Raw genomic sequence first — 138,475 nt, forward strand, 5'->3', positions numbered from 1 at the left:
GAAGTGAATCATTATGTAATCGGTCTCGTCCATCCGACCACTTGTTTCGATTAAAATGTAAAAACGATGCTAACGTGCGGTCTGACGTTTTGCACGGATTGCAACTGGATGATGGATAGGAGATTGAAGTAGCAAAAGCAAGGCAAAAAACACAAGTTCAAAAAAACACTCTACTCCCATCGCACTGCTGAGCTCAACAAAAAAAAACGCCACAGTAAACAACCCACTGGACGCTCCAAATCGATCGAAGATAAGATGAAGCATCAGCACACACACACACATTTTTTGTTTTCTCCTTTTCCATATTATGCTGCCCGGTACGGGACGATGGCGCCTACAAACGGCGACATTGCGCTCGCGTCCCGCAAAACAAGTGGAAAAGTGGCGAATACGAATGGGACGGTTTGTACTATAAAATGCACTGCACGCACCGTATCACGTGGCATAGAGCGAGGAGGAGGAACGTTCCGTAGCGCCCTAGCATGTGACGCGGAAACCCCCGTTTGGGTGCTGCATGGGGTGCAGCAAAACACCCCGGTGCCGGGACAGCTGAAGATCGCCAACGCCTGCCTGGAACGCACTATGTTCAATTGCGAACTGTTATTTATGGTGTTGGGTAAGAGAGATTTCTTCAGTTCAGATGGGCTGTTTTTTGTGTCTTCTAAATGATTACTTCTATCTTATCATCGTCGATCGAAAGGAAACGGTCGTGTTACGGCGAACTGTTTCACTCCGAACTGAAACACTGTGTTGAAGAGCAAAAAAAGCGAACGATTGATTTGAATTCGCATCAATGTAAGAGCTGCATTTAAACATTGTAATTTAGTTTCCTTCACCGCATCACAGTACCATATCTCTTCCTATCTAGCAAAATGAATCAACTTGCAATGGGTGTTTTTTCTGCATCGTTCAGTTGCTTATAGAAGAAAACCGAATAGGTTTTTTGTCAATGGCTAGAAACAGACATAATTTGACTTTAGTTCTTGTTGATGAACCCTATTTTATTTGCTATGTTAAATACTAGAATTATTTACAACAAAAAAGTTCAAACCATTTGTTGCCCTTGAACCCTGCCTAATTCAAACCGATTGTATCGTACATTGCATACCATCAGGCGCAAAAGGTTTGTGTCGTGGAAAATCCAACAGATGGCGCTGTTTCGGTTAAATTTTCACTTGAATTCGAAACAACGGTCATATAAGCAAAAAAAAGGCAATCCAAGGAAAACGGTTCAACCACTTTGAAATTATAGAACTATTAGCTTCTACAAATAAAGGCATTTTTAATTAATTGATTAAGATCATCATGATTGCTGGAATAAATTGGAATGAGAGGTTTGCAAGCGAGTTAAAGAATATTCTTGAAGCACTGAAACCATTTCAAATACTTCATAACCAACGCTATCAAACATTTTTTCTAAAGTTTGGTTCAATTCTATTACTATTGTATCTTTTTACTACTACTGCCATCAAATCGGTGTGGTCTCTCTTGTCAAGCCTACACCATTACCGTTTGTATTTCTGATTTCTATATCGAGACAGTAACACCCATCATTACTATGAAATATATGTAAAAAATAATTCTTTAAAGCCTCTCCGTACTCTATTGATGTGTATTTTGATCTGCTCACATACAAAACTATTTTACTCGGTGTACCCTCTCAGTTGTTCCAACTATTCACCACACCGAAAGCAAGAAATGTGTTTCGCCCTTACGATTCTTGGCCAAGAGGGACTCATGGTTGGTTTTTTTGTTGCTTTCATCCCGTACGAACTATTTCCTTATCGCACGACGTTGGTTTTTCTTGGAGTATTTTTGCCTGTAGATTTTCACTCTAAGTTCGGTTGCTTTTTGCTCGAGCTACTTCGTATGTTTTTATGACCATCTTAAACTCTCGCACCAACATACTACCGATGTGTGTGCTATGACTGTGTGTGTGTGTGTGTGAGTGCTTGTGCATTTTTCTTATCCTACTGCTATCCTTGTTCCCTTCTCTTGTGCAATCCTGAAGCAATCTATTTTTAGTTCGATAGTGTTCACATCTTCGTTTCCTTCACGAGCGAAACATGTACCACATACATTCTGCACAGACAGACAAGCTAAAGAAACACACGTATATGAATGCATTTCTTTCTTTCCCTTTTTTTGGGTCCCTTTTTTGTTCGCTGTTGTTGCGAAGTGCACACTGCAGACCCCTGCACATAAGGATTCACTGAACCAATTTGATATTTTATTTTACTTCCATTCGAGCTGATTCCTTTCACTCAAACCCCCCGTTTTTCCTCCGGAAAAAAGCAGCAAAAAGGGTGGATGCATTTCTTGAAAGTATGTTGCTAGAAAGGCAACAAGATTTTCATCATTTATTCGTACCAGATTGGCTATGTTGATAGTGCAATTTTTAATATGGAAGATAATATTGATTGAATATCGATACAGTGTTCCAGGAAAACGAATGAGAAATATTACAAAATTTTATGTAACATAAACGGACAGACAGACAGTAAAATGATTGAAAATTTTATCCTTTTTAGTAAAACGCTCCCGCTTTCCAGTAGCGATCATTTACAACAGCAATAAAAAATGGTTCAATATTCCACATTTACAAGGTAATGCTTTGAGTTACATTCACAAATGGTCAAACAAACAGACATTTTAAAAGTAAAGCACCATAAAGCTGATCTTCATAAATACTGAAAAACAAGTACAGCATGGTAAAAATTCCTCTCATCACACACAAAAAAAATAAATGGCGCGCAAATGTAAACGTGCCTCGCATACACCAAACATGATCGTGCGGACGAGAGTAAAAATTATTCAGCAACTCGTGGTACCATCGGAATAAAATATCACCCCAGCCAAGGAAATCTTCGCCGGGAGGGTGGGACAAAAAAAGACAGCAAAACACAAATTTCCCTCCTCATCACATATCCTCTCAACCCGTCCAGCGGCAATCACACGAGCGCGCGGTTCAAATCAACAGCTTCTTGGCACAGGAAGCGAGGTTCAAGCTCGAAATCGATGGATAGCCGACCGGGTCGGCCACACGGAAACATAAAACAGCGCGCCAAAGCGAAGAAGGCTGTGTGAGAAAATGCGCGCTTAACGGATGTACGGCCAGGAATCCGGAAGGACAGTCGCGTAAGGAGCTGCTCCGTGACTCAAACGTAAATAAAGCAGTAGAACCGTGTGACGAGTGAGTGTTATAAACACTACAACAGCAACAACCAAAAAAACACACACACAGACCAACAACAAACGAAAAAAAAAACAGAAAAGAAACAAAAAATAGAGAAAAAGCAAAGAAAACACTTTCGAGTTGGGGTGTGGGTAGAAGCAGAACAAGTAAGATGGGAAGAAAAAGGAAAAAGAACATCCCCCGAGACACATGCACACACACAAATACAGCTCCGGCATGAGCATGAACGCGCGAAGGAACCGCGAAGGGCACACCGTGGGTGGGCCAAAGCCAACAACACACTAGTCGAAAGAAAGCTGCCGGAGCCAGCAGGAGTACAACACACGAAAGAAAAGAACCGTAAAAAGCTACACATCCCGCACCAGTTCGGAATGGTTGCGACCGTCCAAGGATGTCGGGCGGCGTGGAAGGAGCTCCTGTCCAAGCTCTCAAGCTAACGCGCGGTGGTAATACGCGGTGTTAGCTCGTACACAGTGGCGGATAGACCAGAAGAAGTAAGCGCAAAGCGAAAAGGAAAAAAAAGGAAGCGACAACCAGGGTGCAAACGAAGTGCAACGAAAGCAACAAGGGGAGCAAATAAAAAGAGCACCGAAAAAAGAAGTAAAAAAAACACAGCAAAAAGAACACATCCACACACCGAACGGAGAATCCTCATGCTACCCAATATCCTCCCAGAAAGGAGGGGGCCGTTTCTTTCTCGCGGTCCGGTCCCGATAGTGTGCATACGAGGAATCAACAATATAGCACAAAAAAACACACACCTCTGAAGCCAAGTAGAACGAAGAGGCGAGTCCGGGGCGAGTATGGGTGTGTGAATGGTTGTTTCACCACCTCCCCTCTCCCCCAAAAACATCTCCCCCCCGGCGAAGTCGTCCTTCCCGGTGGTGAGACGATGGGAGCAAGAAGAAAATATATGTGTGTATATATAAAACTTATATTTTTCTCGCAGCACTTTTTCTCGGTTTTGTTTGAGCAGAGAAAAACCCCCAGAAGTAGTATTATGAGCGTCAAGACGTTTGCTTCGTCCTGGCCGTGGTGGTCGTGGTTGTCGTCGTCATCCTCGTCGTCGTCGTTGTCGTCGTCGTCGTCGTCCTCATCGTACAGACTATCGTCGATGGTGGTGTTGCTGTTTCTGCTACTATTGCTGCCAGTTCCGCCGATATGGATGGCATCGTGGTGACGTTACGCTCTCGGTGGCCAGTTCGATATTTAGCCAGGCATCGCCCAAGGCAGTGTGCGATCGCACGGAACCGGTGATCGAACGAAACCGCTAAAACCATTCGGTGCCTTCAATGCTTTGTGATTAACGGCAGAGACCTCTCGACAAACCTGACGTGTGAAACTAATGTTCCTAAAGAGCCGTGAGGTTGAAGCGAAGTGCATCACACTGCTCCAAGCGAAAGCGAATGTAACCAAAAGTTCCTAAATGTTATCTAAAGCCTTACAATCGAAACCTCCACTCCAACGCATAGTGTCATTGTGATCGATGAAGAGATATCTTAGTGAAGCACCTTGAAAAGTGGAACAAATCCACACAAAACGCGCGTAGATTCAACGCAGCGCCAACTAATCTGGAGTACGGAACATCTGAAATAGAAATTGTGTCACATCCTCCTGTGTTGTTTTTCTCCCATCTCTGTCTCTCCCGCACAAACTCCCGCTCCAACTTGAAGCAAGTAAGTCAATTTTCAAGTTCCCCGCACATCCTCGCCTCTCACCATCTTCCAACGGATAGGAAGAACTTCCAGTTCCCTTCAATATCCCGCACGGCACTCTAAACTTCCCGCACGGAGATTGTGTGTGCAAAAGTTTTGCGGAAAAGTTTCATCGCACCAAAAAAAAAGAAGAGAATCTCCCGGAAAAGTTTCGCCTCGAGTGCGAACCCGGGGGAGGATTACCCGGGACCGGCATTATTCTAATAGTTTCTCGTTCGCACGAGTAAATCGTAAAAGTGACCGGAAAAGCGAAAGTCTTACCGTCGCTTAAGTATTGCTTCATGGTCCACCGTTGGTCAGTTTGAAGTGTGTGGGTGAAAGTGGTGTGTTTATTGGTGTTTGGCAGTGCGGTGACAGTTTGCAAGTGGAAATAGTAGTAGGCTGGTTGGTGAGTAACTTGCACTGAGCAAGATGAGAGTGGTGAGTTTGTGAGTGGGTGAGCTAGTGAGCAAAGAAAAATAAAGGTGGTGAATTTTCAACCTTCTCACCGACGAGTGGATGAGTGGGTTGGGAGTTAGTGGGAGTGCGATCTTAACCGTAGGGTTTTTGTGATTAAAAGTTCCTATTAGTGAAACAAATGTCTACAATTTATTCCTCACCAATGACGCCCTCGAAGCTGCGCATTAAGGACGATCTCTACAATCGTCTCGCTCCATCTCACACCGATGAGATGTTGTACAAAGCTGTCAAAACAAGAAGTTCCAACTATTTTCACACCGGTGAAGGTGCTATAAGCCACGATCAACAAGCGTCCAATGAAGATACGAACCGTAACAGAAGCGGTTGTCCTTCGCAAGTGATAAAAGAAAGAATTATTACGAAGCATTCACCAACCCATGGAGATGAGTGCGAGAATACGGACACAGGGGTTGCACACAAGTCTGCGTTTATCTTTCCGGCCCAGTTCTACAAGAACTTGTTTGCCGCTTCGGCGTCTCTGCTTAAGAAACAGCAGTCTGGGTCGGATACCTGCCGCCATTATCCAGAGGACCATTCGGAGGATGAAACTGGACACGATGAGCAGGCGGAAGATCTTTCTAACCCTACGGCGAGTTCACCTCTGGAGTTCCCGCGAAGTCTGTTCCCCAACCCATCGTCCTCACAGGCTCAAGCACAGCAACAAAGTGCGTCAGGCGGTGCACATCCGGAAATTGACCGTGATGTTGACACGAGTGAAAGTAATGAGATCCTGGAGGTTAGTTGACGCATAACTGTGTAGCATTCATCTTCGCTTATTGTTGCTTTATTTCGTACACACTCATTGATGACATCTGGATATAATTATTCCAACAACTTCTTTGCCATATCGGAATGAAAATATGATGTTCGTTTTTTGCACTTTCCGTGGATTTACGTTAATGCAAATGAAGCTGCCATGGAAGCAGTATGATTATAATGAGCTTAACGATTTCACGCGAAATTCCACCCAATTGATTCCACCTCAATTAACCGCAAATTAAACATTCTTTTATATTCGATCCGCTCCTCTCTCTCTCTCTCTCCCAATCAGAAACCGTCAAACGCATTCCCGTGGCTGTCAGAGGCGACCAACAACAACGACTATACCAAGGGCAATAACAATCATCACGGTACGCCGCCCCATCTACATCCGCACCCTCACCATCCGCATCACCATCATCACCACCATCATCCGCACCATTCCCATCATCCTCACCTGCCGCACTCGGCTGCAACCTCGGCCGGAAGTCAGTCCAATCTTGGGCCAGCTTCAAGCAGCTCACTAGCTGCCGCCAACTGTCGGCACGGACATCCGGAAGACACCAAGTGTCGCTCGGTGAACTGCGGGCCACCGCAATCGCCCTCGGCCTCCTCCAGCCTAGCAGCGAACGAGGGAGCTACTCCCGATTCCAGCAGCACCACGGCGACCGCCACGGCTATCCCCAACTTTAACCAGATGCCCGTCCCGGGCGGTGTGCAGGGCCAGAACCCGACCCAGGGCCTCGTGCACTGGATGAGCGCGGTAATGGCCGAGCATATGACCTCCAACCCGCACCATGATCCGGCTGCCGTCGGGATGCACTACATGTGGAACGGACCGGTCGAGGTGAGTGTCGAACATGTGTGAAGAATTTCATGGTTTTATACATGACGATGTACAGACGAAATGATGAGATATTTAGCATGAACTATTCGCTAAAGTTCGCAACTAAACTGAAAATATTTCCTAACCAACAAACGTCAAAACATTGTCATTCTCTGAAGCTGAAGCATATCTTTTTTCCACATTTCGGAATAAAATCATTCCCCCATCGTTTTGATACGCCGTAAAAGAAATCATCTGAATAAAACGCTGAAGTTATATGACAATTGATTTCCACTTTCCCGTTCGTACGGCTAGATGTCATCAACCGCTAGAGCATCCAAGAAAGATATTTCCTTCAGTTTGCCAAAAGAATATCCTCCACAGCTATCTCAAGAAAAACCCAGTCGCATCGCTCCCACCGACCATCAAATCCAATTGTTCGTACCCATATGCGCATGTGTTTGGTTTGGTTTGGCTAGCTTCTCCCAAGTGTGCCCAGTTGGAAAAGAAAGAACGTACGCCATGCTTCGTCATCCTGCTAGAGAAAGCCACCGCACACAACGAACGAACATCCAAAGTACCCCACGAAGAAGAACGAACTAGGTGAAAGCAATCCTCTTCCCGCAACACATACGAATGTCCTTGTGATTTTTTTCGTTGTTTTCGGTTGATCTCTTCAGTTCTCTACTCACTGTGTCGTCTGCTCCCTCTCCCGTTCGACTGGGGCGAAGAAAAACGAATCTCCAGCAGTATGGAGGATGTGTAAGAAAAACAAGCACCAGCGTAACAAAGAATGCTTCACGAGGCAGCAAACAACAGCAAATGAAAAAAAGGAAAACAAACACATCAACGCCAACTCCCTCCGCCCCCCTCCTGTCACGTGCGTTTTTCTTTCCACAGTTTGGTCGGTGGCGGGTGAGATTCAAACATTTGGAGCCTTTCCAACAGGCGGCTTCTTGAGGCTGGTCAGGCATGTTGTGCTTTTGATTATGCGTTGCCACTGGTTCTGTGAGTGATTTGTCGGAACAGGTTCCACGTAGTGGGTTTACTTCTTGTTTGAGGATGTTGTTTAAACTAGATTTTCGCTTTGAAGGTCAAATATCGAAGCCTAATATGACTTCCCAATAGTGTTTGAAAAATATATCACTGCATGTATGCATTATACTTCATCATATTTTTTTGTAACCTTCGCATCAGTAAATTCCCTTTCTTTTCGTTCCGTTAGCCATTTGGCTGGATGTCGATGATGTTTGACGACAACAAAGTCAGCTTGAATGGACATTTTTGTAAACATTTCCCTAACCCATGAAACAAAGCGATAAACCACCGTGCGTCTCCACCACGTCGCCCACGTGCTCCGTTGCTTTCAAACCTTCGCTAGAACAGAACTGCTTCACACGAACACCAGCAACCGAAAACGTTCTAGCGTTCACGAATACAAACAGTGATGGAGCAGTAACAGAACAGTAGCAGCCTGGTATAGAGGAGATCGAGTGAAAAGGACATCCGGAAATAGACGATTTTTTTTTTCAATTCTATGTTCCTTTTTTTGTTCTCTAATGCTTGTATGTGTGAATTTCCCCACTTTGGCATTTAACCCCGACCACCGAATTGAAATTGTTCGATTCAAATGAAAATAGAAAAAAACGTGAACATTTTTTGCCACAGTTCGAATAAAAGCGAATAAAACTGGCGGGGAAATCCGTCCCAGAAGAGCACACGGCTACCGTGCCTGGGAGGGAAAATTGCTATCCCCACACAGTACGGGAAAAGCAAAAAAAACACGGAACCGCTGTTAGAACAAACAGAAGTAAAAAAAAACTACTCACTGTTAACCTGCACACCTTCACACACTCTTCACCAACACGTTCATGGGTGTGAAAAACAGTAGAAATCACTAACACCATGCTTGAAACGGTAACGGTATGTGTGTGTGTGTTTCTCGCAGTTTGGAGCTGGAATTACAGCAAAATCCACGCTCGTTGCTGACGGATGATGGCAAGCAGTGCCAGATGCCGTAAGTGCGTTGTATTCCACACTGTTGTTCACGCACTGTGAATGTGTGTAGAAAGCAGCGAAACTTATTTCACATACTTTAAAAAAATGTAGTTGAACCTAGCGTTTGCATGAAAGTCCGGTCGAATAATTAAAACATTAATATTTTTTTCTGGTGATTAAACGAATAGTGAACCGTTTGATTCACATCCCTTAATGCTCATCTAAAGAATACTGAATGATAATCTATAACTGGGTTAATTGAGAGAAGTTTTAACATTCAAACGGTTTTCTTTGTTAAGGGAGTAGTACACTCTGGTGGATAGAAAAGAAAGTGAATTTTGAGGTTGTTTTCAAGATAACTACACATGAATGTCTGAATTGGAATCTAAAACCCCCGTCCCCAGCCAGTCTTTTGCACCTTGAACGGTCTATGAAGATGGCTATAATGAAGTATGGCGTATAAGCCGCCCTTCTGTAATGTAATAGAAAGCTTTTTTACATCAAAATAATAAGATTGTCAGTTGAGTTCGATATACTCAAAGCGTATATCTCGACACCTCACCTTATAGCTGAGCGTGTATCAAACTGCCTTGCTGTGCTCCATGCTTTCTTGCTCTTCCAACATTTTAAGCCTCTCAGCGTGAGGAGCGTTCGGTATCGGCCGCTGCAGTTTGTTCGAATAAAGTCAGGGTGTTGTAATTTGATTAGCGAGGCACCTCTGACAGCAATCATATGTTTTATGACACGTTACAGCTAAAGTAAGTTATTTTATAAAGTAACATAATAAAATAAATAATATGTTTTTCTTACTTTAATAAAAAGCTAGGAAGTAGTTCGTACGATAAAAAAATACAGCGACAAAAATAAGTATGTGAAATTACAAAGTTTAAAATGCGTTCTATTTGGACTTTGAGCTTTGAAACAAAAAGGTTCGCAATAAGAGTGTCTCATGAACTTCAGGTCATGACATAATGGACGCTCAACAGATTTTAGAAACCAAATTATTATTATTATTTTTTACATTTGCATAGTGTACTACCCCCTTGAATTACTTTACACTTTTTTCTTTGGTGGAGTAGAACGACTAACTCCTACGCTAAAATCTTTCATATATTTAAAGTGTTGAAGTCTGCAGCGAATAATAAAATACCATGTAGCAGCCAATATGAATACCATTATTGACTTTTAACCAATATGAGACTTTGCGGTTATCCTGCTTTATATTGAATAAACTTAAGGTATTTAAGTGCGTCATTTAGGTGTTTATCAGGCCTCGTCCCTTCGTAATATCTGCTTTTGCTGATATCAAATTAGCATAAAATATGTAACGCGATCATCAGATTGTGTCTTTGGTTTTTGATTTACAGTGCATGGCACACTTTATGGATAATTATTGCTTGTCCATCTGTCAATTTTAATTAGCAGTTCTCCTTAACAACAAGAATCGACTAAAAGACTGCTATATTTCATCAAAATTCTTTATTTAAATCAAAGTTTCTTGACGGTGTTTCCCGGTTAGACAAAATAATTTCCATCAGACAGCTAGGGCGAAAATCTCATAAATCGTGCTCATAAAGGATACATCAGAACCCTCCCAAAACCCGACCATGTACGACCGGCTTATAAATGATGTTGTCTGTCACCTTACCGACAACTTACGGAAGCAGTGCCGTTGCGGAAGCTTCAAGCTTCCGTTCTGCCAATATCCACAACCTCGAACATGCATTTCGAACCTAATCCGCCCACCGCTCACCTAATGATCCAGCGTCCTCATCCCTTGCCCGCACTACTTCTTCTTCCCCTTTTACAGCGATTTGGATTGAGTCCGGCCAGTTATTCCCGCGAGACATGGGGAATGTGAGTGTCGTGGTCGTATTCTTATTTTCGACCTTCGTCTCGATTTAAAACCCCATCCGCAAGCAGTGCTCGCGTGTATGTGTACGATGACTGTCCCATCGACGGACAACAGGGTACAGGCGGATATGTATCGAACCTAAAGACCCCATCTGCCCACATGCGTACCGTATCTACCCTAGCTAGAGATTTGGCCATCGGTGCGGGAACAAATTTCCCCCACGAGCCAGCGATTTTGGCTTTGATTCCAGAAATTTGCTCACCTAATGATTTATGGGCATCGCGCACGGGCATTCATTACATTTCCTGCTCTATTTTTCAATTTTCTGCCCTTTCGTACGTACGCGATAGGGACCGATTTCGCGTACGCGCAACGCTGGAATGCCGATGGTACCCGCGGCCACGACCACGTCAATACTTCAAGGCCGGATGCTGGCCGGTTGCCGCCCGCGGTGCCGAGTTCGCACGTAACAAAGGAGAAAAATAGACTGCCATTTTTCATGATTAAATTCAAATATTTGTAGTTAGCGAGGAAGCGCTGACGATGTTTACCAACCGGACCGCGGGATAATATAATTTGCAACCCGGAAGCAAGCATCGGTATTCTTCGAGAATTGAGGGTATTATTTTATGAAATGAGATGTTGAACAACGTTTCTATTAACTCCTCTCACTGTAGTACAACAATATTAAAAATAAAGAAAATATCAAAACATCATTGAAAATGTCAAACCAAACTGTTCCAATCTCAGTTTCGCCTTCCGAAGGGGAGCACATTTTTGTATTATCATTATCAAAACTTTTACTCCACTCACACACAACCTGCCGCGTTATGCACGTCGGTTGGAGAAAAAAAATCTAATTAAAACTACGAATTTCAAACGAGTCTGAACAAATATCGTCCCACCGCTCGGCGCCCGATAGCGCCCAGCCGGTTCGTCGCTTAAATTCCTCCTCAAAACACACGCTGATTGCGTTTTCCCACCGGGGGCTTCTTTTTGCTCGCGCCAAAAATGTCGCTCCTCCTCGTAACCCTCGCGCTGTGTAGGAAATGCGCGCACACGCATCATCATCATCATCGTCATCCGACCGGTACTACCGGAAGCGTAGCTGCGAAGTAAATCATTTAATGTACATTTTCGTCCGCCCAATGCCATTTCTGAGTCGTCGTTACTACCGTCCTGTGCATCGGCAAACATACGCCAGAGCGCGTAGCATGTGTGGTCCATACCGGTCAACACCGATGGGCATGAAGATCTCGTCTCGCACATGACGCCAAATTCATGTTGCCAAATTTTTCCTTTTTGGTTTCGTTTTCCAATTTTCTCCGCTAGAGTGGAAAAGCGAATGCTCTCCCCCATTTTCCCGATTTGTCGATTTGGCGAACGATCGTGTCCCGTGCATTAGGAGCACGAACATTTTTGTCCCAACGACGCACTTTAAGCCCGGGTACCAAAGCACCAGGGAAAAACAGAAATTCAACACTCTAGCAACGGGAAGCGAGAAAAGGGAAGAGAAAATGCTTGCACCGAAACGGACACGAAACGCGGCCTTTGCGGCAGATCCTTTCCTATCGTTACCATAGATTCATCAACACGTTTCAAACTTTCCCCTTCAAGCCTGCACCCCTGTCCCATTGCTGCCTTTTTTACGCCCGCTCGCCCTCTCCTTCGCCCTTCCCACCGAACTCGATCGGACCCGGTCGGAACCGAGCTCCATCAAAGTGAAGCAATCAAAGAAGAGAGCCAGTCGTTTGTCGGCTTCAGCTACGCTCGCTATGTGTCCGTAGCCCTCGAGCCGTTCCCAGCCCAGCTCGTGGCGTGAGGGGGGGGGGCACGTAGACGGAACATTGAAACCCGTGAACTAAACCCGATGTGCTGATGTGCGATGCTTTTCCCCCTTTTTTGCGTAACATAGACGGAATGGTGGCGGGAAAGGCGGGAAAAGATCCTTTTGGCCACCTTCCAGTTCCGGCTGCTTTGGCCGGGTTTAATTTTCACCACCATCACAGGGAGGGATGTTGAGGTGGTATAAAACAAAAAAAGAAGCAACCCAAACGTCAGAGCAAACTGGTGAACGCGGCCCCCAGCGGACGGGGCCGATCCGCACCGGGCGAGCGAGAAAAAATTCAATTAAAAAATAACTTTGATATAAAAATTTTCCACCCTTGAGCTAATTTTTTCCAGTATTTTAAATATTTTTTCCACCCTCTTACGTCCGCCACCCACCCCGTCCGGGGTGGTTAGGGGGGAGGCTGGCAATCCTGCCGCACAACGCGGTGCTGATTTTGAAACGAGACGAGACAGAACGCTTCGCTTTGCCTTCATTTGCACCCGGTTGCTGTACACACAGTTTCGCCGTTTCGAAAGGGCCCCGTCCCAGGACGGGAACGTTGTCTTGGTCGTGCTTTCGCGGAAACCTTTTCTTTCAGCTTTTTTCATCTTCTTTTTTCTGTAGTTTATTTTAGTAAACGAACGCTTGAAAGCGATCATTTTACAAGCATAAACCGCGGTCCACTTTCATCGGTTAACTGGTCGGGTTCTCAACGCCTTTTCTTCCAAGTGGCCACCCATTCCGCTCTGGTGCGTTGGGGTGATTTTAACACGAACACTTGTTTAGCATGTGGAAGACCATGGGAAAGTCGGGCTGGATGAATAATTATAAATCGACTTGCAGTTTGTAGAGAGATAAACTAATTTCAACTGGAAGATTGTCCTGCTATTGTGACTGGAGGGGCGAACTTTCATTATAGTTTATAGTTATGCCCTTTTTGGCAGCCCAGTGCAAGCATTTTAGAAATTTTTAATTTATTTGTTGATGATGAGCCAAACAATGCCACAACACATTTTAGAGCCACAAAGAGAGAGAGAGAGAGAGAGAGAGAGAGAGAGAGTCCAATAAGGATTAGGTGTACATGTAAGTTTAGAGCGTTTTAGAAAAGCTAATGCCACCTGATGCCATTTATTTGTCAGAATTGAGGGTCTCCCAAAACGAATCTTAATTAATCAAACTCAAATCAAATCAACTTAATCATACGCCAATCTTAATGAACAGACACAATCGACACCAAAGCAATGGTATACATATAGAGAGGTCAGAAGGATGTCAAATAAACCTTCACTGGGGAATGGTCTCGAACTTAGCTAATTTGTTTTAGGCGAGTATCGAAGGAAAACAGCAATAACTAAAGAATCGTCAAGAGGTAGTACATTTCTATCTGGTTAATAACCCCAGATTGTTGCTTCGGTTAATATCTACTATCTAATTATTATTATCTAACTATTAACTAATAACATCAATTTTTTAGAGAAACGAGGATGGCAAATGATTCTTTTTGGTTGAGTTAATCACAAGTTGCACGGTTTTGTTTTGAAATTCATTATTTGCCAGAAAGTTGGACATTTTGATGGACAATCCACTTTGTGTAACAACCTTGTAACACATTTTCACAACAATGCCCAATGTTTTTGAGGCAAAAACCGCTGCAAACTTTCTTGTACACTCAATATAGTTCGTTTGAAATCATTTATAGTTTTATCAGCTTTATTCAATAACACACCAACAGTACAAGCTAACTCAAAGTATAATTCTCTTGTTTCCTTTTAACGCACACCTTCCGCCACCAATTTCATCAACCTGTTTCCGTGGATCGTGTTGTTGACGAACTTGCCCCAAAATTACATTGTTGTTGACGGCTGAAAATGGAACGAAAATTAAAAACAATCTCTATATGCAAATATGCAACCAACATCCACGACGCATTACGATGCATCGCCGCCTCCATCTTCATTTGGGTTGGGGCAGCAATGTGGACAGCACACGAAGGATATGGACGCATACGGTGGTTGGCCGACACCCCGGAACCCGATGGCGATGAAGCAAGGATACGAGGTAGTGTTTCCGCATGGTCGTTGATGCGATGACGGTACAATCACCGTCACAGCACATGTTTTTTTTGTTCCTTTGGTTATTCTGTTTGAGGAGCAGATTATTGTTTTTGGGTGTTGTTTTGCAAGTGTAATATTAGTTTTCGTTGATTACAGTTTATTACTTTAGTTGTTTTTATTAGAGTAACATTTTTTTTACATTTTTATGTGTTTTATTATTAATGTTACGTTACTTACTATTACATTTAATCTTATCCTTTCATTTATTATTCTTATGTAAGATTTATCTACTCTGAAACAACTTTAATCCCCACTCTTCTCTCTTTCCACTAGGCAAAAATGAATCCAGTCGATCATCACCATCACCACCATCATCACCATCACAACAACCTGCAGAAGGGGCACATGATCGATGATGGGCGCTTGCTGGATCATCACACCATGCAAACGGGCGCTGCCCAGATGAGCCAACTGTACGGTGCCCGCGGATCATCCAGCAGTAGCTCACCGGGCGGCGGACTCACCGGACACGGTGGTCCCCCGAATCCGGCCACCGCACTGCTCGTCGTACCTCAGCCCATCAATGCGACCAAGATCGGTGGTACCGGACTGCCGAACGGAACTGGCCGAAAGTATCAGTGCAAAATGTGTCCCCAGGTAGGTTCCGGTCATGGCTTAAGATATATTACTGTTCCTGCATAATGAGCTACCTCGAAGATCTTCAAAAAACGGTACACGAATTTGCAACGACATTGCTATCGTCCGGGACAACACATCCGGGGCTCGGACGGGTCTATCTGTTTGCAGTGATGATTGAATAATTAAAACCTTTCACCATCACCTTTGTGCTAATTGTAAAGTGTTTCTAGGTGGATTGTAGCCTGCTTTTTGGACATACGCGGATTAAATTCATCCCAAATGAGGCTTCTGAACAAAAAAGGCCATTGCACATGTACGTCTTTTCCGGTGTGCGGAAGTTCCCAACTGGCCGCTCTACTTTAAATGAATTTAAATAATGATGAAGCTTCGAGAGTGGATCTGAAACACATTATCCGAAGCAATTTACTCATGCTACACAGACCTTCTCATACTCTCATTTAGATTTAGATTCAGACTCGTCAAAAGCTTTCTTTAAACAATATTAACAGACTCTACCAGCCGTCTTCATGTCCGTTGTCGCCTGTTAAGCATTGATAGCATCGTGTTGGCGTATTTTTAGACCATCAACCCCCTGTTTGGTTGGTTGAAACGGCTTAAAATGTAGACTTTTCTTTTCTGCCCTTGCTGCCCGAACGCAGCCGCTAGCCCGGGATAGCCAACGAATCGAAAAAAGAAACTCATTATCAACTAATTACAAACACTCAATCAAGCTAATGAAAGGAAACGAAATATGGAGTCCACTCTTCAACATCTTACTTCTAAACCTCCAGCGTTTATCGTGTCTTCCAGTGCGTTTTTTTTGCGCGGAGAGGCCGATTCCAAACCGTCGCTTTCCTCGCATCCGTGGGTGAGCCTGGTTGCAATTTTACCACCCCACAAGGGGCTCCACGTTTCCCCGCGTTCGTTTTCGTATCTGGAATCTGGGTCCCGGGTGAGTTTTCGGTTCTGCTTCTACCTTCAGTTTTATCCCACCAGGAATTGTTTTTCAAGATCTTTCTCCGCGGAGTTTCTTACATTCTTTGTTCGGGAGTTTTTGGGATCTTTTCACTTTGCGTTGGGGTTTCTGGACGCACTGCAACGCAAACCAACACGCAGAACCCTTCCGTTTCTGATGCAAGCTGATGGAAGGCGCACCCGAAGAACAAAGCTTGTCAGTGCCCTCTCCCCCTCCACCCACACGAGTAGGAGACAGTGTCCGGTTGGATTCTTGCCGTGTTCTTGTTTCTTTTGGCTCCCTTAACTTTTTGCTGGTAATAAGAAAAATCAACTTTCAAAGTTCGTCAATCGAACAAAACCAACATTTTTGCCCTTTTCCGGTGGGGTTTTTCGACCGGTAGTCTTTTGTTCCTTCTGTTAGTATGAGTAAAATAATTACTTGTCTAAAATCGCTCCTCGTAAAGTTGCAATTTTTACATCCAGGACGTGAAGCAGAGTGTAATCCCGCGGAAAGGAAGATTTTTCATTTATCGTCCATTCGAAGGCGCATACGAAACGGGTGCAATTATTTTGCTCAAATTATTCACCAACATCATTTCCACATCTACACCGTTCGGACATGTTGCACGAGCCACCGACGGAGGGAAAACTTTCCCATTCACGACAGCACCAATGAATTCTGGTGGTGGCCTGAACCATATTTGAACCGGTGCAAAGGGGCAAGCAACAAAGTGTGACAACTTCCCTAACGACACCCGGAACTTCGTGCCCGGTTGACGGTGATATTCGGTGCAGAAAAAAAAAATCTGTACACTGAGAACCAAATCAATTGTTTTGTTCTCGGAAAGCAAGACAAGCAAAGCTGGCGAAACTTTCCCATTCATTAAGTGACAGAGCGTTTTTCCTTTTTTTGGGTGAAGTTTTTCTGTTACAGCGGCACACTTTTATTTCAAGTCGCCTAGACTGGAATGGGACACACAAAGAAAAAAAGAAACAAAGCTCTGAACCAATTTCCAAGCGTTTCATAGCTTGCGTTAATTGGCAAACCTCCGGCAAAAGGCGCTCGCGAGGATTTTGAATAAACAACGTAAAAGTTTGATCGACCACTCCGGTTCCGGCGGACGGCGCTAAACAATTTATCTAACAACCTTGACTATTGGGATAAAAATGTATAATTCATTCGATGCATTTTTGCCCAAACTGCATGCCAACTTTTCCGCGAAAAATCCATTCGCGGAAAGTTATGTAAATTCGCGTGACGGTGAAGCACACACAGAGAAAGGAGCGCGCGCGCGTGTTAGCCCGATGCAGCCAAAACAATTGTCAGAATTTCATTTTATCAGCACCCGGAAAGGGGTCCCGGTCCGGTCGGTGTGTCGTATGTGTGTGGGAGCTAAATTGGAGTGGGAGACAAAAAACCACAAAACCCGAGGAAAAACCTGCACATTTTTCCACATTTTCCATGGTCACTCCATATGGGAGCTTCATTCCATCCCCCTGTTTCCACTGAGCCGCTGCTCCATGTATGCTGTAGAGATGCAATCTCTCGCTGGCGATCTCCTGTCCCTTACCGAGCTCTTTTTTCTCGTTCTGCTTAGACCAAGCGATGGCGTGGATCGAGCAATACAGAAAGGTAAAAAAAAATGTCTGCACCCTGTATCGAACTCTTTTCTTTTTCTGGGTAGGTATTCGGTTTCCACGAGTTTTTTTTTCGGCGCTGCTCGACTAGAAAGAGCTGAAATTTCCAACCCAAAATTGATCGGTACCGAGCGTTGTCGAGCGACCGGGTTGGGGGATGGGACTTATGAAACTCCGTGAGGGGTGGGTGGGATGAGTACACAAATTTGGAAACTTCCACCAATTTTTCGTTGTTTCGTTTGTTGTGTGTCTTTTTCTACCGGCTTGGTCCCACACTAAACTCGTTGGGTTTCCATCCGAACGATACCGCATTCGCCGATGGCTCTATCATTTAATCAACTCTTCCCTCCCCTAAGCTGGCTCTCCCTCACACACCGTAGTAGGCACCGGTTGCTGACCACACACCAGGGCAACCGATTCGCATCACCACACCGTATGGAAATTCGTCTGATGACCGTTGATGGTCTAGCGTGTCCAGTGTTTGCCATCGCCCCGGCAGGTTCGTGATGTTCGGCTGATGGTGTGATGCCGCCCGATGACGGTCACGGCCGTATCTACGTACGGGAAGGAAACGATGCGTGCCCGTGTATGCGTTCCTTTCAAACGAAACACGGCATTTCGCTTGAGATCTTATTGCATGCGTTTTGTTCTGTTAGTCCTTTTTCCCCTCCCCCTCCCGCTCCGTCCTTTATCCTTTCCGAGCCCTTCGATACCTGCCAAACGCGAAACGAAGTGGGCATTGGGTACCAAATTTGAATTTGTGCTTTTACCATCTTTTTGTGTTGCTTTTATTTCTGCCTCTTGCCTTGTGTGCATAATTTGCCCGACACTGTTCACTGGTTCACGTTTCGGTTTTACTCGCTCTGTTTCGACTAAGGCTTCGATTATTGGAAAGCTGCAAGGCATGCAGAACCCGAATATCGAATTTTCCTTTCTGCCGAAACGCATGATTGCATCTGCATCCTGCGTGCATGTGTTTGATGTGCATTGTACGGTATTCATCGTATCTAATTTTTATCTTAGCAAGTTTGCATTTCGTGAAACTGGACCCAACATGATTAAGCGAGACACCGAGCCTTGTGAAGACTAAGAACTGTGTTAATTGCTTTTAGACAGTATAATATTTTGTGAATTGTGCAATTTATAGATTGGGTAGAAAGAGTGACTTAACGCTTGACATAACTTTTAGGCGATTTACCAACAGTCTACGTTCTGTTCTGCCTTAGGAAAAGTTATGTAAAGCATTGAATTAAAATTTTCTTATTAAAGTTTTTAGCTCAATGGATGGTCGAAACAACCAGAAAAGTATTTAACCACTTATTTACACAATTATAATAATCCGATACGTTTAATTTAAACTTCCATCATTCATTTATAATGAAATTGTACAAGTTATACGAACAATCGATTCGATTCCTTTCAATGCTGTTTTACTTCTTTATCGATTTAATTGGTTTAGTGTGAATTAAAAAGTTTCCAAACTATCAAATTCCTTCCACGCTACCACCGAATACGCATACATAACCAACTCCGCTAGCAAAAAACCAAATTTTCACCTCACCACATTGACGCCCCTTTTCCCACCCGCCTACCCGGATTGCACCCGGATCGATTCGGGGATCGAAAACCCGTCCCCGAACATTGGTAGATTGTTGTTTTGTCTAGCTGGTGAAACTAGTGTAAGTAAATGGCGAAATAAACGTCCTCCGTCTCCGTCACCCAAACGCACACATGTGCGCTCAATCGATACGCGCGCGTTTCATATGCCACGCGGAACACGCGACGCATCCATCGGAACGCATCATGCGTCGTTCATGCGTCATCCGAAGGCCATATAGAAGTGGTTTGGCAAAATGCAAAGCATCAGCACCACAATCGCCCTGAACCCAACCCATCCTCGCCCAGACGGAAGTCTTGGCAACGCAGCAAACAGAAGCGGGAAAAGAAAACACCACAGCGAAAGGCGAACTTCGCGCCACTATCTGTGTTGGTGCAGGTTCGGTCCGGTTCGGTGTTCGGGGGGACAACAAACCCAGCTTCCTTTTGCTTTGGCGAAATAAAAATTCGCTTTCCCGCCCGTGCTCTAGCTGGTGTGCGTGAGTGACGCGGTTTGTTTTCCTCTATTTTCCTTCCCACCGAGTGAGCCAGACTTAGGCGCTTCGGGTACGCGAGATCCTTCTCTCGCACGCGATGCGTCCCGGGGTCCAGCCGCGGAAAAAAAGCACGCACACACGGCGAAAAAATCGGGAAAAATCGCATCCCTTTCCCTTGGTTCGTGCCAAGCGCCAAGGGAAGCAAGGCGGTCAGCAAAGCAGCCTATGTATACGCTAATGTTCTTTTTATTCTATTGTGCTCCACAATCGGCCACGGTACCCCATGTGAAACATCACGTACCAAGCAAAGCGGATCTTGTTCGTTTCGTCCCTTCGCTGTGATTCGCTGTCCCGCTTGTTCGGCTTGGCCGCGGGAAAGGGACAGCGAAACGGCAAACCCGGCACCCAATATGTCGAAGCGATAAGGAAAAGCGAAAAAAAACGGAAACCTTATCCCTGCCCCAGCATCCGGCGCAGGGGGTAGGTGGGAGGTGGTATGAGGAAAACTTCGGGGGGAGGAAAGGGGGATAATTCAAATTTGACTGCGTAACACACTCACAGCGAACAGAAGCTGGACACCGCGGTGGACGAACAGAGCAAGCGAGCGAGTGAGAAAGAGTGAGAAGTAAATGAGAAAAAATGCACGCAAAAGTTGGGGAAAAAATGCGCATCCATCACGCTCACTCGCACGCGCTAACCTTGCGCTACCCCCGGTGAACCCGAAGAAAGGCAATTTTTTCGTCCTACGGTTCTCATCCTTTTTTTCGTCCTTTCTCGCATTTGAACACCAAACACACAGCTGTGCTGGTATTGGTGGGTCCCATCGTTCGGGTGTCCATGTCCGATGGAGGCGCCCAGCACCGGATCCTTACCTTGTACTGTGTTGGTTCTCGTGCACCCATACACACCACCACCGGCCATTGGACAGACAGGCGCGCTGGGGAGGAGGGTGGATGGATGGGCTGTAGAGGAGGAGCAGAAAGGCCACCCCACAAGTGGATGCAACACATGCAAAAATCTCGGATTTTTTCTCCATCTCTGGCTACGCGGCGTGCGCGGCGTTGTACAGGATTTTTATTTTTGCCGAACCACCAACGGAGATGGCATCCTCGGGTTTTTTTCTTGTCCTTGCGCTCCTTTTTTAATTCTCCACTCTCTGCACTCATTTCGGTTGCGCTTCGTCTTGTCTTGTTTTTTTTTTTCGTTTTTAATCTGCACTCATTACGGTTCGGTGAAAAATCAGCCAGACCTGTTCGCTGGTGAACAGTATTGCAATCCTTTTGGGCACAAGTGTTTTGTTGCTCCATTAGCTGGTTATTTTTTTGTTTAGCTGGCTATTTTTGTTTTAATTATTGTTTGTTGTTTGATATTATATAGAGGGAGTTCTTAGTGTTATATTTTTATGTTTATGTTGTTAAACACATTTTCTATGTTTTCATGTTTGCTCTTTTAATTTTTAAATTTGTTTTGTGCTATCCGTTCTTAAATCTTTTAGTTTTTTATGTTTATTTATATGTTTTATTGTTTCGTAGTTTGCTTTTTCTTTTCAATTTATGTACAGTTCACATATTCTTCTTCTAGAATAATCTTGTCTTGTTTTTTCCTTGCGAAATTTGTTCTTTTAATAATGTTTTAATTTTTTTTTCAATTTTCAATTGGCTTTTTCTGCCCTCATTTTCGTTATTAAAACACCTTTTTAATACCGCTTGACATTATCGGACATTTACATCGCACCGCTAGGACATTTGGCCGAACGGTGCCCACCTTCCAGTACCCATTTTCTTCTTTCGTTTTATTTTTTCGTCTTCCTTTCATCACTCCCCCCACCAAAACAACCCTTGCAAAAGACCTACCCCGTTTCCTCCCACCCAACCAGCCCCCTGGAGCGTAAATGCGTTTTTATCCACCAAACACGATCGTGTCATCGTCTCGTCGGGTGGGTGGTCAGCACACTCCCAGTCAGGAGGGTTGAAAAATTTGCACACGATTTTTTCTCTCCCCTTTCGGCCCCTATTTTTCGCATCCTTTTCTACCCATCCCCCCTTCGGTTCCGCATCACCAAGCTGCCACACGCACAACTCTTCGTCCTTTCGCCGTCAGCCCGGTTGGCCACCGAATGCGCCCAATCGTATCTTCATCAGGTCCACCTTTCGTTACCACCTGACCCCGTTGCCGTCGTAAGAGGAGCATCCGGCCCACCACTACCGTCCCCATGTTGCCCGGATTCCCCATCGAAAATGATACTACTCGGTGCAAAGCCACCACAGCATCAACCAGTCGTCGGTTCGGCCAGTTTCGGTCTCGGCCTTCTCGGTCGCTCCTCGGCAGGCTTGCACACGGTTCCAACGCATTGAGAAATGGAAAGGAGGAAAGGTGCTCAATTGGTGGTGATGGTGACGGGTACGCGCCGAACCGCGGTTCAAATGAGACGAAAACGAAGACGATCCTGGACACGCGGGGAAACGGAAGGAGGAGGAGGAAGGGGCAGGGCGAGTTTTTTTTCGGGTGGCTAGGGGAAAAGGGAAAGGTTCCGGGGACATTCAGCCCAACCAGCGCGCGCTCAGACGCCACGCCACACACAGAGCGTTTTTGGTGCAAAAAAATCAGTCGAGTTTTTACATTCTAATGAGTAACAGCACATAAAAATTGCGCTGCCCGCAACACGGTAGCACGCGTCCGAAACACGCGTCCGGGGCTTTGCGCTCGGAACAAAAGCGACGGAATTTGGTACGCGGTACCAAATAGCGCGCGCGCTACTCGGCAATTGTTTTGTGCGACGGCAAAAATTGGCCACGGAGGCCGATTACTCCTGTGCGCGGTACGCGGGTTTTGTCTGTTGGCTTATCTTGAAGAAATTCACACACACACACACAAACGCGGGCGCGAGTACGGACACGGACAAGTTCAAGTGTCACCTTAATTACCTGCACACACACATGCACACGGTGCAATGTTTGACTTATCGAACGATCCCGGTGTGTGCTGCCCGCGACCACGAGTGTAAGACGAATGCAATCGAAATGGAAATATAGATCCTCCGTAGTGCCATCCGTGTCTGCCCGATCGGATCGAACGCCGATTGCGCGCCATTCCGCGCGTGTAATTGCTGCTACAGCAGCAGTAGCAGCAGCGGTGCCACCAACAACAAAAAAACTCCCCCAACCGTCTGTTAGCTATAGCCGAGTGATTTGATATACAACAAACAAAGCAAAAAACCGAACCAGCCAGTTATAGAAAGAAATGGAAATGAATGTGTAAAAAAACAACAACAACAACACACGGAAGAAACGCGACCAGACCGCGTTCCAGTCCGGCAGTTTCCAGCGCAGCAGCAGAAACGGTTCGGGTGTGAAAAGTCGCGCGGAGCAAAAAGTCGCATCTCGTCGTCGGGCCAGCAAAGCATCCACAAACACAACCGTCCAAGCCAGCAGGGGCTTTGTCCCCTTCGCGCCACACGGGGAGCGGTGCTGCTGGGAGCGGCGCGGTAAATGGAACATTTAAAAAGGGGCCAACCGATTGAACCCCGTAAGAAAAACCGCCATCAAACCGACAGCGGCAGAATGTGGCGGGTGGTGAATATATAGAAAAAAATCAACCGAAAATCCAAACAAACATTGGACACATCGTGGATGCGAAATGTCATGGCGCGATAGAAACAGGGGCAACAAAAAAAAAACAACACAGCTGCACTGCTGAATAGAATAGCGGGCTAGAAAAATGGATTCCATTTGCTGGGATCTAGTCGATCGCGGCTCGGTTCAGCTTTCGCATTCAACCGTTCCCTTCGGCCGTGTCGGAGGGAATGGTTGAGTCGCTTACCGAGGGCCATCAGCATCGATACGGCTTTGATAAACGTAACCAGCGGTGGACTTGTTTCTTATCAAGCGAAAGTTTGATATGCCGGGCTGCTGCCGTGTACCTTAAGTGCCTTTCTAGTGTGAGTTCATCGTATGTGCATTTGTGTGATACTACGAGTGATGTGCAATGGCCATGCAAAGTGCAAATGTGCAATCGTACAAACTTCGATTGAAAGATATCTTGATAAGAAATCATTCTTAAAGCCATTCTTACTACACAAAAAGGACCATTTAAGTGATGTGAAATGGTGTAAACTAAGTGCAATATGAAGAAATCAATTAAATGTGCATGCAAAATTCAACTATAACATTGAGCAGTTTATAGTATAGATGTCCAATTTCTAATTATTGCAGCAATTTTCAGTGAACTTCTAATTTTTGATGTGAAAATGTTTAAAGTTGCTGTTTTTGTAATACATAATATGACTATTGCAATAATATTTTCGCATTCAAACAGCGGCATTCAAAATTTTAGAAATACTGTTTTGCAGATTTATTTAAAATTGTTATGAATCAATATTCAAATTATTGTTTATTTTGGTTCCTTCTAGTAAAATTGAGTCTCTCATGGAGACGCCTGGTCAATTTCCAGAAGGAGAACAGTGTCACACACAAAGTGTTAATAGCTATTCGTCAATGATTTCTTGTTAGTTTTGACAACGAAGAATGAAGCAGTAAGACATACGACGAGATCTAACAGTGGTTAAAAACTTGTGCTGTGCGTGCTCAAAGTGTGTTAGTACTGCTTCCATTGCAACCTTTGCCCACTACTGTCTCAAGCTGGAGGGACGCGTCGTTGAGTATTCCCGCCCGGGAGGTGGACTAGACTACCACAACTCGCCACTGATCGGTGAAATCGCTGCCGGTGGCGATTACAGTCAGTTTCATCGCTCTATAGACCAGCTACGATCGCTGAACGAAAGGGGCATTCTTGCGTCGGCATCGAACACGCAGCTCACCGTCACCTTCACACCGATCCAGAACAATGGCAATAATCCCACGGTGTTGGGCTATAATCAGCAGCCACCGCAGCAACAGCAACAGCTCCCAGTGCAGCAAGTGCAGCAGTTGCAGCATCAACAACATCCACAGCTACCACAACATCATCTACAGCAGCAGCAACAGCAGCAACAAAATCAAAAACCATTCCTACCGAACGGTCTCGTAGCACATCACGAATTTCCGCTCAAGTCCACCAACACTCTTAACGCAATCGGTGGAGTGCCCGGTAACATATCACTCGCAGTGAACGGGCTGCTTGTCGGCAGCAATGGTGTCCCGCTCGTTGATGATCGTCTGAACAACAACCATCTTGGGGTTGATGGCACCAATCTCCGTCCGAATGCGACCGTTAATCCCTCCGGTCCGGTTATCGGCGGTGCTACCACTGCACCGGTACAACGTGCTAATGGCGGTGGTCCGAACCATTTACCGGTTAGTAGCGCTATTGCTAGCAATGTTCCAAGCTCCACCAACGGAGGACCAACAACCGTCGGTGGTGGTGTAAATTCCGGTCCAACGAATTCCGCCAGCGATCAGATCGATCTGGAGCTTAAGCAGTTTATTGTGGAGAAGAAGGAACTGGACAGTTCCTGTCCCCCATCACCAACGAATAGTGTACTGCTAATGCAACAGCAACAACAATTGCTTGAAGATTCGGATGATTTGCTCGATTCCAAGGACTCAAAGGTAAGCAGCGGGGGTTTTACCCCGTTGGGAAAATCATCTTGGACAAAGTGGTCAAAAAAAATGGCTGTTCTTATTTTTGTATCAACATGAATAAATACATTATTTTTTTCAATTACGTATGGTTGGGGAAATCAGTGATAAATCTCTTATAAAGTATCTATTAAAAATGTATGTAATTGCTGCTAAAGTGACATTTTGCACTAAGAAAAACAGTATAGAAGAAAAGAAAAATTTTCTTTCCCAAAAAAAAGGATGCCGAGGAAGCTTCGTAAAAACCCCACTTTCATACATCAAGAAGAAGATCAAATTTAGCATCTGAATTGAACCAGCTGAATAGACGGATCTTTTGTGTATTTGGTGGGACTGGAGAGAAATCGTTTACTATGAGCTTGTAAAGAGCTTCTATAGAGCTTCTATATGGCTAAAACAATTAATTGTACTGTCAACAACCAGACCATTTGAAGCTATCCATTGTTCAGTAACGGCTAGAAATGACCAACAGATGCATGTTTGTATTGGCAATGGCACAATGGCAGTGTGACAATGGCACATATTTTAAACCAATTTTACACCTTTTGCTTAGATTTTGTGCTATGCTAACTAACTCAGCTGTCAAATTTCCAAAAACCGCATATCTCCGAATCCACGCATAAGAGGAACCGCGTATCTCGGGGACTGCCTGTACTTTACAGTAGAAAATTCAAAATAACAAAACGTAAAAAAATTAATGAATATGACGTAAATCTGAACGGAATAACTAACAAAACAAATTCAAACAAACATTTGTTCCTTCTTTCTCGTTATCTGAAGAACTTCTTTTATTTTGCCCAACATTACAATGATACAATGAATATAATTTTTCGCCCCATCTCTTATGAGACAGCGGATTATTATCAATTAACTACACCAAAAGAACAACGTGAAAAGCACACCCACCAAAAGTGTGACGAAAAACTTACAATTCCTGTCCCACTTCAACAACTCCCCAACTTAAACTTCCATCCGTACAATTTGCGCCGCTTAACCGCTGCCAACCGTCACCGTGTGTCGGTAGTCCGTCGGTGTCCGTCGTGGTGGCGGGCAGGCATTTTGTTTTTAATTACACCCTGCTGGGGGAATACCGCACACGTTGACAGCGACATGGAAGAGCGCTTCTCGCGTTTGGGTGCGCTTTTTTACTACTTGCCGGGTGGGAAATTATGTGCAAATTTCACCACCAAACGCAATCATCACGCCCGCAAGCCGACGCTTCCGGTGGCCTCCGGTAAGCCTTCCTGCTGCTTGACACCTGGCGAGTGCCATGGTGGATCCTTTAAGCTGACACCTTTTAGACCGCTGGCAACAAATGGCCGAGTAGAGTAGTATCTGTTGTCTGGAGCAGAGCATTCCATGTTCTTACATCGTTCGTATCCGGTTACCGGTACCAGTTTTTGAGAATCCGGATTTGTACTCTCTATCGCTCGGATATCTACTGCATTGCGTAATGCAAGTAACATGACGCAAACGCCCAGAGAGAACACTGCAGTTTAGTTACTCTTTTAAGCTAATTCAACTGGTCAAGATAGTGATATTAATTATTGGACGGCTATACTAAATTATTTTCAGAAGAACATGGTGAACTACAATGAAGAACAATTGAAATCGCCATTTTCCGCTCCTCAAGAAATCGAAGCATTTATTTTCGAGAAATTTTAACCTATTTTAATAATACGATTAATGTACCAAGTACGTTCTTCATCTTCGAGGTAGCTCCAAACTGCGGACTATATGCTAGAGATGTCTTTCTGTGTAACATTACTTTTAAAACTGACCTTTTTACACTGTTTTGCAGATCTTCACCTCCAAAGCGGACCTGCAGCTGCACACGCAAATTCACATGCGTGAAGCCAAGCCGTACAAATGCTCCCAGTGCAATAAGGCGTTTGCCAACTCGAGCTACCTGTCGCAGCACACCCGCATCCATCTCGGCATCAAGCCGTACCGGTGCGAGATCTGTCAGCGCAAGTTCACGCAGCTGTCGCACCTGCAGCAGCACATCCGGACGCACACCGGGGACAAACCGTACAAGTGTCGGCATTCGGGCTGTCTCAAGGCATTCTCGCAGCTGTCCAACCTGCAGTCCCACTCGCGCTGTCACCAGACGGACAAACCGTTCAAGTGCAACTCCTGCTACAAATGTTTCTCCGACGAACCGTCGCTGCTGGAGCACATCCCGAAGCACAAGGAGTCGAAGCACCTGAAGACGCACATCTGTCAGTACTGCGGAAAGTCCTACACCCAGGAGACCTACCTGTCGAAGCACATGCAGAAACACGCCGAACGGACAGATAAACGGCCTCCGATTGGGACGCGAAGTAGCAATAGTACGGTCAACCTGAGTGCGTCCACTCCCGGCAGTAGCAGCTCGGGCAGTGGCAGTGCATCGAACGGACCAACGACCACCGTCGGTCCGGCCACTATGACCGGCGAGAGCACGTTCTGGCCGAAGGTAAGCCCGGACTCGGCCGCGGCCACCATCAACGATGTCATCAACCAACAGAACAATCACCACGACTTCAGCCTAACTCCGAATGGCAGCGCAACGAATGGCAGCAACGGTAGCACCGGCAATGGTTCTGCAACTAATGGGCCACAATCGGGCGGTGGAAATGCGGTACATGGGTCCGGGTCGGACCTTCCCGGATCCCACCATCAGCGGGATGATGCTGTCGACGAGCTGGTTGGAGCAGGCCGAGGACCACCCGACAATGCGAACACACCCAACGGAAACACCAACACCGGCACCGGAGGTAATCAAGGGTCCGCACAGCAGCAGCAGCAGCAGCAACAGCAACAACAACAGCAGCAGCAACAACAACCTCCACCGCAGCAGCACAACGGAACTGCACCCATGAACGGCAACCTGGCAATCCCACCCGTCTCAACACCCATGTCCGCTAGCTACGACTCGAGCAGCATAGCGAAGGCCACCAGCAACTCGGCCTTCACGCCGATCAACGCGATGCCACCGCATCTGAACAGCCTGCAGCACCACCATCAGCTAGCGACACAGAGGCCCTCCTATCTGTACGATGCCATCAGCTTCCAGAACCAGAAGGCCGCCATGGCACAAAGTCCTTCGAATGCATTTCCCAACCAGCTGATCTCGCTGCACCAGATACGCAACTACGCGCATCAACCTGCCGGTGGGTTAATGGCCGGTGAGCATCTGCTCGGTGTCACCGTCGGTCCCGGAGGCAAGGACAAGGGTTAAGATCAGGAGCACTTCCATCGCTCCCCGTGTAATCTCAGTTACACAGCTACGCCTACTCCCTCTGTACATACACGCTTGACGATCGATTTCGATCGACGGTAAGCCACCTGGAACGAGCAAGAGCAAGAGGCTAACCAAAATCCGACGTGCGAGTAAGGATTTCTGATCTTAGGATGCAACCTCTCGGAGGTCGTCCGATTCTGGGACTCACTTAACACGCTTGGAAGAGGATGATGAACTTTCAAGCGATCCATACCTGGTATAGTTTCGTTGCAACATCGCTTCCATATCCTGCCTCTTTTTCCTCCCAAATGCTCCCTTAACTCACAAAGGACATATCTCGTCTGTCGTGTTCCGAAAATAGATTTCTTCTCTGGCGCCACATGACAACGGTTGAAACGATACAGATTTATTTTGATGCATTTTTGTTACTACACCTAGTGTCACATCGTTCTCTGCTTCCGCGGCCCAAAGGGGGACTGTTGATGATGGGTAGTGAAACATTTAGATGTTCAAAAATACCCCCCAAAGCAACCGTGATTACTCGTGAGACACAACTAAATGAACAGGACCGTCCAAATGACTCCATCGTCTAGCTGATCTACTGTCTGTTCTTTCGCGTTTACAGTTCCCTTGGTGCGTTTCGTTGGCTGGCGTCAAAAATGGCGATGTCCGATAGAAGGGTTTTAGTTTCCTACATACAACTGTGATAAACCAGTAAGATGATGGAGACATCTTGCCAAAAGAATGCTCCAGTCTCGCTTGCGTTTCCTTCTTTTCCGCTCGTGTCTGTCGCTACTTGTTCGTTGCTTCCACGCAATGCGTCGTCCTCCATCTTTCCAACAACCCTCAGATTATTTACCGTCTTGAAATGCGTCCGACAAACGTGCGATGTTCAACTGTAGATGTAAAAAACTATAGCTTATTCCGTTTACGAAATGACGGTGTTCCGCCAGTTCGTAGCATTCTAAGCTTGCAGCAAAACAACGTTCCTCATATGGCACTGAATATGAGAATAAATGTGTAAAATTTAATGTGAGCACTGCGTGCGCATAGGTTACAATCATGGAAGGAGCATTGACTTTTTCCAAGCATCTTACTTCGCTCATTACTTATTGCAAAATTAAACGAACTCGTTCAAACGATCAATCGATGAACTACTGAATGCGGACAGTGAGCACCGGCAGTGCACCGATATCTTAGCGAAGGCTACAGATATGCCACCGAGCGAAAGCAACGAAATAATGAGAAGATACTACTAAATATAAGTAATGGAAAAATATGAAACTAACTAAAAACCTACCGTCGTTGACTGTCGATGGTGCAAAGCATAGGCAAAACCTTACGCTAAGTAACATTAAAACCTGTAACTTAAGTAACTGAAATTCTGAACATACAAGCGATCCACCACGGCAAAGTCCTGCAAGGCGCTGTTGCGTGCGTTCGCTGCACCTGTGTATGTGTGCGTGTGTGTGTGCCACGGAAATGATTGAACAAACTGATCGATGTTTCTTGTTCTCGCGTTCTTTTATGGCGATCGTCTGAACAAACGTACATTAAAATGAGAGTCCTGCTTCGAAGGACCTATTTGAGAAACGGAAAGATTAAACTATTTTTTATTTGTATCATTGTATCTGTACATCCTTCACAACACAACAAACACACACGCATCCAGACACATAAAACACAAAACTATGAAACTACTTCAAAAATCGAATAAAAATAAAACTCTTATAAATGTATGTAAATTACCTAACCAGTCGTTTTCTTGTTGAACGTTCTTTAGTATAACAACATTTTTACGTTGGTGATGTTGTGTAGCCGAAGCGTAAACGACACAACGTAATTAAAACCTTTACATCAACAAATAGCTAATTTATTAACATAATGTGCAGTGCCACATCCACACCTACCGTTATCTATCCACTGCTTGAACCCTACTTCCGCATCCTGATCGGAGACAAGATATCGATCACGATCGTTCTGCTCTCTCATCCCTGGACACTTATCACCCGACGAGAGATTACTCGTGGAGAGCGCACGTGAGTGTCCGGCTGGGTACGCACCTAACAAAAATAATCAATAAAATTAGAAATATAATCGAAAGAACGAGAGGTCAATGCAATTGGTTCAATCTTTGAGAACACCAGCATCATACACATTCATAGACAAGTTTTGAATGCTGTAAGTGAGTTGATTACCAGTAAAAATTATTTGTTATTGAATGACCCCTGTACATTTTATTGCTTGCATCAACTATTTTCAACTTTTATTCGTTAGAAAGAAAGAAAGATAAGAGCAAAGTATGCAATTCTCACAACATAGTTGCCTTTTTAATACCTCGATTCCCAGCTGTTGTCCATCACAATTTTGTTGTCAGCGGGGGACCAGAAATTTTCCGTGGACGAACCACTGTGCTAGGAAATCCTGCGCACAAGTGTTGAACCTGCAGCTATAACCGAATTTTGGCAATCAGCTGTTTTGCCAAAGCTCTATCTCACAACAATATCGCTCAGGTTTGATAAAATTTGTGTATAGAATAGATTGGCTGAACGGTTGGAAAGTGTTTAAACAAAAAATATCAATAATTACTACTTCCGTGTTTTTCCACCACTGTTAGAAGGAAGAATTCCTCACGCAGAAAAACGAAAAAGCTCATACATTCCTCGAGAGAGCATCCCGATTTACCAGTCAGGTCAATTTTAAGGTACTAAATATGTATACACATCTTTCGGGAGGTCGAGTCAACATACAGCTGCTGCAGGAAGCTGCTGTACGTGAGTTTGTTAACATTCTTGATCGGTGCGAGGGTACAAAGGTAAATCCGATACAAACCGACATCGTACAAGGTGGAACCCCCGCGTTTTCAATACTTTACTGTTTGCTTGCAGGCTATCATATGGGATGAGTCATTGGGCGGACCGGTCGGGCTTGTCGCAAGGTACACGTTTCTTAAGGAGCACCATGTTACAAAAATGTACCCATTGCGACCGGAAGCATGGACGGACATCGACGTGAAAAACATTATCTTCATAACACGCCCACATCAAATACTGATGGATTACATCGCTAACAATATTCACGAAGAAGAACGCAAACGAAAAGGTATCGTATCAAGCACGTACTTGCGGTTTTCTGTTTCGTTTGTATTAATGAAGACCATTATTTTCAGTGTCTCGTAAGGAGTATTTTTTGTATTTTCTTCCCAAAAAATCCTTTCTCTGTGAAAAGCGACTCCAAATCAAGGGAGTGCACGGCAGCCTGTCCTACATCGGTGAGTTTCACTGTGAGTTTTTCCCGTTTGACAATGATCTGCTTTCCATGGAGCTGAAAGATGGTTACAGAGAGATCTACATCGAGGGTGACACGAGTTCGCTGCATCAGTCGGCGTGTGCGCTTGTCGCACTGCAGAAATTATACGGACGCATTCCGAAGGTGTACGGCATTGGAAGTTACGCGCAGCGCGTTTGGGAGATTACAAAAGCACTGACCGAAGAGGATGGGCATATCATGAACAACGAGAAGGGAGTCATCGATCAGATGCTCATTATCGATCGATCGACCGACTTGATGAGTGTGTTGGCAACACAACTCACCTACGAAGGGTTGATAGACGAGATTTTCGGCATCAACAATACGACGGTGAATCTTCCGGCGGAAAAATTCAACACGGGTGAGGGTCTATCGACCGATCGAAACACCGAGAAAAGCCAGTTCATACTGAACTCGAAGGAACAGCTGTACACGGAGCTGAGAGACAAAAATTTTAACGCAGTGGGAGCGGTTCTGTCGCGCATGGCCAAATCAATTCGATCGCGAGCCAACGAAAATCACGGCGAAAAATCAATTCAGGAATTGAAAAAGTTCGTCGAAAGTCTACCACACATCAAATCCAACGAGCAATCTCTTGCGACTCATACCACGATCGCCGAACTGGTACAGGATGTGATCTCATCGAATGCATTTCTGGACGTGTTGGGGTGTGAACAGGAATTTCTCCTCTGCTCCGATGTGGACAAACCGAACAGCTTCGTCGAGGATATGATTGCGAAGGAGGCGCCACTGCGGAATGTGCTTCGATTGATATGCATGCAGTCGATTGCCGGATCTGGGCTGAAACCAAAAGTGCTAGATTACTACAAGCGTGAGCTGGTACAAGTTTACGGATTGAAAACGCTGCTTACACTGGGTAATCTGGAGAAAGCGGGCCTCCTACGGCAGCAGAGCGGTTCCCGCACGTACCACGTTCTCCGCAAAACACTCAACCTTACCGCAGAAACCCCCGAAGAAGTGTCTCCAAAGGATATTACGTACGTGCACAGCATCTACGCGCCGCTGTCCGTTCGCATCGTAGAGCAACATCTGAAACCCAACGGATGGCAACTGTTAACGGAGAAGCTTTCCTCCCTACCGAGTCCAACGTTTGAAGATTTTCAAGCTTCCCCCAGCTTAAGTAGTCGTCGCGGTTCATTTACCAGCGAAATGTCCCAATCGGACATCCCGCGCGTGATCGTAGTGTTCTTCATTGGAGGCTGCACGTTTGCGGAAATATCTGCGCTACGATTCCTTGCGCAACAGGATGAGAATAACGTCGAGTTTGTCATCTGCACGACAAAACTAATCAATAAGAACACATTCCTAGATGCGTTTGTTGAAAGCTAAAATAACGCATATGTGTGAAGTATCCTTTAACAAGCACGTAGGGATGTCTTCCTCATGTATCAAACATTGTTTGTTTTAAAATATCGTTTATAAAGTTAGTAATTAAAGGAAGTTAACCGTTTATATTTAGTCTTATACGCAATAAACTTTATTTGCAAATATTATTACAAAGCAAAGTTTGTTTGTCATAAAAGAATAATTTATTTTAATTTAGCATACACAATAATGCATTAAAAGAGACATATTAATGAACAAATCGCATTTATTTACTGCATGTCGTTGCAATTGGCCAAACTATACTTTTTTGAACTCAAGCACGCATTTTCGTGTATCAACGAATATGATAAACGGGACAATCGATAGCGAAATACGAACAACTTTACTGAATTGATAAAACTTGATAAGGTATCGCGTTCAGAGTTTAGTGAATGTTGAATCAGCCCGGCAGTTTGTATATCGACCGGTACAAGAATTAAGATATAAAATCATTTGTTAAAGCTAACTAATACAAAATAGGATGGATGTAGGTTGTTTGGAAACGAACAATTGGAACTTCGCAGCGGTCCAATCTTGTAGGACTGGCGCCGCCACGAAATAGACCACCGAACCGAAAGTGCCGGTACCAAATACAACGTCGGGCCGTTCTAAATACTTTTATTCTGTTTTAATCAAATTAATCATTGAACATTTTCTTTTAAAACGTAACTATTGCAACCGCCGGTATGTAGGCCGCCAGGTCGATTTGACATTCACATTTGATCAAAGCGTGCAGAAGTTTGACGGTACGTTGAAGCCAACCGATGTTTGACGGCTCTTCCGAAGGTTGACAGCAGCCGTCTTCTTGTTCTTTGCACGGATTTTGACGTTTCAGGACGGGATGAGTGTGTGTGAATGAGTGCGTGTGTGTATGCATGTTTTTTTGTGTGAAATCGCCATTTTGTGTTTCAGGGCGATGTGAAGTCGGACGATCGGAAAAAAGGTTAAGATTGAACGATTTGGTTGCTACATTTTACGAATCCATGAGCTTAGGGCAAGGGAGACCGTTTGTAGCCATGGGACAGTCTTAAGTACCACGGCAACGTTGCAGTACGGGTCAGATTGCTTGAAGGTGGCGCAGTGTTACGAAAATCTCTGCACTCGTTCTCATAGAAACTCGTTCGTCTTGCACCAAAATCCCAACCCGGGGTCCTATCGTCATCCGTGGTCAGCTGCAAATTATGCAAATTTGGCAATCGAAAAGGGTGTGCAAATAGCCCATTAAAGGTTTGCCGTTCGTGTATCTGTGCGTGTGATGCGAACGTATATCCCCGCGCCGCACACACCCACCGAATTGCTCTAGGCGTGGTCTGAGTGCGAAAAGACACGGACACCCTACTGTGGGTGTGGGTGACGATTGGTGGTGGACTGGCAGCAGCAGCGGATAGTTTTTTCTGCGTGGTGGAGTGAAATGTGCGAAAAAAGTGGAAGGTGAAGAAAACTAATGAAACCAAATAAAACCTGACACACATGCGGCCGGCCGACCTTGAAATTCTTCGCCCAAAAGTTGCCAACTAAAGGTTGAAGCTCGCGACAGTTAAAAAAAAGCCTTACGGCAAGTTAAGCAGTGAAGAAATAGGTGACAATAAAAGTACCGGAAAGACTTTGGACGGCTTTGCGAAGCAGCTGAAAATATACCCGTACATGCATATGTGTTTGAAGAAACTTATCAAAACACAGAAAAATTGAGCAAAACCCATTTCTGCAGTAAAGTCGTTAAATGAAACGCAGCATAACGTACGTCGCGGTTGTGTGTTGAGCTATTTAATTAGCGGTTGTCAAATGGACCGTTCTGTAGTGCAAGAAAAGGAGAAATCAAATCGGATATAATTCTAGTTCATGGGGAAGTCAGTGTGAACAAGATATAGATACAAGCTTTTGAAATAATTGATCGCATTATTGAACTAAGAAAGAATTTCTTCTTGGTACTGTTTGCTTCCTGGGGCGATCCATTGATGAATGAATCATAGGAAGTATTGTATTGACTGAAATAGTAGACCATGCAATGTTCCCTCAACAACCGCTGTTATGCGTTTCCTCCAAACGGACAAACAGACAATAATCGATCCACCCTTAATTTCTCCACAGGTTCGGCGAAACAAGAGCGTACGCTTAATTCCGCCCTGTTCTACCGGAAGTGGCAAACGTGCGTATCGTGATCGTCATCGGCTGCTGTTTGGGGTTCGGTTTAACGCAACGGGACTAGTGTGCTCGACAATAGTATTGCCACAGCGACCTGAGATCAGTTGAGATTAGCCCAATGGTGATAATCGTCAAGAACCAATTCAACAGTGTATCTACGTGTTTTTACCTCGCACATTTTATAAGGGCGGTGTAATGTGTCGAAGGAGAAGGTGTCACGATAAAGCAAAGAACCTCTCCATCGTGGCCACCCTCCCTGGCGGTGGTGTGTTTTAATGTGTTAAATGTGTAAAGAGAAACGATTTCGGAAGTGTAAGTGTACAGCAAAAGTAAATTGTTCTCGGGGTTATTTCGGCGACGCCTGAAGGTGCATTCCCGTGGTAAAGGCACCTCGTAGACGAAGGTCTTTGAGCTCCTCGGGTAATAGTGCGTGTGTGTGTGTGTGCAAAAACGGGGCGCATTCGCGTAAAGCGAGTGGCGAGACAGTGGTGCGAGGATGAGGCCGGGAAGCCTAAAAGACCCCGAGATAGCAGAACTCTTCAACAAACATGATCCGGAAAAGATATTCGAAGATTTGCGCGAAATCGGGCACGGTTCGTTCGGTGCGGTGTATTACGCAAAATGCAACCTTACGCCCGAGATCGTCGCTATCAAGAAGATGTCCTACATGGGCAAGCAGAGCATGGAGAAGTGGCAGGATATCCTGAAGGAGATACGCTTCCTGCGGCAGCTAAACCATCCGAACACGATCGAGTACAAGGGATGCTATTTGCACGAAAACACGGCATGGCTCGTGATGGAGTACTGTGTTGGGTCTGCTTCGGACATCATCGAGGTGCACAAGCGCCCGCTAAAGGAGGACGAAATCTCCGCCATCTGCGATGGTGTGCTGCGAGGGTTAAGCTACTTGCACGGTCTCGGCCGAATCCATCGGTAAGTTGCGCATCAAAAGGAGTAGCAAAGGAAAAAGGATGCTAATGTCTTATTTCTTTCCTTTCTCAGTGACATTAAGGCTGGTAACATTTTGCTCACCGAGCAGGGTATAGTGAAGCTGGCCGATTTCGGCAGTGCCGCCATCAAGTGCCCGGCGAATAGTTTTGTCGGAACGCCCTACTGGATGGCACCGGAAGTTATTCTGGCGATGGACGAGGGCCAGTACGATGGTAAGGTGGATGTGTGGTCACTTGGCATCACCTGCATCGAGCTGGCAGAACGGAAACCTCCGTACTTCAACATGAACGCTATGTCGGCATTGTATCATATCGCGCAGAATGATGCACCATCGCTTCAGGCACAGGAGTGGTCGGATATGTTCCGTAACTTTGTTGATTTCTGTCTGAAAAAATCACCGATTGATCGGCCCACGTCAACGCAGCTTCTAAAACACACGTTCGTAACAAGAGTTCGGTCGCCGAACGTGTTGATTGATTTAATTGCCAGGTAATTTACGTCGCATGATGAAACTGCGCCCACCAAAACTCACGATCGGTTTATTTTTTTTATTCAAAAACCCTAGAACGAAAGCAGCTGTGAGGGAACTAGACAATCTGAACTATCGCAAGATGAAGAAAATCTTGATGGTGGATTGCGAGACGGAAAGCAACATTGGCGACGCGGAAGATACGCCGGACGAGCAGATCGGTGGCGATAGCAGCAAGAGCAATAGTATCACTTCCGAACACTCACTGCCATCGGTCGATCAACAGCAGCACGGTGGGGTAGGTAGCGGGCTGATGAGGAATTCGTCTCGATCCCGACCGACTAATCCGATGTCATCGATGCATAACAATTCGGCGGGTGGCAATGTGAGGGATAGCATGCTTTCGAACGTCATGATGGCCGGTATCGGTGGCAGTGGATCGGGCAGCGGCATGATGATGGCTGGCGGCGGCGGAATGGGTGGCAGCGTTGGCATGGGCACGAGTGGAATTCAGGGCGGTAGCGCGGGTGCGGCCGGTGGGCAAACGAATATCGGTGCTAACATGGTCTATCACCATCATAACTCTTCTAGTCCCGTTGCACCTTCGCACCATCACCCGCAGCACAACCACAACCACGTGTCGCAGGTGGCGGCCAGTGTCGTCGCCGATCACGGTGCCAACAACTTTGCTACCATCCGTACGACCAGTATTGTGACGAAGCAACAGAAGGAACACATGCAGGTAAGCGTATGATGAACCCCGCCTAGCGAGTGATGCGAAATGATAGAGGAATTAATGGTGAATTTTGCCTTTGGTCAAGGAGGAAATGCACGAGCAAATGTCGGGCTACAAACGTATGCGACGGGAGCATCAGGCCGCGCTGGTGAAGCTGGAGGAAAAGTGTAAGGTGGAGATGGAGCAGCACAAGTCCGCCCTGGACAAGGAGTATGACCTTTTGCTGCATAATTTTACCCGAGAGCTAGACAAACAATCTGTAAGCATTGTTGGGAGAATGGCGAATTGCTTGGAGCTTTTTCATTGATCGTAATCATCAATGTATAATTCGTGCGACCACTTTTTTGCCAGGCAAAACATCAGCAGGAGATTGTGCGAAGGATTAAGCAGAATGACGCGGCAGAGAAGAAGCTGCACAAGGAAATATCTACCAGACAGGAGGGCGACCGGAAGGCGTTCGAAATCCATCGAAAGAAGGAGTACAAGGCAAACAAGGAACGCTGGAAACGGGAACTATCGATGGACGATACGACGCCCAAACGGCAGCGAGATGCAACCTTGCAGTGAGTGTTATCCCCAGCTTTTGCCTTACGTCGAATAGATGGGTCCTTTACACGGTTACATTGCTATTCCTATTTCACAGAACGCAGAAGGATAACCTCAAGCAGGCGGAACAACAGGAGGAACAGCGGTTGTTGCGGGTACAGAAAAACTACATCGAGCTGGAGATGCGAAAATTCCGCAGGAAAAAAATGGGATTATTGCATGATCTGGAGGATCAACTGTTGCGTGACGTAAGTGTGTTGCAAATGTACCTTCTCTGGCTTTTTTCTTACGCAAGGACAAACCCCGTTTAATCGCAAACAGGAGCTCAGCAAGAAGCAGCAGCAACTAGAGCAAGCACATGCCATGCTAATCAAACACCACGAAAAAACACAAGATCTCGAGTATCGCCAGCAGAAGAGCGTACATGCACTTAGAGAAGAGCAGGTACGTGCAAGCAAATCTTTGATTTTAGTGTTGGAATGCTAAAATGTTTACTGTTGGGATTTTTTTAGATATCAAAACAACATGAAAGTGAACTGCGAAACCAAAAGGAGTACATGGACAGGGCCGAGCGAGAGTTGTTACGAAGACACGCACTCGAATTGAAACAGCAGCCAAAGAGCCTGAAGGTAGGTCATCGAAAAACGACATCGAGTGGTCTACGGGTCCGGCGAAACTCATGCTTATCTGCTTCTAATTTCGTTCAACTAGCAAAAAGAACTCCAGATAAGGAAACAGTTTCGTGAAACGTGTAAAACACAAACAATCCAGTATAAGGCACTGAAGCGGCAGATACTGCAGACAACACCTAAGGAAGATCAAAAGGCTGTGATAAAGCAACTAAAGGAAGAGCAACATCGTAAGTTAACACTGCTCGGTGATCAGGTATGTGAAAAGCAACCAACGTCTAGATGAGATCAGCTAATTTCTACGTTTTTTTTTTTTGCTGTGCAGTATGAACAAAGTATTGCTGATATGCTGCAGAAGCAAAGCCTTCGTTTGGACGAAAGCCAGGAAGTTGAGTGCCACCAGCTGAAGGATCGGTTACAGTACGAGCTGGACATTCTGACCGCTTACCAGAGCAAAAATCGCATGCAGGCGCAAGCGCAGCGCGACCGCGAGCGTAAGGAATTGGAGGATCGCGTCAGTGTAAGACGGGCACTGTTGGAGAGTAAGGTATGGACATTCCCACGCATTAGCAGCGGAAGAAATCGTTTGAGTGCTTATATTGTTCCCCTCCTCCCCGTTCAGATGGAAACTGAGTTGCAGCAGTTTAATCAAGAGCGTGCCGAAAGGATCCGCCAGCTGAAGGAGAAACACGACAAGCAGCTTGAGGCATTCGACGAAGAGTCTGCCCGGATGGGCTTCAGGTAAGGTAAAACCGAACCCTCATTGACGTGGTTTTAGTAAACACACTTTTCATCGCTCACAGTGCACTGGCCTTAGCGGAAGCATCGAAAGAAACGTACCCGGATGAGGAAGGCAGCCTGTCCGGTTCAATGCTGAGCCTGGCGCACAGTAACAGTTCCACCAGCTTCCCGGCTGGATCTCTATAGCATAAGTCCTCCAAATGGATGACCCTGTCGAGTCAGCATTCGATGTAAAGCGAAAGGCCTCTCTTTACCGCGGTTGGATCGTTTGGAATTGTCAGTGGTGAGATTGGTACCAGTGCCGAGTGTTCTAGCAAAACACTACATTTTTTGGATATGGAGAGGGCGATCCTGAGATTATGAGATGACGCGAATGACGCAGGCCCTACGGATAGACTGATAGATCGATCAATTTGGAATTGTGGTTCGTTTCGAGGCACAGAGATAGAAACAGACACACACACACACGAGTTCGATACAGCAATGGAGTGTTTGGGTTGAATCTGTTGTGTTCCAGGTGCGGCGCTACACACGCTGCTGCCTGGTGTGTGTTTTATGTCGTTTTGGATAAATGTACTCGTATGTTTTATGTATGTTTTTTCCTTCCCCCCTTGTTCTGTGTTACCATGCGCGTTAAAGGCACACACATATTCGGTTTCAGCTTTAATAATTGTACGTTAAGACGACAGACTACCGCTATCGAACTGTTTCGTTTGCTTTTAGTTGTTTTTATTTTATTTCCGTCTGCTCTACCCTTCCCAAGACGATGGGGTCCCGGAAGATCGGCTTGGTTTGGCCTTAGAAATTATTAAAGAATCGGAAAAGATGGTGTCATGATCGTGGACACACTCATTGAGGTGTGAAAAGTCCATCAGTGCTTATTGACACGTGACAACCACACACACACACATGTTGTTTTTGTTAATTCTTTCGCACTTGTGTTATGTCTAACTACCGCCGAAAGAATGTTCTAGTCAACATGCTATTCAAAACCCTTCTTGAACGCTAATCTTCTTACTAACTCTCAAACATTTACAACAAAATTAATGAAATAATACTAAACCACAAAAAAATACTCAACTATCGAACGCCACCAAAAGAGAGACCGACCGACCCAACTTATGTGTGTTGAGTCATGAAACATAGATTGCAACTGTTGCAACATCGTTTCGTTATCATACTCTTAATGGCAAACCGGGTTGTCCCATCCGTTTTTTGTTTGGAGAAAGTTTGGAAACAGTTCTGAATGTAATATATAGGAAAAAAACACATTTATTCTTAACCTTTTTGACTGTTGCGACTGACGAATGTGATCATGAAGGTAGGGAGCTGCTACATCTGATAGGTTAAATAGAATTGTTTGTAAAAACGGAATTCTGGGTACATTTTTTTTTGAATAGCGTTAGAAACGAATCATCGATCTATATTCCTGTCGTCGCAAAAGAAAAAAAGACGTCCATTTATGCTGAGAATTTAAAACGGTGTTTGCGTTTGCCGCCCCATTTTAAATCACGCTCTGTGTATGCAAATAGATTGGAGTTTCATAGAAAGACGCAGAAAATAGTCAAATTTACTACACGAACCATAAGCTTTTTTAGACTTTCGTGTAATTCGATGATTGGATATGTTCGGATATGTTTTAACAAAAAGTCTTTCATTTTTTTGTTCTTTCTTTCTTCTTCAATTCGGCGGTAAACACATTCGTTACGTATGCGTTAAGTTTATACTATTTTAGTGTAGATAAAATTTCTGTTCCGATATTATGAATGGTTTAATTAATTATCTAAACACACACACACACACCCAATACGGTGCGCGGGCGGGAGCTGTTGTCTTACAGCTAAAGATCGACAAAAGAACTTCCGCTTCCTTTGTTCCCCTCTTCCGCATCAGAACAATTGCCAAGCTTTCGTTGCGTAAAGTTGAATTAGATAAAGAAAAGCATAACTAGGTATATAATTGTGCAAAGTAAAGTGGTTCCCGTGGTTGATGGCATTGCGGCATAATAGGGGATTCTTAGAAAGAGGAGAGAAAATGTGAAACAAGAAAGCAAGTGTCTATCGGTCGGTGCATTTTTAAGGTAATACTGAAACGAAAATTATAGTAACATTTAATCAATATCCTATAAACACGCGAGAGTAATGGCAACATTTTTGCAGCCTTGGCAGATCTGACAAGCGGCGGAAGAAACCTATAATACACAGCGAACAGACAAAGCAAATAATTGAATAAGCGCGTACGCGAATCCTTTAGACAATATACAATAGACCACAGAGGTAATGGAGCTGATCAGTAAGTTGGCCGTTAAAAATGGGAGGCTAGTAGAAAGCGAGGGCAGATAAGTCATTAATCATTGAATTGCTTACGGTTCGCTTGGTCGAAAGAAAGAAGGTGGCAATTTTGATCAACTTCTTGTAATTTCCATCTCTTAGAACAACAGGACGTGGGATCTTCTTCTAAAACCCGTTCCGGATTTGTTAAATGTTTTTTTTTCATGAAATAGTAAACGTGCAGCAGCACTTCAGTAATGAAAATTACATTATCCGTGCAACATGAGTTGATCAAGCGGGTGGTGGCTTATTCTGCTTTCTTATCGCTGAACCAGGCAAGCTCGATATTGAGCAATTTGTTGACTTAACTGTTGCGAAATTAAAATTTATTGAAGAAAAGGCATACCAATCCAATGTCATCTTTTACAGTTCTCGAGAGCAAACGGAAGCCAAACAATCAGATAATCCAGCCAGGGTACATACTGGTAACAGATATGCGCCAGTCCGCACGCTTGGCTGGATTCAATCATTGCATCAGGCGTAGCTTGGTATGTACCGATCGAACGATCGGGCGAGATCGAGTGAATAATAGTAAAACCCTATTAACAATTACATAAGTAAGAATAATCACTATTATTAACGATAGTGATGAAATATGGGAATTTGAATAAACAGGAGTGTAGTTTATTCATTTTACTGATAAAAAAAAACAATTCATTGCTTTAGCGAACAAATATGAAATAAATAAAAAGAAAAAAGAAAACGAAAGAGCATAGGGGAGGAAAACACAAAATGAACAAAAGTAAGAAGTAGCTAAAGACAAAATGCAATAGGCAACGCGCTAGGGCTACCACGGGGGGATAGGAGGGAGCAAATGTGTGATGGATATTAAAAGAATATTAGAAATGCCTCATATGCACATTTTTACCGCAAAGTGATGAAAGTGAAACCATAATAAAGTAGCAGCAAATAAAAACAATCTAAACCACGAGAAAGCAAGCAAGCAAGCAAGCAACCAATAGTAGCCACAACACCACACGCGTTTCATATAATAAAAGAAAAAAAGGGAGAGGAAAAAAAAGATAACAAATAAAATACCACATATGCTTGTGAAGTCTTTTAACAAAGCAACATAATAACAAGCTATAATAGCGAAGAAATAACCAAACTGTGCGTGCGTGTGCCAGCCCAGCCCAGCCCACAGAGACGGTGATGAAAGCGATATAAACATTGCGTAAAAAGTGTATGAATGTGCTACCCACAGAGTAATTCCTTTTTCGCAACTCTCTCTCTCTCTCTCTCAGCTAAAGTGTTTCGTACAGGAAACATTTACACGCCGCTACTACTATTACTCTACTCAGAAACTTTTTCTGATAACAAATATACACACAAACATTAAGTAACACTGCATACATTTTCCTTATTGCAATTATGAAACACGTATAGGACAAGGAAGCACAGAACGAACAAACACACCTGGTGACTCGGAGACAAGTAGTTCACCGTCACGAAGGAATCTTGCACGAAATTCGCGGACGCTTGGTCGTGTCCTGTGTATGAAGTAAGCAAAAAGGGAGGGAACGCACGTAAACTGTAAAGGATTTTATCTAGACACACAGTGGGGAGGAACGGCCGAGTGTGACGATGAAACGGGATAGCAAACAAATGAAAAACGGGGAAGGGATAGTATAAGCGTATGAACAATACCAAGTACTGCAACTGCTCGAATAGTGAAAGGAAATAATAAGTATAAAATTACTATCAAAAGTAAAAGGTAAAGAAAACATCCTTTATATAACCGAATGTGTAACTCACTGACCGTTTCGATTTTGGGCGCTGGCTAACCTGCCTGTTGTGGCACGTTGTTAGGAGGTTTGGTACAATGGGTGTTCGTAATGGACAATACAATACTTTCTTTAACAAACACCCATTTTTTGTGTCCTTCAGTGAGGCACGAATACCAACGAATGCCTCCGTAGCGACCAAGGCTCATAGATCGTAAATAAAACACGTCACCCCGGCCTTTCCTAGTAGCACCGTACAGCACACGAACTGCTCCCAAAATACACTAGAGTTCCTGTACCATATGAGATCCTTACGGCAGAAAAATTGAGCAAAAGCAGTGGGGGTGTAACCAAATGCCCCGAAAGTGCGTCAGTAGCAGCAGTATCAGACAACAACAACAGTTAGACGATTCTTCTTGTACATACAATTAACTAATGTGAATAGGAAAGCAAAGCCAACGAGAATAGTAAGAGACGCTAAGGATATGAAAGATAACACAATGTGAAACAGAACACGAACCGCGTAGAGAGGGTAGAGAGCGATGATGCGTGAAATGGTGAAGTAAAGAAGAGAAAACACAACATTCAAACAATACATACTCACAATGCGAAACTTACTCTTTTTTTTAATTACTTGTTGTTATTTACTACCTTATCCGGCACTACAGCCGGTATTTTGGAGAAGTCCTCTAAACGGCGCACCAGTCGAGCGCTGTCGTCTGACCATCTAATACTCCGATCTTTCTGGTGGACTCTACAACGAAATTACACCTTCTCATAACACGTTTGGGCATACCACGCCTCCTCTGTCTATATACACGAGCTAAAGGATTGTTCGGTGTCATTCTCCTGACATGACCAGCCCACCAGAGCCTGGCAGGGCCAATGTTCTTCTCCTCTGAGTTTCATCTAGTCCCAACTATGCTTACCGCGATAGATGTTTTGAGTAGACCAGTAGTCCTCAGACTATAGAAAGACCGATTGAGAGTTCAAGCGTATCTCTAAATCAATTCTGTTATCGGTGCTGACCTTTGACCAAATGTAGATGAAATGTTGGACGACTTTAAAGGTGCGTAGAACAAGGTGCTGGTGGTCCCACCGTCCATTTCGTTTTCGGCATTGTTAGTCTTTGTCGATCCTCTGATAAGCAACCACTTCGTAGGAGAACCACAAACTAACGTGTGTCTATATGACCAGAACCAGAAGGGATGATTTATAGAACAAACTCCTTCAAGTTTTCACCTCCGTGTCGCAGATGGCCGTATCTAAACGCTAGATTGAAAAGTGGACAAGCTTGTCCATCGGTTAGAACACGTAAAATCCGAAATAATAGTCCCACATAACCCCGCTCGGGAGGGATTCACAATGTGTATCCGCGTATCGTTTATTATCGAACATCACATGCTTCTTTTTAGGAGAAACAATACATTTGTATACATCAAAACAAAACCTGCATGAATGAATGTAATTTTACGTAACTAAGAAACAATCATGTAGGCACCCTTACTCGCCTTCGGTGCACATTACGAACCCCTTCGCGACGCAGTTAAGCTCAAATATAAAGCGCTTTCCTATTGCAAAACTATTGCCCAAAAACGATTAAAAGCAAAACAAATGCGCATGTGACTAAGATAGAACAGTCTATCAAGAATGAAAAAAAAAATGCCATTTGGAACTAATTAATTGACCCAACACACACACACGCCCCTACGTGGCGGAGATTTTCGTTAGGAAACAAGGCAACACAGCATCCAACATGCGCCACGCCGACTGCTACTACTACTGGGTCGGCGAGAACTCCGTCGGGGCCAAAATGCGGCAGTGCATTTCGCGGATCAGTGGCACAGTGTAGGCAACACATTCGTCCCAGCCGGGCGATCGCCAAGCCGATTCTCGCGTTTCCTTTCTTCCCTGCAAATCCTTATAACCTGCAAGAGAGTAGTAATCGGTTCAGTTAGGTTTTAAACAGACCGCCGCCCCGAGCTCGAGCTTACACCAAATGTGATGAACGTTGTACAAGCGTCCGATTTGCGAGAAGTACCCGGCAAACGCTTCGTTGTTGTTTTGACGATGGTTGATGGCCCGGGCCCAATTGTTGCCCCACTCGATCATGGTGCCCGGCTTCAACCGGTAGGAACGAATTTCGTAGATATTTTTGCCTTCGCGCAGCTGCAACTGGGGCCAGTAGCTGAATGCGAGCAGATACTGCAAATGCCGGGATCGCAGAAATGTGCCTCGTTCCTGCATCAATTGCACGTAGCTCTGCAAAGCGGAAACAGATACGCATTGGTATGGTAATGGCTCGACCATTCCCTGACCCGTATTCCCCATTACCTTATCACTGCTCAGCTCACGCTTTGCTTGATCAACCATCTCGAAACCACCGGTATAGCGCCACAGGTGGAGACATTGGTCTAGATCGCCCACCTCCACATTCCACGAGCCGATCAGTTCCATCGATAGGTTTCCCTTTGATTGTACGATTTGGACCGAGTTTTTGCTGTGTGCATGAAAAAAAAAACACGAAACAGCCACCACCGGGTAGCGGATAAGAAACGTTTAGCCGTATTGATAACGCGTAATCAGGAGGGCAGCAGCAAGATTTAGTCTAAGAATAAGCGACAATTGCAGCCATTGGTTGGCCCAGTGGTTACGATCATTCAATCGTCCTGCACCAAACGATCATGTCCATTGTGAAGGTTACTCCGGGTACTTACTAATTTTCCAGATACTTTCCGACCGAATCCGGGCGAACATTGTGCGTGTGCAGCTCGTAGATTTCGAACTTCTCGCTTAGCATCCGGCTGTGGGAGTTTTTCGTCGGTTCGATCTTGCGAACCATCAGCTTGCTCAGCCATGACGATTCGTCCTTGTGCAGGGCGCTGCCCGTCGTCAGTGTCCTTCACGTGTATCGCAGGGGTCACCCAGAGGTAGCACATCATCAAAAAAGGTGTCCATCATCGGCACCAGCATCACCGTTCGAAAATGCATACCAAAATTGGAATATATTACTACTCTGATACCTTCGGTTATTACGCATTTGAGCTCGGATGGAAACGGATGTTGTTGTTTATTTTTGGAGTTTTTGTAGCAACACATCTACGTTTTGTGAGTACATTTGCGTGAAGAAAGCAATATTTATCACCCGTTTGTTACCTAACCGGCTGCGGTAGAAGTGCCCGTGCGTGACGTAGCGATGCTAAGGACATGGTGATTTTCCTTGCACTTTCCGATTGCTGAGCACTTTCCGATATCCTCCGGCCAAAGTTCACCGACCCGAGTTTTCAGTCGATCGTAATCCGGCCACGGAGCGTGAGACCAAGGCCAATGCAAGTTACAGGATGGATCCTCCAAACGCGACTACTGATTGTGGGGGCCGTGTACACAAATAAACACAACACACACGCAACAGCTTCGCTTCCAGACCGGACAATGGAAAGGTTTTTATTTTTAGTGACGGATTACGACGAAGAGTGCGAATGAAGAACGCACTTGGCCACCGTTGGAGAAGAACAGAAGGCAAACAAGGGGAAAACAACAAATAATCCTTCCTCTGTTGTTATCACTTGCTAAAATAGCTTATTTCATGATTTTTTCAACTTGCTGCCAGGATGTCATGCAACCCTGAGCGCACGCTGGGTTTTGACCACACTGTACTCACACGGAGGTTATTAAATTTTAATTGGATTTTCCTCTGTTTTGCATATTAATGTGTGTTATAATGTCTCCCAATCGCTTTCTTCGCTAGTTTCTATCATTTAGAATCGAAAAATATACCATTCTGCCTTCAAAAAGCGCGGATTCCGCTCTGAGCTACAACATCAACCCGGTGTGATGACAGTAGCTCAAAGCGAGCACCGTTTCTTTTTTGACAGTTCGTCTCGATCGGAGGTGTTTTGATTGGGAAACGAAATTGTTGTACACAAAACAACAAAACCCCCAACAATCCCACGCTGTCTTCACCGGCATTTGCGCGAAAGCCGTTGCGGTTGGTTTCCAGGGCAATGACTAAGCTAACTCGCGTGTGTCTTTCGTTGCGAGCCTGCTTTTCAACCCAGGTGCGACCATTAGCATCGATCCAAAGCCAAGCAGCGGTGCCAGTGGTAAGCTGCAAACGGCAACAGTTCAATGTTTACCAGCATGATCTACCGGGATCTCCGGATCGGATCAAGTTTGGCGAACTGCCCCTCGCTTCGGACGGGTGGCGGCATCGTCGGTCCAATGGAGATTACTTCATCATTCACCCGGTGCAGCGGTCTTACGAAGCGTACGGTCTGAGCGAACGGACCTTCACCGAACTCGGAATACGTGAATCGTTGGTGGAAAATCTTAAAAAGCAACATGTACTCTCGCCGACACACTACCAGGTGGAAGGAATTCAGGCAATGCTCGACGGTAGCCATTTGTTGTTGGCCGCTGAGACGGGTTGTGGCAAGACGTACACGTATCTGGTGCCGGTAGTGGAACATATTCTGCGTCGAAAACTTCATGAAAAGCAGCGTGATTTTAACACTCCTCTGATGCTGATCGTTACTCCAGGTCGCGAACTGGCCCAACAGATCGGTACGGTAGCGACGAAGCTTACGGAAGGGCTTGGTATTAACACGCGCGTGGTGCTCGGTGGACGAACGAAACAACAAATGCTGAATCCATCCTTCGAAGATATCGACATCCTGGTGGCAAGCTTTGGAGCTATCAGCAAGCTGATAACAAGCGGCATTTACCGAATGGAGGAAGTCCGGTACGTTGTGCTGGATGAAGCGGACACACTGTTAGATGACAGCTTCAACAGCAAGCTACTACACCTGATGAAGCGCTTCCCGTTCCACAAGAACCATCTGCAGGATCTTGGTGAGGATATCCACGGTACACAGATGATTCTAGCTGCCGCCACCATGCCGACCAACATGGAAGAGCTGCTGTCGAAGTTGGTGAATGTAGCGACGATTGAGCAAGTGGTTAGTCCCAATCTGCACCGCCTTATGAGCCACGTTACGCAACGATTCATGCGCGTACGCAAATCAGACCGGCCACAGATCCTGATCGATCTTGTGCGCAAAGATGCGAAGCGCAACGTACCGACGATCATTTTCAGCAACAAAACACCGGCCTGTGACTTTGTGTCGATGCATTTGAACACGCACGGTTTTCCATGCGTTAATCTAAACGGGGACATGATGCTGAAACTGCGCCTGGGACAGTTTGAAAAGTTTCAGCAGGCAGAAGTGAACATTCTCTCGACGACGGATGTCGCTAGCCGGGGATTGAACACGATACGCGCGGCACACGTGATAAATTTCGACTTCCCGCTGTACACTGCGGATTATATTCACCGGGTAGGACGTATCGGGCGTATCGGGAGTAGGAACGACTGTTTGGCGACGAATTTGATATCGAGTCAGGCGGAAATTGGTGCGGTACAACGGTTGGAACACGCGGCCAGAACAACCAACTTGCTGAGGAACGTCGATGCGAACGTGAAGGGCATAATTAGACGAAGAATGATGAAGAGCATGGGAGTACCTAAGGAAGAAATGATAACAAGCTAAATGCAGGAAAAGCAATTAGGTGTATAATAGTCGTACTATGCGCTACTCGGTGGTTGAATGTATGTAGTATTTAATAAAATCTCGAAAGAGTTCGTTCAAATCAATTTTACCATCATTTTCGCCGGAATTTTTGATGAGCTCCTGGAGCAAAGATTCGAATCAGGATCGAAGTATCCCACTCGATAGTGTATACTCCTGCTGACAGCACAATCATGAACACAACATCGCCAAACTGATGTAAACAAGTTGTTTTGTAACTCAGCTGGTACACCGCCGGACGAATCTGTCGAAGTTTTTCAGGCGGAAAATACATTTGCGGTACGGCTTTTGGGAGACGCAAAACCATGGCCACCCTGCTGCCCAAACCTGTCGACCCAGAAGAGGCAGCCAAGCGGGAGAAGGCGGCCAAAACGGAGGGTGTCTTTTTCCCCGGATCCGACCTAGATGAGGTGGCTAAACATTTCATAGGAAACATTCACCGGTAGGAGGAGAGTGTAACAAGCACGTGGTAGTAATATAAATGTAGGATATTGTACTAATAACGCACTTCAATCCTGTTGCAGCTATCGAGAAAACATTATCATACCGAAAATGTACGGAGTGGTGCAGATAAAAACCAACGAAGAAAAGCTCGTGGAAGCCGCTTTCGAAAGCTGTGCGTTCAAATCGTTCATGAGCTGTGTGTTGGGGTACGGTTTGGGTGCGGCCATTGGACTGTTCAGCTCATCGGTCAATCCCAGTATTGCCGACCCGATGGCCGGCGAAAAGCAACAAACGGCGAGAGAAATTTTTCGCGAAATGCGTCAAGCTACGCATTCGTACGGCAAGAACTTTGCCGTCATCGGGGCAGTGTTTGCGGCCGTCGAGTGTGCAATTGAATCGGTGCGTTCTTGCGCGGGGAATTGCATTCATTTTGTGCTAATTAATGTTTAAATCATTTACAGAAACGTGGCGTCTCGGACTGGAAGAATGGAACCTATGCCGGAGCCGTAACGGGAGGATTGATTGGCTTGCGAGGTACGTACAGGAAAATTCTTTCGCGCCAACATACGGTACACACTTAAACAATATTTTTGTTTTAGCTGGAGTGAAAGCTGGAATAATCGGTGCAGCTGGTTTTGCCGCATTCTCCACAGTTATAGATTACTACATGAGGCACAGATAAGTGCTCGATGGAAGAGTGTGATTAAGAGAACATAATTATAGAATCACAGACACGCCATACGGTCTGATTACATTAAAGTAAAATAAAAACGTTGTTTAGGTGTAACAATTGCAGATGATTTCAACTTTATAAGAACATTTGGAAAACAGTTATCATACAAAACGGACAAATTTAAATTCCCTCAGCAAAATTTAGCACGCAATGTCCATCCGTGTAAAAATTCTGTCAAAAGGCACCACCATCAACCAGTTTCGCTTAACTGAAGGCTTTCGCCTTTTTCCCATTCACCAGGAACATGCGCAGTAATAGGTAAACCCGCTTGGACAAGTTTGTTCGTCCGTACGTTTTCCATCGGTGAAGCTGCTCAGTTCCAGCTCTCGCCGCCCATTACGCATGTGAAAAGCTATCACGGTTTACATTTTTTCCAGTGCTGTGCAGCTTCAGTTGTAGTAACAGAAAGCACAGCTGTCCGACCACGCAGTTGGACGCTATTGAATTATTGGAATTTAACAATTACAACTAGCGAAAAGTGCTACGCAAACAGCAGAGCAAGTTGTTTCCAGCAAGGAAAGTGCGAATATTTTTGTTCCCAAAAGTGTCTCGATGCGCGCGCGAAAAAGGGAGGGTTTTGGAATTTTTCACAAGTGTCCTTGATTTCTGGAGTGTGTGGAATCAACCACGGACAACTTCATCTTTTGGGCGTATGAAAAGCTGACTAGCTAGCGCGGAATAGATACTTTCCACCGCCAAAGGAAGGAAACCAAAAGTTATGTGTCTTGGGAGTATTTTCCGCAAAGTTATAGTCATCTAACTCGCAACATATTGAACTGATGTAGCCGTTTTGCGAAAAGGGCTTTTGGAGGTTCAGCTGTGAGCGGTGTGTGATGTGTGCAGTGACAGGCAGAGCAAAAAGTAACGTCCGGTGGGAGTTCTGATTTTTGGGAATAAAAAAACTCCGAAGCACTCGCACACACAAACATCTGGGCGAAGGTGAAGTTCAAAAGAGGCAGCAGCTTTGCGAAGGCTATTAGTAAATATCCCTTTGGTGCGTTGCTATGTGCATGCGTGAGTGCGTGCACTAGCGTTTCAGCGTGTGAAAAGTGTCTGCTTCACATCATATGGTGGATTGTTTGGGGCATTTCAATACTGAAAGTCGTGTCGTGCGGTACGGTGGAGCGCCATTCGACAGTGAGGATGAATAAGGCAGCGGATTTTCGCAAGTAACAATCTGACATCTGTTGTTCGTTTCGGACCATTCCATACGGTGTGCAACGTTGGCCAATTAGTTTGTTTCATTCCTCGTTCACGGACACGGGGATCGTGACCCCCTTGCTGTGCACCTGAGTAAAGAAGAGAGAGAAAGAGAGAGTGCAGCACACAACCCTGTCGGAAAATGTTTCCCGAAATAAATCCCCCAAGAAAAATGTCGTTCCAAGCAGGTATGGTATAGATTAAATTACCGTGTGTGTGTGTGTGTGTGTATTGTATGCATCCCCGTTTCACTCGATTGTTGTTTCGTTTATCGCCATCTGTGTATGCGCTTTCACGTTCTCTGGTCGAAAAGGTCCTTTTTTTTTGTCCTGTAAGCTATTTTCTTTTTGTTTATGACTTGATATATTTTCTTCGTGTATTCCTTGTTTTCCTTTTTATGTTCTGCAAAGAAAGAGCATGTAAAAAAAGAAATTAGCATCACAAAACAAAAACTAATCAAAAGGAAAAGCTTTATCTCACACACACACACAATGCATCACAAACACTCATGTGTATTGAAACACATGTGGCGGAGTAGTAGGCGCGGAAGAGATCCTTTTCCCAGCAGCCCACATGTTGAATGTGAATCCCTGTATGTGTGTGTGAGTCTGCAATTTAGCAAAGCGGTTGATTTTGTTGCAAACGTGAATAAGAAAAACAATAACAAACGACAGGACAGGACAAAACAGGCAAGGACAACGAGTATAGGGAGCAGCGATTATCTCATTTGCCTTTTTTTTTTGCCAGTTTTGTTGTTTATTCTGATGTTAACTGGAGGTCGCCAATCGAGTGAGCAGCTGTTTGCAGCTGTTCCGGACCATCTCCAACCGCCAAGCGTGTAGCCATTTTACGAGGGTGGCGATAAAATCAACAGCACCATGCCCATGCGTGTGTGTGTGTGTGGGCCCGTTGTTTGCCATCATCATTACGCGAGCTTTGGGCGCTATTACAATGCCCTGGTTTTTTGCGTTTCCACATTTTTGCACCCCCAAGGACCCACCCCCAACGATGAGGGTGAGGGTGCGTTCCACCACTGGTGTTGTTGTAGCGGGCACGTGCGTGTGTGGCGAATTGAGCTGGCGGCGAGAGGGAGTGTTTTTACTGCATTAATTAAAAGGAAACTTATTTACCATTCGAGTACGTAAGTAAACATCATGACATATACCACAGAAAATGATAAGCAGCGAAAGAGAGAGAGAGAGAGAGAGAGAGAGAGAGAGAGAGAGAGAGAGAGAGAGAGAGAGTGTGGATGGCACAAAACACCTTAGCAGGGAACGGCCCCTAAACGGCAGCAAAAAGGTAATACAAGGGGCCACACATTTATACGACCAGGACAATACGGTTTCGAAGGTAAACAATCGGCTAACAATATGCGCTGAGTGGCTGAATGACGATAGCTTGGCGACAGAAAGGCAGATAGATAAATAATGAAATCAATGTAGGTTGATAAAGAAAAAAAGACGGAGAAAAACAAAAGGAGGATGATGAAACACGACGAGAAGGAAAGTTCCGCTTGCAAGCGCGATAGTAATAGTAAAACCGCCTGCTGTGTTTTTTTCCGGTTCCAAGTAAGCACGAATAAGTGAGAGCAAGAGAGGGAACATGAAGAAAAAGAAGCTTTCACGGGTGAGATGAGTTCACTTCTCGGTGAGATGTGAGCCGTGAGAGAGGTGAGTGAACGGTGAATTCCGTAACATCCGTTGATGTTGTAGGACGATGATGTGTGGTTTTCAGGCTGTGGATAATCAAATCAACCACTAGCGGGGGGGGCTAGTGCTCCGGTCCCAAAAAGGGTCACTGAATTGACAGCGCAGATATCGAGGTCGATGGTTTGGAATTTCGAACAGTGGGTATCACTGACACATCAGTACGGGACTGTTTAGAACATTAGGGCAGGATGAGCAGCAAATGAACATGCTGTAGAAAGTTGAAGGCTCATGTTATCAAACCTACTCCCAAGCATGATGTAGACAGTTTTGCTCCTTCGGTGTTGCATATTCTTTTGTGTAAATTGATCTCCTTGCCGGCTGCCACCGGGACTAAATCATCAGCCACCAGGCACCTCCATCGATGGTGCAGCGTGGTTGCGCCTTCACGATGGCATTATTAGCTCACCGGGTGGGAAGAAATTCTTCAAACCGCACAGCGCTTCAGGCTTACGCACATCAAACGAAAGATGTGAGAAGTGATTTGTCTGGTTTTTTTTTCTGTTCGTTTTGGGTAAAATTCTTTTTAAAAGTTATGGCCATATCTTGCGGTTCTTGCGGTTATGCTGACGTCAACGGTGAACAGACGTACCACCGGTGGATTTTATGTTTGTAGTCAAGCAAAGAGGAAGTAAACCGAATGGAAATGAACTTGCGGTTTGGGTGGTTTTAAAGTTCTTTAAGTCGATGAACCTTAAAAGCTTGATTCAAACTTTCTTGACTATGGAATGCTTGAGATAGACGAAAAGATCTTTTGGCGTCTGCTTTAATAATTGTAATAATTGCTATCGAAATAAATTCAACGAGGATATGCTTTCTACCACATGACTATTCTTATTCACGCTTTCTCCGTACTGCACCAGTTGCCGGTAATGCACAACAAGAATTTTATCATCCACCCTATGGAGTCACCCTCAATTCTAAACAATTGCTTTTAGTTTGCATGGATTATGAAAGTCTCTATTCAATTTTCCTTATTTGGGAGTACAAAATCTGAGTCTTTATTTAATCAATTTGTAAATAATTTTGATCGCATTATCCCTGCTAGCAACGATCGTTATGCGCTAAAGTTTCTCCAATCTGCCGAATTGCTTTGCGGAGCACTGTGTCGCAAAATGTTCGCTCAACGCTTTCGCTTTCCGTTCGAACTGTTACCTCAGTGTGTTTAGTAAATGTTTGTTCTTGTTCTTTCGTTCCTTCGTCGTGTCGATCGCAATATGGAATCCTCTCTTCTTGGTACCTCGACTGTGGATACTATCCAACACTAATATCTATCCATATGTACGATTCATCCTTCAATTGGTGGTCTAATTACGCGATGTTACGCGCGCAAAAAAAAAAACAAAAAACTGATCTTGAAATGTACATTCCAAAAAAAATTCCCCCTCTCCCCGCCCATTGGTTCACCTTCCACAACGGCCCAATTCCTATTCCTCCCACCCGAACAACCGTCCAGATCCGGTCGATTTCAAAGAAAAGCTCATAGCGGCCGTGAAGAAAGAGGTGAAACAGGTGATGGAGGAAGCCGTCACCAAGAAGTACATACACGAAGAGTCTTGCTCGGTAACGGCCCTATGTGCAGCGGTCGAGGCGTGCCTGAGCCAGGGTCTGCGAAGGCGGGCTCTCGGCCTGTTCAAGACATCATCCACCACCGCCCTACTGCACAAGGTGGCCAAGGTGAGTATTCTTCAACCTTTCCTTCCTCCCCCGATACAAATGCTTGAACATTCCTGGGTTTGATCCAAACCGCTGGATCCGGTCCCGCTTCCCATCCCAAGCGTAGGTCCCTTCAATGCATTTAGCGCGTGTAGAGGGCTTTCGATCGTTTGTCTTATACGTTCCGTTCTGTACATGGTTATATATTTACCTTTTGTTGATCGTGTAGAGACCGTTCAACCGTTCATCTTGCAGTTCACATTTACCACCAAAAAAATACACAACCCACCTTAAGTGTAGTGTGTGTGTGTGTGTCCATGTTGAGCTATATCCGATGCGTTCGATCCCCCCTCTCAGTGTATTCCCAGAAAGGACGATCAACAATCATGTAAGCAAAATTGCCCAACATTACTATTCGACTATTTGGTACCTGCGTTATGTTATGTTACGTTCTAGCCGTTTAATTTGACCTTTGGTTGTACAGCAGATAAGCTGGCTTTCTACGGTAGATGATCCTAGTTTCATGACGCTTCACTTTTATTTTCGATCCATCCTCTTGTATGTAGCAGATTTTGGGGATGACCTTTTTTCTACGCTTTCACACACACTACCGCGTGCCATAGGTAATTCGTTGGTTTGGTTAGAACATTGGTGCTGTTTGTTTTGTTTCAGTGTTTGTTAGTAGATCGTTAGAAAAAATAAAACAGTTGATTAGATACACGTCGCTTCGTATCGAAATTGTTGATTGCGTGCGAGCCACGAGCCGCCATATTGTTTCCAAGCTGCTCGTACCCATCAAATGCGTTGTTCTACATGATACCATCGAAGATGTGCCCAGTTCGCGACCTTTCATTTGATCGAAACTTTGACCACAGATTGGTCACATGTAAAGCCCCCAATCCTCCTCTGTGTATCTGTATGACTGTACAGCCTTGGATCTATTCCGACAGTCCGAAACTCTCACTGTATGAATGTACCCGAACCAATAACTTCCAACAAAACGTAGAATCCATCACAACCCAAAGCTTTTACTTGCCGACAGCTACCGTTACCTCCATTCTACCATTACTTACAAACCGCACACACATCGTCTACGTCTCGTTGGAAACGTTTATCGTTCTTTCCTTCGCAGCATTGTCCCGAAGCTGCCTGCATCAGTAAGAAGGTGCAGGATATCGAAAACAGCGATCCAAACAAACGGTCCTCATCGAGCAGCGACAGTACCAACAAACCACCGATCCTGAAGAAAAGCAGCAGTAACTCTGTTTCGACAACGACACCACCACAGTCACCGCCGGTTGTAAAGTAAGCTAGCTGGATGCGGGATCGCTGGATCGCCCCTCCTAAGCACGAAAACGCCCTTTGACGATTGTTTGTCTGTTTGCGTAGATATCTCTGGATACGGTTGGCACTGTACGAGAAGAAACTGTCCCGCATCATTGACCATCTTGTGACTAACGCGACGCGGTATTACGAGCGCGACTCACTAGTGGCTGATCCAGACTACGGTTCCATACTGAGCTCGCTGCTCGTGGGTCCGTGCGCACTGGACTACTCCCGTGCCAAAACTGCCGATCACTTTTGGACCGATCCTCCAGCGGACGAATTGGTAAGGGAGCGAGAGAGAGAGAGAGCGCGGATCGCGTGTGCCGATCGTGACTAAAAGAGTACACTTTGATTTTTGACAGGTTCAGCGCCATAGAATCAGCTCGAGTAATCCCACACCGCCAGCGTACCGAAGACCGATGTTGAACTTCAAGCGAAGTCTCCACACCAGCTCGGAGGAGGGCAGTATGGCGTCGTTCAAGTCGAACAGCTTGGCATCCGCATCGAAAGACTACGTGGAATCGCTACATCAAAACTCGCGAGCCACACTCCTCTACGGGAAGAACAACGTTCTCGTCCTCCCGGTACGATCGGCCTTCGTCGATTCCGTGGCATCCAACTCCATTCACTCACAGCTCACATTTTGTTGTCTTTACTCCAACTGCAGAAAGACGTCAGTGAGCCGATGCCAGGGTATCTCAGTCTGCATCAGACAGTGCAATCGCTCACGATCAAGTGGACACCGAACCAGCTTATGAACGGATACACCGAGTCGGAGAATATCGACAAGAGCTCGTACTGGGCATACGCGTTGAACGTGAATGTAGACGAGATCGTGTACGTGCACTGCCATCAGGCGCGTGGTGGCGATACCGGCGGTACCATCATACTCGTCGGACAGGATGGCGTCCAGCGTCCTCCGATACACTTCCCCGAGGGTGGACATATGGCGGCCTTTCTGAGCTGTCTGGAAACTGGTAATGATGACCTCGCTGGAGTACTGCTGCCAGTTACCTCAATCTGCTATCCAATTTTTGTCTAAGGTCTTCTGCCACATGGTCAACTGGATCCTCCGCTCTGGTCCCAACGGGGCATTGGACGTATCTTTCCTTGGCCTCAGAAGTCACGTCGCAGACCACTGCCATCGTTGCTGGAGACGAACGATGAGATGCCTATCGATTATGTGTTTCGAGTGGTCAACAAGGGTAACACCGACGAGTTCTGTAAGTATCCGACGCGCTAGCGATCCCGTGGAAGATGCTGTAACATTTTTTCGGGTGGGGGGGGGGGGGGGTTTTCCGTTCAGTGGCAACTCATTCGATACTGGAACTTGGACGTACCAGCCCACGCTATCGCGCCCAGCTGAGCAGTTGCTCCACCAACGAAAGTAGTGACTGCTCCAGTAAAAGTCTCTCGATCGATGCCATGTCCATCGACAGTCCTAATGTAAGTCCCGATGTCGCCTAATGTAAGTCCAATTGTGATGTCGCATTTCGAACCCTCCTCTCTAGCCACAATCGAACCAATCGACCAGCATTGCCCTCGTCTGCTCGACGATGAAACGGCAGATCATCTCTCGCGCATTCTACGGCTGGCTAGCGTACTGCCGTCATCTCTCCACCGTGCGGACGCATCTGTCGGGCCTGGTGAATGGTCGCATCACACCGGAAGCCGGTGCCGAAGAGGGTCTTACGCGATCGCGCTGGGAAAGCTTGCACGATGGCAACGGTGTCGTGGCGGACGATCAGGAAGTCTACCGGTTAGTGTACTACGGTGGCGTCGAGCATGACATTCGGAAGGAAGTGTGGCCGTATCTGCTCGGCCATTACACCTTCGGCAGCACACCGGTCGAGCGGGCGGAATTGGACGAAACGGCGAAGCACTACTACGAAACGACCATGAGCGAGTGGTTGGCAGTGGAGGCGATCGTACGCCAACGGGACAAGGAAAAGACGGCCGTCGCGGTGGCAAAGCTAAGCTCGGGCAGCGGTAGCATGGAGAACAAAAGCAAAACCATCGACCAGGACGCCGACGGGGAGGAGGAGGAAGAAGAGATGGAGAACGAGGTGTTCGAGGAAAATGGGTTCTCCGACATGTCGGAACCGGAAGTCGAGGGGGAAGAGAAATCGGACGCAAAGCCAAAGCTCACCAAGGACAACATTACGCTGCCGGTGGTTGCGCAGGACGCAACCATGGACACCGGGGAGAATGGGGAAGAGGACGCCAATCAGGACCATTCGGAGCAGAATCCAGAACAAGACTTTGACAGCAACAAAAGCTCACCTTCCGACTCATCCTACGCGACGGTCGGCAATGATTTCATCGATGTAGCGGACATCGGAATCTCCCCGATGGGCGAAAGCGCAAAGTCTCTGGCAGGGGAAGTGGAGCGCATGCAGGAGGACGAAGACGAGGAAGTGGTCACTTCCGACGGGGCGATCGAGGCGGAGGAAGACGAGGAGGAACCCGACTCGCCCAAGTCCCTCGAGCAGCCGCGTGCGGTCATCGTGACCGATGCGTCCATCGACGTCACTATGCTGCCGACCGAGGTTAGAGAGCTGAACAACAACAACACACTAACGACACTGCCGGAAGAGGGAAGCAACCATCAGCCGGCGCTGGATTCGCTGCAAGAACCCAAATCCGCCTGCGTGTCTCCGGCCAGCTCAAACGGCGGCATCTACAGTGTATGTGTTCTTCGACCCATTGGTTATTATTCCGATGTACAGGACAGTATTCTTGACCGTTTTGATTACAGAGCGAACTGCTGGAGTCGTTCGGTTTGAATCTCCACCGCATCGAGAAGGATGTTCAACGGTGTGATCGTAACTATTGGTACTTTGCGAATGAAAATCTGGACAAGCTGCGCAACGTCATCTGCACGTGAGTAATTCTGACGGCGGCCATCTTTGTTTGGGGCATTTTAAGGTATGGTCCCGCTTCCCGCTTTCAGGTACGTTTGGGAGCACCTGGATGTGGGATACATGCAGGGCATGTGTGATCTCGTTGCGCCCCTGCTCGTCATCTTCGACGACGAATCCCTCAGCTATGGTTGCTTCTGCCGGTTTATGGAGCGCATGATTGAAAACTTCCCGAACGGTGGTGCCATGGACATGCACTTTGCCAACATGAGGTGAGCAGCAAGACCTAGCGAACTTCGTCCGTCCCGGACACTACTCAAACCGTGCTCTTCGTTGCAGATCATTGATACAAATCTTGGACTCGGAGATGTACGACCTGATGCATGCGCACGGTGACTACACCCACTTCTACTTTTGCTATCGCTGGTTCCTGCTCGACTTTAAGCGAGAGCTCATCTACGCCGACATCTTCTCCGTGTGGGAGGTGATCTGGGCGGCGAAGCACGTGGCGTCCGCGCACTTTGTACTGTTTCTAGCGCTGGCCCTGTTAGAAACCTATCGCGACATCATTCTGTCCAACAGCATGGATTTTACGGATATTATTAAATTTTTCAACGGTATGTGCCACGATGTCTGGGTGCGCCTTCCATCGCAACTACTGATTGCGCTGTTGCTCTCATTGCAGAAATGGCTGAACGACACAACACACCATCCGTTCTGAAGCTGGCCCGCAGTTTAGTGCTTCAACTGCAAACGATTATTGAAAATAAGTAAGCATCGGCATTGCGGCACGTGAACACTAGACAATTGGAACCAGACATGCCGGGGGTGGTGTAAACTAGTGATGGGAAAAACGGATCCGGATCCGGCTGCAGAGCCGGTTCCGAACCTACGGCTCCGAACCCACGGCTCCGACCCTACGGCTCCGAACCTACGACTCCGAACCTACGGCTCCGATCCCGCGAAAGTAATGGTGAAGGGGAGGATGAGGAAGGAGGGGTTTACGAGGGATGAGGAGGAGGAGGAGGGAGGTGTTGGTTATAATTTTCTAAAAAGCTGACCGGGAGATTTTGGGGGTCCTTTTTGTTTGTCACAGGCTTTTGAGCAGTTGGTTCGGAGCCATAGGTTCGGCGCCGGCTCCGGGGCCGTGGGTTTGGAGCCGTAGGTTCGGAGCCGGCTCCGGAGCCGTGGGTTCTGAGCCAGCTCCGGAACCGTTGGTGCGCTCCGTAGCACACATCACTAGTGTAAACGGATTCGCACATGCAAAGTATACAAGGCAAAACCCACGTACATTGTACCACCATGATTTTGGGAAGAGAGTTAGAAAAAAGACGAAATATTTAACGAGCGAAACAGAGGCAGTCGTACCAAGGTAAACGACTACTTTACCAACATTACAGTCCCCATCCTCAACTACCTAACCGTGGATGGCAAAGGGCTGTCAAGATGTTTGGGTGATCTATCTGTCTGTCTTGTCACTGTTACCTTTTTAGACGCAGTTGGTTTGTACATTCGAGGTGTAGCTGTTTAAAGTACGAACCTGCATCATCCGACGGTTTTCCAACCTGGTGGAACGACTCCTGGTGCGCCCATGCATGTGTCCTTCCGTTGGGTTTTTGCTTTACGTTATCGTTGTTGTCGCTGTTGTTGTGATTCCACTAGAGGGTTTTTGTTCGTTACCTAACTGTGCTGCACCGTGCGCTAGAGTGACAGCGTGAGACTATTGCCTCGTTTGTCAGTACAAACGTATATACAAATATATTAGGCACAGCTGGTAGGTGCTTGTATCGCATCCCGGCAATGCGATGTAGAGTTGTAAACCGTAGTAATATCCCACCATCTAACATTTCTCCACTATACAAGAAACCAAGAAAACCCTTTTTTTTTGGTTCAATCGTCTGCAAGCACACGGACACGACTTTCTGATGCACCACAAAACGCGAAACCTAACCAAAGTTTTGCTTTTTTGTTGTTAATTAACCACCAAAAAAAAAGAAAGTATTCCTTCCTCCCCACACAGCGTAGTGTTTTTCATTTCCGATTAGTGTCGATGTCTAACTAGTCAAAAGAAAGCAAAACTATTTGAACAAAAAAATACAAAATAAACACACTGCAAAATGAAACTGGTAAATGAAACATACTAACAAAACAAAACAAAACAAAACTACAATATCCAATGCAATTGAATCTTATGATGAATCGTACTAAAAAGGCAGACAAAAACGAAAAGAAAAAAAAACAAAAGACGAAACAAATTACACAGAGTTTTAGAGTTGTAAGTGGATCAATCAATTATATTTACCAGTATGGTTAGCGTTTGGTTTGCGATTCGCGCGAAACTCAATGTCAAAAGGGTGCAGTTGATCCATCACGTACAAAACCCTGGAAATGCTGTGAGTTCTGTTGGACTGTTTATTATTCTTGTTGTTCTATTTCTTTACATCACACACACACACACACACACACACACACACACACATACAAATACGTCAAATAATCGATTGAACAGGTAGCTTCCATTGCAGAAATAAGTGAACAATGATGTAACCTCCTCAAAACCACTGGCAAATTAGTTGGCGTTTGGTCGACAGTCTTAGCAACAAAACTAAAAAAACACACACACAAAACGTACTCCTAAACGAGGTACAACCATACAATAGATGCAAACATTCTAACAAACATATTCTTAGTGAGGCTGAAACGAATCAAGGCCATATATAATCGCATACCAACTAAATCTCTGAATGAAGCTATCCTCGATAGTGTCCCGAAGGGAACGAAATGATTATCAACAGTCTGCGGCGTGAGCTCTGTTCCAGCAACCAGGCCAAACGGGAAAAAGGAATCTAAATTGCACCAACGTTTGGACGCTTATTGCGCTGCAGAGCTGACGGTCACTGTGCTGGAGAGATGGATGCCAACCACTGCAGAGCAGCGCGTTGTGCGAATATTTTTGTGTAGTCAATGTTGATACAGAAGCTGTTTTCATATAAGTGCATTCTGCTGCAGAATGAAATACAAAACAACACAAAAGAGCAACTATTACGGCAGGATTGAAGAGCGCATTATGTCCGCGGCGTCCGACCAGTGCGGATGGTGGCATTCTTTTATTTTATGTAAAGAAACGACTACCAAATGCGGCTGTCAGAGGAACCGCGTTTACAGGAACACACTATTGAATAAAGGTATTATATCGTAATATTACAACATGTAACAATTCGTGCTCTTCGTGTCTGTACAATTTGAGTGATAAAACCCTCCCCCCGTAACCACTGGTCAGTGTTCGTGAACTTTGGTTGGTTTGCTGTGGTACGCTCGTCGGTAGAAATCGCTGAACATCAGCAGCATGAAGACGTTCTGCATGCCCACGAACCACATCACGGCGCGCGGATAACCGCAGTCGATGCCGAGTATGATGGGGCGGAAGAAGTGAAACACCAGGTAAGCGAACTGACCCATCTGGAGCAGTGTGACGTACCGCTTCCACGTGGCACCGCGCGTCACCGCGGGCCGGTAGATGGTGAGGAAGAAGTAGGAGTACATCACAGCGTGGACGAATGTGTTGAGCAGCCCGAGCACGAAGCAGTGCCCACCGGCGAGATAACGCATTACCAGCGACGTCGACAGCACCATGATCGTGTGGTGATACACGTGCAGGAACGACACGTGGGATTGCTTCTTCCGCAGCACAAAGAACACGGTGTCGGCTAGATCGAGGATCTTCAGCAGAAAGTAGAGGTAACCGAGTCGTAACTCCACCATCGACTGATCATTCCTGTCCAGCTGCAACGGCTGACAGACGAAGGAGTACGAATAGTTTCGCAAATAGTCAATTCCCTGCAAAGATTCAAACGTGTCACCGATCCGCGAACCAATGCCGCAGATGTAAACTCACCATCGCGAATGCGTACACATTTGCCGCGACTTGCGCCAGATTGTAGACGATCAGAAAGCTGCGCAGCTCGATCGGTTTCCGATTGGCCATCAGTTTTGGACCGAGGTTGAGAACGAAGTAGAGATAGGCTCCCGTTATCAACGGTACCGTCCAAACGGATTGAAGCAGCGGTAGATCGACCATCCTGTCATCTGCAGAGAGAAGAAAGACCTCAGAAATTCAAGATTGTTCCAGGTTCCAGGATGGGGAAGTTGGTCCTGATACCTGATTTGTCAACTAAATAGTTGTACCCCTTGAAGATCGATCCTGCGATCAACGCCATCTTAGTGTAAGCGTATGTCCTTCAACTAGAACTTCAAGCCAGTTACACCACACTCCAGCAGCTCTCGGGTAAGACTGATGTCCAACCGCCGGCGCTTGTTTGAAGTAGGAATGGTTCTTCGCAACAGGAGGTCCTACGCGTACGGACCATTAATTAAGCATACGGCTAGCAAATAGTACCGTCACTATATGACGTTACCAACGAGCTCTATGCGAGGATCGTGCACTCACCTCGTGCCGGTTTGGATTAATTTGTGTTCGCACTCGCCACCACGGTTGGGAATAAGCGTTCGTCTTCCGCACACGAGAACTTTACTCCACGTCAGGTGGAACAGTTTCTTTAATTGATTGCAGTGCTATCGCAGTGCTGCCCAACCTTGGCCCACAAATTTCCTATACCTCCGGAACGCTGCTGTGACGGTGCTCGATATACAAAAACCGCAAGCATCTCAAGCCGCTCGGGAACGCGAAAAGAAGGAACGGGATGCCCGGTTGTGCAAAACAGGAAGGTATTGTAATGAAGTGGAAGTTTTAGGCAACATTTAATGCTGACAGCAATTACTTTTACGATGTTGATGTGTTCTATCGTAAAGTGAATTAAGCGTAAAGCGTTTAACGAAAACATGTTGGACGTGTTGCGATATTTCTGGTGTGCCTTTTTTAGTGCGGTTCAATTAGAGGACACATCTCGCAAGTGTCTGTGTGGATGTATTATTGCGTAACAACCACGAGGCAGTACACCTCATATATTATTCACTGATAACTTGGGAAACCCACGGCTCGCGCTTAGCCTTAATCTCGGCTTCAAGTTGGCTTGACCATCGTACGTACAGAGCGCTGGCATAACACGAAAGAGGTGAAGGTTACCACCGTACCATGCATATTCGCTGGCTCACACTCAACGCTAGGAAGTGTCCACCCCGGAACAACATTTGTCGTCACAGAGTGACATCGGCATTTTCGGGTGTGTGGGAAAGTGCCCGAGTGTGCAACAAAACGGCTCGAACCGCTCTTGGGCAATGGTGTAATGGAATATAATCAGTGCAATTAATTGTCGCCCAATACACCCAGTTGATTCGGGGGGGGTTCGCTCGTTCGTCGTTCGGATGGGTTCGGTGGCACGATTGGAAATTGTAATTAGCAGCTTTGCCGCTGTTGCCGCCATTTCGATGGGTTCCATTTTGTTCGTGTGTTTGTTTGTTTTTTTTTTCCTTACTTCAGACGTTTTATTTTGTCAGTTTTTGTTTTTCGGTTACGCTTGGCGTTACACACAACACTCACCGCTTTATAAATTTGTACCTTGTGATTTGCGTTCTACTTCACCGCTGCTAACTTCTGATCGGAACGAAGCTTCGGCCCCGCTTACCGATCGTTGGCCCTTTTCTGCCCACCCTTCCTCTTTCCCACACCACCCGCCGGCGGGAGGGCGATGGTGTCAATGGACTGTTACTGCTTTTTCCTCTTCATGATGTACGACTTAATGTAAAAGTCCATAAAGAGGGCGAGGATGAAGAGCGCCTGCAGGAACCCGACCCCCATCCAGAAGCGCGGAAACTTGCATTCGCGATTAAAGAACAGCGGTATGCCGAAGTGGAACGCGAGGTGAATGAACTGGAGCAGCTGCATGCGGGTTAGGTTCTGCTTCCACCGGGCGCTATACTTTGAGCCGTACGATGACAGGAAGTAGTACAGGTACATGACGGCGTGCACGAGCGTGTTCCAGATGCCGAGCATGATCGCGTGCCCGCCGGGTACGTACAGCATGCCACAGTACGACCCCACCACCATGGCCGTGTGGTGGTACACGTGCAGAAAGGACACGTGCGATTGCTTCTTGCGCAGCACGAAGAACACGGTGTCGGCTAGGTCGAGCACCTTCAGCAGGAAGTAGCTGTAGCTGAGATACATCTCCTCGAGCCCGCGGAAGTCACTGGTGTAGTTGCATACCTGGCAGGAGAAGTTGTAGTCCCGGTACACGACAAATATCTTAATGACCTGCGAACGAACCGAACGAAGAAAGGACATTGGCATCGTACACGGACAACCTCCCGCCACCGCCACCGCCGCCCGATCGTGCTTACAATCCACAGAAAGATGACACTGTTAATCACCACTTGCACCACGTTGTACGCGCGGATAATCTTCCGCAGATCGAACGCCTTTCTCTGGGCCATAAACCGTGGCCCAGCGTGCAGCACCACGTACAGGTACGCCCCGAGCAGCAGCATCAGCGGCCACGGACTGCCGGCCAGTGGCAGATTCACGCTGCGCATATCCCGGCGTTCCACCATGTACTCCCGGTACATATCGTACATCCGCTCCAGCACAAGCGTCATCGCTGCGAAGGATGATTTCTGCCACTGTCAGCAGCTAAAAACCGCGCACAGAACACTTCACAAAACGGCCCGCTGATCGTGGCGTCGGTCACTTCGAAACGCGGAGGATCTCCGTATGCACTGCGCCACGTGGCACGTCCACTCGATACCGCGCGACTGAGTAGCCGACGGGTAGGTAAAGCGACTTTTAAATGCTTTAAATTTGCAATGCATATCCATGTACACGCACCCGGGAACCTTGGCCGGGGTGGGTCCTCTTAAGAATGGGTAGCTTAGAAATTGCTCGCTTTCTGGAGCGCACACAGGCGATTTCCGAGCGAGAGAGGGTTTTCCCTCAGGGATGACCAACCCCCCCCTCCCCCTCGGTGACGCTACGCACACGGCCAACTTGCTTTGGGGCGTGAAGAAGCTAATGTGTGTAACGATGTCACTGTTTGGGGCACTCCAACTCCAATCTAGACGAAGTGCGTCCCGAACTTTGTGGGTAACGATTGCGGCGTTTAGGCAATGGCGCCATTTCGAATTGGATGACGCGACTGTTTCTAGTTCATCACATCCCCACACGTTGCGACTAGAGGCACACTATGTAGAACATTTCGTGCCTGGATTTGGAACGAATTTCTTCATCCAGAGGTTCTAGCCCGTTCAAGTAATTCCTAGCACCTTACGCAAGGGCTGAGTTGCTTAAGAGAAAGGTATCGAAACTGTGTTAGAATCGGTTAGAAATTCAAGCCGTTATTAATTCCTCGAAAGCAGCAACTAAATACAGTTTGTCTATGCAAAGCTCTTCTAAATCGTGATTCCTCAAGGTATTGGGCACATCGAAGAAGCGTTACATCAGCTGACGGTTGCGGTATTCTTCTTCACACTTCTTCACAGCGTTGTCGATCTAAATTAGTGTTGAGTAACTCTAATTCGGATTCATTAATATGAATGAATCTTTAAACTAAATGAAAGAATCGGAACCTCTATTCCAAAGATTCATGAGCTCCAAGGGACTTGTCCCCCTTCCTGGGGCAAACTACCATTACGCCCCATTTACTACAGGGGCCTCCAAAGGGCAACCGCTTTGAGGAATCATAAATCTTTTGGGAGTCGATTCCCGATTCTTCCTGAAACTCTTCCCAAAAGATTCATTAAGCATAACACTAATCTTAAACAATCCTGCTAGATGAAGCTCGGAGATCTTGCAGGGTAGTGCATAAAGGACTTGGAGAGAGAGATCGCCATCGCCAATAAGGCCATTCAGAATCCATGGAAAAGATGGTTTCTAGTGGATAGGTTATGTGTGCTAAATATCACAAATATGCATCCCATTACAAGACTTTACATCTCCAAATATCTCTTATATTCGTTTATTACTGACAAGATAATCTTCATCGCGCTGTCCTCATAGCGAACCGTCGCCTCTTTCGTCGTTTGTGGAGTATAAGCGATCCCCTTTGTCTTTTAACAGTGGCCGTTCCGCTCACTTACTTCTCGCAATGACTGTCGATCATCTGTTAACAATCAGAATTCTGTTATACAGTACACTAATGGCAAATGCCGCATGAGGAAAGTATTCTCCATTCCACGCCAAACGGTGGCTCTCGCAGGCAAAGTGTCCCGAGTGCATTAAGATAAAAAAACCACTAAACTATCTTGTGAGAGTTTAATCTACCAGACCCAATAATTACGGGCACTGACAAGCCTCCCCCAATTAACCGTACCTGGCACCTCGTTGCACACCGATGCACTTGCATGTCCAGCATGTGTACGATATGTGTGCGCCTGCAATGAAGTAGGTCATGACCTTGTGCGGTACGTGCGCGGAAGAGCATCCCAACCCAGATACCATTCCACTCCAGGAATCTGCTGTCAATGTGCTGCTCTCCAAAACGCATGTACATCGATCGATACAAAAAAAAACACACAAACCGTCCACAACCGCCATGTTCAACGATCGCACGAATGAACGCATGCACAAAAATGACTTGACACCAAGGTAAAACCGGTACGGTTGTGTGCGTACGATGGATCGGCCAAAAAGTCACCAAAATAACATTAGATAATAGAAGGCTAATGCCGGCAATGCGTATACGGCGAAGAATGCTACGCTGAGACCAGCGTGAAACCGGAATCAAAATACCGGTTTTTGTATTTATTCATCCGTGCCTTTACGTTGATGTGTGGTGCCTGCTGCTGCTGCTGCTGCTACTGCTGGCTGGCCCGCGAGTCTCTGTTATTCTGCTGCAGACACATCATGGGACGGTTTGTGCTCGAATGTCTGGTGTGTTGTTTGCTGATAACATTAGCGACAAGTCAAAATGAAACCTTTTCGTTTGCCACGTTGGGACCGGATACGGGAGTGGACCGCTTGCAGCGAAGTTCACAAAAGTTTGGCTTACAGTTTTACCAGGTAAGGAAAACCCCGCGACGAGTTTGCAAACTTGCATCTGCGTGGTATCCCCCCCCTGAAAGCATCTCACTGCAAGTGACCTTGTGCGCGGCTTATGTGTTTTATGTGAGTTCTGTGCGTTTTTTTCTTCCCTTCTTTCTCTGGTGTAATTCGTTCCGTCTGCGATCGATCGCGTCAGTACGTCACCGAGCTGGTCGATCATGATCCCAACGTGACGACGATCAACATCATCGTGTCGCCGTTTTCGGTCTGGAATCTATTGACCTTGATAACGGAAGGCGCCTCTGGGCGGACACTGGATGAGCTGCTTGCCGCACTAGATCTTCAGCAGCAGGAACAGATACGCAACTTTTACAAACCATTCGTGCAAAGCTTAAGGTGAGTTTTGCGAGGAAAGTCATAAAGATAAAGGTGCCAAAACAACTATTTTTCTATACTTCCGGATATCCAAAGTCTTCTGGATCGAGATGTACAGCTGGCAGCGGCACAGTACGTCATCACCGACGAGAATCGACCCGTGTCGAAAGATTTCGAAACGAATTTGGACCATTTCTACAACCCCAGCGTACTGCAGCCGATGAATTTTGCCAATCGCAAGCAAACGTATGATCGGGTTAATCAGCTCGTTTCCGACGCAACCAAAGGGCAGATACCGAAGGCGATCGAAATGAGCGATCTGGAGGAGGCACGATTGATCATGCTTTCGGTACTGTTCTTCCAAGGACAATGGACGGTTAGTGCGAGAATTTTGAATTAATACAACTAATTAGTGTGTGTGCGTATGTGTGTGATTTACTTACCGATAAATGTTGCTCTTCCAGATTCCATTCAACCGATCTTTCACCACGAACGTTCCGTTCTACGATGAAAACGATCAGCCGATCGGTATGGTAGAGATGATGTTCCAGAGGGGTATTTTCCCGTTTGCCGGCTACAAGGAACTAGATGCACAAATTCTTGAACTTCCCTATGGGGCCAATCGGCATCTGAGCATGCTGCTGATAATGCCACGGAAAGGTGTTCCGCTTGTTGAAGTTATCCGCAAGTTGACTGAATATGGCGTTGATCGTGTCTTCGAAGAGCTCGACCGCAGCTTGGTAGATTTTGATGACGACGAGGTGGAGGTGCATTTGCCAAGATTTGAGTTTAACTCCGACTATAATTTGATACCCATCTTGAATCAGGTGTGAGCCGTGAATAATTTCTAGCACATTTTCTTTCTAATATCGCTGCTATTTTTATTGGTTTTCAGATGGGTATCAAAGAAGCATTCGATTCTGGGGTGGCCAACTTTGGTAAAATCTCCGAGCTGAACGCCATTTACATTAGCAGCGTAATACAGCAAACCAAAATCGTTGTCAACGAGGAGGGCACAATGACGGCCGCCGTAACGACCGGTGTCTTCGCCAACAAGGCAACACCGCCACGCTTTTTGGCCAACCGACCGTTTGGTTTTATGATCGTTAATAGACAGCAACGGACGATCCTTTTTGCCGGACAAGTCAAACGGCCTAATCTGGTCTAAGTGCCCCTACACGATCATTCTACTGCAGATTGACTGCTTTCGGAAGCAGGAGAACGAACAAATAAATGGAAGAGTATTTGTTTTTTGAATACCGACAGATCGGCTGTTATTAGCTTAGGTACGGATCGATGTCTCGCTCCATTCGATCCGACTCCGTCTCAGCACCAACGGCACACGCCAGCAGTGTGTTGATGTTTTTCTCTTCCCCAGCACCGTACACATATCCGTTCGCCTTATCGATAGCATTCTTAAGTCTCAGCAGGCTCTGCTCGCGCTTCGAATCGAGCAACAGGAACGACACCAAACTGTAATCTTCCACCATGGACACGATTGCCTCGTTTAGCTGTTTGAATTTCTTCCCCATCTGGCTCGTGTCCATACATTCTAGCAGGTAGCTAAGGTCCAGCACTTCTGTGTAGTATTCCACATTGAACGGAAGCTTCGAATCTTGCTCCTTTAGTTGATCCGCTTTGCTGAGCACATTCACGTGCGGCAATCCCATCTGTAGCATCGTGTGCAGCGAAAGCAATAGGCACGAGATGAATTTGTACGGTTCGGTGCAGTAATGCGACTCGACCAGATGCACCGTGCAGAGATGGTATCCCAATTGTTCCAGCTTGGCGAAAATATTCTTCAACGCATTGTTGTGTGTGAAAAGTTCCACCTGTCCCGGACAGTCGAAGATGAAGTAATTGCAATCGAGACTTTTCAGTTGATCCAATAACCATTGAAAGTTTGTCTCCAGGAACTCTACGCAATAGATGAGCGCTCCGTTTGGCCCTAGCCCAAACTGTGCCATCGCGTCCTGTACCGTGATCAGCTGCATAATGTCGACGGCACTGGTGTACTGCATGTTGTCGTTGGCTGGGTCCAGATTCACAACCATTGCTTTACGTCCAATTCTTTCAAGAAATGTTTGCATTTTATTGCAGTAGCTAGTTTTACCGGCACCCGGCGGTCCAATAACGAGCTGTCCATAGAGCGGCGTTTGTGTTCGAAGCTTTACCAGGCTGTTTTGCATTATTTCTGCCCGTCCGTGGGAAAATCGTACCGAAAACCGTTTGTTTACAATCGCGACTTTGTTGTGACTGGCAGCAACGTTGACGTTTCGCTCTGAGCGGCGATTGCTGACACAGGGCGTTTCGTACGAAAAGAAATGATCCGACAACTTAACAAAATACAATTTACACATTTTTTAAAAATTGATGCGCAGAAAAATATATGCAAAATGGTTCCGGAAATGTTTCCACTATTCTCGTACGCCTCTACATTCGATGAAGCTATTCAACAGAAAAAAAACACAAATGAAACGGAAAAATGACGAATTCAATTTTGACGTTTCTTCCCTGTCGCGCAATCTTCCTCTTTGTTGCATCCATTCAACGTCGCAGCCAAGGAATGAAAAATCAATAATACAGCTTTGCTCTCGTTCAAAGTCGAGATCGTCAAGGAACAAACCATCAGAAAGAAACGCTCGGTGCCGTGTGGATTGTGAAGAACTAGAACGACTGTATTGTGAAATTAATACCCTCACCCAAACGATCCACGATGGCCGACAACGAACAGAAAGCAATGCAGCTGATGGCAGAAGCGGAAAAAAAGTTAAACTCGTCGAAAAGTTTCTTCGGATCACTATTCGGGTAGGTCAATTCGATTGATGGGCCACGACACCTCGCTGCTATCAGCAATGTGAAATCACAAAAACAAGTGACTCATCGTGCTAATTTGCTTACACGGAACTGTTCACAGCAGGTGAAATGCTCCTTTGTTGGATTTCTCCACTTGCCCGTGTGTGTCATATTGTTTCAAAAGGGTGTCTCCCACTTAAACACTCACACACCCCATGGATAATGGGTGGTCTTTGTGTACCCATCCCATGCTCCGCGAACCAGCAGCATTGCATTGAAAAACAATCAATAAAGCTTACTAATCTTCTGCGTCGTCATTTGTCTCCCTGCTGCGGTTTAGCGGTGGTTCGAACAAGGTGGAGGAGGCCGTAGAATGTTACCAGCGGGCAGCAAATATGTTTAAAATGGCTAAGAAATGGAGCCAGGCAGGAACGGCCTTCTGTGAGGCGGCCAACCTGCATGCGAAGGCAGGCAGCCGACACGATGCGGCCACCAACTACGTGGATGCATCGAACTGTTATAAGAAAGTGAGTGGCCACGGCTCCGCTTTAGCAATAGTAGCCAAGAAATACACTAGCTAATCACATGCCTTCCTTCCTTAGACCGATCCAAATGAAGCTGTGAACTGCCTGCTAAAGGCGATTGATATTTACACCGACATGGGCAGGTTCACGATGGCTGCAAAACATCACCAGAGCATTGCAGAAATGTATGAAAATGAAGCAAACGATTTGGTATGTAGCTACCTCGGATAAGATCATTCTTAAGATGTTTTCTTACACCCATCCCACTTTGCTCTCCTCAACAGCAACGAGCCGTGCAGCATTATGAACAGGCGGCCGATTATTTCAAGGGCGAAGAATCCACCAGCTCGGCTAACAAGTGCATGCTGAAAGTGGCACAGTATGCGGCTCAGCTGGAGGACTACGAAAAGGCGATACAAATCTACGAACAGGTGGCCGGATCGTGTCTCGACAGCTCGTTGCTGAAGTACAGCGCCAAAGAGTACTTCTTCCGTGCGGCCCTTTGCCACCTTAGCGTGGATCTGCTGAATGCTCAACACGCGATGGAGAAATACGCACAACAGTACCCAGCATTCCAAGACTCGCGAGAATACAAGCTTGTGAAGGTAAAGTTATTGAAAAGAAAATGGGCGTAAAAAATTTCTTTTCATTGCTTTTATTTTCATTTTAGACACTCTGCGAACATTTGGAGGAACAAAACGTGGATGGGTTCACTGAAGCTGTCAAGGAGTACGACAGCATCTCCAGGCTGGACCAATGGTACACCACAATCTTGCTGCGAATCAAGAAGCAGGCCAACGACAATCCTGACCTGCGATAAGCAGCTTACACCAAGAATATCTATCACAGTCGCTCTCGATTGGTCTATTTGTGCGTCCCGCTCGCGGTGGCAATCGGCAAACACACACCAACCGTTGTTTAGTTGTTGGACCGCATGTTAGGTTCGTTGAATGATTATTATTTACCGAGTGCATTGTAATTTGTGTTCGACTCATTCAACATACACTCTCTTCGCTATCGCTATTTTTTTTTTTGCGGTCTCCAATGACGGTATGGTACCGGGCGTGATCACTTTTAACCCATCTATCCCACTGGATTTAACGAAAACAACAATTTTATCTTCTATAAAAGCTAAGTATGATAATGGAAAGAAGAAAACACACACACCATATTCGCTGAACACAAACAGTAAACTGTAAAAATATCGAAATTACCACCCCGCGTTTAGTGTTAATAACATTGCCACCACCCCCCAAAATCCTCTTTAGCAGGGATCGCGATCTTTCGTCGTCCCACCCGATTTTACCTCGACAACCGGGAACCGTTTATTGCGTTTACATATGTACGTACGTTGAGTCTTACCTGTAGCAAGCTTATTATATTTTGTTTTGTTAATAAATTTAACTGCACTAGGTATTAGGACGTTAAAGCAAGCACGCACGTATCTTACAGTAAAGGATAAACACACATGCGCGAATGGATTGAGTGAAGGATTGCGATCGAGAAACTACTGGACACATCTACACATACCCACTGCAGTGCAAACAAGATGAAGCTTTCTCGTCCTTGCTCTTTATCGTCCCGGGACGTGGATTTGTTTTATGCTGCGTATTATAAATTATTGCCTGCCAGCAATAGCGAAAAACGTTCAATAGGCTAGTGAATGCGAACCTTTCGGTTTGTGCGAGACCGTTCGGTGCCGGACAGTTCCGCTTCCGGGGGCGCGCTTCGAAGAAAATGGGGGGCATTAACAAGTAATAATAGTAATGATTCGCTACCATTCGACATTAGACGAAAGATATAGAGTATCTAGTAAAGAAAACAAGTATGTATCTTCAAAACCCAACAACGCCAGCCGTGCGGACAGTAGCGAGGAGTTCAGATCAGAATCAGATCACATTGTTACTACCATATACTTATACTCGTGGCGTACGCTGGCTCGTGTGCAGATGTGTAGATTCCTTGCCACGTGTAGCAATTACCACATCCAGTCGATCCTACCACGAATCATTATCCGGCCGCGTGTGGCATATTACGTGCTAAGAAATGGATTATGCTCGGAACAGAGCAGATCTTTACAGATACACGATCAGCAAGTTAATAGCAGCACTAGCAACAAAAAAAACGTTAAAAGGGCCTGGAAATGAAGGGCTGGAATTATCACTTTCTTGCTAAACAAAAAACAAAACAACATTGAACTATTATTCATGTAAACGAAGTGGAAGGGAATTAAAAGCATAATGTATTCTCGATAATACGCGACAGACAGCGGGAAAAAAACGGGACGTGAGAAAGAAGCACAGAGTGTGGAGTAAAATATACTAACGATTACATGTTTCCAATTGAATTGCAATAACAAAACTACCGTGAATGAAGTCAATAAAATAACATCAACGCTATACAACAAATCGTAAGCTTATTTATAATTTAACCAGCGGGTCATTAACAGCGGCATCGCATGCTTATCGAACGGAACAAACAGCCGTTTGGTGTGTGGCGCTACATTGCGTACAGTGCACACACCCCGAGACACTCAATCTCATTGAAAAAAAACCCTTCCGAATATCCTTCTCACCGTCGAAATGGCACGAAAAAGGGTCGTCGGGTGCTGTGCAAGGATTTTCCCACCCCTTGTGTCGTTTGTTGCGCTCTCACTACGGAGCAAATACATGTTCTCCTTCGCGGGCACGCACGCACAAACACCCCGCTATCAAAAGTGCACCAACGCACACCATCAAACCGTTGGGCACCCAAACGTCCTTTCTGATTAAACTCTCACTATTGCTATCCTTTTTTCTTGCTTTCGATGGGTGCGTGTGTGTGTGTGCGGTGTAATTGTTGCCGATCCGAGCAACCTGGGGAGTGGTGTTTGCGAGTTCAAACTGTTGTTTTTTTTTGCATGCGCACACACGTGCGTGTTTGTTTGCGTGTGTTGGTGTGAGCAGTGTCGAAAGGAGCAAGGATATTTCTAAACGTTCCATTTTCACCCTATGCGTTAGGGAAAATTCAGGAAAATAACCTCAGCTGAAGAGAGGCAGAGAGCATGGATTCAGTTGTCAATCGTTGAAGTTCGGACGTAGGTTGGTGGACTCCGCGATAGAAAATGTGTCCGTTGCCGCAAGTTTAGTACACGGATTTTGATGACGAAATGAAGTTTCGCATCGACTACTCGTCGACTGCTCGCTTGCCAACGTGGTGTACCGGAAGCGCACCATGAACCCGTAGTGGAGTCCGCAAAAAGTTCCCCAAATTCCAAGCCTCGCGAAAGAGAGCCTTGGACGAGAGTCCTGCACAACGCGGAAGGTGCAGGGAGCGACAGGACGAAGATGAAAATCAAAATTATGAAATCGTTCATCGTCTGGGAGGTCCAACAAAACAGTGTGAACCGTACCGCACCGTTCGGGGCGATATGAATCAAAGAACTGAAAGAGGGTCCAAACCCCCGCGATAAACTCCCCCCACAGGATAGGCCTCAGTATATGTGTGTGTGTGTGTGTTTGTAGGGCTAAGCTGTGCAATCGTAAAATCGTGAAATAATCACCATTTACACTGCGACAAATTGCTATAGAAATTGTGTTGTAAAACAAACTTACCGAGCCGCCGCCAAAGTTCCCAATCCCCTCCCCCTTTTCCTTGCTTCGGAGCGCAAGAATTGTTACCAAGAAGAGAAAAAAAGCATACACACACATTTTAATCTACCACGTTCCGCACAACCGGTTGGAAAAACATGGCCGAGAAGCAGTTTTTTGATTAGTTGCTGCTCAGTGATCCATTCACACCAACCTCCAACTCATCATCGTAGTAGGCTAAACACTAAGCCCAATCTGTACGCAAGAAGTGCGGTGTAGAAGCATGCTGATGAGGTTTGGTAGATAGCAGTAGCAGCAGCAGCACCGAACACGCATGTTGGGCGGGTGGAAAAAGTGAACAACAATAATTGGGTCAATTTTGGGACACATCGGCGGACATCACAAGTTCGAACCATTACGGAACATTATAAACGTGAACATTACGCTGCCCATACGGTGATGAGCAGTGCGCCGGAGGGTTAGGAGCAGAACGATTGTGTGTAGACGATTATTGTTGTGTGCCGATATCTCCATTCGGTGACAAGCATTAGTGAATCCGCCCCCTCCGGTTCGGAACGCATTTGAATGTGACAACGGCAGCAACTGACGATTATGCAGTGCAGATAATCGAGTTGTGCTCAGTGGAAGGTATGGATAGAGCTGATCGCACGAAAGAACCCGGTGGTGGCGTGTAGTGGATGCGGACCCGCTGGAACCACTCGTATTACGGGGTACGAAGGTGCATCATGCCATTAGACGGTTTTTACGGACATTAAACGTGAGCTCACCTTTCTCACCTCGCCATTACAAGGACCTACGTGGTGGTAAACCAATCGAAGTCTCACAAACCAATAGATGGCCGACGGTCAGTGAGGGTGGACGGCGACTGTAAACTGTAATCGGGATTGACAGGAAAACACACCAAACATCCTTTCCCGGTAGTGCACTCGCTCCCTCTCCGTAATCAATTAAAGCTAAGCGGATGGAAATGTGTCTATGATGAGACTATCGAAGGTGTCGCCTAAGAAATGTTTTTTTCTTGTTTTATGTTTCGCCGTACTGATATTATTAGTGTTCAACTTAAGGTAATAAGGGAAAGCCTTGGAATTTCACTACACACTCCAGCGTAATGTTTCGTCTTGTTTTTGTAGGGATAAAGATTGGAGTACCAAATCGCCACATGTGCTATATGCGAGAGATGAATACCAGCTGGAGGAAGCTAATCTGCGGCACGAGGTACTGTTCACGCTCTGGTAGCATCATCTCTGATAAGACAGAGTAGAACCGTTTAGTGTGTAATTAAGCGCATGTAGTATTGGTGTCGATTGGATCAATGTACAAACCTCCGCACCTGGGGCGGTTCGTGTCGACCCGGAAGCTTCTAATCGTGGGCATGATTTTCAAACCTCATTTTCAGCCATCCGTCACGACCCTAGAAGCGGTGGATACTGTTGCCGATCATGGCGAGAAGGAGAACGACATCGTCGACTATGGAAAGGCCCGATCGGACGAGCGGCCTAAAGAAACGCTAACCGCAAGCGATCTACCGTGGTACTTCTCACAGGGTATGCGGTATCCTAAGCCGGCCCGACGCAATCGCAAGACCAACAAGCGGGTGGCGCGCCTGCTGCCCAGTGAAACGTCGCGCGGTGATCGCATCAGCAACCAGCTTATGTTCGTGCCGCCAAATTATGAGACAATCAAACGCAAGGGCAAGTTGAAAACGATCCTGCTGTACAATGGGCTCAGTCCGTGGAATGTGAAGGCAGGCCGGGATGTGTTTCTTAGCTCAAAGTGCCCCGTTTCCACCTGCGCTATAACGGCGCAGCGGGAAAAGGCCTCCACAGCCGATCTGGTGCTGTACAAGGATCACTACATTCCGCCCTCGGTTCCACGGTCGTCCTACCAAATCTACATGATGTACTTCCTGGAATGTCCCTACCACACGCAGCACGTCAAATATCCGGACGTCTTCAACTGGACGGCTACGTACAGGTGAGCGTCAATGTCGCCGAAGGTGGCTGAAGTAAGGCCACCTTTGCTAATGCAACATTTCCTCTGTTCCTCTTCAACAGGAAGGACAGCGATATTGTTGCACCGTACGAAAAGTGGGAATATTTCGATCCACGAATCAGACAGGTTGAGCAGGATCGTAACTACGCACTCAACAAGACGCGTAAAGTTGCATGGTTTGTTTCAAACTGTGGGGCGCGTAACGGACGCCTTCAGTATGCACACGAGCTACAGAAATATATCCAGGTATTAGGAGGGTTATGAAGATCGCCGCAAGGTACGGAACACTGTGTAACGCAATGTGTCGTTCTAGGTCGATATTTATGGTGCCTGTGGCACGTTCAAGTGCTCCCGCAGCACAGCAGAGCGTTGCTTCGAGATCCTTGACCGTGACTACAAGTTCTATCTTGCCTTCGAAAATTCCAACTGCAAGGACTACATCACGGAGAAGTTCTTCGTCAATGCCTTAACGCGCAACGTGCTGCCCATCGTGATGGGTGCCCGGCCGGAAGACTATGAGGCTAGTTCGCCCCAAAAGTCCTACATCCATGTGGATGAGTTTGGCTCCCCGAAGGAGCTGGCCGAATATCTGCATCTGCTCGACCGTAACGACGAGCTGTACAATTCCTACTTCAAGTGGAAGGGTACCGGCGAGTTTATCAACACGTACTACTGGTGTCGGGTCTGTGCTATGCTCCACGATGAAGCTTCCTTCCGGCGGCCCAAATCCTACGACGACATTAACGAATGGTGGCGTGGACCGGGCGTCTGTACGAACGGTTCGTGGCGTAACTATCGGGCACGCAACCCCGAAAAACCGGTCGCCGATAGTCGATGAGCAGTGAGCCACCCGACCACAAAACCCTTTTTCCCTTGTGCGAAAGTTAATTTCATTTACCGGGCACACATTCCGGCTAAAGCAGACGTGTATTATAGCAAGGTTCCTTTATTTTAAATTAAACGCATTAGGATGAGACAAGGACTTTAGGCCAGCTATACTAAGCCATACGGTTGTATGAGGGTCCTGCGAGCTCACGAATAATTAGTTTTCATTTTGATAGCTTCACTTCATGACAAATGGTGGAATGCAGTTCACTCTGGAGGTATTTAACAGATTATTTATCCTTGTAAGGACGTGTAACAGTTGCCACTTTCCGTTGACGGTGATAGGAATACGTTGCTCATACAGTATTCACGCGCGCGACTAGCTAGAATAGAAGCAAAAGCATGCGAACAAGCGGGTGAACGGGCTGAAAGTGCTTTAAGTTCCTTTTCGTATACATCATTAGTAAAACATTGCAGTAGAAAAGAGCTGAAAGAAGTCATAGGGAAGGGAAAAGAAAAAAAGCGTTTCTTCTTAGCCATTAAACGATTTCAAACTTCTAGAGCGCGTTGTGGGATAAGTGATCGCTCACCGTAGTCGCACCGGCTGCAAGGGAAATTATGTTACTTAATATTTTTGTCAAATACATTATACTTTTTGATGTAGATAAAACGAACGTAAGAATGGAATTGATCGTTTTGCTTATTTTGATGTAAGAATGGTTTATTCCAGGGGGAAGTTTGAATACATTAATGAGTAAATTGTACTTATGGCACGGACTACAAGCTAAACGTATACAGCAGATCTTTCGCAGAAGTTTGATCTATGCCGTTGTGGTCCACTATAGATGGAAACCCGAACGTTGACGCAAACAATAGAGATAATGAACGTATAAAACAATTAAAATTGGCAGGATTTAAACTTCACCACGAGGTCTTTGATCTCGTTTTGAGGTGCACTTTTAAGTAGCTTTATCAGTATCTTACGCTTAAGAGCCTCCGATTCGACCGTTTTAGAGAGCTGACAAGGAAGAAAGAGAGAGAGAGAGAGAGAGAGGGTATGAAGAATTAAGTATTGTTTCGACGGCATTATGCGCTAGAAACTGTACCACTTCGTAGTTCCTTTGACTAACCTCATATGCTCGCTTAATGATGGGCGCCGGCATTCCCGCTAGCTTGGCTGCATTAAATCCGTACGATTTTGGGCATGCTCCTTCGGTGTACCGATACAGAAAAGTGACCGTCTCCTCGGTAGGATCATCACCTTCTTCGTTTTCCACCATACAAGCCTATGGAATGAAGCAAAAACACCAACAGATACTTAGTCCTTCCTTTTCAAATGAACTTTATCTCCAATTATTCTTACCATGTGGCCCAGCGCAATTCGTGGATCTTCGTGGAAACTGTCCACAAGGTTGTGATAATGTGTCGAGAACATGGTGCGACACTTTAAATCGGCCAGAAAGTGTACTACGGCACCGGCGACTGCCGTTCCATCGTACGTGGCCGTTCCACGGCCCAACTCATCCAACAGCACCAGACTGTCGCAGGTGGCATGTTTCAGGATAGCGGATGTTTCATTCAATTCCACCAGGAACGTGCTGTGCCCCGCCATAATGTCATCGCTAGCACCGAGTCGCGTGAAAATTCGATCGATAAGCGTCATACGGCAGCTTTGGGCCGGTATTCGTGACCCGATTTGGGCCATCACGGCCAACAAACCCACCTGCCGCATAAGCGTACTTTTACCGCCCATGTTCGGACCGGTAAGCAGCACCAGATTGGCTGCACCTTCACCACCCATCGCTATTCCGTTCGGAATGAAATTCTCCGCCGCATCACTGGTCAGACAGGGATGGATGCCTTCCTCAATCTCGATGAATGATTTGCTTCCGTTTGCCGGTTCATCCTTATCGAGCAGTTCCGGCACACACATAAGCCCTTCCGAGCGTGCATACTCGGCCAGCGACGTAAGCACATCGAGCGTGGCCACTAGATCGATGCATCCCTTCCACATGTCATAATCGCTTGAAAATCGCTCAAAGATTCTGCGTGCCAAATCTTTCAGAACCGTCTTTCTGCGATCCTCAAGTTGCATCATTTGCTTCAGGAAGTGACGCGTTTCCTCGGTGTGAAACCGTTTGGCCGCATTCTTGCCCGACTTGGTACCCTCCAGCGTGTAGTCGCTGGTTGCTTTCTTTGCTCGCGCTTCCGGCACCTCCAGCTGGAACCGTTTCTTATCGTTACCGAAGTACTTTACGGTGCAGCCAAAGAATTTACCTTGGCTCACGAGATACTCTTCAAGCTCGTCGTTCAAATCTTTGATCTCCTGCTCGATTGCATCGTATTCCGCATCGAGCCCTTTCTCCGGCACGATACTGCCACTCTTGAGTGCATTTTCGTGATCGAATGAATTTTCGAAGAATTCGATCTGCTTTTCCATTGACGGAAACACTCCTGATGGGTTGGAGGCAGCTTTTTGCGTTAAGCGTACGAGTAGCTTCGAGGAAATGCTGGCGAAGAGCCGAGGTAGTGCTAGCAGAGATTGGAATCCTTTCAGGGTTGCGATAAAGTCGCGCATTTTCTTTTTGCCATACACGTGTTCCTCGTACAGGATGGCCCGCTTGGCTGGGTGATTGTTTAGAGCAAGTCCGAATCCATGGATCTGTGCCAAATGCCGTTCCATGTCCGGCAGTTGTCCGAGAATCTGCCGGACATCCTGCAGCAAATCCACATTCTCGATCAGCTCACTGACGGCTTCTTGGCGCTGCAGAATCTCCTCTTTAACGCAGCTCGGTGCACATACCCAGCTGTGAAGCAATCGCTTTCCAAACTTGGTACAACAGTGATCCATTCGTTCCGCTAGCGAACCTTCCGATCCAACGATCTTCAGATTGTTCAGTGTAATAGAATCAAGCACCATAAAGCGTTTTGCTTGCGCTGCCCCTAGACGCTGTTCAATCTTTACGCTCACTGCTTCCTTGTTTTCATCAAATGGAACGTACTCTTCGAACGTGGCCAGTGAAAGTACTTGCTGGTCGAGAAGACATCGCTGTAGGTACCAAACACATCCGCCAAGGGCCTTCAATGCAAGCTGGTGAGATTCTTTTGGCGTTAGCCCCAAACTATCCGCGTCGTCCAACATGGTGCGTAATGCCGGTGGCCATTTGGACTCTTCGCTCATCGATCCTCCGTAGATCGTTTCCGCAAGATACTTCAGCGTTGTTTCGCCCGACCAAAACTGGCTTCCGTTAGTGAGGGCTTCGCGCTTCACGTTAGCAAGCAATGTTCTCAAAATACGCTGCGTTCCCTCGGACATATTGCCAGATCCGGCACGCTCGTGGAGTATCAGAACCGGTGGATAGTGGGACAGAAACGTGAGCAGTCTGGATTGTTGGTTATCGTCGTCAAACTCCCCGAGATGGAACAGCCCGATCGATGTGTCGATAAAACAAACTCCGTAGCGACTGCCCGTTCCTTGACGGAAAGTTTCCGTAATGGCCAGCATGTAGCGCGGCTGATGATTGGCAGTGATGTTTACCTGTTGCCCAAACACCTCCGTACCCATCAGAGTGATTTGGCAAATCTCTCGCCGGACGACCTTGTCGAACTTGCTGTTGGTGCGCTCGGTTTTGCATCGCTCCTGCATCATATCGGGGGTTTCCGTTTGTTCGACCCGAGCCACCTTGAACCCTTTCTCGACAAGCGTGGTCGACATACGGTCGTACGCCGCCTCAGGAAACCCGGAATGTGCGAATTCACCCTTCATGTAGCTGAACCCTAGCTCCGTGACACCGACCTCAGCGTCCATGTGGTACAATTCGTAAAACTTGCCCACCTTGAAGAACAGCACACAGTCAAAGTTCTTGCTCTTCAGTATCCACCACTGTCGCATGGCCTATAACAAGGGGAAAAGGGATAATTCATATTGAAACTGTTTGCTCAGCTTTTAACAAACTATTTCCATTCTTACCGGTGTCAATGTAGTAAGATACTGGTCTGGCACGTACAGTGTTCTGCTGTCGTATTTATCACTACCGGGCTTATTACCGTGAATGTCTTTTATTTTGTTCGGTTTTAAAAAGTCCAGCTTTTGATGGGTCCAAACGGTCGGTTCGTCCAAAGCACCACCCGGCTCTTCACTCGGTTCGTGGACCGCTTCCAACTTGATCTTTTTCTGCACTGGACCATCATCCGATTCGTGTGTGGTTGGCTCCTTTCCAGGATCGCTTTCGGCCATTTCATTTGGTCGCTCAAATGAAGAAAGCAAAGCGAACTTTTTCGTACCACTTTGATCCGGTTCCTCTTGGTTGTTATTATTGTGGGGTTTATTCTCGTTATTCAGACCACCATCGGCTTCCTCGTTATCCGACGTATCGTCCAGCATCAGGATACGACGACGCTTCTTTTTCGAGACAATCTCTTCTCCATCATCATCATTCGCCGTCTGTTTTTTCGCAACAGGCCGTTTTTCCTTGCCGGCTGATTCAGTTTCCTTTTTAACAAAGGCTTTTGAGCTTTTCGGAGTTCCATTGGCTTGATTGATTGATGAAGAACGGTCCGCGGCAAGAGCACTCGTCGGAGTTGATGGGTTTACCGGTTTCTTCGTACTTGCAGGGGATTTTGCAAAGTAATTGTGCAATGTGTTAGGAGAACTTGGGAATTTTTCCTTATTTTTCGACATTATGCGGCGGACTCACACGGGAAATGAGTATTAACAGGGCACTTTCACACAAAACGAATGGAATTTTGCGAGCAATTCGAGAGCCAAACGCACCATCAACAAATGCGCGTTTTTATGTGTCGCTCTTTGACGTTTGTCGCGCGCCTTTTGGAGTGTTCAAGGTTTACACAACCATTAGCACAAATCAAGACGCACAGTGGTTTCCCACAGCAAAACGGTTTTTACATCAGATTCTTCAAAAAATCTCGTAAAATATACCTGGAATTGTGTTGTTTTCTATATTTCGAGGGTCAAGCAAGCAAGCTGGAAAAAGGTTTAAAAAATGCATTTACGCGAAAGAAAATTGTATCAGGCCGAAAGCATATAAATGTATACTTTGAACGACTGTTGTAAGGTTCTGCTAAGTTGTGGTTCCGAGAAAAGCTATTTGTTTTGCTTGTCGCCGGAAAAGTAAACGTGCGAATCGTATAAATAGTGGGAACTTATAAGTGTGTTTAATTTGCGGAATCAAATCACTGGATTTGTGTACCGACTCATGTTATGTGAAGGATTTATAAAAAAAGAGTTCCAAATGATTACGGCTCAAGCGGCGCGCGTCGATGGTACACATACCGGCAGGAGTACATTCTGGTCAGTGAAATTTGCAGAAGATACAACAACCGCTGCGCGAAGACACCTGATAGAGACCGATTGTAAACAACTCCAGCTCGATAGTTGAAGTTACATACGATACAATCAGTAATACGCATCCTACAGTATGATCGTACGACGATCTCGAATGGGTAATGTGCTTCGCTGTGATCAAAAACTCTTGACAAAATTAGTGCTTCGTGAGTGTATAGCCAAGGATGCAGCAGTATTCTTAAGATGAGACACCTCATACTGACATGGCCAGGACACCAATCCGTTAGTCCAACGCTGCTCTCATCCACTTCCGACTGCAGCCAATCTCAGACAAGTTGAACTCCACTTGATCCAGCTAAAAAGGTCGATGTGCTCCTCTACACATGGTGTCGAACGGGGCGCTGACGAGGGCATCAGTGCGGTATTCTCATCACATGCCCATGCCATCGTAAGGGACTCTAAAGACTCCATCCTTATCAGGTAAGCAGGAATAATCAGCTATTTGTAACACCCTTTTTACAATACATAAACAACAATTCGATTGCAGTGACTGTTTTTCTGAACAATATCACAGCCAAATAACATCCCGAACAATTAGCCGTTTATACACAGCATGAATTCAAATTCCAACAAGATGCTGTGCTAATAATGTTGCTTGTTTTTTTATTTCTTTTGTGTCTTACTAGTTTTTCACTCGTTACAGAAAGAAGTCTGATCGACTGGGATTTCTTTCCGATATTGAACAAACTTGTTTTATTTTAAAAAAGAAAATATTGAAAACTTCGAACTTTGTTACGTTTTGGTACGGTATTAGTTAAGTTTTTTTTAATCGGTTCAACTCAGAGCGAGAGAGCGTAAAGTGTCAACATAATTCATGTTTGATTAAATCAAATGTTTACTAGTACATTTCTCAATAGATAGATTCTCTATTATCTAATAACCATCTCTCATCTCTCTCCACACGCCAGTATTGATAGTGTACGATCATGCGTTTGGGGTTCGCGTTGTGTGAAACCTCCCGGGACGATGATCATGGTGGTAACATTCAGCATTTTCCTAACATATCTGTGTGTGTGTGTTTGTGTGTCTTTTTCAACCAGAACGCGGAAAACACACTCACTTTGCTTGTGTTGTTAAAGTAGGGTCAAATATAATTAGGGGTTTTCATTAGCCTATCGTTGCTTAAAAGAGAAGGTATTTGTCTTTTTTGAAGTTTCTGTTCCGTTTCATTAAGAAAGCAAATTAAAAATAAAAAAAAACGCGTGTCCTTTTTACCACAAGCACCAAACTGCCCACGGAAACAATATGAGCCCGCAGCTCAACTGCCAGCCTTTCATGGCGTTGGACGTGAGAATAGGAGTCGTGGGATGAAGAGAAATAAAAAAACGGGTGCAAAAAGGGTATAGACTAGATCAAAACATAGTGGGAGGCCCGGAGGCTCCGTTCGGTTGGAACCAAATAGGTAACTACAACAAAATGGAACTAATAATCAAACGCTGGGGCTTTTCACCTGAACGAGCTCTATAGCCGGCAGGGTAGGTAATTAAATGTCTTTTAAGAGTTTAAGGAGGATTTCGTCCTATCGGTACAGGGGTACCGTGGGTTCGTGGCGATCTTCTTGCTTAGCTTCGCATTGCGTGCTCATTTCCATTCCCCAATGTATTCGCCTTCCCTATTCTTGTACTGTCCTCTGTGCGGCGCTGTCGGTGAGGTAGTAGCATCCTTCTGTAGTAGCAAGATTTCATCTAAGGCACATGTTAACCACATATTGAAGTGACGAAATTGGTAGCGCGCGCGCAAGAGCCGATCTCGCACATCTACCCTCTGTACCGGATTTTACGGGATCGCTCGAAATAAGGTCTTACTCAGTGTTTGTTACAGGTCTATACAAAATATTGTCTTACTATCACAGCTAGGGAACAAGTTTAAGTAAACAGAACGAAACGAGAAGTCGGTGCGGTAAAATGAAACCAAAAATCGTGACCTTTTCCTGGTGTAAATCAACGTAGTAGAACAATCAAAATCGAAGGGCTGCATATAAATCGTCAACTTTGCAGAACGAAACAAACAGTACGCTACCAGTCGTGTCTGTCTGTCTCGCGGCGGATCGGCGGATCGGCACTGGGTGTTCCGTCGCACTGTACACCCCAAAAGTGTCTCTATTAGTACTAGCGTATATAGCGTAAATCGTTAACCTAATGTCTTTTTTCAGTAATGTTTGCTCAGCCGTTTGCCCACCGGGCTTGGCTGGACGCTCTTCTTTAACCGCTTGTTTTCTCTTTGCTTTTGTAGGTGCAAGACGCGCCTCCCCTTGCAGTATCGAGCGCAATCGGGGTCTTTTAAATGTCTTTGTCAGATTGTTTGGTCACTGTTGCGTCATCCGTTTTCGAATCATTCGACTTGCCGTCGGCTTTTTGCGCTCCCGACTCACTGCCGGTTGGTTCGCGCTTGATACCGGTGGACGGAACACTGCCCGGCGACCCAGTCGGTTCGGTTGCTGATGTGGCTGCGGTCGAGGATGTTGCCGACTGCGCTAGTGCCGCCACTGAAGCGGTCTGGTTGAAAAGCAGAGCGGCCGATTTGTGGTGTGCCGCAAAGGTCTGCAACAACGATGGCAGCGGACCCTGCGAGGTTAGGTTGGCAAGCAAATTGCTGGCCTGTTGCTGCTGTTGCTGCTGCTGATGGCTTAGCAGTGCCGCGGCCTGTTGCTCAGCAAGTCCATCCTGCTTGGCGAGCTGGCTGTACGAGGTGCCCTTCGAGCGCTTCCGCTTCGTGTCGGGATCGCAGGGACTCGGCGTACCCGGATGGCGATAGGACACATGCTTTCGCAGCGCGTCCTTGCTCCGCGACACATGCGAACACACCTGGCAAGCGTAGCTGTAGTTGGGGAAATAGTAACAATACTTGATTAGCGGCAATATTCCAACGCAATGCTCGCAGTCGTCCAAGCCACTTACCGGACATTCTGATGAGTTTCCAAGTGAACGCGCAGATTGTACTGGTTGCTCAGCTGCTTGTTGCAGATGACGCACGTGGCGTACAGCTTCGACGATGGCGGCTTCTGTGTGGACGGTACCTGCGGTGATTGCTGCTGCAGGGCGACCACCTGCGACGGATGCGTAATGTGAAGCGTTTTGATGAGATTCTCGTTAGCACTGCCGGGTGAGGGCGCCAGCGCGAGTAGCGAACCGGGTGTTGTGGTAGGCGAAGCGGCCGTCCCGATCGAAGTGGCCGTAGCGATCGGGGAGGCGCGCGTGTTCGTGTTGCAAGCGGCATTCGGATGGGACGACTCCAGGCTGAAGTTCTCCGGCGTCTTGGAGGCACTTTCGTTCGTGAGGAAGTGATGGGCAAGGTACGGATTCGGCGTGTTGCTGACGGGCGTTACGGTGGGGGGTTTGCTGAACAGATGTAACGGCAGCTTGCCACCTTCGGACGACTGTTTGAGCGTTTCCAGCAGATTTTCCGTGATTTGTTCCAACTTTTTCCGCTTGTTGGTGGCCGTATCCTGCGTGCTGAGCGCTTTGCGCGTGGTGGTTGCTTGCGTGACACGGCCCGCATCGTCCAGTCCCGGCGTCTGTGGAGTCGGCGTTGACGGTACGGAACCGTACGATTGCTGGTTCAGCTGGTGGATGCTGTCGGAGAGATCTTCCTCCTTCAGCTTCATGCCCAACAGCAGCGGACCATTCGGTAGTTTGCAGTCCCGAGCGTTCTCATTGCCAAAGTTCCCAAACATGGCCGAATCGACGAGCGAACGACCCTCGCCACCAGCGGACTGGTGGTGCTGCTGTTGGTGGGCGTAAGCCGATCGGATCGGCGTGCTAGCACGATGCAGGTGATGCTGTTTCTCCTTGAGCAAGGCGCTTTCGGCGTGCAGATTGAGTTCGGTCATCTTGCACAGCGTTTCCGCGGACAGTTGCTCGTTACGTTCGGCCTCGAACCGTGCATAAAGATCACTGGAGGTTAATGACTTGGAGGCGAGACTTCCCGCGATTGTGTTGCAAGCGCCGGTTGAGCTGCCGTTACTGGAGTTGGCCGAGTAGCCATCGGTCGGATGGTTCGCTCCACTGGCACCACCGTTCGAGCCGCCGTTCGACCCTCCAGGGTTGGTGATCAGATTGAGTGCCTGTGCATTGTTTCGCATTTCAAACATGTCCGAACCGAACGCGTACGGTCGGGCGAAGAAATTGTCCACCGGCGAGGACACTTTCATTGAATGGTATGGTGAAGGTACGTCCGAATCCCTCGACGATGACGCGTCCGTCGAGGGAGTGCTCGATTTGTTGGGGTTCTAATGGGAAGAAAGGAGTGGGAAAGTGTTACATGCCAGGGGAACAACCACCAAACCCTCACCCTACTCACACTGTTGAAGTCGGCCAATCCTTTGATGCCCAGCGTTTCGGCCAGCGATAGCAGGACGGATATTTGCGCTTCGTACACGTTCACCTCGCCCGAGTACATGAAGGTTATCAGTGCGGCCACCGCATGGTAGGACGCACCGGGCAACACCACCACCGGGTACTGTGCGCCATCGAGTGTGCGGAACAGCTCGGAGAAGAACGTACTGCAAGCGCTCAGCACGACGCGATGCGCCTTGATTTTCTGTCCCTCCGCCATGAGCGTTACATCGGTCAGGTGTGACTGGTCGAGCAGTAACGGTAGCGAACTAAGTAGACTCGCCTGCGTTACGGTTCAGGGCGCCCAGATATATCATGGAGAAGAGAGTAAGAATGGGATGCAGTTTAAGCTGGCTACGCTGCGCTAAGTGAGAGCTCGAGACGGAGCGGAACAGAAAAGGAACTTGCTTTACCTGATGATTGTGCCATCGAAGGCAGAACTGTTGCGGACTTGAACTGCCTGCTGCTCCTCCTGGCATTCTTCCACCTCCACCGCCACCACCACCACCAGCGCTGCCAACACCACCTCCGGTGCAGCTACCGGGGCGACCTCCAAGTGGGTGCGTGCTTGCGGCGTCCATTTTTAAAAATAAAGGCCAATTTTAGGTCACTTGTACGGACGGAAACGCTGCAATAGCCAGAGAAGAAGAAGAAAAAAAGGCACACAAAACGCGCCACTTACAACGATGCAGTTCATTCCAACGATCGTAACGACGAGTCTGCTGCAGCGGGCAGCGCGTGAGTGTGTGACATCACTAACAACAACAGCAACAATTAGCCCTTCGATCGATCGGCGGTCCTGATCTGCGGTCGATCGACGCATGCACGCGAGCCTTCCTTCACTGCTTCCCCGTGTGATCGTGTGATCGTGGTGTGGAGCAGAGGGAGTCGGGAGTGACACGTCCGTGTGCATGAGAGTGTCTGTGTGTGTGTGTGGGGTTGTTTGTGTGTTTATTGAAGATTTCCTTGCACCCTTGCTAGCGATACGCACCAACCACTTGTTATGCCGGGCCGTGCCGTGGGAATGCCAGCACGAAGAAGGAACTCGTACCGCTCGTCCGGAACGACAGCAAACTGCCGTGGAATGTGTGTTCGGAGGTGGGTTCGTGTGCGGTTGTGAGTATACGAACGACGGAGGTGATACAACTACCGATGAAAAAGGATTTCGCGCGATCGCGCCCGCTATTACACCGAACCGTTGGATCGGGGAAAACAGAGAGGGAGAGAGAGAGAGCGAGTCGGGTTCTCGCAATCGAGAGCCAGAGAATGGGAGAGGCGCATTTCCATCAGCTCTCACCCCGTACGGAAAATTTGGACGAAGACGGATTGATACGGAAAAGCGAACTCGCAGTGTGTTCGTTGCCGTAAATAACGAAAGCAACCAAAATAACGCCACCAGTGAAGGAAAACCCACACACACACACACACAAGCAGACGCTGTGATTTTCTCCACGCGAGCGATCCGCAAGCCGGGTGATTTATATGGATGTAACGAATTTTCTGGGACAGCAAGAAATGCGAGCAATCGTCGCGCAAACCAATGCCTAAAATGCGAGGGATTGACGGTTGTGCAAGACCGAGTGCGATACGGAAGTGTTGGTGTTGGTGTTGGTGGGACTTTAAATTGGGACCGTGTTTTCTTTTCTCGCGCACCATCCTCGGAAAACCCACCACCATAGTGTAATTCCAGGGAGATCGCAAGACAATAGGACTATTTTTAAATGCACAACCCAGCGTTAGCGTTAATTGGGGGAAATGTGGGATGCATTTTGTACAGTTTTTTTTTGTTACACTGCCACACCGTGAAGGTTTGAGGTTTTAGGACCAAATTTTGCGTACTTCCTTCGGGTACTGTGGGTTTGAAGAGAGGGAGAGAGACCACCTGCTCGCATCGACCCAGGGGTGGAAGTCACGTACGGATAATGCGCGACGAATAATGGTGAAAGATGCACGAAAAGAAACACCAATGATTGACGTGGCATCAAGCGCCGCCACCAAGACATTCAGTCTGGGATGTTTGTTTGGACACTCCTTCTCAATGAACCTCTCGGTCCTTGCGATGTGTGTACAGTGCGGTTTGGGCATAAATGAGACCCAATTTTCCCGGACAGGAGCGTTTGCATTTAACCGCTGGGAAGGCGTCATGGCGGCAAGCTGTCCGCACAGCTTTGCTCCCCAAGTAACGAGCATGGAACGAGCGGTTGCTTGGGAAGGAAATAACTGCCCGGTGTCGATCGCCTTTTACGACCGTAACCGAGATGCCGACCACTTAAAAGAAGACAAGCGAGCTCGTGACAAACGGCAAATAAAACACACGATCCGTGACGAAGCATCGGGCATTGGACAAAAACAAATCCTCTACCGCACGGAGCGAACGGGAACGATTGAGCGAGCGGGAAAAAAATTACCCCCCGAAACACCCGCCTCGCCTGGGTGGGGAGGGGACCCAGGCAACGGACAGAGGGTGTGCGAGTTGTTGTTTTTATTGCTCCACCATATGTGCGCGGATCTCGTGGGGGGATCACGATTCCCGCCCGATCCGAACCGGGTACCGGGCAAGCGGGCTGGCCAAACGAACAAAAATACCAGCACCAGCGGGATGGAAACCGCGAAATCCGGGGGCATATCACCGGGAACACACACCGAAACAATGCATACCTTGGATTGTGCCACACTGGCACACATACACACAGACACGTACGTGCGGAACCCTTTGGCAGAGGCTGCTGATGCGGAGACGGTGTCCGTCCGTCTCACCAATCTGCCAGCCAGCCAGCCAGCCAGCCAGTTTGTCAGTCTGTCACGGCGCACGGGATTTGTATTTTTAAATTTTCCATGCTCCGTCTGTACTGGCTCGAAAGGTTGCTGCTGCTGGTGTGCACCGTTTTGCCGCCCCTGGTCACCGTTTGGTCCACCCTTGTTGCTGCTGGTTGATAGAATTTCTTAAAATAAATCTCCCAGAAGACAAAAGCTGATGATAATGCGGCAATCGTACGGGGTTTTTTTTGCTCGCTCCCCGTTCTCGTGGGGTCCCCTCCCCCGTTTGTGAGCGTGTGAGTGCACGGGCGTGTGTTTGTATGTGTGCAAAACTCCGCTCTTTGCGTCGTACCGTTGGAAAATCACCACCTCATCGTCTCCTTTGCAATACGTGGATCAGGCCAGATCTCTAGCGAATGTCACCGAACGCGACGAATCTCCACCGATATCAAACGAGACCAGCACAACTAGATGCTGTATGTATGTATGTGTGTGTGTGACACAGAGAGAGAGAGAAACAGAGAGAGAGAGAGAGAAAGAGAAAGAAATAGCGAATGCAAGAGGGACGAGGATACGAATGGAGAAAGATAAAGCAAGGGAAGGGTTTTAATGAGTAAGCACGGAAAACAAGTACGCAACGAGAGGCGCGAACGCGTTGTGTTGTGTGCGGAATGTCCGAATGTCGACGATCCTTTCGACAGACGAGAGAGACGTCACACAGTGGCTACATCACGCGTATTTTACTATGAACAACCTGGCTCAAAAGGTTACAGTATCAGCTCATGTCCTTCAATAACTGTCACGAGTTGTCACTACTACTGAGATTATCATTGAGATATCCAAGATCTCCAAAAAGCCATTTATATTGAAGAGGATATTGCCTGGAATAGAATTTAGCTACTCACTACTACTGACATCTTAAAGCTCTCCAATGAAATATTTTATTGGAGAAGATATTGTCTGGAATAGACTTCTGACTTTGTTTAGTGTATTGAAATTACTATTGAGATATTTTAGATCTCCAAAACCATTTTTATTGATGAGGATATTGCCTGGAATGGATTTTTGATCATATAACGTCTTCTGAGATTACTACTACTGCGATTAATACTGAGATCTTCAAGATCTCCAATCAAACTGTTTTTATTGGAGAGGATATTGCCTGGAATAGAATTCTGATTTTGTTTCGTCTACTGAAATTACTATTGAGATCTTTTAGATCTCCAAAAACATTTTTACTGAAGAGAACATTGTCTGGAACAGAATCTTAATTATATTTCGTCTTCTTAGATTATTACTACTGAGATTACTACTGAGATCTTCAAGATCTCCAATCAAATCATTTTTTTTGGAGAGAATACTGCTTGGAATAGAATTTGGAGATTACTACTACTGAGATTAATACTGAGATCTTCAAGATTTCCAATCAAACTGTTTTATTGGAGAGGATATTGTCTGGAATAGAATTCTGATATTGTCTGGTCTATTTTGGCAGGGCACTTGTTCCGAACACCGATCCGTTATTATTTGAAGTACAAATGATCATCGTTCTGCAGTTCCGAACCTCGATCTTATCAGAAGTCTTGACGATTTCCAATATTCGAATGCAAGGGATTTTGTTTGGGAATTTTGATTTTTCTAATGTCAGAAATCCTAGTTATGACGATTCGTTCGAGATGGGATAGGGTCGTGCTCCATATCATCTCCAATGGCATAACTGCCATTGCATGATGTCTGCTGACCTATTCTTCCACAATTCAGGAAGTGAAATTCAAAAAGGCAGGGGGGGGGGTGGATGGTAGATACACTTTAATTCTTTATTTTATCCATCCCTATTCTTGTATGACCGACCGAAAACAGATTGGGAAGCGAACGAAGCAGCCCTCAAGAGTCCAGTGTATTTTTAGGACCCCCACGGTAGCCATTATTCGCGTCACCGTTCGATCACCACCGCGGTACACCGAAACCGCGTGCTGCTGCCAGTGTTGCTTGTGTCGCTTTCCGCGATTCGATCGCTATCTGTTCTGCTGCCTGCCTGGCCCACAGTGGCAGTGTGTTCCTTTTTAGATGCTGCGACGCATGGTTGCGATCGGTGTTTTTTGGCCATACCCGCAACAGCATTGCCACGCACTTTCTCGCCACCACGTTGGAGGGCAGCAAGGATCGAAGATCAAGCGAGCAAGGAAAGGTGACGATCAATGAGGGCAAGCAGCGTGTGGGGTATGTGTGCGTGTGGTGGTGGTGGTGGTGGATTATGTCACATCACGCTCGGCAAGCGATCAATCACGCACGAAATCGTGAAGTGGTGGCATCTTTTTCGTAACGATCGCATTGCCGTGGAGTTGGGCATGGATGCAACGTTGGGGAAGGGGTTGGACGAGCACGAGTAGGGATAATCATTCCAAGCGAGATCGTTTTAAGATAATTAAATGTACTGTCCTCATATCAGTTCCATTATTTCCCTCTACTGTTGGCTTAAACCAAACGATCAATGTTATTGTCCGTCTTCCGGCATTTGGGTTTTTTCATACGCCAGCGCACTACGAGCAAGGCCCTCGGGGGGAGTGTTGTGTCCTTTGAAACCAAAAAAAAAAAAAGAATACAACGACACAATCCGCTCGGAACGGAGATGGACTGGTGCTGCCGGTTAGGGCAAGATCGCACACAAACCCACTGCCCGTCACTACTTTTGGCCTCCACGAGCGCCAACCGAGCAATCGGTCGCAGCCAAAAGGCGACGAGTGTGTGATTTATTTGTCATGCTGCTGTTGTTGATGTTTTTGCCGTTGTTGTTGCTATTTTTTTTGTTCGTCAGTGCGCGCAAATGGATAAAGTAGAATTAAGTTTATTTTTAACCCCCACTTCTCTCTTTGCCGTGTAATTGAATCAGCCCAAATCTTGCCCTGCCTCGTAACGAGCAGTGGAAAGTGGCAGCAAACGAAGAGAGAGAGAGAGAGAGAGAGAGAGCGAGAAAGAGAGCGAGAAAGAGAGAGCAGTGTGTGTGTATGTGTAAGGAAAAGAAGGAAATCAGCAGCGTGAAAAGAAACATTCCTCAGCCAATGATCCGCAAGTGAGGCTGAGCAAACGACGCGCGAGCAAGTGTCAAGTGAGTCAGGGCGACATCCAAATGCAATTATCATCGCTGGTGGAATGTGTCCATGAGACACGAAATGACCGGGAAAATCGAGATGCAATACATTTGGTGACATGAAATTCGGGCTTCAGGCGGATGGGAAGGACAACGAAATCGCCAACTCACGCCGTCCTGGAGAAGGTGTGCACCTGCTTGCACATAACCCGTGAGTGACCATCGGGAAAATTGGTCACATTACAAGCACCTCTGGCCGGTTGCGGTGTGTGTTTAATTTGAAGTATTGGATGCGGACGTGTGGTGGTTGGACGTGTTTGTTGTTTTGTCATCTATCGCTAAACTTCAAACTTACATTGGATTCCTTTGCGGTTCACTTTACGAACGTTCGATGAGTGGTTGGACCAATGGTTCCCGGCACACAATGGATGCATGTAGCGTTCGACGCTCGTTACCAATCCGGCGAATCTGCTCGCGTTACGCACATCGGTTGGTCGACTGGTGGGAAAATTCAAACGAGGCAAGAAAACAAAAACCAACGACGATCAGTCCATGTTTGCACCAGCTCCATAAATAGCACGCCAAAGAGCACTCGTCGCCTTTCGTCGCTTCCAGCGCTAAACACGTGTTCCAGAACTCCAGCGGCGGTTCTCACAACGAGCCACCGGCGCACATGTCGCGGTTTTGTATCGAGAACAAGAAACAAACAACAACAAAAAAACCCAAACTACTTGATCGCGTGCTGCGCGCGTAAGCGATCGTACATCACTCCTGCGCGGTTCACTGCTCGGTCCATCAGAAGCCCATCGCCGTCGATCGTCCGTTCGCGAAATAGTGCGCACTTATATCACATGCTGAACACTTTTTGCTTGCTTCGACAATTCGGCGCTGATGAGGTCTTGAGCCTCGTTTTCGTACATGAGATCTCGATCTTATTACCCCCCTGTTAGCAAAGCCACACACACACACACGCACGCACGTGGAACTGAGTGGAAAGGATTTATGGTGTTGTTTTTTTTTTTCTTGTCGTCTAGCCACCTTAAACAACGCAGTAGAATGGAAAAAAAGAACGACAACTCACTGGGTGCGATAAACATCCGATCACATTACTGGAAGAGCCCGAGCCGTTGGACACTTCTCACACGTAGTGAATGACCAGGCGCTTCCATCAGATATTCACTGTGGGTACCAACGTGCACGACACCGAACTGCCGAAGAATTAGCCTCAAACTTGTGCGAACTGGTCATTAACGGGTCCCGTGTCGAGTTGGAGTATCCAGCCCGCAGATTATGTGACTTTGGCTTCCGTAGTCGATACAGCCGCTACCGCCGCAGAAGACTTCCTCCGCGATTCTCGAGCCAACTGTGCCAAGGGGCTGAGGTATCCGCGAGCAAAAGCGAATCGTGGACGAAAATGAATATCTCTTGGACACGAACGATCGTAAGAGAGCAAGGAGAGTAAGAGAGAGAGAGAGAGAGAGAGCAAGATCGTTGGAGTGAAACAGACGCTCGCCAACGTAGACTGTCGTCAGACTTGGACGAACGGAGCGCGTCCGGACCACATTCAGGCAATAAATAGAACGAAGGAACGAACGCAAAGTCCTCCGTCTGCCAGCGTTCCATTGGGCGGTGTGGCGATCAGGAGGCGGGGGAGTGAGGGATGAGGGATGCGGTGTCTGACCGGAGGCCGAGCCTGGGACGACAGCGACGACTACTGCCGACGCAGAGACGACATCTTTGCTCCAATCTCCCCCCCCAAAAAAATCCAGGCCGAATTGTACTATTTTTAGTGGCACCCGGCGGCCTGCCCTGGAGAAAACTACAACTACAACAATGCGCACCGCCGGCAGTGACAGCGGCGAGTCCGCGCACTTTCTTCGCGGTATCCACGGACTGCGCCAACAGGTCTTGTTGCTCTTTTCGTCGCAGTTGTCGTCGCGGTCGGTTTGCGTTCGCGCTGCCAGCGCCAGCAGACGACTTTGCCCGGACGACGATGACGACGACGACGAGATCACCGTTTGGTATCTGTGTGGGGTGCCCCGGGGGTGTCCGGTGACAACGGAACGTCTCCATTCGCACCATCTTCCATCCGAAAAGATAGGAAAAACACGCATCCAGCAGAGTTGAAATAGTCCACACGCACGTCCATCAATCTGCCATGTCCATCGGCAAGGCGTGAGACGAAAACTGCCCGAACCAGCGGCAATGCGGATCATTTCCTTCTTCGAGCGCACGGGACCGTGTGTGAGCTTGCCGCATACATGCACAGGCGCGTGCTCACGACTACAATCGACTCCAAACGCGATCGAGATCGATCGGCTCCACTGGGACAGAGGCGGAAGGGCACGGCGGAAAAAAAGGGCCCGAGACAAATGCGAAACGCGATGAGATTGACACCGACCGCAGTGACGATCGACGGATGATCGTGATTGTCTCCTGCGGTTCGGCCACTCTTTGGATGGTGCGCTTTTGCTATTCCGGGAAACAAGGGACCGCAAGTGCGCAATGCGGTGCGTGACTGAAGGAAGCTGTACTCGCGGTTTATTTTTTCTTTTCGTCTCTTTCGAACTTCAATCGACTGAATCGACCGTTCGAAGCTCGAAATGTTCCTACGCAACGAGCTGATCACATGGGCAACTGTACGCACTCTTCTTCCCCATTTTAGGACAAAACAACACACACACACACACACACACACACTCCACACACTTGATGCGATGGCTTATTCGCGGGCAACACAGGGCAACAGGTTATCCTGGAAGACCGCGAGATGGCCGGAAGTTTGGAACGACAATGACTTACTACGCGACTAGCAACGAACATTCCCACCGTTTCGTCTTTCGTCCCGTGTCTTTCGTTTCGTTCGTTTTGTTTTTTTTTTGTTTTGTTAAAGTATATTTAAGCGGGGTGTTGCTTGGCCCCGGTGAGCTGAGAGATGAGCTCGTGCCCAACTCACACTTGCCGATCGACTGTCCGATGCTAGCGAACACCGCGGCTGAGTGTGCGACGGTTTCCTCTGTTCGAGGGGGGAAAAAAACACGCACTCTTCCCGCGAGAATATGGGAAACCGTCCATTTTCCCAAAAAGTTCCACAGAGAGCGAACCGAGCGACGCGATGAGCAACATCGTCCCAACTCCCAACTCCCACTCTTCTTCCCACCGAATTGACATTTACGCTCCAAGCACTAATGGTTCACGGTAATTTGATTGCTCACCGGGATCTGCACACATTGCAAGATGTCGATCGAGCGCGGCATGTTGCTTTAAGCTTCTTAATAAGTGACGAAGGGGAGAGCGTTGTTAAGGCAAACATTAGACGAAACTGTGTTGCAGGGACATTAAAAGTTCTTGCCGTTCTGATGCAACTCTGAAGAGAGAATGTCTCAAGTGGCGAAAATGCATGCTCTTTACATGAATCATTCGAGAATAGGTCATATGAATCCGTAGTGGAGAGGTCATTCAAATCAGGAGTCGACTCTCAAAAGATTCATAAATCCTCAAACCTGTGGCGGTTTTTGCTCCTTGAAAACCCAAAGTGGAGTGGCTAGTTTGACCGCCAACGAAGGATCTTTGATATTTGATATTTGAGATTCATTCATTCAGTTCGAAGATTCAGTCAGCTTCCTCCATCTCGGATCGGATTCGTATGGGCCCAACGCTACACTTGACTGATTGCTAGACATTAAAGTTGGAAATTAGTTGGAAGTCGAAGAAAATGCGGACAACTGCAGTGGTAGTGTTTTATTTGACTTTGATTACTGCTCGAAAGCGAATTGCTGAAAGAACACGGCTTTCTGAGCAACAATCAAAATTTTATACAAACACAAACTGGTCCAAACACTTTGCTGGGAACTTTTGTTGAGAGTGATGCACTCCCAACACATTTAGCTAAATGCGCCAACAATCAAACCAAACTTACCTTATTGGGGTTGCAGCTAATTACAGCGACCATTGCACTACTTGCACTCATACATCACAGCAAATCTCACATCACCGCACAACACACAACCGGATGGGAACAGCACGCGACCCGCTACGGTCGTTGGCCAGCAAACAACTGATATCAACCGATCGTCACTACGCGAAAGCTTAACAAAGCTCACGCTAGCGCTGGAAGCTTTCCGCTCGACGCGGATCCTATGTACATATGTACAGCATTGTCTTGCGCGACACGTGCGCCCGATGGTGGCCGCCACGTGGTACAGATGCATCCCAGCAGCCAGATGCATCACCGCATTCGTCCTATCGTCGAGTACATAATGGTGAAGTGTGCATGTGCTTTCGCACGCCGGTGTGTTACACATGGATGCGAGTAAACAGATGGAAGTAAATGGCGATAATGGAACGAACCGGCTGCTAGTAGTGTGATGTAAAGGATGTTCTGGGGGGAAGCTGTGCATTTATTGATTGGGATTGGTTTAGGAGGGAAGATATAGCTACAGTGAGTAGCTACATAACTTCGGAAATAATGTAAAGGATGTGTTTTTCTTGTCGTATATTATGTGAAGGTGGAACATGGTGAAGTTTGCTGCTTTCGATTGTTTTCTAAATGAACTTTAATTGTTGTATTTAAAATAATTAATTAGCCACATTTTTTAAATAATATTCTTTTGGGAAAAGAAAGTTGAAATAAAATATCTAATATCGGTCAATTGTGCTAACTTCAAGTAGTTTGTAATTAAAACATGTGGCCCGGTGGCTTGATGGTCTTCACACGAACGGTCCGGACCAAAAACCCATCCGGACCAATCCCCCGTACGCAGGACTAACATTCCAGCTGCGGGTAAACAAAGTCACAGAAAGCCAGAAGTGGCTGGCCTAAACCTCTTGAGGTTGTGTTGTGCCGATAGAGAAGAAGAATCCCAAAGGATTGTGTGACCTGTTGTATGTCCATTGCCAGTAGAATTCATTGCCACAGCTTTTTCAACGCGGAATGCATATTAATGTCATAATGTATGCATACTGGAACACGAAATAAAAACCGGCCTGTCATATTCCCAAACACTAATGGGAAAGTCTTGTCCACTTGCTGCCCGGTACAGCCGCGAGTACGCGAGTTTGATTGAGTGGACTAATTGATACATGCAACGATTCGCTATCGCTTTCCCATCATAATTACTGCCAATCGGTGACCCTGTCCCCTTTGCAGGCAAACGCTTAGTGCTAAATAACTGTCAGCGATTCCGTAACGGCCCGGACTGGACGGCTGACCTCCGTTTTACCTTTTGTTGACACGAAACCGAACGCCGCCAGGATGTTCGTCCTTTGACAGCGTGTCAAGCAGCTGTTTGACGTTTCGCAATCCTTTCACACCATCACTAGCCACAGTGGACGCTACTGAATGCTGGTGGAAAATGCCGGAATGCCAGCAAACTGACGCAGACGCATGCAAATTATTGTCCTTCTCCGTGGGAAGCGCTTTTGCCGGTGGGGGGGAAAACCCCAGCATAACGTCACATGAAGCAAACTGACCCGTCAGCTCTTGATGCAGTTTCCATGTTTTTGGGGTTTCGGTTTATTTGCAAATTTTCACAAATTTTTCCAAATATCCGTTTGCACTGTTCCATGTGTAGCACGGGCTGCAACATTTGGTATTGAATAATTAAATAAATTATTGTACGGAAATCAACTGACAGCCCCAAACGAAACCTGGGAAAGCGGGCTGACAATGCTCGGCATTTACCTTCGTCGTCCAAGGGCTGTCGACTGGAGTCGGTTCAGCGTCCCGGAGTGTCGCTTCGTGCATAAATTATGCCTTTTTTCGGGGTGGTTAAACAAAGGGGGTAGATGCATTGCTGATGCTGGTACCGAGTTCCGAGTTCCTGGATGGAGAAAAATGTTAGTTTTTCCCCGAATATGCAGCAGCCTCTCTTCTCCATCTCTTCTCCGTGGTGTTGATTAAAAGTGGCAGCAATGTTGCGATTTCCAATTGCTGCTGTCAGCATGGGCCAGCATTTTCCGTGCGGCGGACTGTGTCGATTGGGTTATAGACAGCCAGTGGAAGTGTTACGTCCATTTCCAATACACCGGCCACTAATGGAATCGATTAAGAATGCTAGTTTTGTCTGGCTCTCCGTATCCGTAACAGTCAACCCAATATTTAGACAACCCTCGGTCTCCATATCGTTACATCCGTCGGTGTTTTTCACCGTCCGTACCGAAAGACACATTCCGGTTGCAATGCATTTCGGAGCTCACCTCTGGGAAATTATCTTCCTCCTTCGGCAGATCAGTTCAGCTTTCAACGTTTTGTTTAGTTCTTGATACAGAACACACACATACGTACACGCGCGCGCGAACCACACAGAGCACGGTAGCCGATTTTCCCCGGGACACAGGACACCGGAGGTTTTCCACGACCACGGAACCTGTCAACCCGCGTGACGCTTCCATGGCTGGCGGTTTGGCTGGTGATTAAAAATTTACTCCATCTCACACCGTGTCTAGTTGTATGGTTTTCGTATCCAAATGCAGCTGCACATATCTCACACAAAATGGTAGCCATCAATCAAATGCTGCGGTCTTCGCCAGGGAAGCAAACGTGGGAATTAAGGTTTAATGGCGTTTCGCGTGTCAAAAGCATTGAGCATTTGCGCTAAATAGACCATTTATCTTCAAGTTGAATGTTTAAATTGTTTTGTGTGGCATGTCAAGATGGAGCTGTGTAGGGAGGGAATCGTAAGAGGGTAGTTGTTCCTTCTGTTTCTGCTGTGAATAGAACACTTTAGAGCACTGTTTTCACTCTGCAAAACCGATCATTACATCAAAAACGAACCTAAAACACATTTTACTGACGTTTTCTCACACGGTTGTGACCAACTCTGGTCCACTTGCGCTGCCCGCAAATCCTTTTGTTTACCTTATGGACGCTTTTCCTTTTTGTCGTCCACCATTTGTAAGAAATTTTGCTTCGCTTCGTTTCCACTTGTTTGAACCATATCTTAGTGGAAAAACACCAGTACACCGCAATCGCCAGCACAGCTGGAAAAGCGTTTCGTTTCAGTTTCGTTACACCAAAAATTACCTTCAAGGCCACCCAGCACCACACCGAAAGGCGCACAAAAAAACGCCAAGCGAACGCTTTGGGGGACCACCAGTACGCAACACGCCGCCGCCATATTTGCTACTTTTACACACTGTCGCGCGCGCACTCACCAATACGCACACGAGTGCGGCCTAGGATGCGTTTGGCGGGGGTGTGGAAAAGCCAGAAAACAACACCCACACGTGCCGGGGTTTTTCGCTTTTCCTCCACCAATCGGCGCGCTGTACGCGCTGCGGGTCGGTAAGATGGTGGAATCGAGGCTGTGCGTGTGCCCGTGGGTGATGGGGTTGCCGCACACTAGGTTTCGCTTTCGTGCGGAAACGAGACAGAGTCGGATTTGCCGGTGGGTTTCGGTGGGAGAAACACTTTCACTTTCACTGGCCGCCCTTGGTGTCACAACGTGGAGATTCGTTGTTTTTTTATGTGGAAAATTTGGCGTTTTTACGCATTTTGACGTTTCGCTTAGTAGGCTTGGACTTTATTTTAATTTGCTTTCCACCTTTTCGGAAGTAATGCGCCTGCAAGGTATGCAATCTGTACAGAAGGACTATTTTATTTCCCAACAAAAGGAGCACACAGCGCATCGTTTTTAGCGATTTTTCCAACTGCGAAATTGTTTTAAAAGCGCCATTTCTCTTCTTTTCACTATTAATTCTGTTAACACGAAGTTATTATAATTATTATTCACAAAAGTTGCGAAGCGTTAACGGAAGGCACCATTTATTTGCCGCTACATCCGGAAGGAGTTTCTGGCCACTGGACGCTGATGGGCGCCACCGGGCACCCAACAGGATGCCCAAAAGCCCCGGAGTACGTGTGTGAGAGATGCGCACGCAATACCGTTCCCAGGCGGACTGAAATCTGTCCAAACGCACCCGAGCCCAAGGCAAGGGGTGCCTACACCGACCAAGAGCTTCGCCGCTGCCAAACCTTTCTGGCCGGTTTTTTTTTTGTTGAATTAAAAAGTAAAAAGAAGAAATAAAAAACCGACACAAAGGTAAAATAAAATAAATTTTCAACAACTGAAAAACGCACCCGATTGAAGAAAAGGGATAAATGAAAGGGAGAAAGAGAGAGAGAGAGAGTGAGGCTACATAATCCAAAATCCAAACCCGAACAGCGTACGAACGATCGCTTGTAGCCCTTCACTTGGGAAAAAAAGGAAAAAACGGGTTGCCCGCTTCGGAAGTCCCTTCCGGCGTGTACGCAACAGCGTGTACGCATGCAGTCAACAACAAATATTACCTCTTCCCATTTTTGTTTCCCCCGGCATCATCAAAAATACGGTAGTCGATTTTAAAATGTGTTTGCTCATGTGTGTGTGTGTGTGTGTGTGTGTGTTTGCGTCAATCCATTCGTGTTGTTTTGCAGGGAAAAGGGGAAATAAAACAGCGCCTGCCGTGTTTTTTTTCGCTAGCTTTTTAACCGTTTTTTCGATTTTGATCCCTTTTTCTTCCTGCAGCATCCCGCGAACCGTCGGCCCATGACCTGTCAGCTCATTCATGTGTACCTTTGTTGTCGTTTGTCGTTGCTGTAAGTGGAAGAAATGAGATGGAAAGCGGCGTGAGCAAGGAGAACGAACGATCTCAAACGCTGATGCTGGGGATTGTTGTCAAGGTGCTGAGAAAACTCCAGACCTACTGGAAAAAGATGCTTAGATGGATGGTTGCAGGAAGGAAAGAAAATGCGCCATCTCACCAAGATAGCTTTTGCGAGGAAACTGAGGTGAGTACATCGGTACACTGGGAAAATGTACTCCACCGGTGGTGGACATATATTGGCAAATGATGTGGAGAGTGAATTGTGTGGATGTGGAAAATTCGGAAAAACGAAACACACAAGACATCATTTCTGCCTTTTACTGTCTTCACTGCTCAAATTTACTTACCATATCTGGCAAATTGCTTTAAATGTTAAACATTGCTTGTTTTATCATTTTTTTCTTTGTTTGGATGAGAATTAAACCTGTTTATATTCATTGTACATTTAATCATCCCTTTATAAATTTGTTTTATGTTTTGTTACATATTTAGTATTTTCGTTTAAAATATTGAACGTTAATAATTAAAATCAGGATTTTTTGAACAATTCTCCTTGGTTTAGAGTTAAGGGGGTAGTATACTCTGTCGCATTAGAAAAAATATTATTTTGGAGGTTTTTTTTAAAGCAAACTATAAACATACTGCCAAATATAAAAACAAATTCTAATTGTGGTATTTTACGGCTACAAATATTACTGATTTTGGATTTTATTTGGACCACAATTTCTTTGGCCGCTACATCAGATGTAGCGAGACATAACTGACAGTGTCCTGTTGATCGCCGAGCATTATGAAGGCCGAACCGTAGGAACTAGAACAGAATCGATATTTTTTTTCTTTTATTACGTGTGAAGATCGGCACCGCTAACAATAGACCGTTTAGGGGTTTTCACTTATAAGCTTTTTTATTGATTTTTTAACTATTTTATAAATGATATTTTCTAACACAAAATTAGACATAAAACCTTGCACGGAAAGAACCGTTTTTAAAAGATGCTAACCTTTAAAAGGCAGCCGTGCAGCTATCCTCAGTCAAGGACTGTGTGTCACATGAAGTCCGGATAAAGTTTACGATAAAGTGCCAAAAACAAATCAATTTTTAAAAACTATCAGTGTGTACTACCCCCTTGAACCTGCTGCTGATATGTACAAAATCGTTTGTATGTAATTTTTCGTCTTCATATAAGACAGTACGTAGTACCAGGAGCCTTTCCACTCGCAATATAGAAAAAAGGCACAACAATTTTAGACAAATTTTAATCCTTAACCTGTAATCAAAAAAATATCTTTATCTACATTTTTTTAAATTTAAAATATGTGTTTTTTTATTATTGCTAATATTATCTTGAAGAAGGGCATTTTCTGTACTACGAAGCTTCATTCATTTCATTGTCCTTTTAACCGAGAAATATCATTACCCTTGTTTGATCACATCGAAAAGAGGACAATGGTACCATCCTTAGCTCATTTGCATAATGATAAATAACCAATTGAGAGTGCAATTAAACTTTGCTTCACACACATGCAACGTTCCAAACACGTTGGAAGCGATGCAATTCAAAAATGCAATAACGACAACACGAACAAATCTATTAATTATTCTATCTACTTCAGGCATTGGAAATGGGAAAAGGTAGCGAATCCTCTTCCTAACCGGCACACATACACTGCCCTCTTGTGGTCGTTGAACCCCGGTGTGCGGCTCGAGTGCGATCAGACCCCGTTGTCCGGGGCCTTACGAGCCAACTCGTCCCAACTTTGCCCTTTTGGAAGGAGTGAAGAAGCAACGGGCCAGGTATGTGGAATGGCAAGGAAGGCGAAAAAACCAAATCAAGAACATGGAATTAGATGATTCTTCTTCTTTCTATTTCCCCTACCTTCGTGCGTGTTGCCGGGTCGGTTACACTCTCTTACCTTACCCGATGACGTAGGCAAAAGCCCCTTACCAGACCTTTGCTAAACGTGTAAATAATCATCCGCACGGCCCCGGGAAGAGGGAAACGTAGCGCCCTTTGAGTTTTGCATTTTTTTGTGTTTTGGCCAGGACCTCTCGGCGCTTCGATCTCGCACCGATCGTACGCCCTGCTTTCGGTTTCGCTCCTTTTTTTTGAAAGGTTCATCGTGGCCCGCCAATCCCCCTTCGATCGTGGCGGCTGGGATTACGGTCCAGGAATTGAGAGTCCTTGCATCATTTTTGCCACTTCCACAATGATTTTCCCGTTTGGTGTTGTTGTGTTTTTTTCCTCCCTGTGTTCGTCTTCCCGTTCTCGTTGTCCTTCTCCCGCTGTCGGGTTGCGTTGAGCTCTTTTTACCGAAACCAGCCGGGACCAGCCGTGGACGGGTTTGAGAGTTTTTTTGTTGTTGTTGTTGTCGCCGTCGCACTCGTCGTACCCCCTTTTATGCAGTGCAAACCCTTGCGCCCCTTTTGCGAACCCTTGTGCAGGCCGGCGCGGCCGGTTTTGCTGTCTAGCGCAACTGGCGTAGTGTGGCGCATTAGCAGCAGACCCAACACCAGGGAAACCCCTTTTCACGTGTGAGAACGAACAATCGGGGCGGCCAGAAGGGAGTGAAGGGTGATGGAGGAAAAGTTCGTTAGCTTTCCGATTCAGATTGCTGGGCAGGCAGGGAACCCGACCCGACACGACGCGTTCGATCGTTCAGCGCTCATTCGCGCAATTCACGCAATTTCGCACCCGGATATGGGTGCGCAACACCCGGGACACTCCTGCCGGGAGATGGCAACAGTGCACGAAACGGTTTTGCTCAGATGGGCAGGAATGAAAGCGGCAAAAACGGAAACAACATTTGTAATAAATGTGCACCCGAATGAGATCGTGCTTTTTTGCGCTGGTTTTTTTTAGGAGTTTTATTCCCCTCCTATCCATTGTAAGCCTCACACGCTCATACCCTTTCATCCTTTTTGGGAAGGATGCGTGGCAAAAGGAAGCCTAAAAGGAGGAACAGGCAGGAACAGGGGTAAAAAGGGGTTTGGTAGCGAAACCCCGGACAGACTCACACAGTTTCTCGAGCCAAGCAGGGAAAAAAGTGGAACGGTTTTGGAAAAAAGGTTTTAAATTTGATAGCTGGCTCGGTTTGCGTGGCCGCGGCGCCTGCTTCCCCCGGGGGCGCGTACCGCACGTCAGATGGGACTGACGGAAGCTTTGGCGTGTGAAGCGTGAAGTGTGCAGTTTGATGCGCGCGAATGCAACGCGAGAGCGGCTGCAGCTGCTGCGCGACTAGAGTTGCCGACGATGATTCGGCTTGATTCTAGTTTTTTTTTTTTCGTCGGTTTCATCTTCTTCTGGCTGGCGGGTTAAATTACCAGCAAGGATTCTTTTACGAGGCCGTGTGTATGAGTGTTTTTTTGTGGCTACCTGTGAGCGGCCTCGTCCACGTCTACGATGGAGATGATGGACGAGTCATCGGCTGGCGAGTGTTGTATCACTTACCCCGCGCACATCCAGCCAGGTTGTTTCATTAACATCACGACAGCCTGAAGTTCGTTCTATGTGCAAGAATACGGAATATTAAACTACCTTCATGCGAAGCAATGTTTTGGCTGACATCATAAAAAAAAAAACATTTAAACATTGATTCAAAACTCGTTTAGACGAGAGCAAACAAGGAATGTTAGGTCGTTTGGTGTTATTCTCATGACCAAACCAAGACCAAAACATGACCAAGGAATTTAATTTTTTAGAGATTTAACAGGTAGGACCTAACCTAAGCGTACATCTGGACGCTCAGTTTAGCGTCTGGTTGTCTCCACGAGGTTCAGGTAGCACAGAGAATTGGACCCTCCCCCTCCCCCCTCTCGCGCCCTCTCCTGTTTTGCCATGCGCCACCATCCACCCAAGGTGTTGGGACCAGGCTGAATACCCAAGCTTGGATATGCACGGTGAGGACGTGACGGAACAGAAGTTGAGTAGGAGAGCCTGTGGAACCTTCAAAAAGCTTCAGACAACCCTTTTGAGACATGGGCTTTGTCCAAAACTGAAGAAACCCTCTTAGCAACGTTCGAGAGAAAGATCTTCATGAGGATTTTTCGCCACGTATGTGTGGAAGGACAATGACGAACTCTATGAGTTGTACGCCGCACAGCGGATTAGACTCGCTAGGTTCCGGAGGGCTGGTAACGTCATGAGAATGACACCAGACGACCGGACCAGCTCGTAAAGTCCTTTTAGGTCGTCCACGTGCAGAGGAGAAGGAGTTTGCGATTTAAATGTCCCAAATGGCGATGAAGTTATGAAGTTGATGTGTCCGCCAGAAATACCGAATTTATGCGTTGACTAACAACGGCGCTTGCTCGTGAGCGGTTTAGAGGACTCCTGGAGCAGGCCAAGACCGATCAGGCCAAAGCGGTTGTAGCGCCTGATGCGTAATATCACATCTGAGAGCATTTGCCATAGTAGGTGATCTTCGACAAATGCTTATCCTTAATTAATCAGAAAATATTTTTCACCAGATATTTGGAGCCCACCTTCAGGGAAATTTTCTTAACTTTCTTAAACGCGGCTTTTTACGTAGGACAACTGCCGCATAAGTTCATGTTTGTGGGTTCATTTTGTGTAGGTACTTTTCCACTCTTTGACCAATTGACTTCAACCTTCTCTCTCAACTTCTCTCTTCCACCTCTACCACCAACAACATGGGAAATGTGTCGGAAGAAAATGGTCGTTTCCGAAGGCTGTTGACTGAACCGACGGGGATTTTAAGGATGGTGTAAGATGGGATACTGTTGAGCACTTCTCTCCTATCTCCCTTTCATTTGACCATATTGATAGAATCTTCTTAATATTCGCCTGATGATGAGCTATGAACCAAGGACCCTTGATAGTAGACAACAGACAAACAGCTGATTTTTTTCACCTTTTACGGCCTTGCATTAGAAATTAATACCCAACGTACCTTTCCGTTATACACACAAGATAGGTATTCCCATATGTGAAGCTTCTTGTTGACTCCTTTTTAAGGCATGTGAATTCTTTCAAAGCTTTTACTCATAATAGCCACCAGATATTATTATTTTTTGTGTTTATTCACGGTATCTCATTGCATAATCATTTTCTTTTATTATTATCATTTCGGTTCTTATGTTTCCTTCCTTTACTCCTTACCGCTCACCTCTTGTACATTCTCCACCATCCAAAATTACATCTCTTATCTTCGATTCTTTCCTTTAATGCTTTCTTTTTGTTATCTTGGGAAAAGCTGAAAAAATGGCAAACGCACATTTCTGGGTTGTTTCTTGATTTTTTTTTTCTTTACACAATTAATTGCAAATTCTTAGCACACATACACATAATCGATTCTCGTGCCATTCGGCTGCAGGGCAGGGCCAGCGCAGTTTGAAGGGCCAGGCGCGGCTACGGCAATAAAAGCCACAGTATTACTACTGCTTGGTGTAGTAGAGAGCATTAGATGTGAGGGGTTTCATTGCACCTGGGCCGATCACGTTCTGCATGCAACAATCAAGAATACGAAATGGAGAATTAGCGCCTGGTTGTTGCTTCACCTGCTGCTGCTGTACATATTTGCAATGGTGGACCAATGCACCGCAACGGGCTTGGTTTGTTTGATTTTTGTTTTGCTTCTGTTTGTGCTACTTTTTCCATATGTTCCACAATATGTTGCTTGCTCGTTTGCGGCAGATTCGATTGCTGTTGCAAGAATAATGTTTCGCTTTTGTGTCAGCTGTGTGGTGTGTTACGTCATCGGTTTACGAACTTTTATTAGCTGACGAATGGCGTTTGACAAATACGCTAAAGAAATATCATACTGGTATTTGTTGCTGCTGCTTCTGCTGTTGGATGCCTTAATCATTATTGACTATTACACACAAATAGAGGTATTTTTTGTAGTTCTAGAGTATCTGTGTCTCGTTTGCTTCGTTTTCATTTTTGATAATTATGCTGCGTTTTGCTTGCTTGCTTAGGATAATGGGTCTGCTTAATGAAAATCTGAACGGAAACAGAACTGAGGACGAGATATATTATCCTCGAATGGTTTTGGGATCGTCCGGATTGACCGCATAATAAAGATGGTTTATTTCGCTTCGGAAACAGATCATATTTTGCTTCTGTGTTTGCAAGCGACCTTGTTAATCGAATCAAATCTAGACATTATCAGCTAAAACAAAAATCCTTCCCGTACACAACCCATGTACATGGAGTTGCTGCTCGTTGGCCATTTGTCAATGCTTCAAAGTTGCCTCGCGCAAAAGCGATCCTACAAGCGGGTTCTACACTGTGGCCGGGCCATGTGTCATCCATCCCCTTTTCTGTTGCAAAAAACACTACGCGGTGAATGGAAGGCACAGCGTTAGCGAAAGAACGCCCATTGCCCATCTATCCTTTGCTGGGATGGTGGCAGATCGGAGCGTAAAAATGTTGTGCGCGGTTGACCTAGTCGGCTCCACAGAAGCCAAATACCTATTCTTTCTTTAGCCACTTCTATTACTTTAAGGAAACATAAAACAAAACGACGGACTCTGCCCATGCACACGGGGGAGTGGGTCACAGCGCGGTACAACAGTGTTTCCGCTTTTGCGGATTTTTTCTTATCGTGTAATATGTTGAGTGTGAAGGGTTCATTGTTCTAATCGTTGCCATGGCCAACATGTTTCGTGATGGTTCGGTCTGCTACGTCGTCGACGAGAGGTAAGATGACTTAGGGAAATGAGAAGCGTCGGAGCGTTAACTTAAATCGTACCATTAAACCAAACGTTCCTCGAAGGCCGATGATCGTTCTCAACCCGCCTGTTCGTTTCTCCTTTGTTTTCGACTCTAATCACATCTATCGTCTAGATTCGTATATTATGTTACGCCTATCGATATAATTAATGAGTAATTGTTGATTTTTGTATTAATGCATGCGTGTGTGATTGTATGCTGGTAGCTTTGAATGTACGCGTGTGTGCTTTGGACGAGGGCGATGGCATTTCGAGAATTTAATCCTCAATTCTACGGATTGTCGCAAGTAAACAAAAAAAAACATTAACATTGATTCTACCGAAGCATTTGGACCACAGGTGTGCAAACATTCCATTGCCAACAAAAAAAAAACGATCAGACAAAAACAGCACAGAGAACAATGAGCAAATGCTACGCGCACCATTGCAGATATGGCGTACCGTGTAATGGAATGCTTTCAGTGAGTGCAAGTTGCAGGCTACAGCTGCAACGCATCAGAGAAAGGTTATCATATCAGACTAGATTTAGCATTTGCATACCGCGGCGCTTTGTTGTTCGGCAAAAATGTGTTTCCTAACAATTTGTTGCCTTTTCGTCACCAGTGTGGGAACATTCTACAATTCTAGCTAGTGATCGTTATATCAATCCAGTACCAAATTTTCAACCCTACTATTGGCGGTGTGGCGATCGTTGTGTTTAGGCAAACAAGATTACAAACAGAACTAATAAAACACTATTGATGGCACGTATGCCCCCATACATCACCACACCCCGCACTATCACGGTTGGGCGGCAGAGGCAAAGGTGTATTGTTGTTGGTCTAATGCACCTAAACCCATCGCTTTGTTACCATGTTATTGTTTACGGGCCGGCCTGAGTTGAAATTGAGGTTTGATGCACTATCGCTATTCAGCGATCGCTTTTGCCAAACAAACTAACCGAAACCGAAAGTGCATAACTATCGACTTTAGTCTCCTGTCTCTATTTAGTTGTCTGCGCGCGCGCCCCTCCAGATTCATTTTGTTTTGTAGAACGGTCGGGTTGGTTCCTTGTATCGCGTGGTATCAGTGTATTCGGTATATATAAAAAGAGTTAATCCTAATTGTCATTCTTCACATAAAATGTTCCAAAAAAATGAAAGGAGCTACAAAGCTCCCCCATTATGTTAGGTTTGTTTTATCGTTTCTTTACTGCATTTAACTTCTAAGTTTCGGTGTTCATCGGTTCATACCTTTCTCTCTCATAATAGCCTGCACACTAGCCACCTACTTAACTCTTACTGGAACTTTCTTGTTTGTCAATCGTTTCAGATAATAAGCCTTCAATCTCGTTTGCTTCTGTCCTACTTTGCATACGCTATGCTGTTATTTCTGTTACTGTCTCTGTCTTGCTGACGTTTTGCCTTTGCTTTTGAAGGAAGCCACATTCGTTACTGATCTTCACTCAATACCATTGCTACACTCATGGCCGACTTACGATACGTATATATTGTATTTTGTTTTGTTTTCAGTGTTTTGTTTAATATATTGTTTGCTTTAATATTGTTCGAATATTAATTACTACCTCGAGCCGGTCTCTATGCCTTCTATCAACAATCGTTTACGATGCCTAGCGATATTTTATACAGATCAGCAAAATTTACAATAGCCCTATGCAAGAACTCATATTGTGCCTGGAAAGAAAACAAACAAACGGTACAAACAGTGAGTAAACCCATCACCACCATATTCGATAAACAAATGCCTATCGTAGCATATCACACTACTTACATATGTCTGTATCATTAAACTACGTTGTGCTCGAAGTTTTCGCACCACCGTGCAAATATCGACACGTTTCTCCGTCTTCAGCTGCATCACTAATATACACATGGCAACGAAAAGGGAACTTTTGTCCGTTCCGAGACTGTAAAAAAATGGAAGGACGTAAAATGATGAGAATCGTGTGATAATGCGAAGCGAAAGATCCTTTCTTACCTGCAGTGAACGGCAATTGTAAAGATGTCCTGCTGCTGAGAGCTATGCTTCTGCGCCTGGTTCACAATCTCGATCATACCACGAGTTACCTCTGGGACTTCGCCCTCTACCGTGGGCCACCCATTATACTGGAACTGTGTCACGTGGATCGTGTCGTTCGTTTTGCAGTTGGTGACGGTAAACTCGCGCTTCGTGTAGTAAGGACCACTCTCACTCTGGATGTACGACACCAGCAAATTCTCGTACTTCATCTCCTCGTCTGCCCAATATCTGGGACACTTGTTGGGACCGTCACCAATCTGTTGTGGAAAAAAAACACGGATTTATATCGTTTCAATTTGGCAGATTTAGCAGGGAATTGTCGATACTATACCTCTGAAAACATGACGATCGTTTTGATGCGCTGCTCGAATATCATGCGCCAAAAGTCGAAAATGGTTTCCTCCATCGGGTCCTGCGTAATCACGAAGTTGTTCTCATCATCGTAACCATCGATAAAGGACGCATTGATGTAGGTGCAATGATCCCTCCCGGGTATAGGGGCCAGTATGACACGGTTCTTATCGTACGGAATGCTCGTGTCGGAGCGATTTTTCGGTTTATTCTCCTCACTCGAACCCATTGTGGTGGTTTTCCGCGTGTCCTCTTGGAACGCTTTTAAACGCTGAAGAGTAAAGCACGTTGATCAGTGCGATGGCCTTGGCTTTGAGTGTATGTCAATCTTACCTGAAACTGGAGCTCAAGCCGTGATATTTCGACATTCTCTGAAGACGGTTGTTTCAACGCCTCAATTGTGCTTGCCAGCGACTTTTGATCGATCTCTGTATCACCAAAATAGGCCAGCTCGGCCAGGGCTCGATACAAGAATATGTATTGTTTCTAAAAAGATTTCAAATTGTTAGATATGTGCCAAAATACCACCGCCAAAAGATAATGGTCACTTACCAAAGATTGGACGAGGAAATTTCTTTGATATCGCATATCACAAATGGTGTTGAAAATAAACACCTGACCCTCCTCCTGTAGCTGCTGCATTAGCGTATCGAGAGCTACAAACGTGCCTGTTCGACCGACGCCCGCACTGCAGTGCACCAGTATAGGGCCACGCTGCAGCGAGTATTCGGCATTAATACGATTGATGAACTTAGTAATGCCTTGTGGATGCTCCGGGGCCATGAAATCCTTCCACGCCAGATAGTGGTATTGACTGATCTCGCGCGATGTTTCCTCCCCAGAACTGGCGGACCGTTTTGTGACCTGCATAGTAATGAAGGATTGTACATTAAGAAACATTCAGACCCAAACATTATTAGCAGTTCCAACTATAGTTACCTTTAGCGTGCGAATGATATAATCAGCATAGTATGTTAGAGACTGGAAGGTGATCAGTAGCTCACCGTACTGAATAGAATCGTTCGTACTTTCTGGCCAGTACTTTGCGCACTTGGTTTTGTTGTACTCTTCCAGATTCGTCAACATAACGATAATCTCCAGATGCTGTTCCCAGATCATGCGCCAAAAATCATTGATAGTTGCATCCATAGGACCCTGGGCACAGATGAACTTCTTCCGCTCCTTGTATCCGATCACAAAGTTCGCATTAATGTAGTCCGATCCGGCCAATCCGTTCAGTGGGGTTAGCTTCACGCGCGTCTGATCATACGCCTTGATGTCGGGATACCGGTTCTTCGGCATATTTTCCTTCATGTCGGAGTTCTTTGTCGTCCGGTCGGCAAACTTGTCCGGTAGCAGCTCGAATTCATGCTGGAACCCGTAGTCGGAGTCTTTGTGCTTTTCATTGTACGCTTTCGGGAGATCGTCTTTTGAGATCGGCGGAAGGACCGGCGGCTTGGCACTGTTGGAACCGAGCAAATGACGATGATGAGCATTAACACCACGGCCACCATTGCAGAGGGCGCGTCTGTAGAGAGGGGCGATAGGAAGGGAGCCAAAAATAGTCCCAGGGAAACAAAAGCCATCCGAGGAAACACAAACGAGATGGTGTTTCTCTTGCTTCTACCCCCCGGACCTTATTTACGGACTAATCTCGAAAAAGCACTTACCTCAAAGAGTCACCCAAACTAATCGCTTCTCCTTCCTGCGCAATATTGTTACTGACGTGCTTGTGTAAGAAACAAAGGACCATCAGCACAATCACGACAACGGCAATCAGTGCCAGCAAGACTTGTATAACAATGTTCAGTATGTAGGAAATATCGTTTCCATCCGTATCTTCTTCCAATGGTGCGCCGGCATTCATTTCTTGGAAGTATTCGCTAAATGTTGAAACGTAGTCACGTCCATCATCACCACTATCGGTTTTTACTGCAATCGGAGAAATAAACCAGGTAATAATAACATCCTTTCTTCGAAAAAATATGTCTCATCGTCTAGAGATAGTAACACTTACCGACAACCTCCAGAAAACCGGTGTAATTACTAGTCGGATCCAGAGCACCGTCAAACACCGTCTCCAAACGGGGCAGTGCCTCGAAATATTTTCCCGTATCTCGTTTCTCATGATTGGCATACGCTTTCCGTTCATCTTCTAATGGTACCGCTTCGTTGCCCGTTCTTCCTCCGCCAGGTGCTGATGTCACATCGTCATCAGCTGGAAGATCATCTTTAGCAGCAGGCAATTCTGTTTGGGAATAGTGGAACGAATATTTTATAATAAATAATAAATGCTTCAATTTCAAGAAATTTGAGCAAATGGGCCCACCTGTTGTAGCTGCTGGACGTTCTGGTTCCGGATGATGCACTGGGTGCCGCATTTGAAGACACTGTGCGCATAACCCGACCGCTGGACTATTCTTCCCATCGCCCAGAAATACCTCCGTCTGGCTGTTCATACCAGCAAACACCTCGGCCAGATACGTTCCCCCGTGAGTGTTATTGATCGAATGCACGTCGGCATAACTCGTAATGAGTGCGTTCTCAGGCGCAGGCAGCGAACCGTTGTGGTGTGTGTGAATCCGCGTTAGATATATCTTATAGCAACAGATCGGTCCATTCCGCTCAGAAAGTCGTGGCAAAAACAACTTAAAGATCCAGTCATCCTGGTCCGTGCGTAACTTGCCCCAACTGATGCGACCCAGATTGTCGGGCGTTGTAGCCGGCATGGTACAGGTGGCCGATGCAACCACACCGGGCCGTTTTGTGCGCGTGTGGGCTGTAACGTTCACTGTGTAGTTTGTGTTCGGCGGCACATTATCATACTCGGTGGACAGTGTGTGAATGTTTTTAATCTTCGGTCCCCAGCTTTCGTTCTTCATCATACCAAACTCCGAGCGATAGTTAGCGACCCCGCTCAGGATGGTCTGATAGGACATAATTTTGCCGTTTGGAATTTCCGGTTCGTCCCATCGCACGCGCACAAAGTTACGACGCGAAATGTTATGATGTGAGCAAGTTATTTTGAGGTTCCGTGGAGACGATGCTTGTCCATCGCTGGTCGTTCCGTTGACTGGTTCTGACCAATTGCCGCAAATCTTCGTCAGCTCACTGCAAGCCCGCACACGAAAGGTATATTCTGTCGCCGTAGCTAGATTGTCGAACATGTACGGTAAATTACGACTATTCTGCGGATGGAACGCTTCCTTTTTCATAATGGAAGCATTTACACCGGCAAGCGATACGACCAGCTCGTAGTATTGGATATAATCGGTGAGATTTGCTGGCGGTGGTGCCCACCCGATGGTGATCGTAGAGTGGGTGCTTCCTTTCACTTCCACCAGCGGCGTGAAGCTCGGGTCAGTGTCGAGTGTCCGAATGGTTTCACTGTATTCATGATGCTTGCTATCACCCTGCCCATTGGATGCACCCAAACTGATCTTGTAGTCCGTCCCGGGTTCGAATCCGTCCAGCACGTAGTAAGAATTGTTTCCTCCTATCTTTTCACGGTAATACGTAAACGTCTGATCACCCGTTTTCAGGTATCGCACGATGTAGTTCTTAATCGGATCATTCCCATCGTTGACCGTCCAGTTCAGATAGATCTTGTTGGCACCGACCGCTTTCGCGTAATCGATCGTTACCTGTGGCACGTCCAGGATCAATAGGGCCATCGATTTCTTAACCTCATAATTGGCTTGCATCTGTGGCGAAGGCATTACCACACACGAGTACGTTCCGTTGTGGGCTTTTGTGAGATCGCGCAGTGTTAGGGTTGCATTCATGTGCCGTTCGTCGATCTCACGCTGTGCTGAATTGTTGGCCAGCGCTTTCATACTGTTTTCACCCGACGCATCCTCCTTCACCCAGTAGACGGTGTGTGACAGCGGGAATGCCTCGATCACACAGTACAACTGTTGGATGCTGGTCGTCTTAGTTCTAATTTTGTCATTGCTAGTTTGGGTGATCTTTGGTAAAATTACGGTGCGTACGGAGTACGACACGTTGAGACCATTTTCCAGGTTGTAGCAGGTGTAGTTCCCTTCGTCCGATTTGGTAAAATTGTTTATCGTCAGCGTGTAGAACAGTTTCTGAGCATTTGCATCGTCTGCCTCGTCCTCGAGCACAAAGTACGGCCACTTTCGTACCGCCTCGCTGCTGTCCACGATAAGGAACGATATTCTGCAGACGAGATATATGTGTATTTGCACAACGTTAAAAAGCGCCTACGAGTGTACGCCCCTTTTTGGTCTTTGGCCCCTACACTTACCGAGAGTTTGAAATGTTTGCGCCATTCTTTTGCCACACAATGTTCTGGTTTTCCGATGTGGCACAGGACAGTGTTCCGTTGCTACCGGTAATGAAGTATTCCTCTCGCACTGAAAACGGACGTAAAAATGCATTAGTCATCACCAGACAGACACCGGGTCGATGGTTGGCGTTACTACTACCTTGGTTATTCTTCGCTGCGACCAGCTGACACACGACGTAGACACTTACGAGCCAACACAGGGAGGCTTGCTTTTTCCACATTGCTTGCCGTCTACGGGTAAGAGCGTGTGAAGACAGCTCTTCAATGGCACTATGATCGGCTTCGCTTTTCGCTGCAAATCCACCCTCCCTTGTGTGTCTTAACCTTTGCCTGCCAACACCCAAACTATGCCGCGAATTGCTCCGCGGATGGGCACGGACAACCTCAACCGACACGGATTTATCTCGCCCGCTTCGTTCGTTGATTGCTCTGCCCCTGGTACGCTTTCCGCTATTGCTTCTACTTCTTCTTCCGCTTGCTTGCTTGCTGCGCCCACGGAACACCTCTTTCTTCTTGTGCTAATAGTGGTGGTTCGGATGCGGCTTATCACACACTCGTTGCACTGTGCCGGTGCGCGTTACGCACTTTATTCTATCGCAACTACACTGCACGCAACCATCATCCACTTTCTATTGCTTTTGTTTCATGGTTTCGGCGTTTTTCGGCAGCGATTTTGCGGACCCAAACGGGAATGGGAAAACAAAAACCGTGTACAATGGCGACCAAAGTGAATGTGGACCGGGTTGGTACATAACGCACACGCTGACACCCGACGGCGCCGACTTGACGTTTGACAGTTTGCGGTGTGCAGTGTGGTGTCAAGCAACGAACGAATGTTGCATTTTATTTCTCAATATTAATTTTCATGAAAAGATTCCTTTCTTGTACAGTTAATGTTTACACACCAAAAACAGCTACGTTTCATGCATTGAATGTTCCATTGGATAAATGAACCGGAAACGCCATGTTCCAAACGCGTACAAAAGATGGGTACGGATGCTATGGACGTCCTTTCATTCTGTCCGCACGCAGTATGCATTACGCACAGTGCGTAAATATACGAATTCGGACATCGGAAATGCATTCAAGAAAACAAACGTTTTATTTTTCTTACGAAAATGTTAGTTATATTCTGGTTCTATAAGGAATTGTTCGGAAATTGTGATATCCAAGAATGATTTATCAACAAACTAAATGAAAATCAATCTGTCCGATAGTACGCAAGTACCTGGCCATAGTGAGATGCACTTCAAACTGAGCTACTTTTCTGAGCCACTCCGTGCCATCGAAACTGTCGATTGCAGCGACGCAAAGCAAATTCATAATTATCAGTTAAAATGCAAGTGATAATTAAGTTCTGAATGGAAATGACGAATATTTTATCTGCGGACAAGGTTAACTGTATTCATAGCCCATAGCTAATATAAGCCATAAAATATATAAGAAAAATATAGAAAGCTTTTTCATCTAATTGCTAAACCTATAGAGATGGTATTTATGCGATTCGACCTTTAAACTGTTTAGGTTTATCCATAACTTCCTCAGCACAAATCCAACCTTCCATACCGGATGGTAATCTTCATAAACCTGATGCTTATTCATGTCAAGTTTATTTTTCTACATCCAATAACAGGAATGTTTGTGAAGCAACACACAAAGCGTTGCAAAAATAGAATTCTTTTTTATCTACCGGAAGAACCATAAAACCGGATAACAAAGCTGTAGCTGATAACATCGAAAGGGATAAAGATCGATATAGAAATTGGTACACTGTTTCCAAGGTATCTTTGTACGTACCATGAGTTTTCGGTTATGGGAAGGACGCTCTAGCATTCTAGGGCTGCAAAAAGCAAAAGCCTGCCTGCAACTGGAGCGAGAAAAGCTGCGCGGTATCAATTTATCAGCCATTGAATGGCAGAAAGCTATCATTTCTAGTAATCGCAGATAATCGAATTTTGTTCCACGAAAGTAAGCTACTGAGCGTAGATAGCGTTACTGTTGCGTATTCGATAGCGTAAACTGGAAAGTAACAACATCTGTACATCAATTCACAGCCACGACAAAACATTCCAAGCATCGGAAGAAAAACAAACAACCTATCAACGCACGTTACCAGGCTATCAATCCATGTTCATCATATCCAAAACATTTCGGAACACTGGAGACAGAAGGTTTTATCACAGCAGTACCATACAGAGGAACGTTGCGATATGGGTGGAAACGCGATCGGGGCTCTCCATAATTGTATTACTAAATCAATCGGCACCAAACGCTTGTCAATTGTGTGTCGAGTGGATTACTTGCCACTTGACTGATTGATTCCCTTATCTAGGATGGCTCTAGTGGACACCGTTGGCAGAAGGCCAATTCACCTGCGAGCGGTGAAACAGAAGCCAACGCGGCAAAAACAAACTGAGCCCCAGTCGACGAGGGGATCGTGGAATGCGCCAGTAGCAGTTTTCCATATTTTTAGCTAATAATACATTCCACTCGTGGCACGCTCAGCTAATCAGGCTTTACGAGCCTCCCCGAAGCTGCTCATTGTACGGCAAATTGTCAATCTCCGTCCGTAAACGGTTCCACTCGCAGCTGACAATGTTATAGAAGTTAAGAATCATCAAATACTTGCTCCACTTTTACGTGGCGTTTGTGCTCATCTCACGACAGCAGTGGACTCCATCAACTGGCGTGGAATCAGTACTACTACCATTCGGCTAACAACTAAGCTACTACAACTACTTCAGCCGTCCATACTCCTCCTAAAGGTTGTGAAGGCATGATTTATTACATGTCCATCAGCAGATGAATATAGGATGCACAGTGTGTGCTCCCGCAGCCCTTGTCCCTTGCCTCTGTACTCTTTGCGCCGTTTGTGGATAGTAGCAGTTGATAAGTCTCTTTGAACAATACAATCTATCTTAACGATACGGTGCACGGAGCCACGAGCGCACACACAAACGGTGGAGCGGAGCTGCCGGGGAGGCAAAGGCCCGTCCCTATACCTGGCCGTCGGTTATGTCAGTGCGTCAGCTTGTCGTGTGACGATGGCGAAAGATACTGATAACGTTTTGTGCCCCGGCGCAGCAGCAGAAGTGCACGTTTTTCTGTACCTTCTGTGCGCCTCGAACGACCCGCACCCGTATCATTCGCGTGCAGATCGCGGCCAGAGAACAATAACACCGGAGGGGCCCTAGCACGGTACCGAATGGGTTCCAATGCGCGTGATCATTCTCTCTCTCTCCTTGCGTCCAGCGTCCACTTTTGCAGCGGATAAGATAGATGGACATAATCAATACGGGCCCAATATACACTTATCGTTCGGGGAAAAAGTGATCAAACTGCGCGCCTGCTGTTGTTGGCGTGTGAGAAGATGTCCATAAAAAAACCCGACCAGAGGGTTTGTCGTAAAAATGGGTAGCGAAATACAGATCTTGGTTGTCGTTTATAGCAGAACCCTTTAAATTTATCACATTACTCTATTATCTTTCCTATTGCACTGCTGACGGTAAAGGTTTATCGGCAGCAATGATGGGCAATAGACCCAGTCTCGTATTGGGCTACACAGAAGAGGTTCAACTGCAGCAGCAATGATAGTTTATTGCGCGAGAAACAAATCTGTAATCAATTTATTGCTCCGAAAACACCACTGCACGGTTATCGGAAGCTTCACCAGATGCCCGCCCGGATAGAGTAGCTCAATTTCTTTACGATCACCATCACCATACCTTTAGTACCCGGGGGAACTACAGACACGAGACGAGAGGCAGCTTAGTCGCATTGAGGGTGAGCTTTAAAATTGGTCGCGGTCGCGTTCCGATTCCTGCAATGGTTTGGACTTTGGAAGTACGTATTGACCGTACGCGGTACGAAATTCAACCCAAGGACGTCCATTTTGTGCGCTTACCTTGGATCATAGTATACACAGCTGATGACAGCTTTTGGGCAACGGTGGTCAGTGCGGTAGTAGATCTTCTTTCCGTCAGCTTTCGGTGCCTTATCGACCAATTCAACGCGACGTATCGAAACGATCAAAACAATAGGCCGCCCACCCCGACCATAATTGTGTCGATTGCGAGTTGCAAAAAAAAACGGCAACAACAACGCAACCGCCCACTGCAAGAAGAAGAGTAGCAAAACACTGAGGCCATTATTATTTTATTATTATTGAAGGCGCATAGTGCATGCGTGTGCGTGAACCGGTGCCGGTCGGTTGTATGTGCGGTAGGGATGTTGGTAATTTTAATATCTTGCCATTACGCGACGCGAAAACCTCGAATTTCTACTTTGAATCCGCGACGAATCCGCGCCACGGTACGAGTCCGCTCATCGCATATTCGATGCACGTTCAGCATTTTAGTGACACATTAAAGTAAGCAAAACTTAAACCTCAGAGCTGCGAGCGTGAACACGAACATACGCATCATGCTTTCGGGTGTTGCAGCAGCAGATCGGCAGATCGTATATAGTGCGCCGAGCGCGGTATTAGCCGGTACTTACCGGCTTCGGTGGACACGGTTTCTATTTGCATTCGATGGCGCTACTGACGGTGCGGCCAGCGCCAGCACGGGATTACACATGTACGTACGTATCAGCAGTAGCGCAGATATCGCGTAACCGTGCGCGCAAGACAGAGGGCACGCTAAAGCGCGGTTGGATTACGGATTTGTGGATCCACCTGTCGGTGTCTTCCTGTCCGCCTTTTTTGGGGTATGCCTTTTTTTTTTTTGACGTCTTACTGTGCAACTTGCGGCGTTATCGTGGACAAATATTAATTATGAATTCCGTGATAACCCTGAGCTACGCGCTGGCGGAACCGTGGTGCGGGTGCGAGGCAAGGTGTGGTCGTTGTTAGACAACAACACTATGCCTTCGCCGTGTCGGGATCTCGACAGTGGATCAACGAAAAATCTCATAATGCTCGATGCAAGGTGTGTATCAATTATTTTTAACTTACCGCCATCGGCGTCGGCAAGTTATCAGCTCCAACCCCAAGAAACGAACTGTCTCGAAGTGTTTCGGATACGCCGCTTTCATGTCCAGCGGAGAGCGTCTTCTTCGCACGCTCAACTGAAGCCTAATCCGTTGGACTAGAAGCGAAACGGTAGGAATTCAATCACGGATGTAACGTCAGACGTTGTGAATCCTTCCTCGCTGGGGATGTTCGGCGCAGAAACGATGGAGCTGTGGAGCTCGGGACTGGGGGAGCTTATGGGCGGTTAGACGAAAGTAAGAGATAATTTATCACGTTGAATCTTCCTGTCACAAATGTGCTTGGAATGATGTGCTTGTGCTTGAAATCTTCAACCGCTTGCTCTTGGGACACGGTTACACACTCCAAGGACGCATCTTTAGCCGATAACAAACTTCATGGTCCACGTCCTGACGCGTGTGCTGTCGTCTCTAATCACGCGCACGGAGCCATCCCGAGTGGACGAATCTGTGTCCAATATGTCACCGTAATTCCCTTCATCTTCAGCCCCCCGCTTCCCTCTTATGCGCTTCCTCATTGCCGCACTATCTCGATTCATTCAAATTATCTGCCCAATATTTGGCCCACCAATTAGCGCGAATTGTGCGAAGTCGTGCCTGTGCGTTTGACACCGGGTACACGGCCGAGTTGCGGACCCATTAGACGAATCGATCGGGTTTGCCGGGTTGCGTTGGAATTAGAGAGATTTCGTTTAGAAGTTTACTCACGACACCACCCAAAACCACCCACCGAACACACCCAAACCACTTTGCACTGGGCGGAAAGTGAGTGAAGATTTTGGCAGCTAAACTTTCCATTATTTGTCGACACTTACCTCACTGGAATTGATTCCTTCAAGTGGCGGTTCGTTGCCGTAGGACATGTAGGACAACGGCCACAGTGACTTTGGGGGATAATTTCACAATTTTCTGCTATCGAAACCTCGGAAAGAGTAGATGTGTGGAAGACAAGAGAACAGAGCTTACCTAGCAACCGAACAGAGGAGGGAGCTCCAACGCAGCACTCAATAAACTTCCACAATTGACAAGCAAACATATGTCTGCTGCGTGTGGAGCAGTGTTCGGATTGTACTCTCACGATCTTGCCACGATCAAACACCAACCACAACGTGTGACGTATGGAATATTTTCCTCAATTGTTTTTGTTATTTCTTATTTTGTTTAATTCTTTTTTTCTCTCTCTCTCTCTCTTCGCTATTTTCATATTTTTCGCTTACACTTTTCGTTCCGTTCCTACGACCACCTCAGCTTCCAACCCACTTAGACTTCGCCTACCTTGATTTGACAACCGGTGTGTGTTATTGTTTTTCGATCGCTACTAAGCCAGTCGCGCTAAACCGTCTCGAAGGGTCCACTTAGCATCTGCCCAGGACAGGAAAAGCGAAGGTAGCTCCCACTGTGCTTTGCTGCACACCTTCATTGTTTCATTGTAACACGAAATGATTTAACAATTTAAAATCAGTTTCCTTGGCTAGTTTGTTTAATTTTCGGTTTTCTATTTTATCTGTCACTTTTCTTTATTTTTATCTCTCCTTCGCTTGCTCTTCTTGACCATTCTTTCAGTGTTTTGTCGTTTCGCAATTTCTAAGTGGCGTCTTTAACTTAGCACACGTTCGCGTTCGCCGCCCGTACAGTCCGATGCTCCGATCCGGTATTTATATGTTATTTATCAATTAATTTAACAATATCTGCGTATTTCATTAGTGTATGGTTTAGGAATAATTTGAAACTTTGATTTCGGTAAATACGTTGTTTTGTTTTTATTTTTGAATGATTTTATATGTCTTTACTTATACCGCCCCATTTACCCCTCGCTCTCTCTGTATCCGGTCCGGAGGGAGGGTCCTAACACAACAGGAGAGGATGAAGATGGCGGATGTAACATTGCTTTTGCTGTAAACTTCGGTTTCGGTTAGTTTGTTTTTATATGTTTTTCATCACTTTGCAGTCACGGTCTCGTCACAACTCGCTCTTATCCTTCTTTCAAATCGATAACAAACACGCACGAATGTATACGGACTATAACTTTAAGACTTCCGGTACCATTCGTAAAAGATGCCGCGCGCTCTCTCAACCATTGTGCGTCGTTTAGTCTGTTTAGGATTTTGTGATTCTCTGTTGTTTTATTGGATGTGAACTTGCAATAGAATCGCTACCGATTCACTACCGTACCTATGTTTTGTCCGAAGGGTGCAGCAGCTAGTTGCGCTAGTTCCACGATTACACGTTTTCCCGTTTCGCTCCATTTTGTTTTTGCTTTGTTTTACTTTATTCGCTGGTTGTTTAGTCTGTTTGTTACGTTTTCTTTTCTTTTTTTTCACAACGAAATGAATGAATAGAACTACATCGATGAATATACAGCAAAAGTGATGAAAGTTTTGTATATGGTATATGTATATATATATATAATATATATCGTAGGCTTCATTCGATTCTCTGCACCCTTCCACTTCTCCCTCGTCGTGTTTTATTTGCTTCTATATACTCACAACACTCGGCGACCTGTGTCAATAATATATAATATACTATATGTTTTTTTCTGTCTTTTCTGGCATATATATCTATATATATATATGTATATATGTATATTCTTGTCCTGCTGTTTTTGCTAATATTACTTTTATCTCTTTTGTAAACTGTAGCCGAACGTATGTTTACAACGTTGTCCTTGTGTCTTTGTTTTTTGTTTTTGTTTTCAGTAGATAATACAATGGTTCATGTTGATTTGTTGCATGTTGTATCGTGTTTTGTTTTTTTTTTCATCTTCTTTTAAGTAATATTATTGTAATAGCAATAATTTAGTAACACTTGTATTTTTTTTGCTTTGTTTAATTAATTAATTATAATTTAATTATTGTATTAGATTTCGTTACCATTTTCTTTCTGTGTTTTTTTGTTTTGTTTTGTTTGCTTTTTTATTATTTGCTTTCGTTTACAGTGAACGTTTTTCGTAAACTGTTGAGCCGTATTTTGTTGTTGTTGTATCTTCACTCGTCTGTTTGCGTTTTTTCATCCGTTCTTTTTGCCTCGCTCTATACCATATGATGGTCGATATCGTTGTTGGCCGTTTTTGTCTCAGTTGCACTTGAAAGGCGGCATTTTCAAATTTTCACGTTTATCCGATGCCTTTACCTCCGCTTCTACGAATCTGTACCCACTTGTACTGATTTGTACCGGTCAAAACTTTCGAAACAAAACCTCATGTTTACTAATAATGCTGCTTGCTTCATTCTGCGCCATCTCTTAACCCAGTATGTAACACTATTATTGCATTTTCTCTAAACGCTAAGCTTAATACCTCGTCCACTACATCGTCCACTAAAGGAAAGTGGAAGGAATAATTCAACAATCGGTAAACAACAACAACAATCCAACTAAACAGTACTATGTAAAACCAAAAGCGCTATAAATCTCCCAAACGAAAGCGCCCCACGTCTAACGATGAACGTTTTGGTGGGAGGTTTGCTCTACTCAGTGTATAGGGTTGTTAGCGTTCTGCACTAAAGTTTAACCTCTTACCTATAATGTGACGTTCTGTTCTCACTAGCGTCTCCGTGCTGATTGCGCGTGAAAACGTGACGGACGTGTATCACACTAGCGAAAAAAAACGCGCTTACACATCTAAACTAACCAACAAATAAACAACATATTTTCGCTTACAGAAGTAGCTAAATTAGCAGCTAAGAATGTAAAAAACAATTGCACGCACCAGCAGCTGAACAGCTACGAACCAAATAACGTTAAAATACTCGATCGCTTAAAGTTCTTGGCTTAAATGGATAACAACACGTCTAAGAGCTGTCCAAACGCTAGAAGCACCATAGAAAAACATACAAACATAGCTACTGGATGCTACTAACAAACGTCACTAATACTGCCCATTCTTCGCCGTTCTAGCAGGATGACGCCAACCCGGACGAACACCCCTCCATAAATTCTCCAACCACCCAACAGCGGACGCCCAAATCTCACTCTAATCCAGCACACCTTCTTGCGCTTACGATTTGCACCAGTTTGCACACGCTGACACATGGCACCCAGGGGTTGACTTAGGGGTTGACAAGATTACCTACCCCTAACTTCACCCTTTTCCTGTCCGTGCGCCTGTTCCGTGGATGGGTAGTAAATCTTTCGCAAAACCCCACCGTACGTACGTACGTTTTCAACATTTTTGCATCATCGCCACTGTGGGCTCGATTGTTTTCCGAAGCTGTGGAGTGGAGGAATCTAGGGCGCCACCACCGATTCGACGATGATCTCGAGATCTCGCACTGGCACTGTTTAACAACCGGGGAAGGAGCGCATCCGGCAGCGGCATCGTCACATCGCCTCCCGCCATTTATCACGTTCTAATGCTTCGTGCAACAAATCAACAGCAGCAAACAGAACAAAAAACCAATGTGACACAAGTGTGAGATAATACAGTGTGGTCTCTTCTTCGTGAGCTTCTCCGGTTTTTTTTTTTTTTTTGGTGCCGCTTCTGGCCGCGTACTTGCGCGAAAGGAACACGTCGCCATTTTTTTTGCCCTCCGCCACTCCCTTTTCAGTCGCTACTACCTCCTATACACAGCTACCGCGCACCCGATTAGTCCAATTAAACATGGCAGCGATTCGGTTTCTGTCGGGGCCATTTAATAAGTACTTGCGCTGTTCTATTAATCAATCCCATCTCTCCGAGCCGTTCTACATTTTTCGCTCAACTGTTGTTTTTTTGTTGTTTGAAATCACTTTTCGCGCCGATGGAATTCAATGTCTAAACTCGAGTTCCACATCTCCAGCCCGCTCCACTTACACACTTGTAAGGGGTTTTATGTACAATGGGATGGGGGGAAAAAATAGATCGAGTGTTTACGTGGCTGCTTTTGTTTTGTTTTTTAGACGAATACACTTGTGGATAATTGCTTTCCAAATACGAGAAAATCTCTCCCGAGTAATGTACACACATTGATGATTTGCTCAAGCGTCACCGGTGACGTCGTCGTCCTCGTCCTTTCCATCAACGGTTCCCTTGTGACGTCAGTATTGTCCGTCAGCAACGTCACAACACTCCCTTCCCAAAACAACAACGGACGATATGACGTCGTCGGCCGAGACACGATCCTTCCACCGTGCGATCGTGCGATCGATCCCGGTTTCAAGTTATAGCTTTGATTATTGTCATTTACGAACGAACTTCACCCCCGGGCCCTCCACAATCTCTCCCCGCGTTCAACGGGTGAATTCGTTCAATGAGATCCGCGCGTCGTCATATCTTCATACCCTCGGTACAAGCAGCAAAACAAAACCGCCAACCGGAACGTGACAGTCGCGTGTTGCACCGAAAACAAATCGTCATCAAATTATCCCAACTTCACCCAGCTGGCTGCAGCAACCAACCACCCCGACACCCCGAGCAGTTGGGCACTAATAATGTCATGCTCGCAGGGTGAAACACGTATTTAACAAGAAATCACAATTAGTGAACACGATGTCGATAAATCGGTGACGTCGTCGATTTGTGTTGCTTTTTTGTGGGGTGTCTTGTCTTTATGTTTGTCTGTCGCACAATCAATCGTACGGCGAGTGCCTTAAGCGATACCCATCATCCAACCTGGTGCCGTCATAGCGCAGGGCGCTGGTGTGCGACTGGCGATCGTTCGCGATCACGTTGTCTCGAACGGCGCTCGATCGAGACGGGCACGGGAAAAGCAAAGATGCGGCCAGAGCGCTAGATCCAGGGTCGGGATGGATTCGTCGAATCGAAGCGCAATTAGCTAAAGGGCAACCATTGGCTGCCGTAGCCGTAGCTCCAGACTGACATTTCGATTCCGATGCCACTTGGCGTGTGTACGGAGTTGTCTTCCTCGCAAATGTGTGACTCCACCGTTCCCGACATTCCGGTGCATTATGATCTTTCCGCGATGCAAATGGCGCCTGCCCGGGACAGTGGGAAGAAGCAAAAAACAATCTCCCCCAGTGCCAGTGCGCTGAGGTGTTGAAACGCTCATTACATCAACCTGTTGTTGCCCGCCAATTCAACTCCCAATGCGTTCCACCGTGCATTGGAGAATTTAGTAAAACAAACCCCCGGCATCCCAGTCCAGAGTGAGGCACGAGATGGCGACATCGTTTCCATCGCACAGTGGCCCCGGGGGTTTCGAGATAATGGGAGGAATTCTTTCCCCTCCTTCCCTCCCCGAATCAGATAACACTCACACTTGCACACAGGGTGCCGTATTTCTGTGTGTTGTTTTTTTGCCTCTTTGCAACGAAGCACCAATCTATGCATGGCCAATTTGTCAACCCTTTTTTTTCGTCAAAACCGGAGCAAACCTAGGCGGGTTTCGAACGTGAAACAAAAAAAGGTACTCCCCCATTCTGGAGGGGCCCCAGAGGGGTGAATGAGTGAAGACCAGAGGGGCTAAAATAATGAGTGATAAGCGAGTCCGAATGTGCTGGCGCCATAATTGTCAACGTCAAGATTATGGGGAGGGGGGGTGGATTGGACGCCAGGGAGGAAGGGTTGGGTGGAGATCGTACCAATCGCGCCCTCGCCATGGCGTCCTATCTTAGCGCAAAAAAGGTTTAGAAATAATACCACTCATCGCCGGTCTACACTCCTACGTCACACGGCAGTCATATGAATGAACATTATCTCACACGCACCCGAAGTATGCATGTGTCGGCCCCCATCGTCAACCATCATGAGGGCCTCCATCATGGATGCCCGCGGTCTCCAAAGGCAGCGCAAAATAATTGATCATGAGTCGTCAACCCGCCCGCCCTGGATGATAACTCCATAAAGTCCCCGTTTTCCGTCCTCCCGTTCCTGGACGGGGGAGGGGAGGGGAGAGGGGAGGGAGAGGCCATAAACAAATAAATCAAACGGGTAGCCAATCGATTGGAGTGTATTGGGTAGCTTAAATACCGGACTATCCCTCGCGCATGATGCTGATGGGCTTAAATACTGGTAACTCAGGATCCAATTGATCAGTTTGATAAAGTTGATATAAGCCCTCCCTTCCCCCCCCCCCCCCCCCCCCACCCTGTTCATCGCCGTCATCGTCTGCACCAAACAACCTCGCCACGAGTGTTTCGAGGCCACAACCACGTCCATGTTCGCTTGATGATGACGCTCTGGACGTCGTAGAACACGACACGTACCGGTCACGAAAAAAGAGCGAGAGCGACGGACCGTCGAGAATTAGATTAGACGTCTTAACAATGGGTTTATTTCGGCTGATCTACCAACACTATCGCCAACCTATGCAATGGTCCACAATTGAACGCCGTCTCGTATCAGCAACGCTTCGAAGAGAACGACAATGTCTGGCAATGTCTGGGCCCGGAAGAAGCCGTAAGATCGTATCACCAAATGATGGTCGAAAGAAGGCTTCTTTTTTTTTGGTTTCCAATAAAAATGAACCCACGGTTCCAACAACGAATGAGCCTCCCAACATCCAGTATTGTCCTCTTGGGTTTGATTATTGAGCTCGCTCGTCTCTGCCGGCAGCTATTTCGTAACGTAACGTAACAACGACAACAACGATGCTGAGGAACACACAACAACATTCGCTATAGCACTACGGCACCATCCCACATAACCTCAAACTGAACAACCTCAACATTCTAGCAGGCTTCTTCTATAACAAACAAACGATCTCCACCCTCCCGGAAGCTCCTAACTCTAGCTGGATCGGGATCGGCTGGGTCTATCGTCTACTTAGTTAGCTGACTTAGATATGCTTAATGCCCTGCGACGGAGCAGGGCGACAAGCGACGAATAACGAATTGGTGCTTCGGGAAATAAAATCGACATTAAACTGAGAACTAAAACGCTGTGCGATTTATATACGGGTGTCTGCATTTGCCTACCGAACATCAACCTCCTGCGCTACGGGTTTCCACAGCCACAACTGTAGGGTCCTGCCCTACGGCCATCTACCACTTTGCTTTTTTATCGAACCGTCCGCACGGTCGACTGTGTCTCGTGTCATACCACCATTGATGACACTCAGAAAATCAGTAATACGGGCCCACCCCAATAACATCTTTACGCCTATTTTCCTTCTCACGCTGCTCACCGGAACTTTGCCTCCACCAATCCCAGCTCATTCGCGGTTAATGTACATTAATAGTGCAACGAAACAATCGATCCCGCGCGAGGGCTTTACAAACGACTAAATTGAATCATTCAACGATTTGATTGCGGCCCGCTCTCCCTCCCAGACGCTAAGCATACTTACGAGTTATTGATTTCGGGGTTTCGGTCGAGCTGGTTCATGCGTTTGATACGGTGCTCAATACGTTACAACGGACTGTTGCGATGCACTTTTCTGCTGGCTACCATGATGGTGATGCAGATGGTGGTGACGCTGCTGTTGCTGGTGATGGTGAACGCTAGGATGGTGAGGCTGATGGGGCAGCAGGTCCGCCTGCGGCTGTATCGGTTCCACCGAATTCTGCTGCTTGTTACCGCACACTAATGGCTACGATTCGAGCTTGACGTTCGTTTCGAGCGCAAACTGTAGCTGCGTCTGGAGGCGCTTGTTCTCCGACAGCAGCTGGTTGATGCTTTCCTTCAGCTGCAGGTTCTCCAGCAGTATCTGATCCTTTTCGGCAAGGCACTCGGTCAGCTTGTCGCTGGTGTCTTTCAACCGCGTTATGTACTCGCACGCTTTCGCCAGTATGCCGCCCTTCGATAGGTTTTCGCCCTGTCCGCCGTTGTTCTGCTTGTTCTGCGTCTCGGACGACGGGCTGTTCATATGTTCCGCGGGGATAATTTTGTTCAGCTCGTGTATCCAGTTGTTGATTTTGTCCCTCCGCCGTCTTTCGATTTCGTTGTGGTTTGCCCTTCGCCGATCGTCACGCTGTTGCTACAGTGATGGATGCAGATGAAAACGAGAAAAAGAGGAAGGATAAGGGATTGTAAATTAGTAACCGTACGCTTACTACACGTTACATTAATTAGTAGCACTGGAATTGTGAATTGTGAATTGTCCAACAAAACCCGAAACCCATCGGTGACACATCACTTCTTGCCACCGATTGGACAATCATCATCGATCGAGCTGGTGATATCTTCACGCCCGATGGGTCACGTTTTTCCAGTGTGGCCTACAAATGAGGTTCCCTTTGCGAAAGCAGAAAAAAACAGCACAACTTCAAACTTCGAGTACCCGCACGGAAAGTACCCCCTCATCACCCTGATAATGCTGATTGATGCTAGTTGCTGACATCCCCGGGCGATCAATCGACAAAACCAAACTGTCCGCACAATCTATCGTCCATTTATTATCGGTCGCCGGACCCGCTGACACGCACCGCGTTTGTAATCCCGCAACCGAAGGGCGCCCGAAACGATGGTTAATCGATGGTTGGTTGTGTCCTTTTGCGTTGCATAGGCTGGTTTCGTTGGCGGACGGAACGGACGGAAAACAGCAGCAAGCTTTCCTTCGTCGTAGAGCTGCTTTTGCAAAGGAATACAGAAAAAAGCCTCCTCCCCCGGCCCCCCCAACCCCCTCCGTACATCTGAGCTGAGCGATCATTTATCTCGCCAGTCTGCGATATGCGTTTTGTTTTTTGCGCTCACTATTTCATTCACCTTGGCGCGACATCGCGGTGCACAGTGCGGGCCGCGTTTTCGATAGTGTGTAGTAGGGGCCTGTGCGTGTGCGAGCGCACACACTATGAGCGGATGCCGATGATCGGCAAGTTCAAATAACCAGTTTCGGTTACCGGAGGAGTCCTCGTCATTGTCACACCGTCATCGTGCCGCAGGCGGGTAGGAGTAGAAAAAAAAAATACACACGCCACCCAGTTCACGTACCAGCCCTCCCGTCCAACGGGGGCCTTCCTCCCCTAGAGTACCGTACCCAAACAGGCCCGCGTCCAATAGCGCGCGTGCTCTTGACGAGATCGATCGACAGCACTCGTACCGACTGCTAAGATGGTTTCGGGCGCACTCCATCCGCAGCGACCTCTGACGGACGGTATCGCCAGCGCACACTCATTTACACACTCCCGGATCGAGCGGATCGGCGAATCGATCGGAAGCGACCAGCGGCAAGCGCAGTGCCCGCACGCAGTGACATGCTGGTTAATTGCTAATTAATGCCCACCGCCGCACGGGTTGATGCCTAATCGAAACGCCAGAGGTTAAAAGGCCAACCTGCTGCTCCGGGGGTTGTTGTGGAGAGGCGGGCGCAGTGGTTGACGCTGCGCCGGTCGATGAAGGTACCGTGCGAGAGAGGCGAAGAAATAGAACGAGGCAGCCCAGACACCGCGACACCGCCAAACGGCTTCAAACCCGCTGGGGCAAAGGGCAGGGCGTGAGAATACACGCCGCAAAACGCGCTCCTTCACCGGTAGCCCTTTGGCGAGACTTCTGACAACCGTTGGACATCGCCGCACCACTAGAGCCCAGCATCTCCAGAGCCAGAGCTGCTGCTGAAAAGAGGCCACCGATTAGTCGATAACCTTGAACTTTATCGATGCGCGCGCGCTATCGTGCGTGCGTGCCGTGCAGTTAGATACAGGCGGCGTTTGAATGGCAACAAAACCGAAAGTAGCATAGCACTTCGTGCCGGGCCAGGAGAGTTCCCAACGACTGCGCCAGACGGCCCGCAAACGTTCTCTAGCGTCGAGACGGCGTATTCTTTCGCTCCTTCTTGCGGGTCACCACGAGCCGAACCGCGGGTAGGTCATACCGGTGACTTTCGCTTCAAGTCGTCGTCGGCTCGTTGATGTTTTAATTATTCATGTCAAGGTTCGTGGTGTGGAGCGTTCGCGGCGAGCCCGCCTGCGGTGCGGCCCGCTGGTGTGGGCATTGCGGCGTGTGGAAGCGAATCGAAACAGGTGAATGAGCAGAACGCTGAGATCGTGCCGAAGAGTTGTCGGAGGTTAAGAACATTCTTCTCAGCTTCGGCACTGAGTCATACTGCGTACTAACTGCCTCTTTCAGACGGTGCTTTGGACAGAATGGCTTTCAAATATCGAAGTATCGATCGATCATGCTACAGTGCTAGGTAGATCCCAGAGTTGCTCGGTAAGAATTGAGGAGGAACTCTGCCTCTTTTTGGTCTAGTTACCTGCTACGACTAGTCGCCTACTTGGTTTCGTCGTTAAGAATGTCATTATCGTTGGAATTAGCGCACTATTCTTAAGCCAAATGAAGTCAAATATCGCAACATTGACGTAAATCTTCGATAAATATCGGTAAACGGTATACAATTCTACATTTACATGCCGCAAAGTTCATCTCCCCCGTGTGTTGTTGGTGATCTTAATAATTTATCCATACGTCCGACGTGGCTAATTTGCATCTCAGCACATGCGCGCAATTTGCAATCAATCTGCCTGGACAACAATATCTCGTGGCAATGCAACTTCTCCACCTATTCTGAGTTACTATTACAATATTGCAACCCATCTTTCTATGGTTTCGATCGATCGCATCGTCCATTCGTTCTCCAAATTCAAGAAGATCACTTCAGCTGTTCTTGAGTTGGCCAAAAAATGGACACAAATTACCAGGGCGCGAAACGAAACTCGCTAACACCAGAACACCCTGACACTCGATTAGACCTGATATGCTTCTGGTCACCAAACTGGAAGCCAAATAAACGGGGAGAGAAGGAGGGCGGAAGAGGCAGAAATGAAAAACAACAACGACAAAAACCAGATCACAGCCTAAACGGCCCAAGGATAAATATTCCATCCCTAGGTACTTCAGGCCGCTTCCTTGGCCACCGTTGCTGCATGTTGCTTCACGCGCGACGGCTAACAGTGTGAGGCTCATTAGGCAGTGCCTTACTGATCGCGTTGCCACGCGGTCCCAACCCTTCCCGCTAACTCCACCACCCCCCATTCCGCCTCACCCCGGCTAGCCTGTTGATGGATTATGGCACATTGTTGTGTGTTATCGTCAGTGCTTTTTTGCATGTCTGATGTAATGCGACAATCGTACGCGGCATATCGTGGTGAGGCGCCACCCCATCCCCCTAGCCACCCCCAATCGTCACCCGGTTCCGGAGCGTTAAAGTGAAATCGTATTATGAAGTTCGATCAATCTGCTTCGCTGGAGGGAAACACGAATTTGTACAGCGAATTAGTACGGGCCCACTAAAAACGGTTTTTATTTGCTCTAGATGTGTCCTCTGGAGCACGGCAGTGGTGCTGTTAGTACAAAAAAAAAGACTCACAGCGGGAAGCATGGTGGACGGAAGGTAAAACAGCATAGAGCAACATAACCTTCTAATGAAAAATGGTCATTTGCTGACGGCGGTTGGGGCGAGAGCTGTCAGCAAAGCGATTAGGAAAGTCCAATTGGAAACTGTTAGTTTGGCGGGGTGATGGAGGGGGGGAGTCCCGCGGGTGGCGGGGTAAAGGGGTATAATATGATCCCTTCCCTTTCGTGGGCTCTTCATTTATCCCTTTGCCGCAGAAATTACGATATTGTCAGCGCGTTGGGCAACGATGACGACGAGCGGCCGGCCAACGGTAATGATAATTTGAATATCAACAACACAATACACCGTGCACACTCTCTGTGTCATCCTGCCCATAGTTTCCCTGCATCCGTCGCAGCACTCGATGGGTTTTCCACCCCCTGGTTCAACATCTGTTTACGATGACCGCTTGTGTGCGTGTGTGTGTGTGTGTGGCAAAAGTGTAATTTTTCGTTTACGTAAGTGCCCTCTCACACGTGTGGTTCGTATGTGTATGGTGTGTATGGGGGGGCCCCCGGAGGGCGAATGGTTGTCACCAAGGCCAGTTTAAAAGGTTCTTGATAACAGACACTGACGTGGGTTGAGGGTTCTTGTTACAAACACACAACGCTATACAGTGACAGTGCCCTGATGGTGAGGCAAGCCACGGTCTCTCGCAGCCTTTGCCAGACGTTTGGTCCGAAACGGGGCCAGATCTTCAAGCCCATCGCCGATACGCAAAGCACGGGAACTTGATGTGATTGCGGCAAAGTTTTTTGCGTCTCTTCAAATTTTGCAACTGCCAAACGACACTCGACACTCGGACCTTGGGACACTTGGACTCTGGTTCTTCAGTTAGCAATTCCGCTTGTCCACTGTAAACCTTTGTGGCCGGATGATGATGATGAGAAGAAAGCATTTTTAACACTCGACCGTGATAAGATAAAGATAAGACCGTGCACTGGCCTGGCACATATCGCACCACGGAGCGGCGGTGCCCACCATGGGTCAAGAAGCAGCGTGTGGGCAAACCTTCGCCGTTCCTCTCGGTGTTTCTGGGGTTTGAAGTGCTCCGGGCCCACATCCTGTTGCACCTCATTCTTGTGTTATTCTTCCCGAGGAATTTCCCGAAACCCCACACAACCATTGATGACCCTACTTGAAGGGTTTGGGTTTTGTCACAAAATCTCTTACCTTTCGATTTAGGTTCGTTTCTCCATTGCACTCCGAGTTCCGTTGCACCCCCCGGACGCTGTTGGCGGATCGGGACTGTTTCACATTGTCGTTGTTTTTCTTAAACACTAGAAAGGAGCCTGCATGTGTGTGTGTGTGTGCGGTGAAAAAGAGAAAATGAAATTAGTCAACGATTAGTAGCAGCTCGTCAGTCACGAAAAGCAAGACACTTAACAACTCTAACAATCATTCACGCAACTACACGAGTAAACAAAAAAGGGTAACAAACTGTTACAAAGAGATATTTAACACAACTCCAAACTACACAACTATGCACAACACACGGTCACACAAACATACACGCAAACGGATGTGATAAAACTTAGCACACTCGGAAGGAAACGGAAGCTATACGGATACCGAACGAGTGGTAAGAGAAAACACAACACAGGAAACGAAAAAAAAAAACACAACGAAAAGCAAAATTAAGAAATAAAAGTTCAATTTACATTGACTGGGATCGTTGCTGGAGTTTGTTAGCGTTGGGTATGGACTAGCTGGAGATCCTGTGATAAAATTAGGTGAATCTAAACTGTCTGCCACTTGTATTAATCTTAGTGCGAGCATTCCTGTGAGAGATGGAGAATGAAGAAAGAAAGAAGAAAAAATGGGTAAAAAAAACGAGAAAGAGAGAGAGAGAGAGTTAAACGAAAAGAAAACATGAGAAAATACGGTCATCGCAAAAAACACACACGCAACGGTACGTGTAAGGTGCGCTGGGGAGGGTGTGTTGTGGGAAGGTTTTAGAATGATAGAGACCCTGGAAAGGAAGGAGGGGGAATGGGCTCCGGGAAAACGGAGGGGGGGGAAATAGGGCCCGTAATATATGACGATTGTAAAACGCCTTTTATTGCACATGTGCGCACTGCACAAACGTTTCGCATCGATAATAGACACTTCAGAAGGATTCCACTGTCCGCACTGCTTTAATGTTGTGACTCACTGATACCCGCATCGCTTCTGCCTTCCAATCCCTTCCCAAGGGGATGGTTGAGTACCATGGCGTACCTAAAATGGACCCTATCATGGCCCAAAACACTGTAGAATCAATTGTTCAACACATGCTCCACCGAGATACAGGTGAGAACAAGCCGAACGAAATTCTCCTTCAATGTGGCTATTTTTGAGCCTCAAAGCACTGCACCGGTTTGGACCGAAGGCGGGCGGGTTTGTGTGCCGGCAATATAAATTATTGCGACGCATGGTGCGCACATTAGCACGCGCACACGGTTTAATATGAGGTGTTGCAATAAACTGTTGGCTCAGGACGACGGTCGTCCGCCCGTACGATGCCGGGCACACGATAGAGAGGTGATTCGCCACCTGTTTTATTGTGGCGGGTTTGATAAACTAAACTGCTCTTGAAATTGCCCGAAAGCGGGCCACACTTTCGGTCACAACGTACGGGCCAATGGTTGTCCAATTGCCTGCCAGATGAACGGTTTGTCTGCTGATTTGTGCTTGTTCGCGATGCTGGATACATCCGCCCAAGAAGGCAGATCTACTTTCATTCTGACCCGTTTGGAGAGGAGATGGGGGAGGGGTTGGGGGGGTGCGAAGGATACGTGTAAGGGTGTACAGGTGGGGGTGACGTTGCAGGTAATCCAAAACTGCCAATTTACCATCGTTTTTAACTGTAAACTGTAGGTCATCGTCGATATGTGAAAAATCACCTGCAAGCAGAGTGGAAAAAGGTAAACATTAGTTGTTGTTGGGGTCGAATCGGGTTGAAGCAGCATCGCTCCGACCGCTTACCAAGAGTATTGTCCTCGGCCATGCTTATCAGGTCGTCACTGTCGGTCGGTGGATTTTGCGTTGCAGTTGTTGTCGTTCGTTGTGTTGGGTTACGGTTTGCGTTTAACCACCGATGCAGCATGAAAAGAAAACGGAGAAACGATAACATTTAGAACGGTTGTGTGCGATGGTGGTATCACTTTCACTTTCACACCACCACAGGGCGTCAACGGGGCAGTAGCACGAGAGGAAGAAGGGAAGTGTTTGAAAGAACAACATGTTTCCACACTAACAAGCAAGATATGGTCGATTTTTGCCATCGCCATGCCACGCTCGTACTTCAAGACGAAAGGGTCTCTTATGGAGACCACCCACTCTTTACATTGGAGGCTGCCACCGTCTCCACCGTGCCATTGGATCCTTTTCCAACTTCATACACCAAACAATTTTCACCCCACACTGACCCACTAGTGGGTTGCGCGCTTGTGACACGCTTTCTTCTTACATTCTGGGGGTCGTCTCACGCGAAGGAAATGGGAAATTTTGGGGAGAGAAGCAGGTTGATACTATTTTCAGTTGCCTTGTAGCTGCAAGTACACCGTTGTTTTTCGCTTGTGCACACACGACCACACGAAAAGAGTAACACCACGCGTCCCCACCACAAAGGGAAAATCAACACTAGCGGGTGGAGAAAATTTGCCACCCACTCGAGTTGTGGGATGTTGTTGAAGAGAAGGAGATGGGAGGGTTTTTTTTCTTTTATTGTGTGTGTGTGTGTCCACTTTTCGCTAATAAGTTTACGCACAAAACTGACCGGTTGAGTGATAAATTTTCCTGATTTTCCACCTTCCGTGTATTTTTTTTGTTGTTGTTGCTCCCACTCGTTTTGTTTTAAATTGCAATAAAAAGGACAGCCACAACTATTTGTCACACCGAGGGTAAAAGAACTGGTGCAGCTTGCGAAACTGTAGAATGTGCAGGCGTAATCAGGGAACTGCGAGAGAGTGAAAACAAGACGCGCTCGAGAAGCAACGTTTCACCGTTATAAGCTAACCGTTGGGAGAAAGGAAAATGTGTGGCCAAAGGGAAAATTTTCATCTCATCAATTGGGGATCTCCCCGCTTGCAAAAGCTCTCTAAAATGAGTTGGTTTGTTCTCGCGAGCGAAAGAAAGTGCGAGAGCGAGAGAGTGTGTGTGGGGGTTCCGTTTTTGAATGAAAGGACAATAGAACAGGATGCATTTGGGGGGGGCGGTAAGAATGTGCAAGCGAAAGGGAAAGCAAACTACTACTACTAGAGAGAGGGAGAGAGTGTGTAATACACACACACACAGATAAAAACACGATGCGTGAGAATGCATCGTCGATGAAAAATTGAGAAAATCGGTCGGAAAATCGGTAGATTACTACCAAGTGGGAGGGAAAACAAAGAAGGAAAAAAAAACACGACAAGAAAACAATTGTACCAGTATACACACAACCTCTCGCGAACGGGTGCACGGTGGCAAAATTATGGGGTAGGTTCTTACACCCCCGTTTCCATGCATCCCTCCCCCTTCCTCCCACTACCCTTCTCGCATGAATGGAACCCGTACACTAAGCCCGTTTTTCTTGCTCTCGCTCTCGCCCGTGCTCACTCCCGCTCGGATTGTGGCCACCCTCGCGTAATCAATAATCGTGCGTAGAATGAATTCGCCTCGCCTGTTCTTATTGCCGTTTGGTTTCGGGGGTTCATCTGCGCCATTCGTCTAATTACCTTATTTCTAAGCAATCTACATCGTAGTCGAGCTTATTCATGATGAGGGCCGTTTTGGGGCGGAGGTCGACGCGGTGGGCAAAGTTGCCAACCACTAACCACACACGCACACAAAATCACACACAAACGCGCGCCCTCACAGCAAGGGTTGCTGCTGGGGGTTGTTTTTTTCTTTCTTCTGCTGGTTGCTGGGTTGCTGCTAGCCTCCGCTGCAGCAACTGGACGAAACGAAGAACTGCTCTCTCAGGACACCACAAGCACGCGCGCGTCCAGTGAATCGCTGCTTGGGGCACCTTACTGGCCTAACAACACACGCACACACAAACTCAGCGTAAAAGCATATATCACACACCCAGCACTTTTACGCTACAATGCAGGGAAAGCAGCACACAAAACAGCACTACACAAGGGGCCCACTTTTTGGGGCCACCCACGGCCACTTCCTTCTGTTGCAACCGCTTTGTGGGCGCTGGTGGCGTTGGCGTTTTGTTGGCCAACTCGTACCGTCGTGCTACTGCTGCCTGTCTGCTACCTGTTCTCGGGCACGGTCTCTCTCACTTTCTCTTGCTCTTGCTCTGTTTTGTTACTATCACTCCTTGGAGGACGCGAGGAACCGGACGGGAATGTAGCGTGAACGTGTGGTGTGGGGGTGTGTGTATATACGGACTTTCGGGGAGAAATTCCTTGTTTTCCCAATGGTAAAATTTTAACATGTGAGCAACCAAACACACGCAACCT

The 138,475-nt window shown here is 46.6% G+C and overlaps 17 protein-coding genes across 18 annotated transcripts; 9 read left to right on the plus strand and 8 right to left on the minus strand.

Annotated features, from left to right (window-relative positions):
• The first annotated feature begins 5,488 nt into the window (after positions 1-5,488).
• Positions 5,489-28,819, plus strand: LOC128710255 (zinc finger protein rotund-like). The gene is made up of 5 exons (XM_053805301.1): positions 5,489-6,106; positions 6,422-6,976; positions 14,611-14,697; positions 15,027-15,350; positions 27,398-28,819. Exons 1-5 carry the CDS (start codon positions 5,489-5,491, stop codon positions 28,817-28,819), a joined length of 3,006 nt encoding a protein of 1,001 aa, XP_053661276.1.
• A 2,716-nt stretch (positions 28,820-31,535) lies between these two features.
• Positions 31,536-33,481, plus strand: LOC128708218 (vacuolar protein sorting-associated protein 33A). The gene is made up of 3 exons (XM_053803177.1): positions 31,536-31,637; positions 31,711-31,929; positions 32,003-33,481. The coding sequence occupies exons 1-3, from the start codon at positions 31,536-31,538 to the stop codon at positions 33,479-33,481; spliced, it is 1,800 nt and encodes a 599-aa protein (XP_053659152.1).
• Positions 33,482-36,155: 2,674 nt separating this feature from the next.
• Positions 36,156-39,971, plus strand: LOC128709485 (serine/threonine-protein kinase Tao). Of its 2 annotated transcripts, none has more exons than XM_053804489.1 (12): positions 36,156-36,592; positions 36,662-37,099; positions 37,176-37,827; positions 37,904-38,074; positions 38,167-38,378; positions 38,459-38,609; positions 38,683-38,805; positions 38,874-38,990; positions 39,073-39,246; positions 39,316-39,537; positions 39,613-39,731; positions 39,794-39,971. In XM_053804489.1, exons 1-12 carry the CDS (start codon positions 36,156-36,158, stop codon positions 39,915-39,917), a joined length of 2,940 nt encoding a protein of 979 aa, XP_053660464.1. In that variant the 3' UTR covers positions 39,918-39,971. The 2 variants fall into 2 exon arrangements, with proteins under 2 accessions (XP_053660464.1, XP_053660465.1); XM_053804490.1 differs by having other exon boundaries at positions 37,176-37,821; positions 37,901-38,074.
• A 5,593-nt stretch (positions 39,972-45,564) lies between these two features.
• LOC128719386 (protein NipSnap) lies at positions 45,565-46,994 on the minus strand. The gene is made up of 5 exons (XM_053813010.1): positions 46,942-46,994; positions 46,503-46,685; positions 46,120-46,285; positions 45,780-46,047; positions 45,565-45,713 (listed from the first exon to the last, which is right to left on the minus strand). The coding sequence occupies exons 1-5, from the start codon at positions 46,992-46,994 to the stop codon at positions 45,565-45,567; spliced, it is 819 nt and encodes a 272-aa protein (XP_053668985.1).
• A 795-nt stretch (positions 46,995-47,789) lies between these two features.
• On the plus strand, positions 47,790-49,334 carry LOC128708904 (probable ATP-dependent RNA helicase DDX28). Its single transcript, XM_053803884.1, has one exon. It carries the CDS (start codon positions 47,790-47,792, stop codon positions 49,332-49,334), a length of 1,545 nt encoding a protein of 514 aa, XP_053659859.1.
• A 344-nt stretch (positions 49,335-49,678) lies between these two features.
• Positions 49,679-50,499, plus strand: LOC128707387 (mitochondrial import inner membrane translocase subunit Tim22). Its single transcript, XM_053802340.1, has 4 exons — positions 49,679-49,815; positions 49,898-50,216; positions 50,279-50,351; positions 50,417-50,499. The coding sequence occupies exons 1-4, from the start codon at positions 49,679-49,681 to the stop codon at positions 50,497-50,499; spliced, it is 612 nt and encodes a 203-aa protein (XP_053658315.1).
• A 1,393-nt stretch (positions 50,500-51,892) lies between these two features.
• LOC128719244 (small G protein signaling modulator 2-like) lies at positions 51,893-60,073 on the plus strand. The gene is made up of 13 exons (XM_053812866.1): positions 51,893-51,938; positions 54,913-55,133; positions 56,245-56,417; positions 56,502-56,721; positions 56,801-57,022; positions 57,106-57,415; positions 57,482-57,661; positions 57,745-57,884; positions 57,950-59,125; positions 59,197-59,321; positions 59,392-59,571; positions 59,639-59,916; positions 59,985-60,073. Exons 1-13 carry the CDS (start codon positions 51,893-51,895, stop codon positions 60,071-60,073), a joined length of 3,360 nt encoding a protein of 1,119 aa, XP_053668841.1.
• A 2,502-nt stretch (positions 60,074-62,575) lies between these two features.
• On the minus strand, positions 62,576-63,516 carry LOC128706953 (elongation of very long chain fatty acids protein AAEL008004-like). Its single transcript, XM_053801898.1, has 3 exons — positions 63,459-63,516; positions 63,195-63,385; positions 62,576-63,136 (listed from the first exon to the last, which is right to left on the minus strand). Exons 1-3 carry the CDS (start codon positions 63,514-63,516, stop codon positions 62,576-62,578), a joined length of 810 nt encoding a protein of 269 aa, XP_053657873.1.
• A 1,445-nt stretch (positions 63,517-64,961) lies between these two features.
• Positions 64,962-65,851, minus strand: LOC128707998 (elongation of very long chain fatty acids protein AAEL008004-like). Its single transcript, XM_053802953.1, has 2 exons — positions 65,597-65,851; positions 64,962-65,510 (listed from the first exon to the last, which is right to left on the minus strand). The coding sequence occupies exons 1-2, from the start codon at positions 65,849-65,851 to the stop codon at positions 64,962-64,964; spliced, it is 804 nt and encodes a 267-aa protein (XP_053658928.1).
• Positions 65,852-68,093: 2,242 nt separating this feature from the next.
• On the plus strand, positions 68,094-69,774 carry LOC128719489 (serine protease inhibitor 77Ba). Its single transcript, XM_053813114.1, has 5 exons — positions 68,094-68,249; positions 68,428-68,627; positions 68,703-68,982; positions 69,071-69,433; positions 69,502-69,774. The coding sequence occupies exons 1-5, from the start codon at positions 68,094-68,096 to the stop codon at positions 69,772-69,774; spliced, it is 1,272 nt and encodes a 423-aa protein (XP_053669089.1).
• Positions 69,775-69,883: 109 nt separating this feature from the next.
• Positions 69,884-70,795, minus strand: LOC128719490 (GPN-loop GTPase 2). The gene has a single exon (XM_053813115.1). It carries the CDS (start codon positions 70,793-70,795, stop codon positions 69,884-69,886), a length of 912 nt encoding a protein of 303 aa, XP_053669090.1.
• Positions 70,796-71,322: 527 nt separating this feature from the next.
• On the plus strand, positions 71,323-72,766 carry LOC128719491 (alpha-soluble NSF attachment protein). The gene is made up of 5 exons (XM_053813116.1): positions 71,323-71,414; positions 71,743-71,929; positions 72,005-72,136; positions 72,211-72,531; positions 72,597-72,766. Exons 1-5 carry the CDS (start codon positions 71,323-71,325, stop codon positions 72,744-72,746), a joined length of 882 nt encoding a protein of 293 aa, XP_053669091.1. The 3' UTR covers positions 72,747-72,766.
• Positions 72,767-76,491: 3,725 nt separating this feature from the next.
• Positions 76,492-78,346, plus strand: LOC128719488 (glycoprotein 3-alpha-L-fucosyltransferase A). The gene is made up of 5 exons (XM_053813112.1): positions 76,492-76,580; positions 76,647-76,731; positions 76,913-77,490; positions 77,571-77,754; positions 77,822-78,346. The coding sequence occupies exons 1-5, from the start codon at positions 76,492-76,494 to the stop codon at positions 78,344-78,346; spliced, it is 1,461 nt and encodes a 486-aa protein (XP_053669087.1).
• An 885-nt stretch (positions 78,347-79,231) lies between these two features.
• LOC128707548 (probable DNA mismatch repair protein Msh6) lies at positions 79,232-83,014 on the minus strand. Its single transcript, XM_053802505.1, has 4 exons — positions 82,304-83,014; positions 79,697-82,228; positions 79,464-79,619; positions 79,232-79,351 (listed from the first exon to the last, which is right to left on the minus strand). Exons 1-4 carry the CDS (start codon positions 83,012-83,014, stop codon positions 79,232-79,234), a joined length of 3,519 nt encoding a protein of 1,172 aa, XP_053658480.1.
• Positions 83,015-85,977: 2,963 nt separating this feature from the next.
• Positions 85,978-88,613, minus strand: LOC128708061 (protein abrupt). The gene is made up of 4 exons (XM_053803019.1): positions 88,446-88,613; positions 87,998-88,315; positions 86,596-87,926; positions 85,978-86,515 (listed from the first exon to the last, which is right to left on the minus strand). Exons 1-4 carry the CDS (start codon positions 88,611-88,613, stop codon positions 85,978-85,980), a joined length of 2,355 nt encoding a protein of 784 aa, XP_053658994.1.
• Positions 88,614-110,701: 22,088 nt separating this feature from the next.
• Positions 110,702-116,060, minus strand: LOC128710190 (tyrosine-protein phosphatase 69D). The gene is made up of 12 exons (XM_053805235.1): positions 115,979-116,060; positions 115,798-115,906; positions 113,857-115,709; positions 113,545-113,775; positions 113,198-113,459; positions 112,467-113,055; positions 112,080-112,391; positions 111,861-112,013; positions 111,508-111,798; positions 111,135-111,433; positions 110,928-111,063; positions 110,702-110,830 (listed from the first exon to the last, which is right to left on the minus strand). The coding sequence occupies exons 1-12, from the start codon at positions 116,058-116,060 to the stop codon at positions 110,747-110,749; spliced, it is 4,401 nt and encodes a 1,466-aa protein (XP_053661210.1). The 3' UTR covers positions 110,702-110,746.
• Positions 116,061-129,296: 13,236 nt separating this feature from the next.
• On the minus strand, positions 129,297-137,778 carry LOC128708376 (uncharacterized). The gene is made up of 6 exons (XM_053803352.1): positions 137,738-137,778; positions 136,005-136,042; positions 135,872-135,922; positions 134,699-134,818; positions 134,211-134,329; positions 129,297-129,683 (listed from the first exon to the last, which is right to left on the minus strand). Exons 1-6 carry the CDS (start codon positions 137,776-137,778, stop codon positions 129,297-129,299), a joined length of 756 nt encoding a protein of 251 aa, XP_053659327.1.
• Positions 137,779-138,475: the final 697 nt, after the last annotated feature.

This window comes from Anopheles marshallii, chromosome 2 (assembly GCF_943734725.1).
Source record: "Anopheles marshallii chromosome 2, idAnoMarsDA_429_01, whole genome shotgun sequence".
Lineage (NCBI taxonomy): Eukaryota > Metazoa > Arthropoda > Insecta > Diptera > Culicidae > Anopheles > Anopheles marshallii.

Excerpts from the sequence above, each read along its gene's own strand:
- LOC128719490 (XM_053813115.1), bottom strand. The coding sequence starts at position 70,795 with ATGCAAAACAGCCTGGTAAAGCTTCGAACACAAACGCCGCTCTATGGA.
- LOC128719386 (XM_053813010.1), bottom strand. The coding sequence starts at position 46,994 with ATGTCCTTAGCATCGCTACGTCACGCACGGGCACTTCTACCGCAGCCG. Across the intron at positions 46,686-46,941 it reads CTTCTACCGCAGCCGGTTAG|GACACTGACGACGGGCAGCG; the intron begins GTAACAAACGGG and ends ATACACGTGAAG. Across the intron at positions 46,048-46,119 it reads GTGAGCTGAGCAGTGATAAG|AGCTACGTGCAATTGATGCA; the intron begins GTAATGGGGAAT and ends TCCGCTTTGCAG.
- LOC128708904 (XM_053803884.1), top strand. The coding sequence starts at position 47,790 with ATGACTAAGCTAACTCGCGTGTGTCTTTCGTTGCGAGCCTGCTTTTCA.
- LOC128707548 (XM_053802505.1), bottom strand. The coding sequence starts at position 83,014 with ATGTCGAAAAATAAGGAAAAATTCCCAAGTTCTCCTAACACATTGCAC. Across the intron at positions 82,229-82,303 it reads ATCTTACTACATTGACACCG|GCCATGCGACAGTGGTGGAT; the intron begins GTAAGAATGGAA and ends CCCTTGTTATAG. Across the intron at positions 79,620-79,696 it reads GAATTGCGCTGGGCCACATG|GCTTGTATGGTGGAAAACGA; the intron begins GTAAGAATAATT and ends TTCATTCCATAG.
- LOC128710255 (XM_053805301.1), top strand. The coding sequence starts at position 5,489 with ATGTCTACAATTTATTCCTCACCAATGACGCCCTCGAAGCTGCGCATT. Across the intron at positions 6,977-14,610 it reads TGTGGAACGGACCGGTCGAG|CAATGTGGACAGCACACGAA; the intron begins GTGAGTGTCGAA and ends GGGTTGGGGCAG. Across the intron at positions 14,698-15,026 it reads CGATGAAGCAAGGATACGAG|GCAAAAATGAATCCAGTCGA; the intron begins GTAGTGTTTCCG and ends TCTTTCCACTAG.
- LOC128719489 (XM_053813114.1), top strand. The coding sequence starts at position 68,094 with ATGGGACGGTTTGTGCTCGAATGTCTGGTGTGTTGTTTGCTGATAACA. Across the intron at positions 68,983-69,070 it reads TCTTCCAAGGACAATGGACG|ATTCCATTCAACCGATCTTT; the intron begins GTTAGTGCGAGA and ends TTGCTCTTCCAG. Across the intron at positions 69,434-69,501 it reads TGATACCCATCTTGAATCAG|ATGGGTATCAAAGAAGCATT; the intron begins GTGTGAGCCGTG and ends ATTGGTTTTCAG.
- LOC128708061 (XM_053803019.1), bottom strand. The coding sequence starts at position 88,613 with ATGGACGCCGCAAGCACGCACCCACTTGGAGGTCGCCCCGGTAGCTGC. Across the intron at positions 88,316-88,445 it reads TTCGATGGCACAATCATCAG|GCGAGTCTACTTAGTTCGCT; the intron begins GTAAAGCAAGTT and ends ACCGTAACGCAG. Across the intron at positions 86,516-86,595 it reads GAAACTCATCAGAATGTCCG|CTACGCTTGCCAGGTGTGTT; the intron begins GTAAGTGGCTTG and ends CCCCAACTACAG.
- LOC128710190 (XM_053805235.1), bottom strand. The coding sequence starts at position 116,060 with ATGTGGAAAAAGCAAGCCTCCCTGTGTTGGCTCGTAAGTGTCTACGTC. Across the intron at positions 111,434-111,507 it reads CGATCGTCATGTTTTCAGAG|ATTGGTGACGGTCCCAACAA; the intron begins GTATAGTATCGA and ends TTTCCACAACAG. Across the intron at positions 111,064-111,134 it reads ACAATTGCCGTTCACTGCAG|TCTCGGAACGGACAAAAGTT; the intron begins GTAAGAAAGGAT and ends ATTTTTTTACAG.
- LOC128719491 (XM_053813116.1), top strand. The coding sequence starts at position 71,323 with ATGGCCGACAACGAACAGAAAGCAATGCAGCTGATGGCAGAAGCGGAA. Across the intron at positions 71,930-72,004 it reads CATCGAACTGTTATAAGAAA|ACCGATCCAAATGAAGCTGT; the intron begins GTGAGTGGCCAC and ends TTCCTTCCTTAG. Across the intron at positions 72,532-72,596 it reads GAGAATACAAGCTTGTGAAG|ACACTCTGCGAACATTTGGA; the intron begins GTAAAGTTATTG and ends TTTTCATTTTAG.
- LOC128708376 (XM_053803352.1), bottom strand. The coding sequence starts at position 137,778 with ATGAATAAGCTCGACTACGATGTAGATTGCTTAGAAATAAG. Across the intron at positions 134,819-135,871 it reads GTTTACAGTTAAAAACGATG|GAATGCTCGCACTAAGATTA; the intron begins GTAAATTGGCAG and ends CATCTCTCACAG. Across the intron at positions 129,684-134,210 it reads AAACGAACCTAAATCGAAAG|CAACAGCGTGACGATCGGCG; the intron begins GTAAGAGATTTT and ends CCATCACTGTAG.
- LOC128706953 (XM_053801898.1), bottom strand. The coding sequence starts at position 63,516 with ATGGCGTTGATCGCAGGATCGATCTTCAAGGGGTACAACTATTTAGTT. Across the intron at positions 63,386-63,458 it reads CTATTTAGTTGACAAATCAG|ATGACAGGATGGTCGATCTA; the intron begins GTATCAGGACCA and ends TTCTCTCTGCAG. Across the intron at positions 63,137-63,194 it reads ATGTGTACGCATTCGCGATG|GGAATTGACTATTTGCGAAA; the intron begins GTGAGTTTACAT and ends GAATCTTTGCAG.
- LOC128709485 (XM_053804489.1), top strand. The coding sequence starts at position 36,156 with ATGAGGCCGGGAAGCCTAAAAGACCCCGAGATAGCAGAACTCTTCAAC. Across the intron at positions 36,593-36,661 it reads GGTCTCGGCCGAATCCATCG|TGACATTAAGGCTGGTAACA; the intron begins GTAAGTTGCGCA and ends TTCCTTTCTCAG. Across the intron at positions 39,732-39,793 it reads TCTGCCCGGATGGGCTTCAG|TGCACTGGCCTTAGCGGAAG; the intron begins GTAAGGTAAAAC and ends CATCGCTCACAG.
- LOC128719244 (XM_053812866.1), top strand. The coding sequence starts at position 51,893 with ATGTTTCCCGAAATAAATCCCCCAAGAAAAATGTCGTTCCAAGCAG. Across the intron at positions 57,662-57,744 it reads GGGTAACACCGACGAGTTCT|TGGCAACTCATTCGATACTG; the intron begins GTAAGTATCCGA and ends TTTTCCGTTCAG. Across the intron at positions 59,917-59,984 it reads TATTATTAAATTTTTCAACG|AAATGGCTGAACGACACAAC; the intron begins GTATGTGCCACG and ends CTCTCATTGCAG.
- LOC128708218 (XM_053803177.1), top strand. The coding sequence starts at position 31,536 with ATGTATACACATCTTTCGGGAGGTCGAGTCAACATACAGCTGCTGCAG. Across the intron at positions 31,638-31,710 it reads ATCGGTGCGAGGGTACAAAG|GCTATCATATGGGATGAGTC; the intron begins GTAAATCCGATA and ends GTTTGCTTGCAG. Across the intron at positions 31,930-32,002 it reads AACGCAAACGAAAAGGTATC|GAGTATTTTTTGTATTTTCT; the intron begins GTATCAAGCACG and ends GTGTCTCGTAAG.
- LOC128719488 (XM_053813112.1), top strand. The coding sequence starts at position 76,492 with ATGATGAGACTATCGAAGGTGTCGCCTAAGAAATGTTTTTTTCTTGTT. Across the intron at positions 76,732-76,912 it reads AAGCTAATCTGCGGCACGAG|CCATCCGTCACGACCCTAGA; the intron begins GTACTGTTCACG and ends CCTCATTTTCAG. Across the intron at positions 77,755-77,821 it reads AGCTACAGAAATATATCCAG|GTCGATATTTATGGTGCCTG; the intron begins GTATTAGGAGGG and ends GTGTCGTTCTAG.
- LOC128707998 (XM_053802953.1), bottom strand. The coding sequence starts at position 65,851 with ATGACGCTTGTGCTGGAGCGGATGTACGATATGTACCGGGAGTACATG. Across the intron at positions 65,511-65,596 it reads GTGTCATCTTTCTGTGGATT|GTCATTAAGATATTTGTCGT; the intron begins GTAAGCACGATC and ends GTTCGTTCGCAG.
- LOC128707387 (XM_053802340.1), top strand. The coding sequence starts at position 49,679 with ATGGCCACCCTGCTGCCCAAACCTGTCGACCCAGAAGAGGCAGCCAAG. Across the intron at positions 50,217-50,278 it reads TCGAGTGTGCAATTGAATCG|AAACGTGGCGTCTCGGACTG; the intron begins GTGCGTTCTTGC and ends AATCATTTACAG. Across the intron at positions 50,352-50,416 it reads AGGATTGATTGGCTTGCGAG|CTGGAGTGAAAGCTGGAATA; the intron begins GTACGTACAGGA and ends TTTTTGTTTTAG.